At 41.0% G+C, this 115,247-nt stretch overlaps 4 protein-coding genes, 1 long non-coding RNA gene and 1 pseudogene across 13 annotated transcripts; 2 read left to right on the top strand and 4 right to left on the bottom strand.

Annotated features, from left to right (window-relative positions):
* Positions 1-656: 656 nt before the first annotated feature.
* On the bottom strand, positions 657-8,283 carry LETMD1 (LETM1 domain containing 1). Of its 6 annotated transcripts, none has more exons than XM_090273169.1 (9): positions 8,124-8,283; positions 7,438-7,589; positions 5,369-5,484; positions 4,665-4,747; positions 3,575-3,761; positions 3,377-3,478; positions 3,123-3,275; positions 2,597-2,653; positions 657-1,642 (listed from the first exon to the last, which is right to left on the bottom strand). In XM_090273169.1, the coding sequence occupies exons 1-8, from the start codon at positions 8,243-8,245 to the stop codon at positions 2,600-2,602; spliced, it is 969 nt and encodes a 322-aa protein (XP_090129295.1). In that variant the 5' UTR covers positions 8,246-8,283; the 3' UTR covers positions 657-1,642; positions 2,597-2,599. The 6 variants fall into 6 exon arrangements, with proteins under 6 accessions (XP_090129295.1, XP_090129291.1, XP_090129292.1 ...); XM_090273165.1 differs by having other exon boundaries at positions 657-1,670; positions 2,597-2,693; positions 8,124-8,282; XM_090273166.1 differs by having other exon boundaries at positions 2,597-2,693; positions 8,124-8,282.
* A 27,848-nt stretch (positions 8,284-36,131) lies between these two features.
* SLC11A2 (solute carrier family 11 member 2) lies at positions 36,132-74,434 on the top strand. Of its 4 annotated transcripts, XM_090273160.1 has the most exons (18): positions 37,410-37,472; positions 46,655-46,752; positions 51,579-51,632; positions 53,120-53,268; positions 53,813-53,938; positions 54,344-54,463; positions 56,315-56,421; positions 56,970-57,040; positions 57,149-57,216; positions 58,917-59,072; positions 59,722-59,880; positions 60,866-60,952; positions 61,850-61,969; positions 62,119-62,268; positions 62,812-62,885; positions 63,818-63,971; positions 65,773-65,826; positions 73,180-74,434. In XM_090273160.1, the coding sequence occupies exons 3-18, from the start codon at positions 51,599-51,601 to the stop codon at positions 73,255-73,257; spliced, it is 1,707 nt and encodes a 568-aa protein (XP_090129286.1). In that variant the 5' UTR covers positions 37,410-37,472; positions 46,655-46,752; positions 51,579-51,598; the 3' UTR covers positions 73,258-74,434. The 4 variants fall into 4 exon arrangements, with proteins under 4 accessions (XP_090129285.1, XP_090129288.1, XP_090129286.1 ...); XM_090273159.1 differs by lacking the exons at positions 37,410-37,472; positions 46,655-46,752 and adding an exon at positions 36,132-36,212; XM_090273162.1 differs by lacking the exon at positions 46,655-46,752 and having other exon boundaries at positions 37,391-37,472.
* A 2,774-nt stretch (positions 74,435-77,208) lies between these two features.
* HIGD1C (HIG1 hypoxia inducible domain family member 1C) lies at positions 77,209-85,487 on the bottom strand. Its single transcript, XM_090275554.1, has 3 exons — positions 85,394-85,487; positions 81,524-81,658; positions 77,209-77,273 (listed from the first exon to the last, which is right to left on the bottom strand). The coding sequence occupies exons 1-3, from the start codon at positions 85,485-85,487 to the stop codon at positions 77,209-77,211; spliced, it is 294 nt and encodes a 97-aa protein (XP_090131680.1).
* A 1,345-nt stretch (positions 85,488-86,832) lies between these two features.
* On the top strand, positions 86,833-90,419 carry LOC150011754 (uncharacterized). Its single transcript, XR_016510461.1, has 3 exons — positions 86,833-87,041; positions 87,482-87,598; positions 89,320-90,419. It is a non-coding gene; the product is annotated as an uncharacterized LOC150011754 (long non-coding RNA).
* Positions 90,420-99,323: 8,904 nt separating this feature from the next.
* TMT1A (thiol methyltransferase 1A) lies at positions 99,324-108,010 on the bottom strand. Its single transcript, XM_090273158.1, has 2 exons — positions 107,126-108,010; positions 99,324-100,702 (listed from the first exon to the last, which is right to left on the bottom strand). Exons 1-2 carry the CDS (start codon positions 107,621-107,623, stop codon positions 100,466-100,468), a joined length of 735 nt encoding a protein of 244 aa, XP_090129284.1. The 5' UTR covers positions 107,624-108,010; the 3' UTR covers positions 99,324-100,465.
* Positions 105,543-106,772, bottom strand: LOC150011753 (putative divalent cation/proton antiporter TMEM165 pseudogene; annotated as a pseudogene).
* Positions 108,011-115,247: the final 7,237 nt, after the last annotated feature.

Here is a 115,247-nt window from a genome sequence, read left to right as displayed (position 1 = left end):
GTAACTTGTTAGAAAAAGGATGTTTCTCCAGCATTGTATATAAAACTAATTAGGTCAGTTAGGGATTAATGTTAACAATAGAAAAGTTTTATGGTGGAAAAATAGAGCGTTCTCTTTAAAGCATCAGGAGCTTGACCTGCAGCCCTGACTGGTGCAGCTCAGTGGATTGAGCACTGGCCTGCAGATAGAAAGGTCACTGGTTCATTCCCAGTCAGGGCACATGCCTGGGTTGTGGGCTGGGTCCTCAGCTGGGGGCACATGCAAGGCAATCACACACTGATGTTTCTCTCCCTCTCGTTCTCCCTCCCTTCTCCTATCTCTAAAAATAAAATCTTAAAAAAAACTTACCTTGCACCATATGCCCTTATGCACCACATCGGGTGAGCAGGCCTTGATGCTACCCTGCTGGAGCTTTTCCGTCTGCAGTCCCTATTCTTGGGGCCCACTGTTCAATTTCATTACTTTTTCTATTATGTTTGTGAAATTGTCTATTCAGAGTTACCATTTAAAATCCAGCAAGAGAATCAACTTCAAATCAGTTCTTTCATAACTGCCATCCCATCAGAAACTTCTATTCCCACCAATTATCTCCCCATTAGTTAGGTTATGACAGTCTTCTAAAGGAGCCTTAGCAAAATGATTAGAGTATGCATAAGTAATTTCCAGCAACTGACTTCAGACAGTCTTTACTTGGGTTTAAAAAGTGTTTCATGCATTTACAATAAATTACTACAGTCACTGATGTACATACATAGACAAAAGCTAAACCCAACTTACTATCTTGATGCAGACCTCCCCGGTCTCCTGGGCTGGGCAGTACTTAGTACGGGACAGGTCTGACCCATGGCCCACAGAAGGCAGCCACTGGGTTACAGTGGGATGGCTGCAACACAGTGGAAGTAGCAAAGAGTTTAAGATCCACAGGGGTTGTAGCACAGCCCAGAAATTAAGACAAGGGTGCGAAGGCTGTAAACACTGGGGAAGGGGTCAAGAAGCACTTGTATTTTCTTTTATCTTCCTTCGAGTGTTCCCATAAGTGAATTACTAAAAAATGAAGGAAAAAAGTCAAAGTGATAAAAGGATTTGAAAAGGAAGACATTTGTTACCCCAATGAGGGGGACAAAAAAAATTCCTATTTTTGGTCTTCTCAGGGTTGAGGGGGGCATCAAAGAACACACATGTAAGTGCTTCAGTTTAAGTAGTGCACTGCCCCTCACCAGCCAGAAACCGACTTTAACAGAAACACTGCTCAAAAGAAGATGGCAGTGGCAAGTCCTGGGCCGAGTGAGGATTCCCACCTGGGGCAGAAGCTCACTTCCTAGGATCTGAACTGAACATGTCACAGTAGCAGCCCGGCACATGGCTGCTTCCATTTCCAGCTAATTCCAAGGGAGTTGGGATGACACCTCACGTGGGCCACCCCCAGTAAGAGGGTTTGTTTCGGTTCCAGCTCCCATGTGGGTACCACATTGAAGCTGTGGCGCCTGCTCCTTTGCCTCTCACACAGCCAACACTGCACATAGACTCGGCTGACAAGTGCTGTTTGGTCCCACGCTGCAGTACTGTGACGGCAGGACAATGACTCCGCTCCATGTTCACTCAGCGCCTCGTCCCAGTGTAGTTGATGGAAAGCAGGACCACGCTGTGTAGCAGAAGGGACAGCTCTGCTTCTGCGAACACCATCAATATCAGTGGTTTGGCCAGGAAACAGTTAGCCTTCTAACTGCCCCGGCTCACAGGACTTGAAACAAGAGGCAGGAAGCCCAGTGCAGGAGGTGGGGCGTTTAGGGGCTGTTCTCCAGCTCCCCGGCCTCGCTCCAGTCCCTGCATGCATGCTTTCCTTTCCTTCCACCATGTATTCCTATCTGCTCACCCTCATTTCTTGACTCTCCTGTGACAGCAGCAGAAAATTCAGATAGTAATGGTCCTAAACACCACTGTCACCCTTGGGATTCTTCTGGTGGAAGTTGGTGCTCTGGGGACGTTTCTCAGCTGGAAGGAGATTAGCAGGCCTACCCTGATATTCACAGGCTTAGAAAACATCAAGGCCTAGCCAAAGGTTCCAAACAGGAGACCCACCAGCCTAATACTCACCTTTAGATACTCTTTGTTTAGCCAACTGAGTGGTTTTGTTTTGAATCTGGATACCTTTAAACTATTGCTTCTCAACTAAGACAATTCTGCTCTCCCCTCCCACCCGGACATTTGGCAATGTCTGGAGACATTTTGGGTTGTCAGAACTGGGGCGAGCAGGGTACCGCTGGCACGCAGTGGGTCGAGGCTAGGGATATTGCTGAACATCCTCTATGCCCAGGACAGCCCTCACAGCAGAGCACCAGTGCTGCTGAGATGGAGAAACTGCTTCTGACCAGCATGCGCTCGCGCTCGTGTTCCCACAGCCCCACTACTCATCCCTCATCTCGCGCGGTCTGCTTCATTACCTGCTTAGCCCCTGTAGGCTAATGAGCTTGTGCCTTCCAATTAGACACGTGTTAGAGAAGGGTCTCATGGCACTCAATAATTAACTCCAAAATAATCTTGGGATACAATACAAAAATGACTTGGATTTTGGTTATGCCAGAGAGATTTGTCTTACCTTTCAGGTTGCAGGAAACCTGCAGCCATTCTGCCAGCCAAGTTCGACACCTCTCTTCTGCAATAAGGGTAGAATTCAAGCCACGAAGATAACAAGCCTGTAACACTCAAAATAGAAATGGTCCTTAATAACTACAGAGCGAGTATGCCAAGGAAGTGTAAACCCACAAATAGCCCCAAATCTCCTCTAAATAAGTTACAACCTCATCCCAAGAAACCTTTCTCCATGGCAGTTTGAACTGAGATGACAAGCAAAGATGCCTAAATAAGCTAAAACAGTAGATCTAAAGTATAACGGCCTTGATTCTGGAAGGACTAGAAGAAAAGAAACCAAAATTACTGTGGGCAATTCCTTCCCAGTACTTAAGTTCGCTGAGGAAAATAAAAGATCTAGAAACGAGGTGAGAAAATAAAGAGCTTGAATTTTGCTCTAACAAGCAAGACAGCAAGCTCTCTCTAAGCTCCCAGTCCTGTGAACTCAAAAGTCCACCACGGATTGAGTGTTGATACCGCAATCGAGCTCTTACCGACTTCACTTCCTGAGCAGTCAGCTGGCTGATCCCCAGCTTTGCCAAAGCCTTGTCCAGGTGGTGAATCACAGTGGTATGAGTCTTTAAACGGTGTCTCAACAAGAGAGAAGGCAGGTAAGGTGTGAGAAGCATGGCTCGACTCAAGGCTTTCTGTGACACAACAGTACAGGAGAAAGTCAACATAGCATTACTGCAAGCAAAGGCCTGAAGCGAGGGTAAGCTGTGGCAAGAGGAAGCCTCAGAGTACTCACCATTTGAGAAGTATGGAGTTCGTTCATGCCCAGTGGAGGCTTAGAGAAACACTCCCTCAAAGCCACGATATCATGTATTGCTGGATGGGTACCACGCTGTATCTAGGGAGAGATTGGGAGAGGTAAGAGACAGGTAAATGTTGCAAAGTGAACCTAACAAGATTCCTAGTTTGGAACAGGGATTAATTGGAGGAATACCTTGGTGCACAGCTCTGTCAAATGCCACCGGAGTCCTGCATCCGAAATGAGAGGGATAATTTTTTCTAAATAACAAAGGATTTCTGGGTGGGACTGCTTCCGTATAGCATGATAGACATCTAAGAAATCAATTTGTTGCTTTGGGGTCCAGAAATGTTTGATCAGTAGTTGCCTAGGAAACAGATACCTGAAAGAAAAAGGAATCACAAAGTCAGGTGCTGAAACTGGCACCTTGCAAAGTGAGTGAACAAAGCATCTGGCAGACAGGAATACTAGGACAAATACTTGTGACCTCCAAGGCAGGGTTACAAAAGGCCATGCAGACCCTCACTCGCTGGCACATCCACTCTGCGGGCCCTGAGTGGCCACAGGAGAAGCTGCATTGCCCCGAGGCCACCGCCTTAAAGAGGCCATCAACAGGCACTGTGGTTGACAGTCCCAGTTCTCTAGCCATCCCTGCTAAGGCACTGGACCTGAGTGACCTCAAACCCCCCAGACTAGTCCATTCACCAGCTACCTATCACTGAGGGACCTCTGTCAACACCACATGGAAGAGCAGTGCCCGTCACCCACCTGACCAAATTCCTGATCCAGCAAATCATTAAAATGGTGCTTGTTTTAAGCCATTAAGCTTTGGAGTTGTTTCTTACACAGCAACAGATAACTAGAACAATATGCAAGGTCATAGTTTAAAAGTGTCATCTTTGGATATAAAGTAAGGTAATGAAGATTTATGTTTTCAAAATATGAAATGTATCTCTCCTGAAGAAAAAAAATTGTCCCAAATTACTATGCTTCTCAGGGAGTGGATTACTGCCTCTAGGGATAATGAAAAAAGTCATTATCGTATTTCACGTCACATAGGGACAGCTAAGAAACAGGGAGAGTCTAGAACACCTACACTTACAGCTGTCTCAGGAATCCTGGTGCTACTGAGTGGCTTTTATGAACCTTGGGCTAAAGAAAAGATTGGAGCAGGAAGTTTGATAACTTCTGCCTAACTTCTGGAATGGAAAGTTCTTAAAATAATTTGTAATTTTAAAAATCCATATATCTTCAATACACTGGGGAGACAGAAGTCTGTACTCACATTAGCAAGAAGACCAGGTAGTTGGCAAAGGGTGGAATGGAAATAATACCTAGGAAAAGACACTTGGTGACGTCTTGACGGAACTAAGTGAAAATAAACACAGATGCAATTTTAACCCACATTCTTAACACAATGGACAACTCTCCACCCCACTGTGCAGTAAACTTCTACTACAGCCCAGCAAAGGATCAAGGTTATTTCTATCTACCTGCAGTTGGTAAGTTACTTGAGGGCAGAAGCCCTGATTTATTTACTTTTGTATCCCAGATATTCTTAGTATGGGGCCTGACATCATACCAAATCCCTCAGTGAATTCTTCCTGATCTGCAGAACAGAGCCCAGATTCTTACTCTCAGCTTCCAAACTACTAATCAAGTCACCACCAAATATTACTTTCCTGCTGCCTTTTGGATCCTTGTAGATTTTTGGATATTCAAAAGCAAACTGGATTTTAGTGTCTACAACTTTTATTCAGGAAGTGTGGTTGAAATTCTGTGGAGCTCTGTTGTGGAGGGCTACGACTCTGAAAGAATCCCACTTTGACAAATAATCTGATGCCCTCATTTAGTTGAATACTTGAATCTTGTGGCAAAGGGCAAAAGCTTGATCAGTGGTTAACAAAATAGAAAAGAAAAAAACTTGAGATCTTGGTTAACTTTAATTACCTCACCATAAACTTCTGGGTACCTGCCCCTGGCCCATACCTGTCTCAAGTGTTCCATCTCCCGGTATGACAGTTGATGAAACTTTATATTGTGCTTCCACATATTTGTCTTTATTCTTCTAGCCTTTTTGGCATCAGTCCAAATCATTTGCAATCCTGTCTCATTAAAGCAGAAGACATAGTGTGACGTCACTCTAGTATGAATCTTACCACAGCTTCCTAGTCCAAGTCCACCCACAGTCCACACATTTCTCCCTCCCCAATACCACTCAACATTAAAACTTCCATCTAGGTCACTTGAAACTCTTGTGAGGTCACCCCACATCTCTTTTCTCATTCTTTTTCCCCCACAGCACATCACTTATCTTCTAGACTATGGAATATATTCTCTTTCCTGATCCATGACTCATTCTCTTTTGAATATAAAAATTCAAAGCTCCCTAACTTCAGGAAGTCCTGTCCAATCAACCCTATGTATTCCCCAAACAGATATTAACTTACCTCCTTTGTAGAACATTTTTATAATTACTGTAATTCAACATATTTCTATGGTTGCATTTTTCTCTTCATTCTAGAATTTTTACATTCATCTAGAACATTAGTTTTTTAAAATGCTTTCCTATTTATGAATGAAATAATATAATGTCTAGGTTGGCTTCAAAATAATACAGAAGAAAGCATGTGTATAAATGAAGTAAGATGGGAGGCAGTGAATTAATTGCTGAAGTGAGGCTGAGTACACACAAGTTCATTATATTAAAAACAAAACCACCAAAATGCTATCAGATCCTTTTCTATTTGATCCTAGTTATAAACTGGGAGCTGACAAAGCAGCCATTCTTATCTCTGCTTTCCAAATAAGTATAAGCAATTTGCAAGTCCATAAAGCTAGTAATAATTATGATAATATTTAGAACTGACAACGTGGTAGTTTATTGCAATTGGTATTATGATAAAAGTATAGAGTATAATAATAGTTATAGCTATATTTATTGAGCATTTACTACATCAGGCCTTAAATACTTTACATGTATTAATTTAATCTTCACTACCATAAGGTCAACAGGTAGATTTCATTATTATCCCCAGTTTACAGATAAGAAAACCAAAGGACAAAGAGGTTAATTAGTCCAATCACACAGCCAGTGACAAGCCGGGATTTGAATCCAAGGACTCTGGCTCCAGAGTAGACACTCAACACTATGCCATTTCCTAGTAACTAGCAGAGCTCTGATTTGAACCAAAACATTCAGAAACCAAGTACTGCAGCACCATTTCCATAATATGCTACCTAGGATAGATTTATGACAAGCATTAAACCACATTTTCTTATGGGCCAAGTTAACTGATAAATCACAGGGCAAGTCTATGCAGTCATAGATACTTGCCCTTGTACATGACAAAGAATTTCCAGTAAAGTTTAGTGTGTGGCTAAGAAAAGTGCAGCCACGGCTGGTGTGGCTCAGTGGATTGAGCACTGGCCTGCAAATGGAAAGGACATTGGTTTGATTTCCAGTCAGGGCACATGCCTGCGTTGCAGACCAAATTCCTGGTCAGGGGCATGTGAGAGGCAATGATGGATGTATCACTTGTACATTGATGTTTCTCTCCCTCCCTTCCCCTCACTCTAAAAGTAAATAAAATCTTTAAAAAAAATTTTTTAAGTGCGAAAATACCTATACTCCCTCTAGATATTGTTAGAAGTTGTTTTTCGTAATACCTACTTTTAAAAATATTTTGATTGATTTGAGAGCAAGAGGAAGTGAGAGAAACATGGAATTGTTGTTCCACTTATTTATGCATTCTTGGTTGATTCTTGTATGTGCCCTGACCAGGATTTGAACCTGCAACCTTGGCATATGGGGATGATTCTCTAACCAACAAAGCTACCGCGCCAGGGCTACTCTCAAAATACCTCTCTAGAAACACCCTCAAGAAGTGCTAACTTCTAAGATTTAGATTAATACTCAAGCATTTATGAAACACAAGACAACCCAGCTCACTCTCCCATAACAAAACCTGCAAATTATCTTACTTACTAGATAGGATACTTACTTCCTTACTTCCTAGAGCTAATTCTAGTGATTCCTATTTCCATTTTGGTTTTACCTTTCATGAAGGTTGTGTACAGGACATAGAAGCGGGGAAAATGACGATCCAAAAAACGATGGTATTTCCCACTGATCACTTTTGTCTTAGTCACCACATAAGAGACTAAGCTCTTCACATCTGCCTTTGGAGAAAGGTGAAGCTTTGAAGACCTACAAGGAGGATCAAACAGACTATCTGGGAATCAGTCCAAGAAGCCCCGGCACACCTGGCGCCACTAATGTAAAAACACAGGACTCAAGGTATGCTAAGACCTGAAACGTCCGGAATGCAAGGCAGATCTTGGGATCAACAGGAGATAAGCAATAGGACTGAGAAAAACAAATGAGGCAGATAAGAGAATGGGCAGGAAGGGATGTCGGGAGTGGCAAGGCCCGAGGCCAGAGTAGCAGGATCAAGCCAGAGGAGTGGGATCGAGGTAAACAGCTGTAAACCCCGAATCGGAAACGGGAGGCTGAAAAATGAACTCACGACGCGCTGGGAACTCTTTATGGGGCACTAAGCGTTGAGAGCGTCAAGAAGCCAGGTCACTAGCGGGGATCGGGGTGAGATTTCTGAACAGACGAATAAAATTCCCGAGGCCAGAGACTGGAAGGCTGACAACTAAAGAGACAGCATGCAAGCAAGGATGAGACACTGGAAGGGCCTGTACATCAAAAATGCTTTTCCTTCTCCAGGTCCCTCACCGAGGGGCCCCCCAGGCCAGTCCAAAGCGAACAAGTTGCAGCCTCCGGGTGACATAAGGCGCGGGAGTGACCACCGAACCCCAAAGAGCAGTTCGAGCCCCGTACACCCTGGACAGCGCCATCTTCTCAGCGAGGGAGGAGGAAAAGAGGTCTTCCTCAGGTCAGAGTTCACAGTACATCGCGTTCGTTTGACCACGCATGCGTCTTTCCAGGGCGCAGATTGGTCACCGAAGACCGCTTGCCTCGCGCTGATGCGGCTCCAACGAAAGCTGAGGACTGAGTGCGGAAGGAAGGCTAGGATTGGACGCAGCCAGTGCTTCCTAGTTTAAGGCGCCGGAAGCGGCTATCCCAAAGGGAGCGAGTGCTCGTGCCAATGGCAGGGTTTGTGGTCTTGAGGGCGTCCTCTCTTTGAGGGCCTAGTGCCCCCTCTCGATTCGCTAGCGCCGTCCTTGCGCTCTGTCCGCACCCCCGGCTTTGGGACCTTAACGTGGTAGGTGCCAGGTGTCAATTTGGCAGTGCCTGGGGCCAGGGCGCCTCCAGGGGCTGGGAGGACCCGCGCGGCACTCTAGCGGTGGCGGCTTGACTCGGCCGGGGATTGTCCAGTGCCAGTTATGTTCTGATGGCAAAGATCGGAAGACTGGGAGCTGCCCTTGTGCAAACTAAATCTACTTTTTCCTTTTGTCGGGTTTCCCAGATTAGGTTTGTGAGGAAAATGTCTTTCCTTAAGCACCTCCTGTCTCAATTGACACTTTTCTGAGAGGCTTTCTCTCACCAAAACACATTTTTTCCTATGACCCTGTATATGTTTTTTATAGCAGTTAGCACTTAACATTCTTTATACATTTGTTCCCTTGTTTGGCAGGCTCCCTGAACTAGATTGAGGGCGAGCATCTTGTCTTGTTCACTGCTATACCCTACCCTAACACTAGGTGCCAGGCTTGGCACGTAGTCATCGGCAGCCGTCCGTCTGGAGAGACGATGGTGTAGCTTCTTGAGAGTCTATCTGCACCGCCGAGAATGGCTGTGCAGTCCGACTCGGGAGTGACAATCCCTGCCGCACTTGTTACAGGTGAAGGCAGATGGCTGTTGTTGCTGCTGTTGACGCTGCTTCCGCCTCGATCTTTTCTGGACCGCCTCCTCGTTGCGCGCAGCCTCTGCGCGTGACGTGCCTTGCCTGACCGCGAGCCTCCAGGCTAGGCGGTCGTCTGCTTGAACTTCCCATGTGTTGAGATTGATGGAGCATTGTGTCATGTCCTTTTTGCAGATGTCTTTGAACCGCAGTTTTGGGCGCCCTGTCATCCTCTGGCCTTCTGCTAGCTCCCGGTAGAGGAGGTCTTTGGGAATACGGCCTGCATCCATTCTTTTGACATGGCCGAGCCACCTGAGGCGTCTCTCACTAAGAACTGCATGCAAACTGTTCATGTTGGCTCGCTTCAGCACCTCGGTGTTGGGGACCTTATCCTGCCAGGCGACATGCAGGACGCGTCGCAGGCACCTCATGTGGAAGCTGTTGAGTTTCCTTTGGTGCCTTGCGTAGGTGGTCCACGTCTCGCTGCCATAGAGGAGAGTGCTGAGTACGCAGGCTTGGTAGATGTGCAGTCTGGTTTTCTCAGTGAGGCTGGAATTGTTCCACACTCGCTGAGTGGCGAGTGTGGCACGTAGTAGGTGCTTATAAATAAATTAGTAATACACTGGGAAGGATTCCCAGAAGCAGCACTTGGCTGCCTCCAAAAGTTAGGTCTTCTTGAGTACATATGAGTACAGGATGGGGCAAAAGCAGGGTTACAGTTGTTTGTATGGAAAACAAATAATACTACTACAATATTAAACCATATTTCACATACAACTGTAAACATACTTTTGTCTCACCTGTATTTACTCTCCATGAGGGGTCCATTCGGAAGCAGAGGCTGGAGTCTGGCGCCTAGACCATTTGGCCAACCTGACAAGCATCCATTTGGAATCAGGAGGTCTTTGTTCAAATCTTAGCATTGCCACTTTCTCTAATGTATGTGTGACCTTGGACGTGTTACTCTAGCTCTGAGCTTGTTTCCTTTATAATAGTACCTATCTTATAAGAGTTCTGTGAAGACCGAAGAAGAAAATGGTTGTGAAAGCTCGCACAGCTGTATGAGGCTTTATGGGTCAAAGAGCTTTATATTAGTGTAGGCTGTTTATGATTGTACTGGTCATGCAAGCAGGGGGAAAGTTCTGTAAGTGGGTGGCTGTCTACAAGGGTTAGATAGGGATGGGTGGGATACAAAGTTGACTAAAAAATGATCTCTGTCTTCAAGCAATTTCCAAGTCCTCTCAACTGCTATATATCTCTCAAGAATGGTCAGTTCTAAAATTCTAGAATAATCCTGGAAAGACGGGGAGCAAGATCAGAGTTTTGTGAAGCAAATGGGATGACGGGGTAGAGGAATGGCAATTCATACCGTGAAACAATATAGCAAGAATGCAGGAATTCATTCATTTCTTCCTCAAATATTGTTTCGTGCCCCTCACCCCAGTATACAAACACTAAGTCTTGTTGGTTCTATCTTCCGTTTTCTTCAGTCATCCAGTTTTCTTCTCTCTTCTGTGCCACGGATCTAGATTACTGGAGTAGCTTCCTTACTGCTTTCCTGTCATCTATTTTGGCTCTTCTCCAACCAGTTCTCCATGCTGTAGCCAGAGAAAGCTCTTAAAATTGCAAGTCTAAGCTTGTCATTCATAAAATCTTTCAAGTTTCCTCTGACTCTGAGAATAAAGTTCATACTCCTTAACCTGGCCTACCGTCTCAGCCTCATCTCATATCTCATGATATCTCTTTCCCATTAGCTTTCTATGCTAAGAAATATTGGCCTTTCAGTTTTACCAAAGGCCAAGCAACTTTGTACCCCTGGCTTTTGCACATGTTGCTCTTTGTTTGTAGTTTCTTTCTACTTCCCGTCCTTCTAGCTTGTCTTTCACGTTCCAACTGAAATGCTAGTAATAATAGCTAACATTTATTGAGCAGATACTATGTGCCATCATCATTCTTAGTGCTTTACATGTGTTAAGTAGTTTAATCCTCACTTTGTGAGGTAGATACTAATGTTAGCACCACTTTATAAGTGATGAAAGTGAGGTTTTAAGTAACCTACTCAAGATCTGGCCCTGCCTGGTGTGACTCAGTGGCTTAAGCTCTGGCATTCGGACTGAAAGGTTGCTGGTTCTATTCCTGGTCAGCTGGGGCACATGCCTGGGTTGTGGGCCAGGTCCCCCATTCAGGTGCGTAGGAGAGGCAACCAATCAATGTATCTTGCACATTGATGTTTCTCTCCCTCTCTTTCTCCCTTCTTTCCCCTCTCTCTAAAAATAAGTAAATAAAATCTTATATATATATCTGAGTCAGCTATTGGCCCCAGAGAGACTAGGTACATGAGTTACTGCTACTTGTATATAAACAGCACTATTACAGGAAACTCTTAAGCCCACAGAGTTAGGTTTCCCAGTTATACTCATCTTGTAGCTAGCTGTACTTATCTTTCACAATACTTAAAATGATCTTAATTAACAGTGGCATTATACATTTAATGAGTGTGTTCCCCATTTGATTCTAAGCTCACTGTATATCTGGTCCCTAGCACAATCTCTAGCATTTAATTATTTATTAATTGACTAAATATCTTAAATACCTAAGTGTAAGGTAATACTTTTCCTCTCAAAATAATTTCTTAGAAAGGAAGTTGCTGAGGAGGATCCAGTCAAGATGGTGGCATAGGCAGACATGGGTCACCTCCTGGCACAGCCACATCAAAATTATAATGAAAATACAGAACAACCATCAGCCAGAACGGTCAGAAATCAAGTTGAATGGAAATCTGACAACTACAGAATTAAAGAAACCACATCCATCCAAACTAGTAGGAGGGGTGCAGATATGAAATGGGCTGGTCTCCCACCCACATGTGGTGGATAAAAATTCAGGAGGGCTATCTCAGGAGCAAGGACTCCCAATCCCCACACCGGGGATTCTATCACCAGGAAGATAAGTCCCCACAACTTTTAGCTGCAAAAACCAGTGGGGATTCAGTCAGTGGAAGAAACTGCTGGATCCCCAAGGAATTAATCTTAATCCACACATGAACTCACCTACTCAGACTCACACAATTGGAGGTCCAGCAGCTGGGTATCAGCTTGGGGGACACCGGTGATATGCATGGGGAAACTGGAGTGTCTGGCATCAGGGCAAGCAGAGGCCATTCTCTTTTCTGAGGCCTACCCCCACAGAGCTAGCAGGTTGGTCCCATATCTGGGACTCCATCAAACTGGCTAACACTGTTTGGAGATTCCCAGAGACTCCATCCCACCCAGCTTACAGGTCCACCCAGCTGTTCTTCTATATGAATGGGTGTTCTTGGCTCATGCTTCCTAACTTCCTAAATCCTATCAAACAAGCAATACCTGGCCTCGGTGAGCCCCAGGGCTGGCACTGGCAGCAGTGAGCTTAGATTCATAGCTTGCCCTTGCCTGGGAATCTGCAAACCCAGCACAAGTAGCAGACATGTCAGATTGCTTTATAGTTCAGGCAGGGTAACCCAGGTGAAACACAGGTGGGGGCTGACCTTGGTCTGCACTACCTGGGAAACTCCAGGGCCAGGGCACCCAGTGGACAGCTACAGAGCACATTGGAGCACCACCACCCTGCCCCTACACAAATGATTCTCCACAGAGGGTGGAGGTTGGTGGTCAGTGGTCACAGCCAATCCTTGCAGCTGACTGGCTTAAGTAAATCCCTCCAATTGATCTGCCAACAGCAACCAAGGCTGAACTACAAGAGGAGGGTGTACTCAGACCACACAAAGGGCACACCTGGAGTACTCAGCTTGGATGATAGGGGAAGCTGTGCCACTGGACCCTACAGGAAACCTACTACATTAGGCCATACTACCAAGATACAGAGTCAAAGCAGCTCTACCCAGTAAACAGAAACAAACACAGGGAGGCTGCCAAATTGAGGAGGCAAAGAAATATGGTCCAAAGGAAAGAACAGAACAAAACCCCAGCAAAAGAACTAAACGAAACAGAGATAGCCGAACTATCAGATGCAGAGTTCAAAACACTGGTGATCAGGATGTTCAGAGAAATAATTGAGTATGGTCACTAAATAAAGGAAGAAGTGAAGGCTATACAAAATGAAATAAAAATATGCAGGGAACCAACACTGACAGGAAGGAAGCAGGGCTCCAAATCAATGATTTGGAACAAAAGGAAGAAATAAACATTCAACTGGAACAGAAAGAAGAAACAAGAATTGAAATAAATGAGGAGAGGCTTAGGAACCTCTGAGACAACTTGAAACATACCAATATCTGAATCATAGGGGTGACAGAAAAAGAAGAGGAAAAGCAAGAAATTGAAAACTTATTTGAAAGAATAATGAAAGAAAACTTCCCTAATTTGGCAAAGGAGATAAACATACAAGTCCAGGAAGCACAGAGAGTCCTAAACAAATTGGAACCAAAGAGGACCACACCAAGACAATTATAATTAAAATGCCAAAGGTTAAAGATAAAGAGAGAAGCTTAAAAGCAGCAAGAGAAAAGCAATGAGTTACCTACAAAGGAGCTCCCATAAGACTGTCTGCTGATTTCTCAAAAGAAACTGCAGGCAAGAAGAGGCTGGCAAGAAGTATTCAAAGTGATGAAAAGCAAGGACCTACAACCAAGATGACTCTATCCAGCAAAGCTATCATTTATAATGGAAGGGCAGATAAAGAGCTTCTCAGATGATGTAAAGCTAAAGGAATTCATCATCACCAAGCCATTATTACATGAAATATTAAGGGGACTTATTTAAGAAAAAGAAGATCAAAACTATGAACATTAAAATGACAACAAACATAACTACCAACAACTGAATCTAAAAAACAAAAACAAAATAAACTAAGCAAACAACCAGAACAGGAACAGAATCATAGGTATGGGGATCACTTGGAGGGTTATCAGATGTGAGGCAGAAAGGGGAGAAAGAGGAAAAAGAGGGAAATGGTGCAGGGATCAAGAAGCATAATTGGTAGATACAAAATAGACAGGGGGATGTTAAGAATAGCATAGGAGCCCTGGCTGGTGTGACTCAGTGAATTGAGTGCTGGCCTGTGAACTGAAATGTCACTGGTTCTATTCCTAGTCAGGGCACATGCCTGGGTTGCAGGCCAGGTCCCCAGTTGGTGGTGTGCGAAAGGCAACCCATCGATTTATCTCATACATGGATGTTTCTCTTCCTCTCTTTCTCCCTCCCTTCCTCTCTCTAAAAATTAGTAGATAAAATATTTTTTAAAAATAGCATAGGAAATGGAGAAGCCAAAGAACTTACATGCACAGCCCATGGACATGAACTAAGGGGACTTCGGAATTGCTGGAGAGAAGGGGTACCAGATGCAGAGGGGCAATGGGAAAAAAAACTAGGAAAACTGTAATAGCATAATCAATAAAATGTACTTAAAAAAAGACATTCTGCCTTAAGAACATAATGATGTTCTATATTTTTTTCAGATAATTTAGAAGTTTTTTTGTTTTATAACTTCAGGTCTTTACTTCACATGAAGTATTGTTTTTGCCTGTTCCATTTCTGTCTTCTAAATTTCTGGGCTTACTATTTGACTTTTTTTTTTACCATATTTCTTTCTCTAGAGATTATCTTTGGCTTCTAGGCATCCTACATCTTCCTTCTAAGTCTTGTTTTGTTGTTGTTGTTGTTATTGTTGTTAAAATAGCAGAATGGGAATATAAATAAGGCCCAAGCTTAGAAAAGTAGCAAAGATGAGGTAAAGGGAGTCATTGGGAGGAATCTGCAGAAGATGATACACAAGGGTTGTTCCTCATCCTTCACAGCCAGAACCTGAGGCTCCAGAAGGAGATTTTCCTTGTGGGGAGAAAAAGGTGTCTCAGAGGGCTGGGCCTCAAAGGAAAGAGGTGTAGACTTCTGACAGGATTTTTATGTCCTATGTTTAAAGCCCGTCCACATCTACTTTTTAATTTTACTTCTCTGCCCTACCTGCAAGCCCTGTGAGTTTTTCTGAATTGCACTAGAAGATCGTGAAACTGAGGCATATAGAGTCATACAGAAGTGGTTGGTGAGCCTAAGTGAGAACCCAGGTCTCCTGACCATCACACTGAAAGGGTTCAGGCACCCTGGCTGGTGTGGCTCAGTGGATTGTGTGCTGACCTGTGATTTGAAAGGTTGCCAGTTGATTCCCAATCAGGATACATGTCTGGGTTGCTGGTCAGGTACCCAGTTGGGGGCATGCGGGAGGTAACGTATCGATGTATCTTGTGTACATCGATGTTTCTCTCCCTCCCTCCCCCTCTCTCTAAAAATAAATAAAATATTTTTTTAAAAAGAAAGGGTTCAGATGTGGCCAGCTGAAGCAGTTTGAGAGAAGACCTGTAAGAGTGGTGAAGCTTATTCTCAAAGGAGCAGTATTCTTTCTGAAAGACAAGAAGTAACCTTTGATTTTCTTTTTTAATTTTATTTTATTTATTGATTGGTTGATTCTAATATGTGTCCTGACCAGAGATCGAACCCACAATGATTTTTAATGTAATCATTGCAGACATAGTCATCATCAGAAAGCTTTTATCACTGCCTGCCAGCAATGAGCAATCAAGGTAGACACTGAACTAAATTTAGAATGGATTATTCATGAACATGGTCTAAGAATTTACACTCTATGAAAATTAATATAAACAGATAAGGACATATCCGTATGGCAATAAACACGGTAGACTGAAACAGGCAGCATGAGCAAATAGCTAGGAAAATTCCTGGGCAAGTGGAATGGGGAAACTGAGACAAGAAAATTAAACAAGACCAAACAGAACAATTTACAGCCAGCTAATGAATAGCAAAACCTTATCTCCCCTAACCAAGGACACTTGAGAGCAAATGGTTTATACCTCTCCTCCCTAACCAGAGAGTACATAACCTCTCTGGCCATAAACCACAGGCCTCTGGGGAAAAGAAGAGGAATTCTAATGCAAACAGATAGCACCAGGTCAAAGGAGCCACAGTTTGGGAAGAAGCTGCAAGCTTCCCTTTCAGCTCCTGCTCCCAAATTCTTACGTTTCCCGCATATAAACTTGCTTCTGAAAACTCAAGGTAAGGTGGATATCAGGGTTTTAACCTGCCACCTTCTCAGACTGCTAGCCTCTGATATTAATAAAAGCACAGTTATAATCCAATCCTTGTCTCTACTTTCTGGCTAAGCAGTGACAGGCAAGATGAGCCTGGGACTCGGTCGCCCTCTGGTTTCAAAACCAATCTAGCTACTGCGGCCAGTAAAGAATATCAAACAAGTCAGAAGTCAGTGCAATTCAAAGATAAGGGCATCAATGGGTGCAGAGCAGTGCCTAACAGGGGTTGGTTATAGGGGTTCCAAGTTCAGGGAACCTGATTAGGGAGGGCGGGTCTCTTGCTTTCTGACTTTTCCCACTTCTTTCCACCCTCTATCCACCAGCCCCACCCCAGGCTTTTACTCTTCCAGGCAACATAACCCTTGCTAAGGCTTGAGATCAGAAGAATTTTTACTTTATGTTAGTCTTTGGCTCTGCCTAAGGAGACCTTTACCCAGCATCAGCAGGAACCACCCTCAAGAGCCACTTTGTGCTGTCTGGCACGTCCACAGCAATTAGAGCAAAAGGACAGAGGTAAGGAAACTCCTGGAGAGAAATTTTCCCCACCCAGCTTTGGCAAAGTCACTCAGGATCTGTACCATAAGTCTTGATATTCACCGTGGTGCATGGCTCATTATCCACCGGCACCACTTACTGAACTTTTAGGCACATTTGCACATTCAGCAGCATTCATAAATGTCCTACCTCACTGAATCAATATTACAAAGACTTCAAGGATTTTGCAGTTTGCCCTGGCTGGGTAGCTCAGTTAGAGTGTCATCCCGATACACTCAAGTTGCATGTTTGATCCCCAGCCAGGGCACATACAAGAATCAACCAATGATGGCATAAATATGTGGAACAACAAAGTGATGTCTCTGTCTCTCTAAAATAAATCAATAAATTTTTTAAAAAGAATTTTGGAGTTTAATATTGTTAGGTAGAAGTTTAGGAAAAGGGGGGTGGGAGGGGGTCCATAGTACTTTTAGAAAAAGTTCATAAATATCTAATTAACCGCCTCCAGCCATTTCGGCAATTTCTGCTTTCACAACAGATAACAAGGATAACAAGAGGTGGTCTGGAACAAGATAAAAATCTGATGACCTCCACCCATCCCTATGCTTAGGAGGTTATGCCCTCCTTTGGAAGAAGAGTATGCACCACCTTTGCCCACCAAATCTCTGTAATTTATTCCCTCGCCCTACCGCACACATTATAAAAGTCCTCAGGACAAATAGATTGGGTGCCCTTACCTTTCTCACCCACCTTGGCTAGGTCTGTTCTTTACTCTGAGAATGTATTACTAATAAAAACCTGCTTGCATTCTAACTGATTTGCTGATCTTTAATTCTTTACTGTGTGGGCAAGAAGAACCGAGCCTCCCACAATATCGTTGACATAAAATCACTGTCATTATATCATTGTCATGTTTTAATGTAGGACCAAGGATTAATATGTTCACATACACCTGCAAATGTATATTTCTAAGTGAACATGTATTGCTCCAGGGGGAAGTCTCAGGGCCTTTTCTTTCTTGCCATTTTTTATTTTTTTATTTTTTTTTTTAGTTTATTGATTGATTTAGAAAAAGGAAGTGAAACTGGAAAAGCTGGTGTCCGGGCTGCTTGTCATCTACTGGACCCAATAAGCAGAGACGGGGATTGAATCTTTACGGGCGCTTTATTCAGATGGATGGCGATCTGAGAAGCCTGTGGGTTGTACCCTAACAGACTGTCTTGCATTTCACTATAAACAGGCCCTTTTTCTAAGGAGAAGAAAAGTTTAGGTAAGGGGTTTGGAATTCAGGGAAAAGGTTAATCAGATAAAAGCTGCAGCATTCTTTCATCTGTGTCCTGGGCAGTGGTCATCCCACCCTGGAGTGCAATGGCTCAGATACTGTCTTGATTGCTTGCAGTCCTCCTGAGGCATGAAGGTGGAACTGCTTATGGTCTCCTGGAGTCAAGGTGGGTCATACCTCCAGTTCCTGAAACAACAGCTTTTTATGTACATCGATTACTAAGCTTATTAACTGTTACCTTGTGTAAGAAAGGAAATAGTGACTCCCAAATCAGTAGAAAATCATTAGCAACAAAGGGCAAATGTAACTAGAAGATCTCTGAGCCAGAGTTAACAGTATTAGCATATTTACAAATCAGAAAAGGGGCATCCTGCAGCTCAGCACAAATGCTTCTAAAAACAAAGGCTACCTGAGATCAAAAGAGGGAGATAGTCATCACCAGACTCAGGGAAAATGGGAAAATGTAGCCAGACAGCCCCAGCAAACAAGTTAGGGAAATTTCAAAGGAGAGCTGGAGACAGACCTATAACCAGATCACCCTGAGTTAATTTTCATCTTCAGTTAATTTAGATTGTAACTCGGAGTATCCAGCATGGAGAAACGGGGAAGGGGGAAGAGAGGGAAGAGGGGGGGTGGGGGAGGCTTTATTTGCATTAAGGATAAAAACAGCCAGCTCCATCTTTTCAGCGCGCACCTTGACTTGGCTTTTAGGCTGCGCCCAGAGCTGCAGATCTATGAATAAATAACTGCCTCAGTTACTGCTCAAGTCCTGTGTTCCAGTTTTTATTGTGAGCATTTCTCACACTTGTGAGGGACAAAGAAAAGTAGTACTCAAACCAATAAGAAATGATTAACAGCAAAAGAGAAATGTGATAAGCAGGTTAAAAAAACTTTCAAGAGGGGCTAGAGACACAGATGGTCAGAGTTAAGGAATACTTATCACCTGAGAAACAGTCAGAGTTAACCCAGAGTGTCGTCGGCAGCCGTCCGTCTCGAGAGACGATGGTGTAGCTTCTTAAGAGTCTATCTGCACCGCCGAGAATGGCTGTGCAGTCCGACTCGGGAGTGACACGGTATCTGTCTCCTCCCGTGTTGAATCGACATCTTGCGATGACGCTGGAGTGTCCTCTCCAGTGAAGCTGAAGCTACAGAGCCTGGGCAGGGTGATATGGAGGGTCTGCTGTTGCCCATGCAGCAGACGCCCCCTCTCTTCGCAGCTGAAGGGTCCAAGGGAAAGACGGAGTCAATACAGCTTGGCTTCAGGTGCGCCGCAGGAGTTGCCGGTGTTGACTACAACGTCAAACCGCCTTAGGGACTCCGGCTCCGGATTTTCTGTCGGGGTTTACTCCCTTAGCCTTTCCCCTGAAGAGGTATGCCGCAAGGCAGCGGAGGTTTTTTGGAGTCAGAGTTTTCCTTCTCTGATGTGCCCTGACTGGAAGATCGAACCAGCGACACTTAGCTCGCAGGCCGACGCTCAATCCACTGAGCCAAACCAGCCAGACCCAGAGTGTAAAGGACATAATATTTATAACCTGGGAAAATGTGATCAGCAAGTTAAGAAAACTTTCAAGAGGAAATGAGGCTGGAGACATAAACAGTCAGAGTTAACCGAGTGTGAGGGGCACCCATCATGGAAGATTTATCACCTAGGGACTATGCATGGTCAGCGAGATAAGGACCCTTAGTTGATTTAGTCAATCTCAGAGTTAGATTGTAACTCTGGAGTATCCAGTAGGGAAAAGGAGAGGAAGGGGAGGGGGAGGAAAGGGGGGTTTTGTGTTAGGATAAAAGCAGCTTGCTCTAAGCCTTGGCACGCCCTTTGTTAGGCTGCACCCGGACTTGCAAATCTGTGAATAAACAAATGACTTGTTTACTGCTTAAGTCCTGTGTCCCGGTGTGTTCATTGTGAGCTTTATTTCTCACAATCTGAAACTAAAAATGTCCAACATTTGAGTCCCCCATCATTCCCCCACTGTTATACTATCTTATTTCTATGAGATCAGTTTCATTTGAAAGTGCTCATTTTGTTGTTGATCAGGTATCTTAGCATTAGGAATACATGTAATTGCAGATCCACATAGGGGGGCACATTGCATGCAACAACACGCTATGATAAAGCACAAAACAGTTTTTAGCACATTTGACAAAAGGTGCCCACTCTCCAGCTGGGGCTACGTTAGTGACTTTTAAGAAAAACATTTTCCTGTATTTTACAGTTACCACAGATTCCAAATAATAAATATCAGAGTAGGTTATTTAAGCAAATAAAGTATAATTTTGAAGGCTTTCTAGGGGAGTACAAACACCCAAAAGGCATATAGTGAAAGTTGGTTCAACATAAGTTCCTCCTGCAAGCAAAAATTCAGAGATGTTTAGAACATTTTTTTGCTAAATATACCCAAATATTTTCATCTCATTTGAAAGGAACAAGTTCTCCATAACATGGGGTTAAACAAAAAATAATGAAGTCTTTTGCAGCAAAGCAAGGCGTTTATTCATGAGTCTGCAGAGTCAGGCACACAGTCAGCCAGGGACAAACGCCCTGAAGTCATTGTTTTTGAAAGATGACTTTCAGGTCTTCTTGAGGCTTGGTGGTCCATTGTTCCTGAGGTGCTTTCTTTACTCTGGTGAGATGAATCCAAGGCTTTATTCCTGCTAACTTCAACGCGGTGGGGATGATGAGTATGTCCCAAGGTCCAATCCGCTTTTCTTCTAGTTGGCTCTCTGGAAATCCTGTCTTCCAGGTCTTGAGTAGCACCTTATCTCCAGGCTCAAAGGAATGTAGGGAACCTGTAGGGAGACACTTCTAGTACAAGCAAGGTCATAATTACAGCTAAGGTCTGATTTAAATGCTGAACATTTTCATTACCTTCACTTCTTGATCTACACACATATCTCCCACCCCAGTCATAGCCTGAAATGGTCGCCCATACACAATTTCGTAAGAACTCAATTGAGTCCCACTTCAAGAAGCTAACTTTATCCTGAGCAGGGCAATGGGTAAAGGTTGATACCAATGCAGAGGAGTTTCTTGGCACAGCTTGGCTATATTTTTCTTCAAGGTGTGATTCATCTTCTCTACCTTCCTAGAAGCCTGAGGTCTCCATGCCCTGTGGAGCCTCCACCTGATTCCTAAAAATTTACTAACCTTCCATGTCATTTCTGAAACAAAAGCAGGTCCATTATCGTTCTGTGTGCTGCCAGGAAGGCCAAAGGGAGGGATTGTTTAAGGCTTTCACTACCTCTGAGGATTTCTCAGTTCTAGTAGGATAGGCTTCTACCCATCCTGAAAAGGTGTCAACAAAGACTAGCAAATATTTCCATCCTTGGACCCTTGGCATCCAGGCAAAGTCTATTTGCCAGACCTTAAATGGGCTCTGTTCTTGGTATTTTTTCCCTTCTTCCTTTTGATGGGAAACTGTTTTGGGCTGTTCTTTGGGCACACAACACATCTAGCAATTATTTTTCGTATGGCTTTAGAAATTCCAGGACTTGTGAATCACAGTTTAATATACATGGTTAATGAGTTTGAGTGGCCTCATGCAAGTACGTCATGACTGGCTTTACTAAATGTTCAGGAAGCAGTATAACTCTTTTCTTACTCCTTCTTCATCCACTATCAGTACCTTCTTCATCAAAATCCCAGCTCTCAGCTTTCTCTAAGTCTGCAGTCAAATATTCGGGATCAAATTGTGTCAAGTCTAGAACAGGTACCAAAGGCATTATAAATGTTCCTTTAGCAGCCTCTTTTGCTGCTTGATCAGCCAGATTGTTGCCCCTAGCCACTTCATGTCCTCTTTCTAATGCCCCGGGCAGTACACAACTGCCACCTGTAAAGGTACCTGAACAGCTTCTAATAATCTTAAAATTTCTGCTGCATGCTTAACTTCCTTTTTACTGGACGTTAGCAGTTCTTTTTCCTTCCAGATGGAACCATATGATTGCAAAGCTAGGAAAACTTACCTTACGTCAATATACACATCCACTTTCTTTCATGTAATAATTCCAGTGCCCTCATCAATGCAACCAGTTCAGCTTTCTGAGCATAACTTCCCAGCAGCAAGGCCTTGGCCTCCACTACTTCTTCAAGAGTCACAACTGCATGCCCAGCCCTTTTGTTTCCTTCATCCATATAACTGCTTCCATCTGTATAGAGTCCAGTCTGCCTCCTCTAGAGGACGGTCCTGTAAATCAATTCCGCTAGAATAAACTCCAACAATTATCTCAGCACAGTCATGTATTAGCGCAGTCAAGCCAGGCTCCAGGAGAACAGAGGCAGGATTTAACTTACCGTTTTCAGAGAGATGTTGTGGTTTTTGAGAAGAATGGCTTGGGGTCTGCCCACTCTTCCAGCAGTGAGCCACAAATTTCCCTTTGCTCCAGCAGGCTCCACACTTGGTGGGCTGCATAAATGGTGATAGGCTGTCCCAAGGAAGATTTTCAGCTTCCTGTAAGAGCTTGCAGGTGTCTGGCACAGCTCTCAAGCAGCTGACCATCCCTGGAGAGTATGATCTAGTTTCCTTGACAAATAGGCAATGGGTTGCAAAATGTCACTAAGCATTCAGGTAAGAACTCCTAAGGCAATGCCCTACCTTTCATGAATGTATAACTGAGAGGCCTTTAGTAGGTTTTGGAGCCCCGAGCCTGTTGTAGAAGCCAGGAACGCCTTCAGGGACTCAAAAGACTGGGTGCACTCCTTCATCCATTCTAAAGGGACATACTCTGGTCTTTTAAGTTTTTCCAGTTTAACAGATCTGATTTACAAAACAGAGTATGTGCCCAATAATATCCAGCGGGCTGCGCTCTGGCCCTAGTTCCACTGGAAGTTTTCACAAAAGGGTATTGCCCTGTCTTGGTAGGGGCTTTTCCTCCACCGAATTTGGTTCTCTGAAGAGTTCGAGACCAGTTCAGGCTCTTTCCTCAGTTCCCTCAGCTGGGTAAGGAGGAAGATCCCCCAAGGCTGGAGGGGCCACTGAAACCCTGACCGTGCTTGTTGCAGCCATAATATCCAGATCTTCCTGGTCCCTTTCCCTGAGTTTCAGCTATCTGTCACAGGCAAATTCCCTTTTCTCTGTACTATTAACTTATTTCCCTTTAATCCTGCATCTTTATTATGTAAACTCATAAAAGCTTCTATGTAAGGCATTTCATCCAACTTCCCTAATCTTTGACAGAACAACTCTAATTGCAGTATAGTATAGTAGTTTAAAGACCCATTCAGTGGCCAGCGCTCTCCTGAGTCTAGATTATACATAAGCCAAACAGTGTTACAATAAAAAAAAATTTTTTTAAAGTATATTTTATTGATTATGTTGTTACAGTAGTCCCAATTTTTTCCCCCTTTGCTCCCCTCTGCCCAGTACACGCCTTCTCCCAGCAATCTCACTCCTCTTAGTTCATGTCCATGAATCGTGCATATAAGTTCTTTGGCTTCACACCTTCCTATATTATTCTTAACTTCCCGCTGCCTATTTAGTACTGTGAGAAACGCTCACAATAAAAACCGGAACACAGGACTTGAGCAGTAATGGAGGCAGCTGTTTATTCACAGATCTGCAGCTCTGGGCGCAGCCTAAAAGCCAAATCGAGGTGTGTGCCACCAGAACTGAGCTGGCCGTTTTTATCTTGATGCAAGAAAAGCCTGCCCCCCTACCACTCTCTCCTTCCTTCTCCTTCCCAGTTTCTCCATGCTGGATACTCCAGAAACAATCTAATGGGATTAACTAAATTAACTGAAGGTGATAATTAACTGAGGGTGATCTGGTTATATATAGGTCTGTCTCCAGCTTTTTTTGAAATTTCTCTATCTTGTTTGCTGTGCTGTCTAGCTACATTTTCCCATTTCCCAGAGTCTGGTGATGACTATCTCCCCCTCTTTGATCTCAGATACCCTTTGTCCTCAGAAGCATTTGTGCTGAGCTGCAGAATGCCCCCTTAATTTGTAAATATGCTAATACCATTAACTCTGGCTCAGAGACCCTCTAATTACATTTGCCCTTTGCTGCTAATTATTTTCTACTGGTTTGGGAGTCACCAGTTTTCTTTTTTTCTTACAGTACCAACCAGTTATGCTTCTTAATCCCTGCATCATTTCCCCATTTCTCTCCTTCCCCCTCCCAGCTGATAACCCTCCAAATGATTCCTATACCTATGATTCTGTTCCAATTCTGGTTTGCTTAGTTGGATTTTGTTTTTACTTTTTTTTGATAGCTGTAAGTTTGTTGTCATTTTAGTGTTCATAGTTTTGATCTTTTTCTTAAATAAGTCCCTTTAACATTTCATATAATAATGGCTTGGAGATAATGAACTCCTTTGGCTCTACCTTGTCTGGGAAGCACTTCATCTGCCCTTCCATTCTAAATGATAGCTTTGCTGGAAAGAGTCATCTTGGTTGTAGGTCCTTGGTTTTCATCATCTTGAATACTTCTTGCCAGTCCCTTCTTGCCTGCTGTTTCTTTTGAAAAATCAGCTGAAAGTCTTATAGACACCCCTTTGTAGGTAACTCTCTGCTTTTCTCTTGCTGCTTTTAAGCTTCTTTCTTCATCTTTCACCTTTGGCATTTTAATTATGATGTGTCTCGGCGTGGTCCTTTTTGGGTCTAGCTTGTTTGTGACTCTGTACTTTCTGGACTTGTACGTCTATTTTCTTTGCCAAATTTGGGAAGTTTTCCTTCATTATTTTTTCACATGAGCTTTCGATTTCTTACTCTTCCTCTTCTCCTTCTGACACCCCTATGGTTCAGATGTTTGCATGTTTAAAGTTGTCCCAGAGTTTCCTAAGCCTCTCCTCATTTTGTTCAATTATTGTTTCCTCATTCTGTTCTGGTTGACTGTTTTTTTCTTCCTTATGTTCCAAATCATTGATTTGAACCCCAGTTTCCTTCCTTTCACCACTGGTTTTGTGTGGATTTTCCTTCATTTCATTTAGCATAGCTTTCACTTCTTCCCTATGCATTTGCCAGACTTAAGGATATCTGGCAAGTCTGTGAGTATCTTTATCACCAGTGTTTTGAACTTATCATCTGTTAGGTTGGTTATCTCCTCATTTGTTAGGTTGGCTATGTCCTCGTCACTTAGTTCTCTCACTGGAACCTTGATTCAGTCCTTCTTTTGGGCCATGCTTTTCTGTCTCCTGAATTTGACAGACTCCTGTGTTTGTTTGCCTCCATGTCCCAGGTAGAGCTGTCGCACGTGTTATGTTGTAAGGGGAGGAGCCTTAGGTATTCGTCAGTACAGAGTGACCCGTTTCACCACGTTGTGGTGCTGTATATGGGGGAGGGGTCTGAGAGGGAACAATGCTGCTTGCTCAGCACTTGCCCCTTTTCCAGGCACTTCTCCCACTTCCGTATGGGACTGGCGCCTCTCTAGCTGTTTCCCTGGCCTTTGGTCCAAGAGTGGGTGGGTCTGTGGATGTTCTAGGACCTTGGGGCCCTTTAAATAAGCGGACTCTGCTGAGAGACCAGCAGTTTCTTCCTCCGCCCTAACCCCCATTGGTTTGCATAGTCAGAAGCAATCAGGCTTGATTTTCCCAAGCGCTAGGACTGTGAGCTGTGCAGTCTGGTCAGGAGCTGGGAATGCTCCCCAGGTGTCCCTCCCTACTTTTTAAAACATTTGGCTGTGCTTCCTGCCAGCCTGCCACTGCTGCCACTCCTGCCACCACCACACCACGTTCTTTCCATCCTGGCTTTACCCCTCCTATCTGTCTGGATGAGTATTTCTTCTTTATATCTTTGTTGGACTTCCATGCAGCTCAGTTTTCTGGAACTTCTGGTTGTGTCTAGTTTTGAGGTAGTTATATTCCTTCTTAGCTGTGGAGGGAGACCCAGCGTGTCTGTCTAGGCCTCCATCTTGGCCAAAAGTATAAAAAAACATTTTAGTCAGAGGTTTATAAGCATAGGTCAACCCATCAGCCAAAATCTGCCTCAAAGGGCTGCTTCCTGGAACAGAGGCTTTCCCCCCATTCTTCCAGACAGAGCTCTGTAAACCAAACAGCTCCTTATGGCACCTAAAACCAGAAGACGTCTTTTTACCTAACAATCTTAGTCATGACCCAGGATTGTAACCTGAACCAGAAAGCGCAATGATTCCATCAAAATCAATCAAAGATGAAGACAATAGAAGGTGCTGAGAGTTGGAGGAGGAGAGTTCTCAAGTGAGATCACTTGGCAGCTGCTAGGAAATCTCCAAATCTGCACCCTAGGGTCCCCCAGTCCAAGCAACCAATGGGACTCCCTGCCAAATACCCAGACTTATGAGAGAGTCCCAAAGTCTGTCCCGGTGGAGATGCCAAAATATGAAACTAGAAAAGCCAGTGCTCGTGCTGCCTGTCAGGTATCCTAACAGACCGTCTTAAACTATTTTAAACAGACTTTTTTTTATAATGAGAAGAAAAGTGTAGGTAAGGGGTTTGGAATTCAGGGAAAAGGTTAATCAGATAAAAGCTGCAGCATTCTTTCATCTGTGTCCTGGGCAGTGGTCATCTCACCCTGGAGCACAATGGCTCAGATACCGTCTTGATTGCTTGCAGTCCTCCTGCGGCACAAAGGTGGAGCTGCTTATGGTCTCCTGGAGTCAAGGTGGGTCATACCTCCAGTTCCTGAAACAATAGCTTTTTTTGAAATGATAGCTTTTTACATACATTGATCACTACCATGTTGCCCCAAAATAAGACAGTGTCTTATATTAATTTTTGCTCCTAAAGATGTGCTAGGTCTTATTTTCAGGGGCTGTCTTATTTTTCCATGAACAAGAATTCACATTTGTTGAACAAAAAATCAAAATTTATTAATATACTGTAGTCATGTCATCACAAACATCAGCATAACCAGCCAAACTCTGAATTCCATCAAGAATTTGGGGGGAGCTGTAGCAATGACTGCTGCTAGCTAGGTCTTATTTTCAGGGGAGGCCTTATATTTCTAAGCTTGAAAAAAATTGCACTAGTTCTTATTTTCAGGGGATGTCTTATTTTTGGGGAAACAGGGTAAGCGTATTAGCTGTTACCTGAAACTAAAATTTTCCAACATTTGAGTCTCCCATCAGAAGGGGGCAGGAGAGAAATGTCGGACTTGTTGTTCCACTTATTTACACACTCATTAGTTGCTTCTTGTATGTGCCCTGATGGGGATCAGACCCACAATCTTGGTGTATGGGGATGACACTCATACACCCAAGCTAGGTATCAGATAGAACTCTCCTTGAGAGTTTTGCTGGAACGATAAGGAAAAAATCTATGCACTTAGCTTCGAGGATCATGTCAGCCCAGAGAAGGTGGTGACCATCATTCCACCATATAGGCAAAACCTGTCTGAGAATAAAACCATGCTGGGACTGAAGCAGAGCCCAGAGTGAGAGCGAGTTAGAAAAAAAGACACAGGTGGACAGCAGCTTGGTGATATTAATCTGAGCCCCCAGATCCAGCCCTGTCCAAGCTAGCTATACCATTGGGTTCCCCAGTACATGACTGATTCAATTCTCTTTGAGCATAACCAGTCTGAATTGGGTTTCTATCACTGGCAATCAACAACAACAAATCATGCCTAGTGCACATTTAGCTGTATAATTTGTACTACATCAGTTTTCACTTTAACTGAGTGAACATGTAGGTTTTAACCTAAAACTTTTCAACCTTTTTATAGTTTATGAAATGACCTTGCATGTATGTATCACTTAATTTTAACATAATTATATGAGGTAGGGTATTCTTTTAGTTAAACTGAAGCTCAGAGAAATCAAGTAATTTATCCAATATCACATAGCTAATAAATAGCAGAGCGAGAACTCTAATGTAGGTCTTCTGGCTCTAAATCCAAAGCCTATTCTATGGCTCTTCAGCTGCTTTATTAAGTATTTGTAGAATTTCTTCATGAGTTTATATTTTGTTTCTCTTAATACAAGAGAAGTTCACTTAAAGATAGAACCTTGCTATTTGCCTTGAGTCTCTTAATTCCTAGAGCAGCTTCCTGCAATGAGTGGGGCTTGAGGTAGAGGATTGGCTCTCATTGATTTTAAGGTTAGAGTTTGCCAAATCTTTTTTCTATCAAGAAGCTGGTAATCAGCTGCTTGCTATAATGAATATGTATTACAGTAGTGTTTTTCCACCATTTTTGACTGCTACAGTAAGAAATTTATTTTACACCAACCCAGAACACACACATTATTAAAATCAAGTTTCACCAATAAAAAAACCTACCTTAGTATTGTACTTGTGACAGTGTCTGATATGTCCTATTCCTTTTTTTAAATAAAAATTTATTTATTTATTTTTAGAGAGGGGAGAAGGGAAGGAGAAAAAGAGCCTCTTGCACACTGCACACCCCCAATTGGGGATCTGGTCCACAACCAGGCATGTACCCCGAATGAGAACCAAACCAGTGACTTCTCAATTCACAGGCCAGTGCCCAATCCATTAGCCAGCCACACTAGCCAGGGCAAGAAACACAAAGATTTAATAACTAACTCATGATTCCCCAGCTGGCTAGACCTGGAATCCAGGTCTATTTTACCCTTAAGAGGTTGTTCTTTCTGATACTCCAACCTGTCCCTTCAATGTCTTTAATGCTGGATGGGTCCCACTAAAATGCAGGGAGGTGATGTACCATTAGAAGAGGAGTAGGGATTGAACCTAAGGAATAGGAGGGGTGTGCCCTTCTCAGAGCATGCTCAGGCATGCACTTTTGCTCTCTTTCTCCTAAACTCTAAGGCTCCTCATGAGACTTGCAACCAGGGGAGCCATGGGCAGCAGCAGCTCATCTTGGGCTAACCCCTCAACCTGTCTCCAAATCCCACTTTTTGCTGACTTTTCAGGGAGCCAAAAGCAATTCTGCCTTGACCCATTTCTGTCCCTGAGACTTTTACTTCTCAGTGAGTCCATGCAGCCCCATGTGGCTCACTTCTTTCCTATAACATTTGTAGAGAAACAAAGCAGCACCAGCTGGGCTCTCTCCTGTTGCTTCTTTTAGCTTAAGCCCTTCCTTTGTTTCACTGTCTTTAGCTTTAATAAACATACTCTCCAAATAAAAAAAAAAGGAGTAGTAGGAAGAAAAGTAGCAATCAAAGCAACTAGAGAGAGAGCAATTCAAATAGGAGAACCATCCAGAGAGCGCAATATGATGGAAGCCAAAGAATGAGTTTGGATGTGGAGTGATAGAGTATTTGAAACATGGGGAAAGATGGAGAGTTAGTGGGTTCTGACTGTAGGTGGCCAATGATGATCTCACTTAGCTCATGAGAAAGTAATTTTCAGGGTGGATCGCAAAGAGTAGAAAACTAAATGAATGTTAAGGCAGTAGAGTGCGTACAGAACACTTTTTTCAGAAACATTGATTTCAGGTTACAGGAAGAAGTGAAGCTGACTCTGAGATGGAGGCAGTAGGTTTATCAGCAGTTGGTCTTGGGATCAACACTAAGGGAAGGGAAGAAAGCAAGTTTGTGCAGAAGTCAAGCTGTGATGCTGGATGAAGGCTCCGCCAACCTTCAGAGCTATCCCCAGTTGGTGTGAGAAGGATGAATCTTTACACTCCCACATGGATCAGTCCTTCAATGTAGGCTGCCTGAGAAAAGAGCATGACATGACAGCTGGGGACCATCTGCCAGCAGCGTGCCCCCACCAAATAGCTGGGGTAATCAGTTTCACATTCTCAAAGAGGGTCCTGCCTGTGTTTTGCAGTTTTTATCAGAGAAATAGCTAATAAGGCTAGCAGGGTGAAGGGAGGATTATTTTAGGATAGATGGACTTTGGATGTAGATACATAAACAAAAAACAAATAGCCCTGGCTGGTGTGGCTCAGTGGATTGAGTGGCAGCCTGCGAACCAAAGGGCCACTGGTTCGATTCCCAGTCAGGGCACATATCTGGGTTGAGGTCCAGGTCCCCAGTTGGGGGTGTTCAAGAGACAAGCACACATTGATGTGTCTCTCCCTCCCTTTCTCCCTCCCTTCCTCTCTATAAAATAAATAAATAAAATCTTTTAAAAAATATCCTAATTATTATTATTTATTGCCTGACAACTATAATATTTATATAAGGAATAATACAACCATAGCTGTGTAGCTCAATTGGTTAGCGCGTCGTCCTGATATGCCAAGGTTGTGGGTTCAATCTCTGGTCAGGACACATACAAGAATCAACCAATGAGTACATAAATAAGTGGAACAACAACCCTCGCTGGTATGGCTCAGGGCATTGAGCACCAGCCTGAGAACCAAACGGTTACAGGTTCGATTCCCAGTCAGGGCACATACCTGGGTTGTGGGCCAGGTCCCTATTTGGGAGCATGTGAGAGGCAACCAATCTCTCACACAACAATGTCTCTCTCCTTCTCTGTCTCCCTCCCTTCCCATCTCTAAAAATACATAAAATCTTAAAAAAAAATGTGGAACAACAATTGATGTTCCCCTCTCTTCCCCTTCCTCTCTCTAAAAATCAATAAATATTTTTTAAAAGTGGGATAATACATTTATGGAACACCAATGTACCTGGCCATTGTTAATACTAGTTGTTTAAAGATAAGGTAATCTGCCCTGGCTGGTGTGGCTCAGTGGATTGAGTGCTGGCCTGCAAATCAAAAGGTCGCTGGTTCAATTTCCAGTCAGGGCACATGCCTGGGTTGTGGGTCAGGACCCCAGTTGGGGTGTGTGAGAGGCAACCACACACTGATGTTTCTCTTGCTCTCTTTCTCCCTTCCCCTCGCTCTAAAAATAAATAAAATCTTTAAAAAAATAATAAAATAAAATATATTTAAATATAAGATAATCTCCTCTATTGAGAGGCTCACAGTTTAGTGGAAGAAGAAAGCAGAAAAACAATAACCCTGCAAGGCAATTAGTAAACTAGTTACTAAGATTCTGGACTTCTGATCAAGATGGTGGCATAGGCATACATGGCTCACCTCTTCACACAACCACATCAAAATTACAACTAAAATATAGAACAACCATCACTCAGAACCATCAGAAATTGAGTTAAATGGAAGCTTGACAGCTACGGAATTAAAGAAACCACATCCATTCAGACTGGTAGGAGGGGCGCAGACGTGGAATGGGCTGGTCTCATTCCATGTGGTGAGAAAAATTCAAGAGGGGTATCTCGGGAGAAAGGAGTCCAAGCCCCACATCAGGCCCCCCCAACCCAGGGTTCCAGTAGCATACCAGGAAGATAAGTCCCCACAACTTCTGGCTGCAAAACCCAGTAGGGACTGAATTAGTGAAAGAAACTGTTGGAGCCCCAAGCAGTTCCTCTTAAAGAACCCACACACGTACTCACCTACTCAGACTCACTCCCTCTGAGCTCCAGCACCAGGGTGGCAGCTAAGGGGCACGAGTGGTATACAGGGAGAAACTGAAGTGTCTGGCATCAAGGTGAGCAAAGGCCATTGTCCCTTTTCTAATTCCTCCCCCAAAAGAGCCGGGAGGGTGGTGCCATATCTGAGACTCCATCAACCTGGCTAACACTGTTTAACCCACCTTGGAGATCTCTAGAGACTCAGCCCCAACTAACTTACAGGTCCACCCAAGCTGCTTTTCCACATGAATGGCTGGTCCTGGCTCATGCTTCACAACTTCCTAAATCTTATCAAACAAGCAACAGCTGGCCTCAGTGAGCTCCAGGCCCAGCACTAGGAGCAGACAGCTTAGATTCATAGTTTGGCTTCACCTGGGTATCTCCAAGCCCAGCACAAGTATCATCCATCTCAGATTGCTTTATAGCTCAGGCAGGGTAACCCAGGCAAAACACAGGTGGGGGCTGACCTTGGCCCACATCACCCAGGAAACCCCAGGGCCAGCACACCCAGTGAACAGCTACAGACCACGCTGGAGCACCACCACCCTGCTCCTGCACAGCTGATCCTCCATGGAGGGCAGAGGTTGGTGGTCAGTGCTCACAGCCAGTCCTTGCAGCTGACTGGCTTGAGTAAATCCCTTCCATTGATCTGTCAACAGCAACCAAGGCTGAACTACAAGAGGAGAGTGTACTCAGACCACACAAAGGATGCACTTCAAGTTCCCAGCTTGGGTGATAAGGGAGGCTGTGCCACTGGACCCTACAGGAGACACCTACTACATTAGGCCACACTATCAAGATGCAGAGTCAAAGCACCTCTACCTAATATACAGAAACAAACACAGGGAGGCTGCCGAAATGAGGAGACAAAGAAATATGGCCCAAATGAGAAAACAGATCAAAATTCCAGAAAAAGAGCTAAACAAAATGGAGATAAGCAATCTATTAGATGCAGAGTTCAAAACACTGGTTATAAGGACGCTCAAGGAATTTAGTGAGGACCTCAACAGCTTAAAAAAGATCTAGTCAGAAAAAAAGGGTACACTAATTAAAATAAAGAAAATTTTCAGGGAAACAACAGTGGAGTGGATGAAGCAAAGAATCACCTCAATGATCTGGAACATAAGAAAGCAAAAAGAATCAGAACAACAAGAAGAAAAAAGAATCCAAAAAAATGAGGATAGTATAAGCGGCCTCTGGGACAACTTCAAGAGGTCCAATACTCACACCATAGGGGTGCCAGAAGGAGAAGAGAAAGAGCAAGAAATTGGAAATGTATTTGAAAAAATAGTGAAAGAAAACTTTCCTAATTTGGTGAAGGGAATAGACATGCAAGTCCAGGAAGCAGAGAGAATCCCAAACAATAAATATATACAGAATGAGTTAGTGCTAGAGGAGGGTAAGAAGTGGTTGGGTAGCAGACAGAATATAGGGCTACTGCAGCCTGGAGGATTCAGGGAAGGGACACAGAAGAGGAGTTTTTCAGGTAAGGGAGGGGGAGGAGTGGTAGCAGTTAACCCCAGGCAGTTGTTTCAGGAAAAACAAGCATGCAAAGTAATACTTGGAGAGTGGGTGGAAGATAAGCATGAAAGAAGAAATCTCGTATTTAAATAAAGGGCACACATGATACAGATACATATTAATATCTATAAGTAACTGAGTTGGTTATTATGGTCATGTGGAATTTCAGTGAATTTACATTAGTAAGATTTTATGAGGGGAGAATTTTTTGAGCCAGATTGGAATGGAAGAATGCTGTTTTAGGTGTACAAGATAGAGGCAGTGTGATATGGTAGTTGAGTGTTGGTTCTTGGATCTAATAGATTTATGTTCGAAGTATAGGAGTTCAGACTTAGCCACCCCAAGATGTACTTTAGTGGCATGTGGATTATTTTGAGCTAAATGCAACAAAGATCCTGCAGGCTCAAGAAAAATTTCTGCTTCTCCCGCCCCCTCAACTATCTAGAAGAATTCAAATTAGGATCCTGGCCCACAGTACGAGTTAAAAACAGAATTGACTTTTTACTATCTATATGGTAGGACAAACTAATTACTGAACATGTGCTCTCCCTGCAAATACCTCTGAAGCACCAAGATGTATTACGTCATCCCTAGCTCAGAATGTCTTGTATACCTCAATTTCTCTGGCTGTCTCTGAACCTCTTGTGTATGTGGGGTCTCTGAATCTCTCATGTATGTGGTGTTCCCACATATATGTATGTATTAAGTTAGGTTATTTCCTCTTGTTAATCTGTCTCATGTCTATTTGATTATTAGACCATCTGAAAGAAACCTGAGCATAGAGGAAAAGGTTCTTCCTCCCTCACAAAAGCCTGACTCTATGGTTACCAAACAGGAGCCTGGCCCTCAGTGGGTCTCCTAGGGCCAGCTAGTGTGTGGGTTCTTGATTTCCTGTAGGAAAGATTTCACAACATGAGTCAGGTGACTATGAAGATGCATATATTAAAGCTGGGAACAATGAAACAAGGAATGGCTTAGCATAGAAGAAGCAATAGGAGAGCCTAGACTGGGCTGCCTTAGCTCACCGGATAGGAGAGCCTAGACTGGGCTGCCTTAGCTCACCAGGAAGTCAGAGAAAAGGGGCCCTGGGGACAGGTTCAGGGGATCAGCCTGGGACAAGCTCTTTTCAACGAACTACCTGCTTGAGTTGTACTGAGTTCAGTGCTTATTTCTATGGCATTGAGTCTCAAGAATCTGATATTTAAGTCTGGTAACATTACGATGGGATGTTACCAGACCTAGAAGGCAAGAGTGAAGTGTGTATGTTGGGAGAAACTGCTGAGAAAAGAAAACAGTAGGGCTATTGTAGAGTCTCACTGTAAAATCAATTTCTGTTTTTGGAATTCCTAAACTAACAAAAGACTTTTCCTCCAACACTTTCATTGGTGATTTCATCTAACTTCTTTCCTGGGAAGGGAAACAAATTGGTGGCAAATCTAGTTTTGCCTTAGGCAACTTGTCTGAACAAGGACAAAAAGAGAGATCAAGTTGTAATGACAGGACTTTTAGTATTTATGGGCATCCTTGACTAAAGAGATCTTAATCTGGGGTCCTGGGCAGAAGATCTCAGCCTAGTTTCTTCTACTGACTCCAAAGCTGTTTTGTGTAGGAACCAGAGCCTCTTGCTGGAAGCCTACCTTCATTAATATGAATTATTCCTTTTCTTTTCCATTCTAAGGTATTTATTTCTATCACATTTATTTGCATATATTTTTATGGTTACTAAGCAGATAACTTCTTTCCTGTTAAGACCACCACAAAATGCTTCAAGTAAAGTTAAGGGGTTACATACTTTAAAAATCTTATTAAGGAGTGGAAAAAGAATAACTACTAGACATTCCTCCAATGGACCTCAACGTGAGAACTGCTTGTGCTCTAGTCTCTAGAAACAGTAAATCTGTGCTGTTCTGATTATCCTGATACCGGATTTTCTTTTTTTCTGTTACCTTGAGTCACTTGCTTTTGAGATTCACGTTCACATCTATTCACAAAACTAAAATGCTTCATTGCCCCAAGCAAAAAGTAAAAACTGCTTACAAAACTTGCCTTAATTTTGTCTCAAATTCATTTGTTTCCCTTAAATTGGTTAAAAACAAAAACCATAAATCCAGGCCTTGGAAGTCTGCCCTAAAAGCTTCAGACAAAGTGCAGGAGAAAATAAGCCTGCAAAAGAGAAACTTATGACACCCGGAAATCAGCCTACATTCCATAATAAAACTCTTGCCCCTTGAGGACACAACTCTTCCATTACCATTATTAAAGAAAAGGTTACCACAGTAAGTTACCAAAAACCAGGACAGGGCTGAACTCCCAGACTTTTACCATACCATTGGCTGTCTGCATGTGGCCTTACACACTATCCATACACACTCCTCTATCTGTCCTCCACACCTAAGCAGATTTTCTTTAAAACTACCAGAAAGCGTTCTGAAGACAGCACCTCCTTCCCTGCAGTAATCCACCCCACTCCAGTGCTTCTCCTTTCCAGCTTTGCCTCTAGCTGGCCTACGAAGCTATTTATTTGTTGATGGTGAATTTTCCTCATTCTTTTAGTTCTACTTCTCCCAGATTGAGAAGTTCTGGGCTTGCTCTGGATTTGTTTTTCTTCCAGTCTCAAGGTTTTTGTGTTTTCGTGTTTTCTTTTACCCCTTGTCATCAGACACCTTGTTCTGGGTTTGTGTGGCTTTATTCTCTGTCTGTGGATCACTGATTGCGAGGGCTAATACCAGTGGGTCCTTAAGATCCCAAGGGACACGCCAGGTGGCATTTTAACCCACACCCTGAGACTCCTCTAATTGCATCAGTGCTCACGTACCTATGTGGAAAATACTTGTGTACTGTCAGGCCTGGGGTTAATTGGTTTCAGTTTACGTCTTCGGGGAGCAGAGTCCTAATGCACATGCAGCCCTGGTACAAGTGCCCGAACCAGCTTCACTCCAAGAGGAGTGGTGTCATGAAGGAAAGCAATTCCTTTTGCTCCACCCTTTCATACACCGCCTCCTGCTCCTTCCAAATGGAACAAATGAAATCTTAGATGACAAGTTTTCAAACCCAACTAATTGTTCATTAACATCCAGGAGTGGCAGATTATATGGTGCTTCCCTTTTCATGGCAGGTCAAAGATGAAATTTGATTATGCTTTGAAGGATGTGTTTTTCCTCTTGTAATTCCCTGCTGTATCTTTATCAGTGTTCTGTTGCCCAGAGCAGCCTAAAGTGCCCTTATTTAACCAAGGGAGGCGCACTTCTCTGCATATATAGAGACGCGAGCAAGCACTGGGAGAAGTCAAACCTGTTCTGCACAATGAAGAAGCAGCTTAAGACGGAGGCAGCACCACACTGTGAGCTAAGTAAGTAACTAGCAAGTATGCAACAACAGCCCGGGAAGCTGCCCAGCTAAGCGGATGTTCCCAAAGGAAAGGCTCTGGTCTGGAAGGACTTTCTGAAACTCCCAAGATGTGTTATAGAGATTCTCAGAATTAATTTGTGCATTTTCTTTTCTCTCCAGGAGAAAGTCTGTATGCAAACCAGCCTGTACCAGTTACGATGCGCAGCCCAGTGTTTTGGTCCCCAAGTTTTTTATTTTGTACTTTACTTGGATTTTCCTTTTTGCAAGTCACTCTCCTTTTCTCATCTCTTGGACTCTTACCAACTAGGAAAATTTTCTCCTAGTAGTTTTTACATGAAGAAAGAAGTAGGAAGGGTTTATGCTTTTCCTCTCTAGGCTTATGACTTGGTTAAATAAGCTTGGTTATCTTTAATATAAGTGTGTGTGGGGTGAGGGGGTGTCTAGGAATGTTTCTATAGCTCTAAACGACATGGTAGAAAATTAGGGTGGTTTGTCAGACCATTTGTTTTCTCTCCTCTACAGCACCACTAGTCTGACTGCCATTTCAGAGAAAGACTCTAGGGTGTGAGGCTGAGGCTGGGGAGGGAGTGGGATTACTTTGGGGTAGGTGGAGATAAAGCTTGGGGTAAGAAGCGAGGCAGATGGGTAGGACAGAGGGAAATGATTCATTACCAAGGCTTGGGAATAGGGCATATGATGCGGTCAAACTGGCTGCAGTAGCTGATGTTTCGCGGTTCCCCTCAGGGGTGGGGTGCTCTTGGTAGGGCACAGATACTAAGATGTAGCTCTGGGGGCGAGAGGAAATGGTCTTGCAGGTGGCTACACTTTACAGGGTGGAGCTGTACTTCGGCAAGCCATGCACGTCTCCAGAAGAAACGAGGTAGATTGCCACTAGCTAACTTGAGGCCGAGACGAACTAGTACACGAAACTTATCTGTTAGCGGGGTGTGAGCCTCCAAACGCACACTCCTTGGGCCGAACCAGCGTAGGCACCTGCCCTGTAGGGTGCACCTCGGCCCAGGCCGCTGGGCCTCGCCCCCAGCCAGATCTCGGGGTGGGCGGAGCCTCGGGACTTGCAATGGAGTTGCCACGCGCACCGGCCGCTACCGGGAATACGGGGAATCCAGCCAATAGGAATGCGCGGCTGCTGTCCTGTCGGCCAATGGCGGGGCGTGTAGGGGTTGGGTAGCTTGGCGCTGGCTCCGGGAGTATGGAGCCGCTGGCGCGGGGGCAGCTTGTCTGGTGACCGTGGAGCTGGTTGGTAAGGCAAAAGGCAGGCGAGGTCAGGGGTGAAGCGTGCGCTCTGTTTTCCCTAGAGTGGCCGGGAGGGCTCGGGGCGGCTTGAGGGTCGGCCTGGGGCACGCGGGAGGCCGCGCGGGACTGCGGGGGCGGTGAGGGCAGGGAGGGCCTGAGGTGCGGGGTCCAGATAGAGCCGCAGTATTCGAAGGGAGAAGAGGGAGCCGGGAGTGGGGTCTGGGGATGTTCGGGGACCGAACGCCGGAGTTCGCGAGGCCTCACCCCTTCTGTCCCACGGCCTAGAGGAAATGGCCAACCCCTGGCTGGACCTGCCGCTGCGCGGTCACCCGTGACCGAGGGTGCGGTGGGTGAGCCACCACTGCACGGCGCGGAACGGGCCGACGGGCGGAGGGCAAGGTCCCGGTGGCCTGCTTCTTATCTTAGGAGCCTTGGGGCCCCGTCTGCTCCCTGGGCTCCCCACTTAAACACAAAGTTCGTTTTTGTGCAGCAAATAAAGTGCCTTCCCGTGAAGGGCCGTGGCAGGCTGCTGCGTACTGTGTGTAGACTGGTTTGAGACCTGTTTGTGCAATTATCGCATATGGTATGTAAGTGCGGGGGACGTTCTTCGACTGTTCGGTTTCGTATGTACCTCATTTTAAAGCCGTCGCTTCCTTTCTGTTATATCACCTTTGGATTCCTTTTCACTTTTGGTTTTCCCAAATTCCCTACTTCATACATCAGACTATTTCGAAGAGCATCATTAGGGGAGAAGTTGAGGAACCTGAGCTTGAGTTTCCTATGTGAGAAATAAAGGTATTCTCATATTGTCCACTGCTTTAAAAGGATTGTTATGATATTAAAGGGATGTGACATCTCTTTAAAGTGGAAAGTAAAAGCACATGTATGGAAGGAGAGTTAAGGGGACATAGATTCCAGAAACGTTTGCTGCCCTAATTTTAGTAAATATTGGTGAAACCAGAGGGACACTACGTTAGTCTTGACTCCTGTGAAATCTGAAGCCCTACCAGTTCGCACCACGTTTTGTCTGTGCAAACCTTTGCTAAGTTGCTTACCCTTTTTGTTTCCACATAGTTAAGATGGGAATTGATAGTAATATCAATTTATAGCATTGTAGGTGAGTATTCAATGAGTTAATACACACGAAGTACTTAGAACTGCTTTTGGCATGAGGGAGGGATTTTTTGTTGTTGTTTTGTTTTTTACTATTTCCTACTGTGCCTTCTTTCCCCTTAAAGATTCTAAACTTAATCTTTGATCAGAATCCTGTTAGCCTATTGCCCGTGAACCCTTGTCATTAACATTGATCTGAGTGTATAGTATAAATTACCCATGACTAGACGTTTCCTGGTGGGTGTTTATTTTATCATTAAGTAAGGTTGAAAACTATCACTATGCTGTGTCTGTCTGGGATAGCTGTATTGGGTACATGAAACCTGAGAACTTCTTTGGCTGTTTAATTTTTCATTGGATAATAGTGCATTTACAGCCTTGGAGCCTGGGCACAGTTTATTTTGGACCCACTACCAAAAAGGCCATGATTGCAGCATTCTTGATTTCTCATGTTACTGGAATGGCCAAGTTGGGACTGGGGAGGAGAATTTCTCGGCAGCCTGGCAGCACTTCTTGTTAAAGAATGGGGAAGCTTGGTATAAATCTAGTCTTACTCTGCTGTTACGAAATCAGCGATGTTCCTTGGATTACTCTACAGAGCTACTAGACAGCTTTGGTTCAGTTTTGACTTAGTGAAGGTTAGAGGTTACAGAATGGTATCCACGAAAGTAATAGCTTGTCTGTTTGACTTCTAGTGCTAAAAGCTTGGGTGGGTGCTGTGGAATCAAAGACATCTTTATTCCCTGCCTCCTCACCATATGCCTAAATACAAATGTGTGATGACAGATTTATGCCCTTTCTATGAGCTTCAGAGTCTCTCAGGTTCTCTCTGTAAGGCTCTAACGCAGTGGTTCTCAACCTTCCTAATGCCGTGACCCTTTAATACAGTTCCTTATGTTGTGGTGACCCCTAACCATAAAATTATTTTCGTTGCTACTTCATAAATGTAATTTTGCTACTGTTATAAATCATAATGTAAATAAACATCTGATATGCAGGATGTATTTTCATTGTTACAAATTGAACAAAATTAAAGCATAGTGATTAATCACAAAAGCAATATGTAATTATATATGTGTTTTCCAATGGTCTTAGGCGACCCTGTGAAAGGGTTATTCAACCCCCATAGGGGTCGTGACCCACAGGTTGAGAACCGCTTGCTCTAATGGAAGACGGTCTTGTCTTCTAGTTCTCCTCCAAGGAAGCTGCTATTTATACAAGTAGCCTTATTGGGAACTCATCACAAAATGAGAAACTGAATTTACAAAAAAGAACACACTGCTCTGGCTAGTGTGGCTCAGTTGGCTGGAGCACCTTCCCGTAACTGAAAGGTTCTGGGTTTGATTCCCAGTCAGGGCACATATCAGGTTGCAATTTTGATCCTCTTGTGGATCCCTGGTGTGGGTGCGTTTGGGAGGCAGCTGATCCGTGTTTCTCTCTCACATGATGTTTCTCTCTTTTCCTTCCTCTCTCCCTTCCTCTCTTTCTAAAAGCAATTAAAAAGTGTCCTCTGGAGAGGAAAAGATTTTTAAAAAGAACATTGCTTACTCTAGCTTTGCAATAAGACAATTAAGTACTACTCCTATAGGGTTGAAAATTGGATGTAGGCATGGTGAGAGTGGAGGACAGTGTCTTTGTGAAACCTCTTTATTTGTACTTCAATGAGGAGGAAAAGGAGCGACATCTTTAAAGAGTTGAGTGTTTGCCTTGACTAGTGTGGCTCAGTTGGTTGGGCATCGTTCCACAAAGCAAAGGGTTGCCGGTTTGATCCTGGATCAGGGCACATGCCTGGGTTGCAGGTCCAGTCCCTGGTTAGGGAGCATACAAGAGGCAACCGATCAATGTGCCTCTCTCACATTGATGTTTCTCTTCCTCTCTGTCTCCCTCCCTTCCCCTCTTTAAAAATAAATAAAGAAAATATTTTTTTTAAAATAAAAGAGTTGAGTGTTTGAGGTAGAAAGGGGGAGCCTTTTGCCCTAATATTGTCATCTTTATCATCTGAGTCTCTGCTTTGAATAAAATATATTGGAAAAGAATGCTGGGAGCATTTCAATGTGCAGAAATACCAGGAGTTAGAGACCTAGACCCTTGTCTCACTCATTGGATTCCATTTGTTCTTTTGATAACACAAATATATTGAACAATTAGCTTTTATTGACCCCTGGAGACACAAAGAAGAGCCCTACAGGTGTCATCAGGAATATCATTGATAAAGTAAAGCAACATATATGTATTATAAGCTGTATTTTAATAAAATCAGAATAGAATATAAAAGACTTGTCCAGGAATGATAAAAATATATTTATTGTCAAATTACTCTTCCAGTTTTTATTTAATGTCAGAGTAATTTTTTAAAAAACTTTATTTTCCTTATTGCTGTTCTATTACAGTTGTCCCATTTTCGCCCCATTGCTCTTCCCTGCCCTGCTCACCCATCCCCTCTCCCACAGTCAGTCTCCACCCTGTGGGTCTTTTATACTAGTTCCTTGATTAGACCCTTCCCCTGGTCACTGTCTGTTCCTTGTTTCCATGCCTCTGGTTATATTTTGCTTGTTTGTTTTGTTCATTAGGTTCCTGTATTAGGTGAGATCATATGGTATTTGTCTGACTTACATTTTTTAATGTAAGAATCAGTTTCCAGTGAAGACTTAAATTAGGAAGTTAGGGTTCTCAGTGTTTGTGCCCATTGCTAGTAGGTCATCCTGTATGGGTTATTTTTGTCTGTTTTGGTCCCATCGATCACTAATCATCAAGTATCTGTTAACCTCAAAGGTAATGAAAGACGAAGGCTATAAGTTAAAATACTAACAGGTTCCAAAGAGCAGAAGGAGGCATGAATGAGGTTCGAGAATCTTGTAGTATGTGTTGCCTGCCTTTACACATAATTTTTTTTTCGCTTTAAGAAAAGAAACGTTGAGGTAAATATGTTAAAATTGTTAAGGCCAGTCTACATCAGGGTGAGGGGGCAGTGCTGTCATTAGAATAAATGAGTTGAATATAATCTAATGATAATTTTTCATATTTACCAGAGGAAAAAACTACTTAACCAGGTATGAGGGCAAAAGATTTTTTTTCTGAGGCCAGAAGTAGATAGACTGATTTATTAGACTTTTTATTTCTGTGTAAAGGGGTCTTTGAAATTGTTTGCAGAGTTGGAGTTGTTTCCAGGATAGGTGTCAGGCCAGGAGGCCAGGTTGGTCTCCCAGAGGGAAATGCACTGCTGTAAATTTCTGGTTAAGAGGAAATCAGGGGAAGCTCACACTGTGCGAGCTGGGAGGAACAAAGACAAACTGTAGTCTCTAGAAGTAAGACTTTAATGTACAGTAAATGTTTAGAAGCTGGTTAGGCCTCGCCACTGAGCAGAGAAAGTGAAGAGTTCTGTTTAGCAGGTATCGGGCCCTTCTGATTTTGAGGTCTCTGGTTGATGAGTGATATTTTTGTCTAAAAGATCTGTACTTCTTGACGGCCTGACCACATTTCTTCGAACTATTATCGTTGTTCACACCCAAGCAGCTGGTTTCACTATCAACTGTACTCTTTCTCCTCATACCTTATTCCGTTTCCTTTTGCTAATTACATTTCTCTTTTCCTTCTTTGTCGTTAGATGTTCTCAACGTCAGGTTTTTCTTTCAACTATAAAACAGAGTCTCAAAAGTCCAACTTAGGTGAGAAACAGCAAACATGATGTTGAGGCATTCTCTGGTAGATGAAGCAAGATTATTACTATGGCACACGAAGTCAGTAATGTGAAGCACAATTTAAGCTGGTATTCAATGGCCATTGTGCAAGAGAGAGAGACTTACACGCATACCAGATGCCCAGGTGCGTATTAAGCACGTTGTACAATAGCAGCACTGTTTCTACTTTATGAACTGGGCGTGCTTGACTGGCTTTCGGTTGGAGACATTCTGATGTTACCCACCAGGCAGAGAGGAATTAGTTTCTAGGCCTTTTTCATAGGCTAACACCAGAGGGGCTTTTCACTCTGTCCTTTCTGTCAGGAAGTAGATGTAATCAGTCTTCAACCTGACCTTTAAAATTTTTATGTTGAATTGATTTTCATAAGAGAAAAGTAGGATACACTTATCCAAATAAAAAGTAATAATTTTAAACTTCACATCCTCAAGAGTAATTTAGAAATTCACATGGCTTTTCTAAGATGTTTCCCCTCACCCCCAGTGGGGGCACATTTTTTTTTTGGAACTAATTAGATGGATGTCCTAGATGGAAAAGACTCAGAAAATGGTGCATCTTGATTGACCTGGAATGAAAAAACAGAGGAAGTAATAATTTTCTTTTAATCTTCACCCAAGGGTATGTTTATTGCTTTGACACACACAGAGAGAGAGAGAACATAGATCAGTTGCCTCCTGTACGTGGTGTATGGGACGACACTAACCATCTGAGCCATATGGCCAGGGCTAATCTTTCGTTTTTAAAAAAGTAGCTAGTAATCCTCCTTATTAAAACACATAGGGTTCAGAAAACAATGAGCTCTGTTTGAAGCACTTGAATATTTCAGTTTCATTGACTCCCAGTCATTAAGGGGTAGAAGTTCACCTTCCTAAAAAACATCTTCTACAACATAGGTGTTAGGTTAATAGTCATGGTTCTGTAGGAATATCAGGATTGTAACCTTAAAGTAGACCTTTATGAAAAGGGGAATTTTAGAAGGGCTGGAAATCTTGATGTTTTCTTTAGAACACAGACAAATGTTAAAAAGTCATCACTACTTGTTACTCTCTAAAACACTCAGGTATCACTTTTTTAAAACCTTGATTTGTGCCTCTGGCAGTTTCTTTCTACTTTGTCACCAGCATGTTGCTGGCACTGAACAGTGAAGGAGGCTTCAAGAGGGAGTCAACGTCCAACATTCCTGTTCACATTTAATCAGTTGCTTGCCTGAAGACACCTTTCTGTTTGCTTCTGTGAAAATTCTTTTTCTGCATCATCGGTTTTCTGCCTTTTTCATCTCATGGCACACATAAATTACTCAAATTCTGTGGCAGACCAAAAAATATCTTTTTTGCTGATCTGACAAAAAAAAAAAAAAAAAAAAAAAGAATGATGTGATTTTGATTCGTTCACACCAGATGGCTGTTATTGTGTTGGTTGTTGTCATTTTTTTATTTGACAGTCTAAGGGAAAAGCGGTCACTGCTCCTGACTAACTAGTCAGGTATTGCATGTTTTAAAAATTCTTGTGGCACACCAGCTGAAAATCACTGTCCTAGGTAATGCTGTCTTTGTTTACATAGAGGAGGGGAGGAAAAAAGAGGGAAAGAATTAGAAGAGTGTTTAAAAACATTCCTCTCTAAACCTTACAATTTTAGGAACACCTTTGTAACATTGAATACAGCTCTAAAATCAATGAAATAGTTTCAAGTGCCTTTGCTCTCTAAAGGGGAATTTTACAAGAAAAAATATTTCAAATTGAACCTTTCTTTTAACCATAGGGGGGAAAGTTTAAGTTAATGTTATATGTGTTTTAATATTAATTTCTTCGGCCAATTTTAAAAAACAGGTTTGAGTTATTTAAATCGTTCTTCCAGAGTTCTTGTAAATACTGAGAAACACAGAATTATTAAGTAGTTGTTTGGAATTTAACTCTTTATTTTGATACATTTTCAATCTTAGAGAAAAATTTCCAAATAGTATCAGGGAAAAATGATTGCAGGGTTATAGGGTAAGAGGAACGGTTGTGGTAAGCAAGCAGCAGGGGCCTTGGGAGAGCATGGAGGAAGGCCATGTAACCCAAGTTAAGAGTCAGGAAATGCTTTCCTGAGGATTTGGCTTCTGATGCTTTGCATTCAGATGAAACTCTTAAATCACAATTTCAGAGGATGGCTATTTGGGCACTAAGACAAAGTGATAGTAAGTTAAGCTTTAGGCAATATATGCCTGCCAGTGGACGGCTGCAGATCTCCAATTACCCACTACAGAAGCTTTATCAGTGTTTGTTAAGAAGGGAATCCAGAGAGCAGTGGGTGCTGGAGACCATCAGGGACGACCAAATAACTTGACTGAACCCAGGTTCAGCATAGGCAGTGCAGACCTGCTCTGAGAGATCATGACAGATAAGAATGGAAAAAAAGGTAGGAATTTGGTCAAAGGAGGAATCCAAGACCCAGAGAAGTTAAGTGACGTACTTGAAGTCACTTGACTCAGCAAGAATTATTCTAAAGCCATGATTTTCCTCTTTCCACTCCTTGGGAACAAGAACACAATTTTTCCATTCAAGTCTTAAGACTGTAGAGAATGGAGGCTGGGTTGGGACACCTAGATTACAGTCATGGGTTGAAAATATGTATTGAACTCTTGAAATGTTTCAAGAAAGTCATTTGCAATCAAGATACACTTTTTAAATGTTTATTCTTTGTTAAGATTCTTTAACATGTGTTTATTTTTTTCTTTAAAATGTGTTTTTCTTAGAACTATACATTATCAGAAAAACTTGAAATTATGGTTTGTTATTCATTTATACAAGTTTGAGGTTTTTTATACTTTTTCTTACTAAATAAAAATATTTTTTTACTTCTACCTGTAAAAAGAAAGCGAATCCAACCATTTGTGACAGCATGGATGGACCTAGAAGGTATTCTGCTCAGTGAAATAAGTCAGAGAAAGACAAATACTGTAAGATTCCACTTATATGTAGAATCTAAAAAACAAAATAAACAAAATTGAAATTTATAGATACAGAGAACAGACAGCTATCAGAGAGGAGGAGGGTTGTGGGGGCTGGGTGAGAAAGGTGAAGGGATTCAGAAATAAAAATTGGCAATTACAAAACAGTCACAGAGGTGTAAAATACAGCACAGGGAATACAGTCAGTAATATTGCCATAACTGTGTATGATGCCAGGTGGGTACTGGAAATATCAGGGCACTTTGTAAAGTACACGATTGTTGGACCACTATGCTGTACACCTGAAATCAGTTCAAAACACTATTGAAAGTAAACTGTAATTGAAAAAAAAAAAGGGAATCCATATCATCTTTGTGCATTAAAAATACTTGCACAGAATAAAAAAATTTTTTTAAAGATTTTTATTTATTTATTTTTAGAGAGAGGGGAGAAAGAGGGAGAGAAAGAGAGGGAGAGAAACATCTATGTGTGTTTGTCTCTCATGCATCCCCAACTGGGGACCTGGCGCACAACCCAGGCATGTGCCCTGATTGGGAATCAAACTGGCGACCCTTTGGTTCACAGGCCGGTGCTCAATCCACTGAGACACACCAGCCAGGACTAAAAAATCTTCTTAAAGAACAAAATGGTACAAGGTGAATATTCAGTGAGAGGTCTTTGTTTTACCCACCTCATTTGTGATCCCCTACTTTTTCGTTGTCCTTTGGAGATAGTATGTGTACATGTATATATTCTCCTTTTTTTTTCTTTCTCTTTTTTGCTACACAAATGATAGCATACTGTTTTATAAATTTTACTTTTTTTGCTTGACAACGTATCTTCGATATTATTTCCTATTAATATCTATAGATCTGCCTATTTACAAGTGCTGCATGGTATTCCATCATATGAATGTTCATAGTTTATTTTACCAGTCCCCCACGGACATCTGGGATTTTTTTTGATGCTACAGCCTTTTGATACTACACTATGGGAAATATTCTTGTATATACTTCCTTATATGAGTGTTTCTTTAGGATACATTCTTAGAAGTAGACCTGCTGGGTCAAAGGATATGTAGATTTTTGAAATTTTAGATAGAAAATATAACTATTGGCTTTATTTACTGTAAAATAGTCTTACAGCTTTTGATAAAGAATGGGATAAAATAGTTGTATTACATTTAACCACGAGTGCCATTTTTTCTGTTGGTTGCTGTTTGATAGTATGAAACTTATTAGCTGTAAGAGAAGGTGATACTTGATGGTTGGTGGTGATCTAGAACGTCAAAGCAGTATTAATTGTGATTATCAAAGTATTGCTAAGTTGATTCTGGTTGCTTATATCTCAACTTTATTTTTTCCTTAATGTAATTAAATGACTGAAATGACCTGGTTGTACAGCCTTAGAGAGCAAAACTGTCTTAATATTAAGCTACTCTCTCCCTTAGGAGCACTCCTGCACCTTCTGCCTCCCCCACTTCTTCCCTGCAGAAGATTACCTTTGCCTTTCTCTCTCCTAAGCATCAAGGGCCCTTCTTCTCCCTCTGTAAGTTTCATGAGCCTACATAGCCCAGTGGGCTCACTTTTACTACCTCTGTAAGTTTCTAAATAAATGTTCTCTTTTTTTTTTTTAAACGATTTTACTCATTTTCAGAGAGGGGAAGGGAGGGAGAAAGAGAGGGAGAGAAACATCAATGTGTGATCAGTTGCCTGTTGCATGTCCCCAATCGGGAACCTGGCCTGCAATCCAGGCATGTGCCCCGACTAGGAATTGAACCGATGACCTTTCAGTTTGCAGGCCGATGCTTAATCCATTGACTCACACCAGCCAGGCCTAAACTTTATCAAAAGAAAATTTTTAACTTACTGCTTCCATCTGTGTCTTAAATTTTCATGGAGACTTAAAATACTGTGTAGCAACACCAGGCATAACTGACCCTCTCTGCTTCCTGCCCCAGTATATTCTGTGTGCATTGCAGACAATGGAGCTTGTAGTTTGTTGATGAAAAGTTTTGATGAGAAAGTTGGAATCTAGAATCCATTTTCTCTCTTGGAATAATACATTCCTGAGAGTTCAGAGAGAAGACCAGACTTCTTATATAGTATTGGCTCTGTATGTTATTAGTATAGGGATAACCAGTTAGAATACTAATAATAATTATTAAATATTTTAAAATTGATTCTAGAGAGAGGGGAAGTGAGGGAGAAAGAAAGGGAGAGAAACATTGATCTGTTGCTTCTTGCATGCACCCTTATCAGAACCAGGCTCACAGCCCCGGCAGGTATGTACCCTGACTGAGAATAGAACCAGCGACCTTTCAGTCTGATGGTAAGGATTCCCAACCAACTAAGCCACACCAGCCACAGCTAATTATTAAAATTTTTACCATGAAATATTTCTGGCCTTGGCTGGGTAGCTCATTTGGGTAGAGCATTGTCCCTATATGCCAAAGCTGTGGGTTCTATTCCCAGTCAGGGCACATATTATAATGAATGCATAAATAAGTGGAACAGCAAATTGATCTCTCTCCTTGCCCCGCCTTCCCTTCCTCTCTCTAATAAAGTCAATGCAAAATTTTAAAAGGTATTTCTATCTAAAGTTATTATTGGGTTGGCCAAAATGTCTGTTACGTTTTTTCTTTAAAGTAAAAGATACATTTTTCATTTTCAGCAATAACTTTACTGATTTGGATACTTTGAGTATGTTGGCTATCTCCCACTATTGGCTTCTAGTTGATAGAGGCCAGGGGTGCTGCTAAACATCTTCCGATGCATAAGACAGCCCCAGAGCATTTTGGCCAAAATGTCAATAGTACCAAGAAACTTGGCAAACCACTTTTAACACATTGAATCAGTCACAGCGCTTTCTCCATACACTGCACAGATCTTTTTCTTTTTTGCCTTTCAGTTGTATTTTTACCTTTCTTGAAATAGTAAAGCACAATATGCTGAAAATGTGTATTTTCTTCCATCTTCAATATTAAAATGGCTGTACAAAAATTCACCAATTTTGATAAGCTTTTTTTAAACGCATGCTGATATGACAGCTGGCACAATACATTCTTGCAGCCGGGAGCTTAGTCCACTGAGCTAGCTTGCAGTGAGCTTGCCACAAAACATTCTTAACAAAGTTGTTTCAAATGAAGTTCAGTGCAACTAGGCAAGAGCCATCGTATAGAAAAAACTAAACAAACTTTTTGGCCAACCCAGTATTTAACTATCATCTTTGCAGACTACAAACTTGGAGAAAAATACACTATCTTAAGTATAATTTAAGTAGCCTATTTTAGAAATTTTCTTCAGCTGTATAAGGCAACTCTATGTCTTCTTAAATAGGATATAATTCATCACTACAAAAATAACCCAATTTAATCAGTTCTTGGTGAGCAGGCCACAATTAAGAAACTTAAGTTATTCTTAATAGTAATTATTAATTATATAATTATATATAAGGAAGGGCTCTTTGCCTCATACCAAATGGCCCAAGACCTTATCCTGTAAGAGCCTTAGTCCTAGATCTGATTTGTGGTTTTTAATTTAATGTCAGTTTGGATAATCTGATTTCCTGGCTGCTTAGAATTCGTCGTCGGCAGCCGTCCGTCTCGAGAGACGATGGTGTAGCTTCTTAAGAGTCTATCTGCACCGCCGAGAATGGCTGTGCAGTCCGACTCGGGAGTGACATGGTAGTATCTGTCTCCTCCCGTGTTGAATCGACATCTTACGATGACGCTGAAGCTACAGAGCCTGGGCAGGGTAATATGGAGGGTCTGCTGTTGCCCATGCAGCAGACCCCCCCTCTCTTCGCAGCTGAAGGGTCCAAGGGAAAGACGGAGTCGATACAGCTTGGCTTCAGGTGCGCCGCAGGAGTTGCCGGTGTTGACTACAACATCAAACCGCCTTAGGGACTCCGGCTCCGGATTTTCTGTCGGGGTTTACTCCCTTAGCCTTTCCCCTGAAGAGGTATGCCGCAAGGCAGCGGAGGTTTTTTGGAGTCAGAGTTTTCCTTCTCTGATGTGCCCTGACTGGAAGATCGAACAAGCAACACTTAGCTCGCAGGCCGACGCTCAATCCATTGAGCTAAACCAGCCAGGGCTTAGAATTATATGTAAAATAAAAGTAAAAAGGCTCTGGGTGGTGCCAAGGGGCCGTGCTGTGATTGGAAGCCAAGTGGCTACCAACTCTGAGTTATCAGATGTGTAAATCCCATTCAGGTTAAGAGCTGTTGTAAATGGCTAAAAGAGGGGATGGACTTAGTGTTATTGGGGTCTACCGGCTGCTATTTAGCCATCTGGCAGCTCAAAACCTCATAGGAGGGACATGGCTAGTTGTACATTATAGCAGAATACTGAATATTGGTTATTGTAGAGATGAAAAATGTTTTCCAGATTAGCAAGTGGTGGTATGATTTACATCCGAGAAAACAGATGAAAACTAAAACCCCCTTTGGGTCTGACTTGCCAAATTCTCTATGATAGGTATAGTATAGAATATGTTGGTAGATAGATTATCTAAAACAAAGTGGAGGACTGTTCAGTTAGGATGAACAAAGGGAAAAGGGTGGAAAAACAATTTAAACAGTAAACGATAGCTAAGGTGAGGCTTTATACCTTTTTCAATAGAATAGTAATTATCGGGACTTAAGTGGGGATGTTAACAATAAATACTACCTCATCTCTGCCCTTCTGATTTTGTAATTGACTGAGAAGTAGATTCCTTAATCAATAGATCAAAAAATTTTTAAATAAGCCTTGTTGGTGGGGTTGACTGGAGAATACACCATAGATCTGTGGCCAATTGGGTTTATTAACACCCCTCCCCCCACCCTTGAACTTAACCCTATGGAATGCTGGACATTTCAGACACCTCCTCATTCTCACAGGTTGCTTATTGCAGGACTAAGAGAAGTGCTGGCATCTCGCAGGCCACGCCTAGCTCTTGTGGTGCTCCAGCTCTCGGGAAGCCCAGGAGGGGAGGAACAAGCTCAGTTTCTTCTCCCCGTTGTTGGAGGGCTGGGGAATGAGACCTGAAACATTGTACCTGAAGTCTCTCCCCAGGGAAATAGGAGTGAGGCTGGAAAATAGTGGCCCTCCACTGCCAGTATGCTGATGAGGTGCTTTCCCTCCCCTTCCCAGAAAATTGAAACATGAGACCCTTGAATAAATCTTTATCATTTATTTCTAGTCAAAGCCTCCCGACTACTAGGCAATACCAACATTGTTCCCAAGGAGAAAGAAAAGTCAAGAGGTTTATAGTAAAAAGTGCATTCTTGAGAAGAATCAGTTCTGCCTTCTTAGCCCTCATCTTGGTCCAGCTTAGGAATCTTCAGATGTCTAGTGGTTTAGACAATGGAACATTTTCTTTTTGAGGTCATTCAGGTGGCTAACTGGAGGCATGAATGTACTGACCATATTCAGGTAGGACTGGAAACTTCAAAAGGTTGAGTTTTGAAGAGTCATTTAAAACAAGAATAATAATTATTTTTTTGATATCTCAGCCTACTTGGAGTTAATAATTTAGTAGCTTGACCCTCTGACTCCTTTTTATTTTTTCACTTTATTTTTCAAGCTTAAATTGTTAGATCAAAAAGAGTTATAGATCGCTTCTCTTAAAAATCATAGCCCTGGCAGGGTAACTCAGTTGATTAGAATGTCCTCCCCATATGCCAAGGATACGCCAAGGTTGGGGTTAAATTCCAGATCAGGGCACATGCAGGAATCAACCAGTGAGTGCATGAATGGGTGGAACAGCAAATCAATGATTGTGTCTGTCCGTCTCTCTCCCTCTCTCTCCTTTCCACTTCCTCTCTAAAGTCAATAAAGAAATAAAAATAAAAAGACTCTTAAAAATGGGGAGAAATGAGTGAAGTTTTAAATTTGGGTTAATCTGGAGGCACAACTGAGACTGGGTGATTGCCCAGCAGCCTCTGTGTGGGAGCTTATTAAAAAGTGTTTGCCTTGCACATTGGAACCAGGTTAATGTGGAGAATTCTAGTTCTGGGAAACGGGGCATGGCTAGCAAGGGGGCTGCCCTCTGCCCACCAGGCAGTGCACGGTGGTGAGGAACCTGGTGCTAAACCATTCATAGCTGACCTGCTTCTAAAGAAAAAAAATTTGCCTGCTTCTCAGAAATCCTATTTGCTTCAGTTTGGTTTTGAAGTCTTGCCTGCAAAAACATCATTAAGACTTACATTTTTTATTAAATATCTCTTACTCATACTGTGAAAACTGTTATTATTTTCAAGGTTATCTAAATCAGTAGAAGAATGATTCTTTTCATATAATAAGGGTTAGGTTGTACAGAGTACAAAATGCCATTCTTGAACTTGTTAGTTTGTTCTTGTTAATTCCTCTCCCTCCCTTTTCTACTTTCCAGAATCCTATTCCAAGAACACCATGGTGTGGGGTCCTGAACAAAAGATGCAAGATGGTAATTTACCGTTTTTGTGTTACTGTCTGATGTTTATTTGGAATTAGGCTTAAGTCAGTAACAGAAATTTATCATATTTTTCTCATCATTGTCTAGTCCAACAACAGTTGTCCCCGTTTGCTCTTTCCCCAGCTAACAGTATGTTTATGGAGACTTGCTCCATTCAGGAGTCATCATCTGGTGACTTAGGCTGTAAATGAAAATGGATTTATAACCCCAGGGGCCTGCCTCATCTTGTTTCCAGTTCTGAGATGAGCCAAGATTAGCTACAAGTGTGGTTTCTATAGCAGTAATGCTTGCAAAGGCAGGACACTGTACTCACAGACCTGTAATAAAAACCTCTAGACTGTTTTGGTTGCTGATGGCCTTTCAGATATGTGTGGAGCAATAAAATACTGAGTGTGTGCCTTATGCTGTGTATTCGATTAGAGCTTCTTGACTGCTTTGACCAATTCTTCTTAGTTCTGAACTTCCCCTTTAGGATTTCCATTCCTTTTTTTATAAATTTTAAAAATCAGTTCAGAGCCACTTAAAGTAAAGTGGGTTGGCTCCTTATAGAAAGAAAGCTTTTGTTTTCGTAATTGGAGGTTGTAAGGATTTCTTGGAAACACTGAGATAAAAGCTTTGTGATTCAAAAATAGCCATTTGATGGCTGGGTTTTGTATCTTTTTGGCAGATTAGCTCTTTTCTTCCCTTTTCTGCCACCTCCCCTTGCCTGCATTTAATATTTACTGCAGGATACCAGGCTCAGGGAAACACTGATATCAGTCTTAGATGAGTCCTCCTTTCATGAGGGGCACCCTGTGACCCAGAGCTCCTTACTGCAGGCCTCAGTCAGGAGGCAATGGGGTTCCTGCTTGGTGGTTTCCCTGCAGCTGCAGATTTTAACCTGAACTGTGGCAGGATTTTGCAACGTCCACATTTTTTGAGGACCCTGACAGAGGTATAATGCCCAAGGATGTTTTCTTTGAGTAAGTCCTACCGAGTACCAGGAGAGGAGGGGTTGTGGTGGTGTGTGTCTCACTAGACTGACCTAGTTTCTTTCTTCTAAAAGTTAGTTTTAGGTTAGCAATGAGGCTAGTATGGAGGTGTTATATTTTGAGCCCTAGACATCGGTGTTTTTAGAAGGAAATGAAATGGTTCTAAAAATTGCCAAATGGGAATAAAAGTATGAAAGTAGGAAAACCACTGTGAGATTTGTGTTAAAAATTGATCTGGAGCTGCATGACTGGGGAAGAGTGAGAGGAGCTTTTTTTTTACCATAAGCTTTTTTGTATTTCTCATATTTTCAATCATGCAAATGTATTGCTTAGTCAAAAATTAATTTATTAAAAATACAAGTAAAAATAAAGTAGAAATAAATTGAGGTAGGTTAGTCTTGTTCATTTTACAGTATTAAAGAGATTTTATTTCAGTATTACTAAGGATGACTTGTTAGTATATTTTGTTCATTTAAAAAAATATTCTTTTCAAATCTGTTCATTTAGATGATGCGTCTGAAGACCATGGGGACTCTGCCAGTCTTGGTGCCATCAACCCTGCCTACAGTGACTCTTCTCTTCCGCACTCCACTGGGAGCTCAGAGGACCCCTTCACCACCTATTTTGATGAGAAGATTGCCATTCCTGAGGAGGAGGTTAGTGGCAGGTCCTTGGAAGAAAAAGTGATTGTGTAGGGAAAACGTGAGTGGAAGGTCTGCTGCACAAGATCTACAGCCTCAGATCTAATTTTGGCAGGCCATCTCTGAAGACTGAACTTTTATAATCAGAGAAAAGAGAAACTGTTAAGGAAAATGAGGACCTTGAAAACAGTTGCCAAGTTGTCTTTAATGAGCATTTTTTGATCAAGGAAGTTGTGAGTTTTATGTTCCTTTTTTTAAGATGGCTTTTGTCCCATTTGGGTAGTGGTTGGTTACAGAGGTACTGATATTGTTTGTTTGGTTTTAAAATGAGAGGCTGATGGAAGAGAGCAGGTAAAGGACGGGGCTCTTACTTGGACAGAGAAGGGGCCAGCTTATGGATAAGAAGTGGGTAAGATGGAAGTGAAACTTGGACACACCCAAGTTCCAACATTCCAAATCCTTTGTTCTTGTGAAGCTGATACTTTTGGTTTTACACGTGATAAAATAAATCAGTAGTTTGGAGAGGATAATCAGTTCTATCTCTTTTTCTCTCCTGTAGTACTCTTGCTTTAGCTTTCGGAAACTCTGGGCTTTCACCGGACCAGGCTTTCTTATGAGCATTGCCTACCTGGATCCAGGCAACATTGAATCTGATTTGCAGTCTGGAGCAGTGGCTGGGTTTAAGGTAAACATCTAGCCCTACCTGTGTCGCTTTTAAACACACACAACACTTTCACATCCTTTTCCTCTACTCTGCCTGTTGGATATCAGTGTGGACCTACATGCAGATATTTCATTGGCAGTGACACTTAGGTGAAAAGTACTTTCCCATTTGTTTATTTTATTTTATTTCCTCCACATAATTTCCTTGATAAAAGGAGAAAATGTAGATAGGAGAAACTAAGGCTCACGGAGGCAGAAGGAGATATACCAGGTTATGTGCAGGACCTGACACAGACCTCAGGTCATTTGGTGCCTGACCTGGGCTCTTTCCTGAATGTAGTGTTTCCCATTCACTTTGCCAAACAACAAAACAAAAAAATCCTGAGTTGTCTCATGAATGTTATGGTGGGACTTTGTTCTTCTCTAGTTGCTCTGGGTTCTTCTATTGGCCACCATCGTGGGACTCCTGCTGCAGCGCCTTGCAGCCAGACTGGGAGTGGTCACCGGGCTGCATCTCGCCGAAGTGTGTCACCGTCAGTATCCCAAGGTGAGCAATGTACTGTGCTCTTTATCTGTCACTCACACCGTGGACTCTGTGTGCCTGGCCCTACTACTGTATACTGAAATAAGGAAGGACGTGAGGTCAGTGGTCTAGAAGGCTGGGAGTCCCAAGGGAAGTTCTCTCTTCCCTTCTTGCTTCCAAGCCACATTTCTGTGCTTTTTAAAATTCTAACTTGATATTCAATTTTTCCAGTAAGTTTCCTTAGAAAAATTAAACATAACCATTTACTCTGCCTTTTGGCATTTAGTAGTGCCCAATCCACGGAGGGGTGAGGGTGCTCTCTAAGCACGTTCATTCATACATTCGTGTTACTCTATCATTTTACAGTATATGTATTTTCTTTTTGTTTGACTTTGCCATCAATTTGAAAAAAGTAATTTCTTCCTTATAATACAAACTCTTCGTGGCAGGATCTTTGGATTTGCTAATAATTATTTTTCAATTTTCTCTGGGCCTGGATGTCCCACTGTCCTCTACAACTTCCTTCTGGACACTCTGGGCCTTTCTTCCTGCCACCTAAGGCAGAAATGGAGCCTGTGTCTGGAAGACAGCGTTAACCTGGCTCATCCTGAGATAAGATACTGCTGATCTTCTCTGATTTTGCCAAATATTTAAATCTCCTTTCCTGGCTGTGAGAAAGTATCCTTTTTTTTTCTCTCTTATATGCTTCTTAAAAGAAAACCTTGGTAATTTATCATTTCTTTTAGCTTCTCTTTCTTTATCTTAACAGTTGTTTTATTGTGACAAATTTTGAGATAGTAGATACCTGGAAGTGTTCTTTTTCTGTCCTCGGTGAGCCAGCATTAACTAAATTTGTCTTTCACTTGCATGGTTTGATCAGATTAGTTTACTTTTTTGTTATATAGCACCCAATTCCAACTGCTTTGCCCAGAGTTCCTTTGTATATCTGTCATTTTTTCACTTGCTTTCCTATTATATTAAGGGTGACCCCAGTCCTGGCCAGGTAGCTCAGTTGGGTAGAGTGTCATCCTGATATGCCTAGGTTGTGGGCTCAGTCTCTGGTCAGGGCACATACAAGAATCAACCAGTGATGCATAAATAAGTGGAACAACAAATCAATGTCCCCTCCACCCCCCGTCCCTGTACCTTCCTCTCTCTCTCTAAAAATCAGTAAATAAAGTTTTAGAGGAAAGGATAACTCCAGCCTTTTCACATTTGTTTTGTTTCTTCAGATACAGTCAGGATGGATATTTTCTTCTGTAGTCATTTTCTATTCTCTCCTGAACAATATTTTGACCATATTAGCATCTTTTTTAAAATTTTACATTAAGATTTTCTTTATTTACTTTTAGAGAGAGGGGAAGGGAGGGAGAGAGAGGGAGAGAAACAGCAAGGTGTGAGAGATACATTCATCGGTTGTCTCTCGCACACTGCCAACTGGGGACCTGGCCTGCAATTCAGGCATGATGACCTTTTGGTTCATAGGCTGGCTCTCAGTCCACTGAGCCACACCAGCCAAGGCGATTTCTCCTTAAGGCTTTTAGGATTGTTTTTAGGCAGGAAATTAAATGGAAATGAATGAATGGAAATTCTTTTCCTCTCTTAAATGGAAAGAAAAGAAAAGAAATTAGGCTCAGTGGCTGCACAGACCTTGACTCATAAGCTCTGCCACATTAAAGCACCCTTACCTTCTCTGGCTAGGGCCCACAGTGCAGTGATGGGGCAGGTGGAGCCAAGTTGTGGTACTTTATCTCTAGACTGAAGGCTTACAAAGGAGTTTTCATGGGTCAGTTCCAAAATGTGAATTCCAAACGATCCGGGAAGTTCCTAGAAATGATTAATTAGAACCATGTCTTTCTTCTGTTTGATGTTTAGGTCCCACGAATTATCCTGTGGCTGATGGTGGAGTTGGCTATCATTGGCTCAGATATGCAAGAAGTTATTGGCTCAGCCATTGCCATCAATCTCCTGTCTGTAGGAAGGTGAGGGGGTTTCCCTTTAGAAAGTAATCAGTATTTTGCTAGATTTTAGAGCAAATGTAAAGACAAAACCCCAACTCATTTTCAATTTTTAAGATTCAACTCAAGTTTATTATATTTTCTGTGGAACCTTTCTGGGACCGCCTTCCTCTCTCCTGGCAGATGTAGGCTCTGTATCTCCCTGTTCTTATGTTGGATTATATACACCTCTATTATGAATATGTATTTTATTTGTGTATTATAGTCTGTTACATTTATTTATTTTTATGTCAAATTATCCCACTAGACAGTGAGCTCCTTGAGGGGTAAGACCCATTCTTTTCAGCTTTATATCCTAAATATCTGACATAGTAGACAGTCAAGTTTGAATGAGTATTATTCACTTGGTGCTGTGATCCTGGACTAGCCAAGGCCTGGCCTCCTGCCACTGTCTCCTCTCCCACAAGCCCTTGCTTCTCCAGATGTTGCCTGTATGGAGGGCTATTGGGAAGAAAGTGCTTCTCAATGTTTTCTTTCTTTCCTTTAATTTCCATTTCTTATCCCTGACCCAGGGTTCCCCTATGGGGTGGAGTTCTTATCACCATTGCAGATACCTTTGTATTTCTCTTTTTGGACAAATATGGTAAGTAGAGTGGGAATGGAAGGGTTAGACAAAGAAGCTACTTTTCCATGATGTGGCTGATGGGGAAGTCTGTCTCCTTTGAACTCACTGCTGCTTTTTCTCCTTTAGGCTTGCGGAAGCTGGAAGCATTTTTTGGCTTTCTCATCACTGTTATGGCCCTCACATTTGGATATGAGGCAAGTGTTCTAGGCTGTTCATTAGCTTTGTAAAAAAAAAGTTCTTGCCTTTATTATTTAAGACAGAATAATGCTAGGATGGTTTAATTGTACTGGATATGCTAAGACAAAGCCAATTGCTTCTTCTCCTTGTTAGTGGCCTGAGGTGACCTCTGAAAATAGTTTGCTATTCTCTTGACCCTGAAACCATGCAAAATCATGCAAGTAAAGATGTTCAAATCTTTGTGTTCACTTTTAAGAACACTCATGAAGCTGCCCTGGCCATCAAGGGTATGCATATCAGAAAAGCCATTGAGTACCTGAAGGATGTCACTTAGCAGAAGCAATGTGTGACATTTCATTGTGACAGCGGTGGAGTTTGCAGGTGTGTCCAGGCAAAACAGTAGTGCTGGCCCAGAAAGAGTGCTGAATTTTTGCTGCATCTGCTTATAAATGTAGAATAATGCAGAGCTGATGGGTTTCGATGTAGATGCTCTGGTCATTGAGCTCATTGAGGTGAACAAAGCTCCCACGATGGGCTGCAGTACTTCCAGAGCCCAAGGGCTGGTTACCGCACACGTGAGCTCTCCCTGCCACACAGAGATGATGGTGCTGAAAAAGAGCAGGTGGTCCCTAAGCCAGAAGAGGAGGTTTCACAGAAGCATGAGGTGCCCCAGAAGAAACTGAAGAAACAAAAACTTAGGGCCCAGGAGTAAACTCAGCTTAAAATAAAAAATGTTAATGAAAGTAAAAGCAGGAGGAAAAAAAGAAAGGGAAGAAAAAGCCGATTGAGCCTTGGGCCAATTGTGAAGGAACATTATCTATAGCAAAGACTAGTGTCCAGGAGGGTCTGCAGGGATTCCTATGTCAAAAATGACTAGACTTTCTAGGACTTTCCAGACTAAATGACCTGGTTCCAAATTGGCCATCTTAACAGCAGAGCAGCTTTGGAGGGAGTTAGAGAGGTTAGTACATGGTGACTCTTGGCTGTTAACTTGGAGGGATCTGCTTTTGCTCATTCTGGTTTCTACCAGCTGCATCTTGAACTTTCTCTGTATTGCAGCTGTAGGGAATATAGTAGATTTTTCCTGGTTGTGCCCTAACCCAAACACTCCTAGGAATCAGTATCATTACATGCAGTAATAGCACCTTTCTGTGTTCAATTTAACTGATACCTGTTTATTGGCCTGGCTAGACTTTTAAAAATATATCTAATCTGGGTAGATTATACAGCTTGGTCTAAGACTTTCAAGAGAAATGCTGAACCAGGGAAAAGTGTTTATGAGCAAGTCAGCTTATGCTAGTGGCAAACAGTGATTTTTAGGTGAATATAGGTGAACAGAGCGTAAGTGTGGATAGTTAAGAATTGACTATCTTCTTGGGTATGTCTGATAGGAGTTACTGTGAAATTAATATCAGTAAGGCCCTTAGCAGCCATTTTATGTCTTTTGAATATTAATTACATGCTCTCTACATCTATTTTGTGTATCTAAAATACTATGTAAAATATCCGGGTACCCTGGTGTTGAATTCTCTGATCTCTGTGGGCCCCTTATGCTGCTTGGCTTTTGATGGTTCTTTATTCCTCCTTATCCTAGATAGTTGCTGAAGAAGAAGGAGTTGTAAGACAAGCAGTAAAGGGTGCTGAGTGTTTCCTAGTGCTGTTAATCCCTTGATCTCGTATTCCAGTAAAGGCTAATAGTTGTTGTGTTGATATGTAGTATATTACAGTGAGACCCAACCAGAGCGAAGTACTCAAGGGCATGTTCGTGCCATCCTGTTCAGGCTGTGGCACCCCACAGGTCCAGCAGGCTGTGGGCATCGTGGGAGCTGTCATCATGCCACACAACATGTACCTGCATTCTGCCTTAGTCAAGGTGAGCAAGGCCTTTATCTCAGTGGCCTCCTGGAGAGGTCATGGGCTGTTTTGCTTTAGTTGCAAGGGACACATAACTTAGTTTACAACTTAGAGCCCCAGAGGGGCATGGTATTTCTCTGTGGTTGGACATTTATAAACTCTGCACACTTGAACTCTGGTTTATGAGCAGAGATAACCAATCCCCCAGAGAGAAACTGGGACTAAAGTTCTTCATAAAAGGTCTGAAAGTGCACCCAGTCTCTTGTGTTTTAATCTCAAAACCCTGAGTGACTTTGAGGAGGTCAGGAGTGAAGAGCCCAACCAACCTTTTCCCAGCCAGTCTTAACAATCGTTTGCTGGGAGATTTCAAAGACCTTTATAACAAAGTTATACATTTCTTAGGACAGGTTTCCTGGTTCTTTCAGCCACAATAACTGAGAGCTCTGTAGTCACTTAATTACTCCTACCCATTTGAGGAATGTGTAATGTCATCCAGGGGTCAAGAAGTTCTTACTTAGTGAATGAGGATGTAAGCGAGTTCTCTCACATTTCATCTGGTCAGTTGTTTGCCCTCTCAATCTTTCAGTCGTCTCTAAACTCATGAAGTACTACACGGAAACTTGTTCCAAAAAGTAAAAAAAAAATGACTACCACTATTCTCTCTCCAGTCAAGACAGGTAAACCGAGCCAAAAAGGAGGAAGTTCGTGAAGCCAATAAGTACTTTTTCATTGAATCCTGCATTGCTCTCTTTGTTTCCTTCATCATCAATGTCTTTGTCGTCTCAGTCTTTGCCGAAGCATTTTTTTGGAAAACCAACCAGCAGGTGGTGAGTGAGCAGGGGTCATGGGTAGTAGTGAATGTGAGGGTAACGTGAAGGCTGGGATGGAGTAGGAAAATGTGACAGTGACTTGGGGCTCAAGGGAAATAGATCTGTAGCCTCAGCGCTGTCCCCTGAGTCACTGTACTAGTCAGCGTCTGCAGTCCGGGGCTGACCGAGCCTAGTTCCTTCTCCCCTGCTTTTGGCTGATCAGGGAGACCAGCTCGGATTAAAGATGGCCTCGTGCTGTTTTGTTAGTGGCTTCACATCTGTTTGGCCCTCTGTTGCCTGTTTATCAGTTGCCAGCTTGCTTGCCATTCCTAGTTTGGGATGGGGACAGGTTGGGAGGAGTCGACAAACCAAACAGAAACTAACTGTTGCTAGGACAGACTGTTTTGTCAGTTTTGAATTCTCTGTGTTCTCAGTTTCTGATTGCCTCTCTAGTTTTGTTTGTTTGTTTAACTTTTGAAAAATTGATTTGAGAGAGACAGAGAGAGGAACATTGATTTGTTGTTCCAGTTATTTATGCACTCATTGGTTGATTCTTGTCTGTGCCCTACTGGTGATCAAATCCCCAACCTTGGTGTATCAGGATGACACTCTAACCAACTGAGCTACCCTGCCAGGCCTATCTAGTTCTGATCACCACTTTGCTTCTCATCTATAGTACCTCAGACCCCTGGTGCTGCTTTGACTAAGGACTCCCTATTCTGGTGTCCTCTCATATTTGAAGCCTTATTAAGGGCTCTCTCTTCCTGTTATCATTTGAAGTGACCCAAGAATGTACACTCTTAACACAGTAAATATTTTTGATGACATGGAGGTACAGAAAGATTATGGAGGAAGAGTGCAGGTGATGCTTGCTGTCTGTCTCCACCCCGTCACAAGCTGTATCCAGTGTTTCTTAGGGGACTTGTGTGTGATCTGTAGGAGACCTCTTTTCTGGTCCTTGCCTCGAAAATAAAAGTTGCTCCTAAATTGCTTTCTTTTCCAGATTGAAGTCTGTAGAAATAGCAGCAGTCCCCATACTGGCCTTTTTCCTGATGATAACTCAACACTGGCCGTGGACATCTACAAAGGGGTAAACCTGTTCAGATTTGTGTTTTTGGCATAGTAGCTGGTCTTTTCTGTGGGTTCACTTCAGGGCTGAGCATATCTTCTTTGCAGTGGCATTTATTTCAGAGGTCCAGATACTAGACAAGCATTGTGGACTACATAGAAAGAATAGAGGATCAGCTAAAAAATGAATTGTTTCAGTAGTTCCCAAACTTGTGTTGATAGTACAGTGTTCTACAGGATATTAATTGGGGTGATTATAGAAAGTATATCTGGAAAAGTGTTCTTTATTGGGGCCTCAGTTACATTCTGAACCTCCAAGAGTAGAATATGTATGCATATAGCATTTCCCAAATTTATTTGACCTTTTCACTATTGTTATCTTCTTTTTTAAGAACATTTTATTTATTTATTTTTAGAGAGGGGAAGGGAGGGAGGAAGAGAGGGAGAAAAACATCGATTGCTTGCCATTCATATGTGCTCTGACCTGGGATGAACCAGCAACCCAGGCATGTGCCCTGATTGGGAATCAGACCGGCAGCCTTCCACTTTGTAGGACAACGCCCAGCGAACTGAGCCACGCCAGTCAGGGCTCCTGCTATGTTCTAAAATAGTGTGTTAAGCAGTATAAGTTGGGAAATGTAGTGTAGACTTTTTAAAATATATATTTAAGGTGTAGGTTGAAGATGAAGCCTTTAGGAGCTTGAAGAAGAGAAAGGACTAGGCTGATGAATGAAGGATCATTCGACAAAATTAGAGTGAAAGCTTTTAGAATGAAGTTAGGACCTGGGTTGAGCTTCTGGGACAGGGGGTTGCACAGCACTTGGTTTAGGTGGGTGCGTAGCAAAGGAGAGAGAGAAACGCAGTTTTGGGTGTTGTCTGCGCAGTTCACTGACACGTATTTCTCCCTCCCCTTTCCCAGGGCGTTGTTCTGGGATGTTACTTTGGGCCGGCTGCCCTCTACATCTGGGCTGTGGGGATCCTGGCTGCAGGACAGAGCTCTACCATGACAGGAACCTATTCTGGCCAGTTTGTCATGGAGGTATGTGCTGTTTGGACTGGTAAAGACTAGAGGAAAAGGAAATTGCCCTTTTGTTACTTCTTAATCCCACGCTTCTAAGGTCTGCCTGAGCCTCCAAACCTTTTGTTTCCTGTTCCAGACACTCATCCTGCCTCTGTGTTTTCTTCCAGGGATTCCTGAACCTAAGGTGGTCACGCTTTGCCCGAGTGATTCTGACCCGCTCTATTGCTATTATCCCCACTCTGCTTGTTGCTGTTTTCCAAGATGTAGAACACCTAACGGGGATGAATGACTTCCTCAACGTTCTGCAGAGCTTGCAGGTGAGGAGGAAGCGGGAAAACGCACATTGTACCTAGTCAGGCAGCGTTATGGGTTGCCCTTAGGCCTCGAGCCTCGTGCCCTGTGCTGGGGAAAGAAGAAAGAGGAAGAAGCATGGTCTTGGCCTGCAGTAAATGTACAATATATGAAATCCCTGGCATCTGAAAGGGTTTTAGAAATGACTTGGGGTTTTTTTAAAGCCTATTGAGTGGGAATTGTAAACTAGAATTACATGTAGAACACAAAATTATTGTTTATTAAGCCAAGCAAATACTAAATGATGTATAGGACACTCCTAGGTCCTAAGCAGGATAAGAGAAAGCAGATACAAATGTTTATAAAGACACTTATGATCATAATTGATGCTAGGTTAATGATAGCTGTGCACATTTCAACATAATGCTTGAGCACTTGGGATGATAGGATAATTTCTCACACAGTAGATGAGGCGAGGTCTGTGCTTCCCTCTCACTAACAGTGCCACTCTCTGGGGTGATACTAGGCCCCCCAGTGGCCCCATCTGAGTTTTGCTTTTTTTTTTCCAGCTTCCCTTTGCTCTCATACCCATCCTCACGTTTACAAGCTTGCGGCCAGTAATGAGTGACTTTGCCAATGGAATGTGAGTGTACACCTCTCAGTTCCCCACAGCCATGTGCGACAAGGGTATCTTTATCAAATAGGTCAGTGAAGAGTGGGTCATGTAGGGGTTTGAAAGGTAGTTGCTTGTGCTGCCCCCTCAGTCTTTGGCTTAGAAAATGGAGACTGTGAATGTAGTAAAGTAAGGCAAGGGCATTTTGTTTTTAAAGGGGGAGAAAGTTTAGCTTGAGAGCTATGACTCTTTAGCTTTAACTCTTTAGCTTCAGCCATTGTAGTGTAAAGCATGTAAACTCCATGTTAATGATCTTAATGAGAAGGTGTAAGTAATACTTTTTATGGGCATCTTTAAAGGATACGAGGGTGGTTGAAATGACTTGTTGCATCTCTAGAGACTCATGACTTGTCCCATTTTTAGGGCTTGATGCATTTCTAGAGACTTAAATAATAGGAGTTATTTGATAGTATTTATTCCCTTCTTTGTCCCTATCAGTGTCTAATTTTGGGTCATTTAACCAAATCTGGGACATACTAAGAGCCATTTTCCAGTTCTTTTTATTTTTTATTTTGAGAGTACATTTACTAAAGCTGGGGACAGTGGAACAAGGAAGGGCTTAAGATAGAAGAACAGGAGAGACTAGGTGGGGCTGCTTTGGGTCACTGAGAAGTCAGAGCAAAGGGAGCCTTGGAGACAGGGTCAGGGGATTAGCCCGGGAGGAGCTGCTGCTGCCTGTTGTCCCTGGTTGCAAGTCTCATGGGGATCCTTAGAGTTAAGCAAGTGCATGCCTGAGAGGGAAGAAGAGGGGGAAGGGGAAGGCGTGGGCCTGCCCCCCAGAGGGGGAGCATACCTATCTGGAAATGCTTCTTACTCCTGTCTCCTCCACAAGATGCAGTGTCCTTTGCTGTTTGTGGCCGGGTTGGATTGTTCCACCAGTGACTGTGCTGATTCTTTTACAGAGGCTGGAGGATCGCAGGCGGGATCTTGGTCCTTATCGTCTGTTCCATCAACATGTACTTTGTTGTAATTTATGTCCAGGATCTAGGGCACGTGTTATTGTATGTGGTGGCTGCTGTGGTCAGTGTGGCTTATCTGAGCTTTGTGTTTTACTTGGTAAGTCCAGTTGGGCAGGGGCAGGGGCATAGGCATCGGGTGGCAGAGGTGGGGCTGACTAACATCTGGAAAGGACCCGAAAGAGCAATCTATCTCTAGGTTATTGAGATAATTTACATCAGTGGTTCTCAACCTTCCTAATGCCGTGACGCTTTAATACAGTTCCTTGTGTTATGGTGACCACCAACCATAAATTTATTTTTGTTGCTGCTTCATAACTGTAATTTTACTACTGTTATGAATCATAATGTAAATATCTGATATGCAGGATGTATTTTCATTGTTACAAATTGAACATAATTAAAGCATAGTGATAAATCACAAAAACAATATGTAATTATATGTGTTTTCCGATGGTCTTAGGCAACCCCTGTGAAAGGCTCGTTCGACCCCCAAAGAGGTTGCGACCCACAGGTTGAGAACTGCTGATTGACATGGAATTGTTAAATTAGCTATGATTAAACCATACATATATATATTTGGTAGAACAATATTTTTAACCATAAAATTTGGTTCCTGAGAGCTACCATCTTTCTATTTCCGTCACTTCTGTCTTTTCCTAAAGTGTGTGGGAACTGAAAGACGAGGAGCAGTGTGAAAAGCAGAGAGGGGTGCACGGTGGGCTGAAGAAGGGGCTGTGCAGCGAGACTGCAGAGCTGCGGGTGGATTGCGTGTAGGCTCACCTCCCTTCTCAGCTCTGCTACTTAATATTGTCCAATAAGGAATAAATAAAAAGTGATAGTCTTACAGTGAATTGTTTTAGAATTATCTAAAAAAATGATGGTCATAAAAGCACATAGAAAAAGAATGTAGAATTAGGTACCAGATAATCAAAAAATTTTTTAAATTCTGAATAATTATATAAAAATGGTAATAGTCCTTGTCTTAAGATGGTGGGATTATGGATATATTCTTTTCTTTATTTTCCAAATCTTCTGTAACAGTCCTTATATTAATGAAACAACAACAAGCCCACCTTCCTGTTCTGTACAGGTTTCTCTGAAACACACAAGGGTCGAGGATTAGGGACAGCAGAATTTATGCCATATCTGCTGAAGAGAATGGTTAAGAATGCAGGCTGGAAACCCACTGCCGATCTTTATAACACTTACTTAGTCCCCATGTCAATGTCTGCCACAGGTCAGGTATTTGATTGAGAAAATCACTTTAGGGAATATTGTAAAACTATGTCCCGGATTGATGCATCCCTTTTTCTTTTGGGCACACTAAGATTATGCTGACCCCGTAACCTAGCGACTTACTCCAAGGAAACCCAAGTAACTGAATTATGTCCTTGACAGGAATTGTTTTTAAAATTCACTGTGGAAGTTAAGGGACTCAATCCTTCATGCACATTGGGTACAAAGGTGCGGAGTTGTCCTCAGGCGGCCTGAAACTATTGAGATTGTTGAAGACCATTTTTAATGCTGAGGGCTGAGTCCAGAGTGTGTTTAGCTCCAAAATATATACTTTACAGAGCAACTTATAAGGAATGGGTAGAGCTAAAGAAAAGTAGTCTTCAGGGGACTCCAAGTCCAACGAAAGAAATAAACTGCAAACACAAAGCAGTAGAAGAGGGAGCTCAGTATTGTAACTAGTATGGACAAGCGCTGCTGAAGAAGGCAGATTCCAGGATGTTTTGAAGGGGTTGTGTGGTTGGGAAAATGACTTGGTGATAGAGGATAGGCAAAGTTGGATGTTCAAGGAAGAAAGCAAGTTTGCACCTGAGCGGCACAGTGTGAGCAGTCACGGTGGGCCTTCCTGAGAGGTTGGTGGATGATGACTATGTTTTATCTTTCAGATTTGGCAATGTTTGATTGCATTGGGCATGTCCTTCCTGGATTGTGGGCGCACGGTAAGCACCTCTAAAGTCCTGACTGAAGAAGCCACCGCCGACTATTCTAAGTAAACACTGATCAGCTTGGCTGATCCAGGTAGCCATCAGAGCCAGTGTGTTTCTATGGTTTACTGTGTGAACATAGCCCAAAGTATGTGCCATTGCACAGACTGCATTTAGGACTCGACTGTTGGTTGTGGAAGACTTTATTTCACGTATGTTTGGAAGATGGAATTGTTTTGTTCCTGGCCTCCTAACCTGGGAACTTGTTTAGATGGGATCTTTGAAAAGCTGACGATTTGCTGCTATCATTCTAACACTAAACTCTTCAGGAGCTGCTTGACGGGCCAGCTTATTTTATCCCTTTGAGAGAGAAATCTCTGATTCTTAACTTGGCTGTGTGCTAAAAAAAAACTTGGGAAATGCAATACATTTCATAATAAAAGTACAGAATGGGTATGAAATTTGTTTATTAAAAGATAATGAATTTTACAAGGCTGAGAAATACTTATACGTACCCTTTCAATTATTTTAATTATAAAAATATAAAATCTCAACTGGAGTGGTTTTATCCGTATTAAATGTAAAATTATGAGACAACTACCTCTATCAGGTTCAGAATTCTTTTAACTTAATTTCTACTTTAAATTTCTCAGTGGAAATTAAGAGGAGTAAGAAAGCATAAAGGTGATAAATGGACAAATAGCAAACCTCACCTGCAGGTGGTAGTTACTAATCACCTCGAAAATCACTTAGGAGATTTTCCTCAGAGATTGAGTGCTTATCAGGATTTTCTTGGGAGTCCTGATTTTAGTAACTTCTATGTTTATACACAGAGCTTTCCTGATACTTAGTCTCAAGCATATATAGTTGTAAAACCTTCACCTTCCTCCTTCAGGAGGGTGATAGAAAAAAGATGGTAGCATTTATAAACTGATGTTCTCCTGAGACTCTGGGGTAAGGAGAAAGGACTTGAAAGGAGAAGAAGAGCCATCTGCTATATTCCTAAAAGCCACCTCCTACCAGAATCATCATGTTTTTCTGAAGTGTGCCCAGGACGACTTGCAAGGCAGTCTCGAGCTGTGGACCTAACCGATGCAAAGCTCTCTCTCAGCAAGTCAATAAGTATCACTAAGGTTGCCAAGTTCTCTCAGCAAGGTGGCACTGGGCTACTCTCCTCAGCCATCCCTCAGAGGGAAACACTCTGAGACCAGGTGGTGGAGCTCTGGAGTCAGAGGAAATGGGCCCCTTCAGTACGAAGCTTCTGCTCTTCAGCCACTTGCGACATTTTTACATGCGGAGCCGGAGGACTGTGTGATTATCTCAGATCAAATCACATTTGTCTGATGGAGATAAATGATCAAGTCTTGTATAGCTGTTGACTTGGTGATTACAGTAATGGGAATGGCATTGAATGACTTCTCATTTGGGGCGGGCTTTCTTCTGGAGTCCTGGTGGATTGATGTTCTCTGTTCATTTGAGCACCTAAAGGCATTATTGCTGATATCTTGCACACCATCAAAAGTGCAGAGTGGATAGACTGTCTTCTGTTAAGGGTAAACTAGTGTTTCACTGACATACCTTTATGTAGCCACTCAAGTAATAATAGCATAAGATCATGAAAGACAAATTTCCCTAACTGTTCCTCTTCATATCCGCCCCTTTCCCCTGTGAAGATGTTGGAGGGTGACAGCTTAAGCTGCAGTAGGTCTGGCTACAGTAGGTGAAAGCCAAATTGACCCAAAATTCTTGTAAAGACAGTACAAAAACATTTACCTTTGTTCTAAGTCTGGGTGGTCCCGGTCAGTCTCAAAGTCCCAAATATTTAGAAGCCCAGGTCAAAACTCCCAGTTTTCTTTTATAAGTTGTATTTATGACTTGCAATGATGGAAAATTTCTTCCCAGTTAAATGGCATTGTATAATACTATGTATGTAGTATTTCACAGTGTTAAAACTCCCGTCCTGTATTCCATTTGATCCTCTCTGTATTTCAGCCAGCCCTCTGGGTACAGTGGACAATGCTCAGACCTTTCAGGTTTCTCGGTGCCAGCACGGGCAGTGTTCTGTCAGTTGCTTTGTGTGGAATGTTTAAGGATATACATTTGTAGTTTATGTTAACTGCTCCTTGTTCTCCATAAATGTGACATGAAGTAATTGTGCTGCTACAGCCTATGAGGAATGAACGGGGATGGGGCAGAGATGCAGTTTGGCTCCTGTAAGGTCCTACTAGCGGTTTTAGGAGTGGTTACAGCTGAAATTTTAGTGACCATTTAATGATATGTAAACTTGGTTTGTAATTAAAAACATTTTACTGTTTTCCAGTTTGGTTTCCTGGGTATTTTTTTTAAGCTTGAAAATATTAATGAGGGTCTCAACAATTTTGAAATACTAAAACATCAGCTACCACCTGGAATGACGTATTAAGTCCACTGTCATATTCCCTCTAGAAAGGACAGAGAAATAAATAGGTTTAGTCCTTACAAGACTCGATGACTTGGAGACACCGAACACTGATTTCTACTACTCACTTAGTCAAATAGCTTTGCTATTACTAATGGTCATATCATTACCATATTTAAACTTGAAAAAAAATTGTCATTCTACCTTCTCTGCTCTAAACTGAACATTTTCCTACCTGTTGTTGTGTTTCACCATTGAAATAGGTGTTTATATTCTGTCTATACTGCCATTAAAAAGTAGGAGTATTTGAAAAGAGAAACCAAACTTGTTTAGCTTAAAAATGAGTGAACATTTTGGCAGACCAAATATAAATGGGAATACTATTGACACCATTTAGTAAAAACAAAGACAAGTTCAGGCACATTAAACTACTAGCCTTGTCACTAGATGCATGATGGGAAAATCTAAGCACTTCATTTGACCCAAGAATCAGTAGAACTTCATTTTCCCTTTTTGTGTTGCAAGCTTTCCCTGTCTTACAGGAGCTGACTGCTTAGCTAACACCATAGAAGTAATCTGGGAATTTTGTTCTTTGTCATCCTACCTCATTTAGCTCTTTCCTCTTCTTCTCCTCCTCCCTTCCCCATTCACCCCGACCTTGTGGTCGTTGTTGTCGTCGTCGTCTTCTCAAGAAAGAAAGAAGCATCAATGTGAGAGAGAAACATCGATTTGTTACCTCTCACACACCCCCAACCAGGGACCTGGCCCACAACCCAGGCATGTGCTCTGACCAGAAATTGAACCAGGAACCTTTTCCTTTGTGGGACAAAGCCCAACAAACAGCCATGGTGGCCAGGGCTAGCTCTCCTTAATGTGGGTTTAAGTTCAGAACTAAAATAGGATGCAAAATAATTTGAAGATCCGGATTTGAGATACGTATTCCCTTTAGCTCTGCCACCTGGTACTCTTTCTGCTCCTTCATTTGATAGGACCAGTGAATCACAATGTGTCCGCTTCTTTTGAAACCTTAGCTTCTGAATGTGTAAAATGGCTAACACATTACTATGGTAGTCCTGGTCTAAGCACTCGTGATATAATTTAATTCTTTTTTTAAAAATAATTTATTTTATTTTTAGAGAGAGGGGAAAGGAAAAAGAGGGAGAGAAACATCACTGTGTGGTTGCCTCTCACTTGCGCCCCCAACTGGGGACCTGACGTGCAACCTAGTAATGTGCCCTGACTGGGAATCAAACCAGCGACACTTGGCTCGCAGGCTGACACTCAATCCACTGAGTCACAGTAGCCAGGGCTCATTTAATTCTTATAACAAAAGGATCAATCTTGATATAGATGAGGCAACTGAAAGGCCAAAAAATAAAATAACTTCAAATTAAATCACTAATGGGCAACTGACATTTAAACTTGAATAGCTTATCTGCATGGCCCACATTATCATTATGAAACCATCCTACATAATAACATAGTACACGCTTCATGTGAGTTTAAGATATCAAACTTTGGTGTTCAGCAACCCCAGAAACATGAACACATGGAAGAATTCGCTTGATACTCTGATTAGTGTTAGAATATCTTTTAGCTCAGAAGTTGCCAACTGGTAAGCTAATTGTGTTTGGCTTGCGCTAAATAAAAAAAAATTTTTTTTGGCAGGCGTAGAAAATTGGCAGGGCCCTTTATGATCCTACCCCCGCAATAGCTTAGAACTAGTAAATTGACTCATTTTGCATTACTTCTCTGCCCTGGAAAGTATTTTAGCCTATGTCTGTGCCATTTAGCCCCATTTCTCAGTGTCTCAGAGCAATGTGACAAACTTCTCCAATGGAGAAGTTCTGTCTGTTAAGTCACCTAAGTGATATACTCTGGGGATCATGGGACTAACATTGCAATCCTTGCTTACTACGTCATGAGGAAGCCCACCACCTTCGCTCACTTGAGAAAAGACTGCAATGAATTGCCAGTATACCTGGCAATTTCTCTTGGTAAGGAAAACCTGAGATGTAAAACCCTAAAGTGAATAAGCAAGCTAACGTCTGAAGAGCTGCCTTTCTGCCCTAAGGCCAGTGTGATTTGGTATTTCCTAGTCTATTAGTTGGGAATAGTTTTATCTTGGGCTCCACTTGGACTCATCTTTATGCATTAATCACAGGCCATGAGGTATACAGGACAATTTGTAATATGTTAGAAGAAATTACGTTTATCGAATACTGACGTGAGATAGCATATTAATGTATGTGGAATTTGCAAAGGTAGCACTTCCATTTTCTAAACAAGTAGGATAGGCTCCAGAAGGATACATGACCTGCTCAAGGTCATACAAAGTGGCAGAGTTGGAGCTTGAAGTCAACTCCAGTGCCTTTTCTGCCGTACTGTAATAGGAATATTTTCTTCCTATGAATTTATAGTCTTTATTCTGCACTCATTCACAGGCTGCTGGTGCCAAGGGGCAATACCATTTCTAAAGCTCTGGGTAATAACAGTAGGACTAAAATGAGACTGTCTCACAGGGTATTCAGAGGAGAGAAAAATAGTTCAATACCGCTTCACAGGTCCCAACACAAACCATCTGGATTCTATTTCCCAGGAGCAGGGTCTGCCATGTGTTTCAAAAGTAACTGAAGTGATACTGATTCAGACTGACCAACATATGGGACCCATAGGTCATCATCTCCCTATCTTCGCACATGCCATTTTATGTTTTTTAAGAAGATTTTATTACCCTGGCTGCTGTGGCTCAGTGAATTGAGCGTTGGCCTGTGAGCCAAGTGTTGCTGGTTTGATTCCCAGTCAGGGCACATGACTAGGTTGCACATCAGGTCCCCAGTTGGGGGCACGAGTGAGAGGCAACCACACAGTGATGTTTCTCTCCCTCTCTTTCTCCTTTCCCCTCTCTTTAAAAATAAAGAAATAAACAATTAAAAGATTTTATTACTTTTAATTTTAAGTATATTTTATTGATTATGCTGTCACAGTTGTCCCAATTTTCCCCCCTTTTCTACCCTCTACTCGGTACCCCACTTCCGTCCAGCAATCCCACCTCTTAGTTCATGTCCATGGGTCATGAGTGTAAGTTCTTTGACTCCTCCCTTTCCTATACCATTCTTAACATCCCCATCTATTTTGTTCCTACCAGTTATGCTCCTTTTTTTTTTTAATGTTCTATTACAGTTGTCCCATTTTTCTCCCGATTGCTCTCCCCTGTCCTGGCATCCCCCCTCCGACAGTCATTCCCCACCCTGTTGTCCATGTCCATGGGTCATTTATACTAACCCCTTCTCCTTCTTTCCCCCCTTCTCCCCATCTTCTCTTTCCTCTGGTCACTGTCAGCCTGTCCCTTGTTTCCATGCCTCTGGTTCTGTTTTGCTTATTTGTTTATTTTGTTCATTAGGTTCCTGTATTAGATGAGGTCATATGGTATTTGTCTTTTGCCACCTGGCTTATTTCACTTAGCATAATACTCTCCAGTTCCATCTATGCTGTCAGAAAAGGTAGGAGTTCCTTCTTTCTTTCTGCTAAGTAGTAGTCCATTGTGTAAATGTACCACCGTTTTTTGATCCACTCATCTACTGATGGGCACTTAGGCTGTTTCCAGCACTTGGCTATTGTAAATAGTGCTTCTGTGAACATATGAGTGCATAGGTTCTTTTGAATTGGTGTTTCAGGATTCTTTGGGTATAATCCCATGAGTGGAATTGCTGGATCAAAAGGCAGTTCCATTTTTAGTTTTTGGAGGAAATTCCATTCTGTTTTCCACAGTGGCTGCACCACTCTGCATTCCCACCAGCAGTGCACCAGGGTTCCCTTTTCTCCACATCCTCACCAGCACATGTTGTTTGTTGATTTGTTGATGGTGGCCAATCTGACAGGTGTGAGCTGGTATCTCATTGTGGTTTTAATTTGCATCTCTGATGGCTAGTGATGTTGAGCATTCTTTCATATGCCTATGGACCTTCTGTATGTCCTCCTTGGAGAAGTGTCTGTTCAGATCCTTTGCCCATTTTTTAATTGGATTGTCTCTTCCTGGTGTTGAGTTGTATAAGTTCTTTATATATTTTGGAGATCAAACCCTTGTCCAAGGTATAATTGGCAAATATGTTTTCCTATTTATTTATTTTTAGACAGAGGAGATGGGAAGGAGAAAGAGAGAGAAACATTGGTTGCCTCCTGCACACTCCTAGTCAGGACCTGGCCCACAAGCCAGGCATGTGCCCTGACTGGGAATCGAACTGGTGACCTTTTAGTTTGCAGGACAATGCCCAATCCACTGAATTGCATGAGTCAGGGTCCTTTTTTTTTTTTTTTAAATGAAAGACTTTGCTCAGGCGCCAGTGGGTAATGAGCTTAGGATTTAGATCATTTGAAATTTTATTTCTAACACACACAGTACTAAAATATAGAAGCAGTCAGTGCAGCCCTGGTTGGTGTGGCTCAGTGGATTGAGCGCAGGCCTGCAAACTAAAGGGTTGCTGGTTCAATTCCTAGTCAGGGCACATGCCTGGGTTGTGGGCCAGGTCCCCATTTGGGGTGCATGAGAGGTAACCAATCAATGTATCTCCCTCCCTTTACCTCTCTAAAAATAAATAAAGTCTTTAAAAAATAAAATGGCCAATCTTAAAAAAAAAAAAAGCAATCAACACATTTTCCCTTCATATCCTGATCAAGTCACCCATCCTGAGGCAAAGTGTGTTAGAAGAATAGTCAAAATGAAAAGCTGCTAAGCGCATTTGGCGCTATCTCAATCCTTAACTATTTCAACCCCTAGCTACTTTTTATATAGTGTAATAGACCGTAAACTATGTACGTGTGAGCCATTTCTTTGCTGAAAGAAAAATCAGTGTAGCAGTACTGAAAAAAAGGGGCTCTATCGATATACTATTTATAGGTACTTAAGAGCCAATTTAAATATTTAAGTAGGTACAAATCGGTCTAACCCTTTGCTGTCTTTTTGTCCATAGTACCATCTGGGATTGACAGCTCAGCCGGAATTCTACCTTCTGAACACCGTGGATGCTGACTCGCTCGGGTCTAGATGACTGGCAGCCTGAGAGGCTGTATAAGAACCACCTTCTCTTAGGTCTTTTGTGCCAAGTGTCCTGTTAACATATCTCTGTTAGTTCAGAGGTGAGTTTTGTTCAAATGTTTTGAACAAAAAGCAAAGATTTCCTCATGGGAAGGGTGTTAAAAGCTAACAGCTGTCCAGTGTAGGTCAGAGACCCACCCAGCTCACAACAATCCTACAACATCCAGAGTTAATTGATTGGCCTGTGATGGCCACACACCCCTATGGGCTTGTGTCTTAACTGCTGGAATTTAAAAAATATATCTGTGTATGTATTTCTGTAAACCTGAACATACCAGTTTGGGTAGAGCTTTAAGGTTATAAAAATTGATAGATCTTTTGTATTTTTAAAAACACATTATTCAGACAAATCAGGTATTTGTTTTGTGAGAAAAGGAGTAATGCTCTTTTTCACAATGAACTGGTCAAATTGACTTACCTTTTAAAGTGGTGCTTGACCGTGGCCATTAAAGCTCACTTCAGTTTTAACCAGACCCTCAGTATCTACTGATACTAGCACATCATTTCTAAAGAAAACATTTCTTATGTTTGGCAATCATATTTAATCCTAGTTATCAGGGTGCTTTATATTATTATTCTGTCATTGGTTTTGAAATTTTTTTTGAGCTATGATAGATATCATACCTAGTGACAAGATCTGGAAACCATCCTTAACCATGAGCAGCTCCCCGTGCTGCACTGTGTAATGCAGCCCACTCTAGCATTCAAGTTTTAGGTATAAAAAGAAGAAGCATCTGATACGTAACTTTGTAAGTCCCAGCAGAAGATAATGAAGGTATTAGTGTTCTTTCTAATATTTGTATAGTCCTATCATATCTTTTCTTCCCACTTCTCCCATTAACAGTCCAACATCATTTCTAGGTCCAAAGCTTATTTGCTTATTTCTAGGAGTGGCTTATATTTCTACTGTTGAATCTCCTAGGGAATGCTAAATAAGCATTTCATTTCAAGATATTTATACCAAGTAGTAGGATGAGATTAGAACCAGACTGGCACTTGGAAGAATCGTCCACATGGCACAAACTGCCTGCCTGCATATGGATTATAGATTTTTTTGACCCTTCTTCCTAACCAGGATTGTTTTTCCTTAAAAATTTTTATAATAAAAATTTAATGTTTAAAAATGAAAAGTTTTTGCATGATTATCTGAAAAGTCAGAAGATTTTCAACTCTGGGTTCACATTCTGGCATGGAAGTGCAGTTGGCTGGAACTGAATGACAGCTGTACATTTTTACTGGAACATACTTCAGGCTGGATACACCCCTTCACTCAACTGGGGACCTGGCCTGCACCCCAGGTATGTACCCTGTCTGGGAATCGAACCAGTGACCCCTTTGGTTTGCAGGCTGGTGCTCAATCCACTAAGCCACACCAGCCAGGGCAGAGTCCTTTTGATTTTAAAATGAAACTGAATTAACATAAATTAGCAGCTTTCAGTTGAAAAAAGACTTTTAAAATGAGTTTCAGTGTTTTGGTTTCTTTATACACAGACAGCAACTCTAGATGAACCAATATGTTGCATTTTCTTTGCTCCTCGAGAACAGTTTCATTTCCCAGCAGTTTCATTCCCATATAATGTTTGGGGAAAGGAAAAAAAGGAAAAAAAAAATTTTGTTTTGCAACTGATAAAAAGTTAAGGTGGTTGTTAAACAGGTTATGTACTTGGGGGATGTCTGTAGCTTTTCTCCATTCTTTAACTGTATGTTACTAGGAACAGACTAGAGTTTACAAAAGTTTATAAACATCCCTTTCAGGTCATACACCTCCTACAATCAGACAATTTGATAATAATTCAATCAAATTGAATCATGCTAAAACCAGTTGAAGAGATTGCTCTCTAAAGAGTGAGTCTTGGGTAAACTTTTTTGCTAAGTATAAAACATTTAATCATTCTCTAATTTATGATTTAAAAATCTGGATTTCTATATTATATGGTTATATAGATAGCAATGTATTCAATTTTAAGAGTAGCCTAGATGCATACAGTCACTCAATTCCTGGGGTTTAACATGAGTCAATTTGTGAATGAATGCTCTGGCAATGTATAGCCAGAATATCAGAAAAGTGCAATAATTGTTACTGAGCAGCTACTGCCACATAACTGTGTATCGCCTAATATAAAAGGCTTCATAGCATATCCAGGCTCATAAAATTGTTTAACTAGCAAGTGAGGCATCGTGGGTTACAGTAGCTAGTGAAAATAGCCTCAACTTTAAACATGATGATTAAGCCACCAGAACTTTGTCCATAAATATTGTTCAAATTCAGGTACTGTCTATTAGCTATTCACAGGGTCTTTTGCGTGGCCCTCCCTTTTTACCCCAGCTAATGTGGTAAATGAGCATCCTGAATACTTCTCTCCATATGTGAGAACATAGTAATAAATTTGTGAGTTCTTATGCATCGCTACTCTAGTAAATACTTTGCATTGCTTTTTTCAAGCAACAAATATTACTTTAGTTCTCTCAGTAAGATAAGAAAGTTCTGGAACCCATTGGGTTTTGTGAGAAAAGCTGTTTCTAATTAAACACTTAATCTATTTTAATGCTGAGTATTTATTGAGAGAGTGGACTCTTACCAGTAACTTTTTTTTAAGAGGGTGTTTATAGGATGACATGCTATGCCAGCTGTCCTCAATTTTCCTGACCGTCATGGAACATGGAACATATTAGATCAGCTGCTGGAATATTTTCTCCAATGGAATAAGGTAGTTGGAGTCTTTCCTTGCCCATTTTCCAAAGAGGGCAGTGTTGACCAAAACACGTGTTTTTGTTGGTGGCACTACAAGAGTCTCGTGATAGGTACAAATAACAGCCTTTAAAGTAATTCCTTGTGCCAAAGGAGAAAAGTGTATAAAACACAGAACAGTGGGTTAATCCATCAAATGCAGACCTATTTTCAGATATTCTTACATCTTTCACTGTCTCAAATACTAGACTTCACCGTCCTGTCCAAATAACCTTGACAGCACGGGAAAGGAAACCACTGCCACAGACTGTCTTCAAGGACATTCTTGATTTTATTTCAGTGAATCTTTGTTTGCTTGTTTGTTTCCAAACTTGGAGTCTTAGGGAGTATATCTGAGTCATGACAATTGTGACTTCAACAAAGTCTAGTAAGTTTTTTTACAACCCTAGGGCAGTGACAGAGGACTTTGAGGCCGGAGGCATAAACATTTAATGTCTACTTTGGTTTATTGTGTTTTCTACAGCGTCATGCAAGATTAGCAATGCACATCTGGACGAAATCCTTTCACCCCCACGATGTTGCCATCTGGGGGAAAGGGAAATTTTTTTTTTTTTTTAGCAATTTACCTTGTACTCCTAGAAATGCTTTTAAGAAATATAAAAATGAATACATAGCTATTTAAATGTTAATCATTTATGTTCGTGGTAGTATAGTCAAGTTTCTTATAAGAATGAGGTACACAATGGTGAACTAAATTTAAGTAACAATGTGACCATTCTCCTCTGGTGTAATTCTTGCCCATTCTAAAAATGAGTTTATGAAAGCTTTAGTTACCTTGTCCTATTTGGGGAGAATTAAGCAACGAATAGACTGTTACGTTTAATATGGATATAGAAAAAATTTCAGTAGCCATTCTGTAGAGTCAGTTCCTAATTTTAAGATTGGTTTGTCATAACATAAATTATTTTCTGTCACTAACTACAAAATAAATATTTGAAAGTCAGGAAATCATGCCCTAAGTTCTGAAAGACACCAACAAGAATATTTTTGAGTTGACTATGATCGTTGCTATGGGAATCAACTTCTTAAACAGTTGAGACACTATACAAGGCTATGAAAATTCTGTTTAGTACTTTTGCAGCCTAATTTGCTATATATTGAAAATTCATTCTTTATTGTAGCTTCCAGAAGCCTTGTCTTTTTTTGTATGTAGCTTCATTTTTTGGACACATTGAAGAATCGAGGTCTAATGTAATCCTTGTACATAGAATAGAGAACACCTAGAAACAAAAAGAAAAGATGTCATCAGTAGAGCATCCATGGGAAACTAACACTGAATTTCTTCCACTCACATTTTCCCAAAACTGGCCCACAAGTTAAAAACAAACAAACACCTTCCATCTTATTAATGTTGGACTTGGACTATACAAGTGGCTCCAGAAAAAACAAACAAACAAACAGAGCCAGTTAAGATCAGTATAAATATGAATTTATGATGCTGTGCCACCCTAAAGTTTAGTGAAAAAGTTAGGGAAGTGGACATCTTTGGCTAGATATTAAGATTAAAAATAATAGCCACCTCAATTTAGCAGACATCTATTCAGTGTCTACTTGTGTTCAGTATCCCAAGGAAAACAAAGGTAAATGGATTTAATCTCTGCTTCTAGGGATTTACAATCTATTGGGTGAAACAGCTATGAGTTTAGGCAGATAGGTGTGTATCTTCCACAAGATGAGGTCTTAGGGACACGCAGAAAGGCCGAAGTAGGAACAGAGGAACAGAGGAGCTGCTTCAGTGAATTCCAGAGATGTCAACAAATGTTTATACCCCAAACAAGTTAAGGAGCCACAGATTTAAAGTAGAACTCATCCCTCCCTCATATCAATCCTCAAGGCATCAGCCATCTAGTAGATTGTCCAAACTAAATCCTTCAGTTTCCTTCTGCTTCCTTTCTGACACTGCTTGTTAATATCTTCAAAGAGTACACAGGGGATGAAGGGTCAGTGAGTTGTTCTTATATCAACAGTGATGGAGATGTCTCATAATTTTCTAATGAAATATATGATAACGATCATAGAGGCATACATTCAAGACAAAAAAATTTTAACTTGAATCATTGTGGTATCAATGGAAATAACATTCTCAGATTCAGAGTTAGAGAGGATTATAGGACTCATTTTCCTGTGCTGCTGCTGCTGCTGCTTTTCTTCTTGGCTTAAAATAACAGAAATTTATTGTCTCATAGTTCTGGAGACTAGAAGTCTGAAGTCAAGGCACTGACAGGGGAACTCAAGAGTTCAAGATTTTAGCCTTAGCTATAGTTCATAGGCTTAAGTGAGGATTAATGCATGTGGAAAGCTGTTGTTCCAGAAACTGGAATTCAGGAATGGAGGTGACTCAATTCAACCCTTGTGCCCCTGGGGGTCTGCAAGGACAGTGATGGTATCTGAGCGGTTGTGTTCCAGGGTGAGAATGCAGATAAAGAATTGTTGATTAACAGATAAAGTCGGACTAGGAGAATTGCTGCAGGACTGAAACTTATACAAATATCCCTTTTTTCCAGGTCCTTTACCTACCCTTTCTTCTTATAAAATGTATTTTGAGATAAAATGTTACAGTTTTAAGGGTATATGTCTTGCCATCTTCTCAGATCACCAGCATCTGAATAAAGCCCCCATAAAGATTCAATCCTTGTCTCTACTTACTGGTTCTGGTAGTGACAGGCAGCATGAACGCCAACTTTTCCAGTTTCAGTATCAGCAGACTTGGTACTTTCTGAAGGATGTGAGGGAGAATCTGCCCCATGCCTCTCTCCTGGCTTCTGACAGTTGCTGCAATCCTTGATTGCATCAGTCCAATCTCTGCCTCCGTCATCACTTGGCACTCCCTCCCTGTTTGTTCCCTGGGCTTGTTAGAGAATTCTTACCTCTTGCCTACTCCTTAAATGTTGGTATTCCCTGGAGTTCTGATCTCACTTCTTTTCTCACCACATTCACACCTGTGGCTTCACTGGTAAGCAAGTTAGATCTCTTAAGTTAGAGCTCTTCTGAGTGTGAGACCCATATACAACTTGTATATTCAATATGCCATATGTGATAGTTCTGCATCCCATAGGAAGGTGGTCTCCAAACTTAAATTGTGCATAAGTAAATATGTTCAGCATGCCCCTCAAGATGCGCATTTATTTAAAAACAGTATAAATGTCCTATGGTCAGTCTATATATTAATAAAGCTTTTTGGTTTTTAAGATAAAAATAATTTTCTTTCCACATCCTGCTGGATCTCCTTATATATCATCTAGGGTATGAGTACTCCAATATAGAAACGTCTGTCTATCATCTCAGTCAGTATATAGTAATATAATATTAAGAATTCAGGCTCCGGCCCTGGCTGGCTAGCTCAGTTGGTTAGAGCATTTTCCCAACATAGCAGAGTTGCGGGGTTCAAACCTCAGTCAGGGCACATACAAGAAATGAAACGACCAATGAATGTATAAATAAGTGGGACACCAAAGCGATGTTTCTGTCTCTCAAGTCAATTAACAACAACAAAAAAAAGAGTGCAGGCTCTGTAGTAGATTGTTCATGTGATTGTGAACAAGTGACTTATCCTCAGTTTTCTTATCTGTAACATGGGATAATAACAGTACCTACTGCACAGGATATTACATAATAAAGACCTTGGCCTTTGTTCAGGGTTCCTGATATAGGTCTAAAATGCTTGGAATTCCCCAAGTAACAAGAGTGTCTTTGTTATTCATAGGCTCCTTGGATCACACCTGAATTTATGCTAATGAGCTGACTGATGGTGGGCTCCTGGATAGCTTCAAGATGGGCTAGTCAGCCAGAAAGACCAACCATGTTACCAGAAGGTTTCTTAGATCCTCAGGGAGGGGAGTAGGACTGGAGACTCCGGTCAGTCATGTGGCCGGTGGTTCAATCAACCATGCCTACATAATGAAGCCCCAATAAACACTAGACACTGAAGTTCAGTGGAGTTTCTTGATTGGTAAACACATTAGTACTCTTGGAGGGTAACATGCTTTGATTCCATAGGGAGAGGGCATAGAAGCTGTGAGCCTTTGATCCTCCCAGACTGTACCCTATTAGGCTGGTCATGATTTGTATACTTCATAGTAAAATGTAATTGTAAGTATACTGCTTTCCTGAGTTCTGTAAGTTGTTCTAGTGAAATAATCAAACCTGAGCAACTCTTGGGAACCACTGAATTTGTAGCCATTTTATCAGAAGTGCAGATGGCCTGGGGACCCCCAAAGGCTGGTGTCTTAAGTAAAAGAAGTCTTTTGGGGAACTATGTTCTTAAACCTACGGCGTCTAATGTGAGCTCCAGATGGTTAGCATCACTACCAAATTGTATTGCAGAATACCAGGCGGTGTCTAGATAGGTATTTATTGGGTTAAATGAGATAATACATAAAGCAGTTAGAGTGACTTGCACGTCATAAGCACTCATTAAATGTTAGGTATTCTTGTTTTGTCTGATATGCACTCATCCTCCCACCAAAATTGCTCCTTCTTCTTTTCTCTTTATATTAATGAAAGGCAACCCTTACATCTGGTTGCCCAAACCAGAAACTGAAGAATCATTCTTGATTCCTCTTTACTTACTTTTTGCAATCATTTAGTGGCTGAGTCCTCAATATTTCTAGAATCCATCTCTATTTCCACTGCCACTGCCTTAATTCAGATCCAAGCCATCATCTAACTTCTCTGTCTTTATTTTCTCCTCTCCTTTGCTAATCATCTAATAATTTTCTTCTTTCTCTTAACATATTTTCTTTTCTTAATTTTTAAATTGATTTTAGAGAGAGGAAGAGGGAGAGAGAGGGAGAGGGAGGGAGGGAGAGAGAAAGAGAGAGAAAGAGGGAAGGAGGGAGACATCGATTTGTTGTTCTACTTATTTATGCATTCATTGGTTGATTCTTGTATGTTCCCTGATCAAACCTGCAACCTTGCCTTATCAGGACGATGCTGTAGCCACCTGAGCATCTGGCTAGGGCTTCCACTGTTTCATTTCATTTTTTTTTAATTGACATACAACATTATATTAATTTCAGGTGTACAACATAATGATTTGATATTTGTATATATTATGAAATGACCACAACAATAATCTAGTTAACATCGTGACCATACATAGTTACAGACTTTTTTCCCTTATGATGAGAACTTTTAAGATGTACCCTTTTAGCAACTTTCAAAATATGCAATACAGGATTATTAACCATAGTTGCCATGCTGTACATTATATTACATGACTTAATTATTTTATAACTGGAAGTGTGTACCTTCTGCCTGCTGTGTTTTTTTGTATTTTTCCAGTGCTTCATATTTTAAGAAATTAAGCGTATAACAGGGCAGCAGCATCAACCAAGTGAACATTTTTTCTTTCCAGTCCTCCACCATTAAATCATTTTGACTCAGTATTCTTTTTCTAATATGAATGAATAAAATGAATAAAAATACTCTCAAAGACAGATGAACACAAGATACAAATTAAGCAGATTACCTAGAGTCACAGCTCCTACAACAAATCCTTGGGCAGCAACTCTCATGTGAATGAGATGAATGGACATTTTCTGATCTCTTCTGTGCTTTAACTTGTAAAGGCCATAGGACACCACAGCCATGAAGCCTGCTATCCCTGTGAATTAGAAAAGGAGGGGTTCTATAACTAGCAGGCTAGAATTCCCATGAGCTTAGAGAGTTGAATAAAGGACTGTTCAAAGGATTAGTACTTGCAAGATGAGCAGACAAGATACCAAGGAATACTTTATAAAGAACCATGCTGGATTTGATTCTCCAGATTTTAAAATGGACCCATAACATTCATGGATTAAATATTTGCAGTTTAGCCTTTTCCCAGAAAACCTGAGCCATATAGTGTAGTAATTTCTAATCTTCCTGAGGCGTAATTTCAAATCGTGCATGCTGCAAGGCTTCTGTTTGGGCAAATCACTTAATGAGTGAACCTACCATAGCTTTTCAGTGTTTGGCTTTACTCCTTTCTACTTTTTATCAAAGAAGGGTAGATCAAGTAAAGTGATAAAAACTTGAATCTTCTGTAAAAATGAGACATTAAGCTTTCATGAGAGATGCACAGCAAGTATGTGATTCCAGGAAGAACTGTGATTGTAGAAAACTGCACTAACCCATACAAATATTAATAATGAAAATACTGCTGTGACAACCAAGATCCTATATACATGGCTGTAAAAGAGAGAATTGGTCAACTGAATAATAAAGATCCTGGAAAGAGATTTAAAACACTGTGATAACTTAACCATGACAAATCAAGATAACCAAATAACAGATAAAGAAATACTTAGTAAATATTATTAGTATGATTTATTGGTATAGAGAACTAACTTAAGACTTCTATCTCACACCAGAACCTACCAAAAAAATTCTGGGTGAGTTAGAATTAAATGTAAAAACAAGAATATCAACAACAAAAACTAGAAGAAAATAGAATAGTATATTTATGACAGCTAAAAGAGGATAAGGTAGACTTAAAATGGCAAGGACAGATGCTATATTTTGACATAAGAATAAAGAAAACTTGCATAATAGAAGTGTGGGTCTATATTTTGGGTTCTCTCCTTTATCCTATTGATTTATGCATTTATCCCTCCATGTATATACCACACTATCTTGATTACTGCAGCTATACAGTATGCCTTAATATCATTTTAATCATTCTAGGGCTTGTGCCTTTCTATGTGAATTTTAGAATGTCTGTGTCTACAAAAACTTTGCTGGAATTTGAATAGGAATTACACTAAACCTATAGATCCATTTGGGGTTGGCAATTGACATCTTTACTCTATATTCAGCCTTCCAACCCACGAACACAAGAATCTCTACATTTATTTAAGACTTCTTTAATTTCTTTCATAGTATTTTGTAATTTTCAGCATGCAGATATTGAATATGTTTTCTTAAGCTTATACCTAAGCAATTTTCTTTTGATTGATTTTAAGTGGTATTACGAGGTTTTCTTTCTTTTTTTTTTTTTTTTTGGCATTGCTCAAATATTCCCAAGTGGCCTGTATTTCACAAAACTATTTCCAATATCACTTTTACCATATGATACTATTCAAAAATTATGTGCTTTAAAAAGTCATTTCTTCTACTTTGAGGAAGGATATTATGTTTTTAGTTTCAGTTTCCATAATATGTAATTAGTGATATTAAACTGAACATGCTTCCAGTCCTGGAAGTTCTGCCTTTGGGGACATACTCCAAGGAAATAAGTAAAATAAAATTCAAGAAGTTCACACAGAGATGTTTTTGGCTACACTATGTATGAGGGAAAACAAACAACCCATATGGCCCAAACAGAGGAAAATCTGCCACAGCCATAAAAAATTATAAGTATAGGAAGTAGTAATACACAGAAATGTACATATGAAATGTCAGGTGAAAGAAGGAAAAACTATTAACACATAGTTTAAATATATATAATGTATGCACAGGTCTTATCAGTAGTTGAAGTACAATTCTAAACAATATAGATTGTAATGATGGAAGTTATTGAGGATAACAAAGAAAAATGTTTTGTAAACTATCTGCACAGAATACTCCATTCTGTAGCAGGGAATACACAGATATTGTTAAAAATAACAATAGCTAAACTACTCAATAATATACCCAAATTTTATCATTATTTATTTTTCTAGCAAAAACTTGGTTGTCTTCCTTTATCAAATCAAGGTTCTGTTCTTACTTAAATTGGTTTTGTTTTTTTTAGAGATTAAAGTCAGAACTTTTACTGTTTTCCATACAGTGTCTCTGTAGTTTGTATATAATTGAATTGAACTAGAAACACTTTTATCTTTCTACTTTAATCACCCTAAATGTCTCTGGAAAAATAATTTAATTGATGGCAGGCACAGTGATTAATCTGTCTTCATTAAAGTGATCTGTACAAGTGGCATCAAGTTCTTGAATTGTTTTTCTAGTTAAAAATGCTAAGGTGAATAAATAACTATAAAATTATTTGCTTCAATTTGTTGTGGGTGCTATTACAAGTCTTAATCAACTTAAATGAAACCTCTAAACAGAATATTACTATAAAGTAAAATTTTGATTTTTGTTGACATGTGAATAATAACACTAAGTTGCTTGATTTGCAGGAACACAATGGAAACATATGACTTATACCTATTTAGAAGCTTTTATGGAATTAATCACAAACTTATGTAAGTCTGATTTAAATAGGTTATTTTAACAGTTTCCAGAAAAGAGTCATGGCTTCAGTATCTAATAACAATGCATAGAGCAGCTGAACCACCCTAAAGAAAAGAGAAAAGCTTTGATTATAAAAACAATATTGGTGCTTAGATTTTGTAGGTTTTTAAAAAAATCCCACATGTATCTAGTATTTGTTGAAAATATAAACATACTAAATATGTGTTGGGAAAGGATAAAGAGGTTAAGACTCTAGGTATAATTATAATACCACTTCTTTAATCTAGAGATTACTTAGTCATTAACCTCAACATCTGGAACAGATCAGGAAGCCAGGAAGCCATTGAGCACAAACACCACCAAGTTCATGTTCTCCACTGTATGGGGAGGCCCAGGCTTTTATTTAGAGCATGTTTACTCAGAATTGACTCAGTTCTTTTAAGCTTGGGTTTCCAGCTTCTAGTGCCAGAAAACATCAGAAGCAGAATTTTTTTTTTAAAGAATTATTTATTCATTTACTTTTAGAGAGAGGGGAAGGGAGAGAGAAAGAGGGAGAGAAACATCAATGTGTGGTTGCCTCTTGCATGTCCCCAACTACAGAGCTGGCCTGCAACCCAGGCATGTGCCCTGACTGGGAATGGAACTGGTGACCCTTAGGTTTGTAGGCCGGTGATCAATCCAATAAGCCACACCAGTCAGGGCCAGAAGCAGAAGTTTTTAATGATATCCAACAATGTGGAAGAAACAGAAAAAATCTGTAAATATCAGACACAACAACTTGAAGACTGGAGTTTCTTAGAGGAAAAAGAGACATATCCATCTCCATTGTCCCTAATAGACTTTCAGTCTGCTGCTGATGATCCTGAGTCATTACAGAAAGTTCAAGTCCATTCAATCAATTCCATTTAGATTGGCTGGGAACTAATAATTTTAGTTAGACCTCTAATGAAGATGGATTAAATAGAATAAAATATGATGCTCTGTTATAATAATAGCTAACAGTTATTGGCAATTTGCCATATACTAGAAACTGTTCTGAATGCTTAACTCATGCTTAGGGGGGTCAGCTTTAATTATCTGAAAAAAATCCATTATATAAAACATTTCAACCCTCAAAGATACTGGGTAACGCATTACTCTACTATTACAAACAGTTTTCGAGTATTCAGTCAGGCCTTGTACTTACCTACAGGCACAAAGGGGAAATCTCTAGATTTCCTCATCAGTCGCGATAATTGGCCTTCATCTTCATCTCTTGACCACTGGTTATCTGAAGACATTTTTCTCTCTGGTAACAGTAGAAGATAAATGTGGTTGCTGTGAATCATTAAAAAGAATCCATTTACCCTCTCCCAATATACTTTTGATTATGTGTTCTGTCTTCATTTGCTTGACATGCCTGTCTGCTCAATTGAAATAAACAGTCATCTTTCTTTCAGCCTTTTCATTATCGGATGCTTTCATTTTGTTTGGAGTGGGGGTAAAAGAAAAACATATTAAGAGAGATAAGACATAATAAGATTCCCTGGATACATAGTGAAACATCATAATCATGTTTTTCAGTCTCTTCTTTGCTCAGCATTTGAGATCATTGGGAACTTCAGGATTTTTTCAGAAACAGTAAGAACACAGAGTGTCTTTTTACAAAGTATCGTTTTAAAGAATGACGGCAGTACCAACATAGGCAAAAATACATTCAGATTTACAGGTGATGGGAGAATGAGCACTCCAGTTCTGCAGAAAGTGCAGGTCATTATAAAGTCATTGATGTTTATCAAACACAGACCATGTACCAGGCGCTACGCTAGACAATGGAAACAACTTTCCTTGTCTACACAGGATGAATGAAGACACTGGAAGATCAGCTATAATCGCCATCAACATGGTCTAACAGCACTTCAGTCTGTTATCCGTGCAACTTACTATTTTCTCCTCAAAATTCAAATACTATGGCTTCACCCTATGAATCATCTTCCATCAGAAAATGTAACCCGTAAGCGGCAGGAGCACAATACCTTTGGCGTACCCCTCCGCCTGATGTCTGTCTCCTGGTGTTCCCTGAGCAGAGAGCAGTAGATCAGAACAGGCTTTGTTGAGGCTGGGCACATTTTGCTCAATTTCCAGCTAATTGATAAATGATGGGAAAAGCCATAAGCACCCCTCCCCCTAGAGGGAGTGGCGGGCTGTTATTGGCCAAGGTTGTTACAGCCCTCACTGGAAACAGCAGCACCAGGCCCACAGACATTAGGCCTTTGAAGACATTAAGAAAACATTAAGGTTTTTGAAGAAGTTGCCATTAATTTTGTCTTCACAAAGGAGCTCCCCACTCCCCTCTGTGGCTGTGAGCGCTATTACCCAGCTCCAGGGCTCAAAACCAGGAGAAAGTGGGCATAGGGTTACAACACTGGGTTTGTGGGTAGGAGTGGGGTTAGCTCTCGGAGGGCTAAGAATTTTGTCTTTTTCAGAATATGCGTTTGCCAGAGGGGCAGCCCATTAGCCGAGCCGCGAGCTTGATCCGAGGCACCTGGCAGCGGCCCTCACACCTGCAGTCCCTGCAGAGCCTCAAGCTGCACGCGCCCCACGGAAGGATGTGATGTTCCTGCGTCCGTAGCCAATCCTAGGGCAGGGCGGGGCGGCAGATGCAGAGTGAGGCCGTGGCCCTGCGCCTGCGCGGGGAGTCAGGCTCTCGTGGTTCCAAGGCCCCGTGGCTGGGGGATGCTGCTCAGCTTCTGCTGTGACTACGCACCTTCTGGCACCTTGAGGCCTCGAAATCCTCATTCACTGCATTCTTCAAGCTGCAGCCTCAGAGACCGCAGGGTAGGGCAGAAGACCAGGTAGCGTTTGTGGGTTTTTTTCTTAGAAACTTTTAATTTTTAAATGACTTCAAACTTACAGAAGAATTCCCAGAACAGTACAAAGAACAAACTGCATGTCTGGCACCCAGATTCTCCTTGGTTAACATTTAGTCATGTTTGCTCTATAATGTTTTTTCTAAATATGATTTCTTCCTTCCGTCCAGTTATTTTGTAGAATGTCTCTCAATTTAGGTTATTTCTGATGCTTTCACATCACTAGAATGAAGTTATCATTTTTGGCAGAATACCACAAAAGTAATGTTGCATCGTCCTTGGTGTGTAATATTCCGAAGCACATAAAGTCATCTTGTGTGGTAGTAGAAGCTTTGATCCAGTATTACGCTCATAAATGACTAACAGTTGGTGTTCCAGGGATTAAAAGCCTTGATTTGTAACACTTGCTGATTTCCGCAGTGTAGATACTCCCATCGTAGTCATGCCATCACTGAACACAGAATTGGGAAGAGGTGTGCCTCGTTTAGTGGGTATGAGTCAGCTCTATCTACTACACCACTGCTTTCGCCACTTGGATGAAGGTAATGTGTGAAAATTTTTAGTAAAGTTACTTTTTTTCCCTTTACAGTTATTAAGTATTTTGTCAGGAGATACTTTAAGATTATACAAATATCCTGTTATTTATCAGACTTTACCCATGAATTTCAGCATCCATTGATGATCCTTGCCTGAATCAATTAATGTTATGTTTGCTCAATGGTAATTGTCTAAAGCCATAATTTCTTTTATATTTTTCAGTGGACGTTCTACTATAGGAATTGCTTTCCTTTATTTCCTATTTATTTATAACAGGTTGGGCTTATGAATTTCTATTTCATTAAGTAACATATCCATTACTATAATTATTTATTTTGTTGGTCAAATTGTCCCAGATTTGGCTAGTGTGAGTCCCGTCAAGCTGGCTCTTATTGATATGATGTCACCATTCTTCGAACACTTTTTTTTTTTTTTTAAGATTTTATTAATTTTTTTGGAGAGAGAGGAAGGGAGGGAGAAAGAGAGGGAGAGAAGCATAATTGGTTGGTTGCCTCTCACACACCCCCAACTGGAGACCTGGCCTGCAACCCAGGCATGTGCCCTGACCAGGAATTGAACTGCAGACCCTTTGGTTTGCAGGCTGGTGCTCAATCCACTGAGCCACACCAGGCAGGGCCAAACACTTCTTTATATCCTGGCATAACACATTGTTGCAGGCTGAACTTGTGCTTTTACTCCCTCAGCCCTGAAACCAGCTATTTCTTGAAAGAGTCTTGATTCATTTTAGTGTAGAATAGTGTTTAGAAACCAAGTTCTGGGCACTAGAGGTGCTAATTGTTACTGGAGTATAATTACTTATAGGTCTTCTCAGCAGACAGGGTTAGGATTTACATCTGTGTCTGTATCTATTTCTATTCCTAAATAACTACCTATATTTAAACCATGAGTTCATAGTAGTATCTCCAATTTCATTCCAACTCCACAGGGTTCATTCTAATCTAATCTTGTCCTTTTTACATTTGTAATTCCTTTTTCTGACTGTGAGAGACCTGACTCCCACTATCCTCGGTATATTTATTTACAGTCATGTATTGCAGAGTGACGTTTTGGTCAATGACAGACTATACATATAACAGTGATCCCATAAGATTAAAATGGAGCTGAAAAATTCCTGTCATCTGGTGACATTATAACCGTCCTAAGGTCATAGGGCAATGCATTACTTACATATTTGTGGTGATGCTGGTGTAAAAAAAAAAACCCAACTGAGCTGTCAGTCATATAAAAAAGTGTAACTTGTACAATTATATATAGTACATAATACTTGATAATTATGTTACTGGTTTATGTATTTACTATACCTTTTAACATTATTTTAGAGTGTATTCTTTCTACTCAGAAAAAAAAAGTTTGCTGTAAAACAGTATCCTGCATTACACAGGTAGCAGCCTCCTGTGTCTCATGTTTATCGTGTCTTATGACTGCATAATTTTTTCTTTTGCTTGATTTCATCTCGTGTTGTTTTGTACTGTAACATGCTGTACAGGCTTGTAGCTCAGGAGCAATAGGCTAGACCATCTAGGTTTGTGTGAGTCCAGTCTGTGGTGTTCTCATAATGACGAAATCACCTAAAGATGCATTTCTCAGAATGTATCCCTGTTAAGTGGCACATGACTTTGTTTGGATAATTGTAGAGTACACAAAAAGTAGTTTCAGAATTTCTAACCCATACCTCTGTAAACAAACCTGTTAAATATTTTTATAGCTCTTTGTCAGGGGAAATACAATCAAAATACTGTCTTCAAAAATCACTTGGAATGAAAACATATGTTACAGAAAGACTTGTCCACAAATGTTTGCAGCATCATTATTCACAATTGCCAATAAGTGGAAACAACCCAAACATTCATCATTTGATGACTGGAGAAATAAATGTGATGTATTCATACAATGGAATGTAATTTGGCCAGAAAAAGAAATGAAGTACTGATACATGCTACACCATGTATGAGTATTGAAAAACATGCTAAATGAAAGATGCTTATCACAAAAGAACACATATTGTGTGATTCCATTTATATGAATGTCCAGAATGGGCAAATCTCTAGAGACAGAAGGTATTGTTGGCCAAAAATATCATGTGGCTTTTTCTGTAAGATGGCTGTAGTAGTGCTTAGTTGTCTTGAACTTCATTTGAAACAATTTTGTTAGATTGTGTTGTGACAGCTGTCATATCAGTGTGCATTAAAAAAAACTTATAAAAATTGGTGAATTTTTGTGTAGCCATTTTAGTATTGAAGATGGAAGAAAATATGCAACATTTTGGTATATTATGCTTTATTATTTCAAGAAAGGTAAAAATGCAACTGAAACACACAAAAAAGACTACTGCAGTTTGTGGAGAAGGTGCTGTGACTGATTGAACGTGTCAAAGTGGTTTCCAAAGTTTTGTGCTTGAGATTTCTCAATGGTTAATGATCCACAGTTGGGTAGACCAGTTGAAGGTGATAGCAGTCAAATCAAGACATTAATTGAGAACAGTCATTATTATACCACATAGGTAGCCAAAATAATCAAAATATTCAAAGCAATAAAGTTATTGGTGCAAATGAAAGATGTCTTTTATTTTACAGAAAAAAATATGGACTTTTTATCCAACACAACAGATTAGTGTTTGCCTCGGGCTGCGAGGCAGTGGGGAAAATAGGGAGTGACTACTAATGGGTACAGAGTCTTTTACGGGTGGGTTTTGAAAAATGTATTAAAAATAGAATTTGGTGATCATTGTAAAACTCTGAGTATACTAAAAATGACTGAATTGTATACTGTAGGTAAATTTTATAATATGTGAATTATATCTCAATAAAGCTGTTTGGAAAAAAGCTGCTTGGGTTGATTTTTTTCACTGTATGCATCAATGTGGTTATTAGTTATTTAGAATAGTTAGGTGTTTTTATTTTTCCATTTTAGAGTCCCCATCTTTTTAAATTTTATGTAAAACATTCTTTTATGTATTTTGTGTAAAACATAAACATGGTTCCAAAAATCAAAACTATACAAAAGGTATAGTTGAAAATGCGTCACTCCTCTCTCCCATTTATTTCTACACCCCCCCCCCCCACCTACTCGTTTCTTCCTAGTTTCTGGCTTATTCTTCCTAAGTATTTTATTTGCAAAAATAAACATATATATAAGTGTTTTCTTATTTACCCTTCTATTTTTACAGAGAAGGTACCACACTATAGGTGGTTTTGCCAGCATAGCTTTTGTTTACTTATTATATCCTTGAAATTAGACCTTAACTTCATAGAGCACTTCCTCATCTGCTTCCCAGCTGCGGGTGCTCCACTGTGCAGAAGTATGTATGAGCATCTAGCTCAGAAATGTTGCAAACAATTGTGCATAACCTGTGCCTCTGTATTTTCATACTGTTTGAAGTGTATCTTCAGAGTAAATTCCTAGAATTGAGATTACTGGATCAAAGGTAAATGCGGGCATAGTTTTGTTAGATATTGTCAAGTTTCACAGGAGTTGTACGAGCTTGCATTCCCACCGGCAGTACACGGAAGTACCTGTTTCTCCGTGGCCTGCCCGACACATGTGTTGTCAGGCTTTTGAAGTCTTTGCCTATTTGATATGTGGAAAGTGGTCTCTCACAGTTGTTTTAATTAGCACTTCTTGTATTGTGATTGAAACTGAACATATCTTCATATGTTTAGGACCATTTTTCATATTTAAAAAACATTAGGTGTTTGGTTTTATTATTTTAAAGTTGTGAAAAGTTTAAGGAAGGTTAAAATGTATCCCCAGATTAATCAAAGAATTCTGAGTCAAGGGATCATATGGGAAGGCTCCAGAAATTGAAATTATAATTTTAGCATGGGCAGATTTGTTAGGGACAAATATTTACCACTCTATAAAATGCAGCCTCATTTTCGTTGGAAACCTAGACTGTACAGACTGCATTCTGTCCCTTTGTATCGCCGATGCAGTTCTTCCCAGAACTGTTTTGCCATTCCACACTGTTCTCACCTTGGCTCTCTGTTAGTTTAGACCAGTTGGTGCCTCACCAAGGGTCCCATTATCATTTACATGTTTTCTTTAGCCTTTTCTTTCTTTTCCGATCTACCTGATATAGTAGGCAGAATAATGCCTCCTCTCCCCAGTCTCAGATAGGTCAACATCCTAATCCTCAAAACCTGTCAAATGTGCTGTTACATGGCAAAGGGAAATTAAGGTTGCAGATGGGTTTAAGGTTGCTAACCAGCTGACCCTGAGGTGGGAGATTTTCCTGGATTATCAGGGTATGGCCAGTGTCATCACAAGGGCCCTTATAAGTGAAGGTGTAAGGCAAGTTAGGGCAGCGTCAGAGAGAGATTTAAAGATGGATGGAGATTTAAAGATGCAAAGGAATCAGGGTGACCTCCCGCAGCAGGAAAAGGCAGGGAAGGCTTCTCCCTCGGGCCGTCAGAGGATACAGACAGCCCTGTGACATCTGATGTTAGCCCAGGAAGACCCATTTTGGACTTCTGTCCTCCAGAACTGTAAGATAATTCTACATTGTTTTAAGCCATTAAAATTTGTATTTACTGGGGTGACATTGGTCAATAAAGTTATATAGGGTTCAAGTGTACAATTCTGGAACACATCATCTGTATGTATATTGCATTGTGTTCACCACCCCAAGTCAAGTCTCCTTCCATCACTATTTATCCCCCTGTATCCTTTTTTACCTCCCCTTTAAACCATTAAAGTTGTTGTAATTTCTTATAGCAACAACAGGAGGGAAAAGGAAGGGATGGTGTGTGACTGGGAGGTGAGAGAGAAAGCTAGGTAGATGTCCTGGTTTCTCGCTTGAGTGACAGTGACAAAAATGGTGTTGCCATTTACTAAGGAAAAAATACGGAATAAGAAGCATATTAGGGGTAAAAGAGACCCATGGTCAGAAATTGGTAGATTTGCCATGACTGGTGCGGCTCAGTGGGTTGAGTGCCAGCCTGCTAACCAAAAGGTTGCTGGTTCAATTTCCAGTCAGGGCACTTGCCTGGGCTGCAGACCAGGTCCCCAGTTGGGAGTGTGTGAGAGGCAACTGATAGATGTTTCTCTCCCTCTCTTTCTCCATCCTTTCTCCTCCCTCTAAAAAATAAATGAATAAAATACTAAAAAAAAAAAAAACCTCTTAAAAAAAAAGAAATGGGCAGATTTGTATGGCAATAGGAAAAGAAGGCATGAGTAGAAGATGATGAATTTGATTTCCTCTGGAGTCCAGCCTGGCTGTCGGCTGGCAACTTGAGATGGACTACGCCCGGGTGGAGGCCTTAGAGGTCTGTAAGCTGAAGAACAGGTGAAAGGCTAGAAGGCTGTGTTTCAAGAATGGGACTCCATAGTTTAACATTTCATATGTGGCACTTTGGAGGTGATGACAGTATGCTTAGGTCCCTGATGTGCCTATCTTCCTGTCAAATGGTATGTTTGTTTGTATACCTTTTTGAGTGAGAAGCTCTGTACCTTTCATCAGACTCTCAAGGAGTCTCTTGTGGCCCCATAAAAACCATGAATTGGTATTAGGTAGTGCCATTTGTACCTGAGTCTCACATTTTCAGACATATGTGTCATCCAGGTGCTCTGTGAGCATAAGGCAAGTGTTTCTCTATTAAATTTTACTTTTTAAAATATATATAAACAAGGGAAACTTTATTTAGTCATCTTTTTAAAGCAACCTAGTTGAAGGGAAGAAAATAAAAGCACAACAGCAAAAATGTAGGCAGACAGGTTAACAATTTATCAAGTGTCCACATTCTCCAATAATGTTTTCTTTTAATATTTGGGCAGATGGGGTTGTATGCATTGGCAAGCAATTTCATATATGGCATCATTTATATTGATAAATAAATACATACTTTAAGGCAGCCTTCGCTTTTTTAAAAAGGTTTTTAGATTTCTTTGTTCCTAAGTTTTGGTGGACAATAACATTTGAAAAAACTTTCTCTCGCATAGTTAATAATCTGTTCTCAACCTGAGAAATGAGATAGAATTTGAACTGAGTGCTATTTCTTTTACAGTCTGAATACTACCTGCTTAGCTTGACAGATAAAATGGGAGCCAAGATTGGAGGGATTTAGAAAATCATGTCTGTATCCGCAGCACTCCGTGTAGAAGTTATTTGCAAGTGCATCTCATGTAGGGGCCAAACTTTTTATAGTTGGATGCAAAAATGAGAGCGTTGCCAAATTATTTTTTATGGGAGATTCCTTTATACTGAATCTTCAGAAACCAGTATAATGTGTAATAATCCAGTCAGTTGGAATTCCAGAACCACATTTATTGAAGTGAAATATCTTTTTGGATAGAAAAATAAACCTCGTTCTGTTCCTCTCGCAGATGCTTGAGGAGGTGGGGCTGTGAGCAGCGTGAGGTACCGCGAGACGCGCCGGTGCTCATCGCTCACAATTACAGAGTTTACAAAGCACCTTTTGTGTTTAACTCGTTCCATCTTCACAAGAATCCTAGGACACAAAGCTGGTGTTATCCTCTTACACGAAGTGAAGTAGAATATTAGTAAGATGTGTGATAAGATTTGGATTAAAATATTCTGACTCCAAACCCCATGCTTTTACCACTGGACTACAAGACTAGAAAAAGCATTGGGTGTCAGTTGACAGATGATCCTAAATGCAGAGTTGAGCAACTTACATTGAGTGTTATGTTGAGTAGATACCTTCATGATTTTCAGTTGTGAGAATGGTGAAATTAAACTGTTCTGGGCCCTGGCCGGCTAGCTCAGTTGGTTAGAACACCAGGGTTGCGAGTCCAGTCCCTAGTCAGAGCATAGACAACAGTCAACCAATGAATGCATAAATAAATGGAATGAGAAACCGATGTTTCTCCCTTTCTCTCTAAAAATCAATAAATTAATTAAAAATTTGAAACACCTGTTCTGGAAATTATGAGCATGAAGACCAGGGTGGTGAAGGCATGGAGGTGTGGTGACCAGTTTGAAGCATTTTCTGGTTTGAGAGATTATGATTTGGATCAGATATTGGTGCCTGTCCAGGAAGCCACTTCTTCATACCCCAGGAGACTTGTTTGCTGAGCTTCTATGTTTCCATGCTATGTTGGTGGGGTGAATCGAGTGAAGGGGGCAAAGAAGGTTCAGTCAGTTGCAAAAGTAGAGTGTTTCTCGGCTGTTGTATCCACATGTAGTTTCTCCCCTTCACCTCAGAGCTACTTTTCTGTCATATCCTTGAATCATGCAAAAACTGACAAGTTCCTACATAAACGGTTTGTTGTCGCAGGCATCGCCACTCAGTCTATACGTGTGATCGTTTAGGCATTAGTTCTCAGACTAAGATGGTGGCAGTGGGAATGCAGTAGGAAGGACTAACAGATTTATGTAGAAGAGACAGGGCTTGACAATGAATTTGTCAGTAAATGCTTTTTGAGCACCTGCTGTGTAGTAAGTAAGCACTGTGTTTGGCACTAGAAGAAAGGAAGACGAGATTGGTGATGTGATACCACATCAACAGGTATTAGTGAGTGGTAGGAGATTTCTCAAAGATGAAGTTTCTTTAAACAGCCAACGAATGCTTTCTGAAGGGCATTGCTTTATCTGGTACTTGGGAAATAATCGTAGGTACTGAGGAAGTTGGAAACTGTTGCTGATGTAGGGAAGTACACAGTGAATTCTGTTTTTGATGTGTTAAATTCTAAATATCAAAGGAATGGCAAAGTGGGAGGTTTAGGAATCCTTTTCATGCAGGTGATAGTTCACAACCTCAAAGTATTAGGCTCAAGGCATTGAACACAGACCGAGTGAGTCTTAGGAGACAATTCACAGTGAAGTGGTAGAGGAGGGAAGAGACAGAGTTACAGGGACTTGGATTCTGAAGACCTCCAGAAGCCGTGCAGCATTGTGGGGAGACCTGGGCTTCCCAGACAGGTAAACTACATGGGAAGACAGATGTGCTCACTCACTGTATGGCCTGGGACAAGTCACAGAACATCACTGGTCTGCTTTCTCATTTGTCAGAAGCAGATTACCATACCTGCCTTGTAGAATTCTGAGTAGTATATGAAATAATTATGTAAAAAGTTAGTGCCTGGCATAAAGAAGGTACATAATAAATGAAAATTTTTATTACTAGCTATCAGAGTTACAGGATAAAAGGGTCATTTCAAGGAAAAGGTTGACATCAGTGTCAGATAACATTTTAAAGATTGAGGACTCAGCCTGAGTTAAGTCTATTGGGCATAATGTTACAGAACCCCTGGGCTGCTCCAATTGAAAACAAACCCACGGGCTCTTTAGTTAGGGGCCCGATTGCCCGCCGCCAAAATTATAACTCTCAATACCAGGGTTTAGTGAAAAGAAAAAGAATTGTTTATTTAACAGTTATAAAGATTTAGTTATTTGCGGATTTCTGTTGTTAAGTCTGATGTTCTTTAAAACACCTATAAACACATATCCTTGCCTCCCCCCCTGCCAAACCAGGCTAGTTTTAGAAAAGTCAGAGAAACCCTTTCCCTACTTTCCAAACACAGTTCAGCTTTACCAGTAGCTGCCAATCATTCAATTCTGATTGGGGAGACCTCGTCTGTGTTATCATGTCCACCAGCTTTTAATCCAGAACCTCGTGGATTCTCAGCCTCCTTGTAAACTGTTTAGTTAGTCCTTTTGTAATCCACATGGTCAGTCTGTTCCTTTTCAAAGCAGCAAGGTATGTTCCTTCCTTAAAACTGCATCGTCAGTCCCAGTTAAATTCACAGTCAGCCTCAGCCTCAGTCAAATCCGCACAGTCGGCCTGGCTAAAATGTCTGCCGCTTATTTTTAAACCCCTGACTACGTCCTCTGATGCAATGGATGAGGTAACCAGTTCTGACCATTCACAGAACCTCACGCAGGATCTGTGTGCTTTCTCCATACCGTCCCCTGGTCCAAGTCCCCTCCCATCTACCTGAGGCTTTGGATGCATTAAAGCCATTTTGCATAAAAAAAGACACTAGCCACCAGCCTCAGGCATGTGGAGGCATTCTGAAAGCTGCTTCCTTCTCCCCATCCCCCAGCCGCAAACTCTGGGGTTTTTTGGAACACTCCTGTTTCTGTAACAATAAGAGATTTTTACTATTAAGGAATAGTAAATTGTGAATGGTAATTTTTCTTGTTCCCATGTAATTCTCTTCAGATTCCCAAATAGTTTCCTTTAGAAGCAAAATAATGCTTTTCATGATTGGCATATTACTATATTTTAAAAATTTATCTAGAAATTGGGGACATTGGCTACTCTTATGTTCATTTCTTGTGTCAGTTAACATGATCTCCGCCCCTGATTTTCTGGTGGCTCCATGGTTCAGGGAATTCTGGTTATTAATGTAGCCTGAATGCTTTAGGTTTTATTTCATTTTTTTATTTTTTATTTTTTAATTTATTTTTATAATTTATTTATTTGTTGGTTTATTTTTAGAGAGAGGGGAAAGGAGAAAGAGAGGGAGAGAAACATCACTGTGTGGTTGCTTCTCACTCATGCCCCCAACTGGGGACCTGACATGCAACCTAGTAATGTGCCCTGACTGGGAATCGAACCAGCGACACTTGGCTCACAGGCCGATGCTCAATCCACTGAGCCACAGCAGCAGGGCTTTAGGTTTTAAATATTGAGATAAAATAACACTGAACAGTTTTGTCTTCTGCTTTTGTTACCATTAGTGTGCCATGATGCATTACACTCTGAGTTGCCTTAACAGAGAAACAAGAATTAAATTTCAGTTATGTTAAGTTCTGTTTTCCAAAGAAATACTAATGGGAGAGACTTATGTTAGGATCAAGAGTACAAAAAGAGCTGTTATGCAGGGGTTCAGTTTCTGTTCAAGTATAAAGCATGTAGGAATTCAGAAGAAACAGAACACTTAAGAACAGAATGTTTTATAATATAAATAAAATAAATTTTAATTTGTTTTTTTGTTAGCCTTTAAAATAAGTGTTGGGCTCATGGTTCCAGGTTCTTAAAATTAGGAAGAAGCTGATGGAAATAGTCATCCCAGAACCCGCCTTCCAGGCTTTGGTGCCCAGCTGCACCAGCTTTCTTTTGGTTCCTTGAATATATGGTGTTTTCTCCTTTCGTTTGTCTGTGGCACAAGCTGTTCCATTAGGCTGAAATACTCTATATTCAACTCCTGGAATCCAGCTCAGAAGCCACTTCCTCAAGGAGGCCTCTGATCCTCTTCCTCCTGGGTGGGGTCAGATCCCATTTTCTGGTGCCCCAGCGCTACCGCACAGAAAGTGTCACTGCAGCTGTGTCCCCCATACAGGCAGGGACCAGGGGTAGCTCAGTCAGGGCTCGAAGCCAAGCACCAAGAGCAGAGTACACAGTAGGCACTCACGTATTTGTTGACTAAAATTCAACATTTATTAAGCACCAAGTACTTCACTGCATTAATGCCTCACAATAACCCTTGAGGTAGCTATTATCTCCATTAACAGATGAAGAAAGTGAGACTAGAGAAGTAACTTGCTCAAGGTCCCACAGTCAATGAATGACACAGCCAGGGCTTGACCTTGATCACTTTAATGCCCAAGCCAGCATCATTTTGTCTTTTATTTTCCTCATTGCATGCAGGTACCCACTGAGAAGCCAGTGTTGTAAGGACAGCACTGTGTGTCAGGAAAGCAGAAATACAGCAATGAGCTTATACGGGGCATCTGTGGTCTGCCTTCCCCGCATCCATTCCCACTTTCCCCAGTCACAGGCCCTTGTTTTCATCTGGATGATGCGCAGCCCTCCTTGTCTCAGTTCACATGGTCTGGGCGTGCTCAGCCCCAGGGCTGGAACTCTGGAACCTGTACTTGAGATTGTCAGCATAATCCAACCCATCTGATCATGACTGGTTCAGGGAAGGGCTTGTGACCCAGTGTTGTCAGTAAGAACCAATTGAGACTCACTCCTCAACTGGTTATTGGAATGATCATACATATGTGTGTTCTGGGCCTGAAGAGGAAAGCAGTAAGAAGTTAATGTTAGCAGTTATAGTCAAAACAGGTTTGTGGTCTTGGGAATCACGGCTTCTAAAACTTGCTCTGAAACTTGTGGAATGTCAAAAACTTCATTTATTTATTTCTCTACACCTCAATGTTGTCCATAGAAGGAGAGGGCAATATTTGCCAAACCACTTACGCAAGAAGGAATTGGTAAGAATGTGCCTAGTACCTTGTACTATTATTTACATTCAACACACCAGTAACATTTCGTCATGTCAACCTGTGGCTATTTATTTATAGACAGAGGGGAAGGGAGGGAGAAAGACGGGGAGAGAAACAGTGATGTGAGAAATATCAATCGTTTGCCTCTCATATGTGCCCCCACCAGGGACTAAACCTGCAAACCAGGCATGTGCCCTGACTGGGAATTCAATCAATAGTGAGGTGGGTAGATTAAGAAGGTTCCTACTGTGGGGACTGTAGAGGCAGGAGATTCATGTTCCATTGCACGGATGCCTTAGATGAGTGTCCCACTCTCACAGTAACAATAACTGTTTTCATGTTCAAAAGAGAATAGCAAGCTTTCTTTCTGCTCTATAGATTTCATAAATGAGGTCTTTGAACTTAACTTTTCAAAATGCATTCTGATCCTTACAAAATTGGTTCTTCTAAAATCTGCTAGCTGTGTTTATAGCTACTCGGCGGAAGAAAAATCTGTATGTTCATATAGCTTAACTTTCCATGAGGAAGAAAAGTCCTCCCAGAGACATGAAGAAAAGTGAAACCAAGCCAGCAAATACATAATTCATTTACTTTATTTCTGTTCCTAAAATGCATACGAATTTATTGACTGATTTGATATTTAAAATAGTCCCTTTGCAAAATCATCTCAGAAAATACACTAAATTTATTAAAATACATGCAAACTATTGCTGAAAATCCTACTCTTAAACCCTCTGATCAACCCAACTCTTGTTTTTGAAGCACTTGTGACGATTTCCAGAGGTTTCCATGTTGCTAAGAACAAAGACATCATCTTGGGATAGGGGTGGAAGTTTGATCCAAATAATCCAAAAAATACTTGTCTATTTCTTTGCAGACTCACAGACTGCCTGGTTTTTAGGGGCTCTTACAAAGTGTCCCTAATTATACAAGGTTTTCTTAATTACAGTGGGTCTTTTCCTTGCCTGCAATTTACTGCATTCAGCAAAGTATATGCTAGATTATAAGGAAAATAAATCCAAGACACTTAATTGTCTCATAGTTTCATGGATATACAAAAGTGTCAGATATAATTCTCACCTTAAGAACTTAAGACTGGAATGCAGAACAATACACTTTGATGGACAGTGGAATAAAAGATATGACAGAACTAGGGTGACATCCAGGAACATTAATTTTGAAAGCCAGCACAGTGACACTAAGAGAACAAAGAGGTTCAGATGTCTTTAAAAGATCTGTGCTATTTAGATTTGGATTTTCAACTACTCTTTCTTTATTCAGTTTCTGAGTCATTAAGATCTTTTTATTTCTCCTTTTTCAAAGTCTTTTCTTGCATTATTTAACTGCTTATTTCACCAAGCTCTCAAAAGAGGAGGTGAGATTCAAATCTGTTGGGTAACAAATAAGACAGTAGAAAACATTTTGAAGTTATTGAATAAACTAAGGTTTGGGAGTAAAGGTAGACTTCAATGATCAAAGCTCGCTGTCTTCTTTTAAAGGGGAGTTCAAAGCTGGTTTTTTTTTTTTGTTGTTATTTTTTGCGGGAGGTGTGGGGGAGACAACAGAAAATGGCTAAATAGTATAAAGTAAACTTTTGGGGATAAAATTCCACTTTACCTAAAAAAGGGTTTCTCTTCTCCCAGTTAGTATTTTAAGTATAAAACTGAAGCCTTAAATTATTCGAGCCATTTGTTCAGCTCTCTACACCCCACGCGCGCTATTTCACAGCATATCCGTAGATGTGAGGGCGCACCACCTCCCAGGACAGCGGGGCCTGTACATGCTGCAGCTTCAGCTTGGAGAAGCTGGCCTGCTCCACGGCCTTCCAGCTCTCTCTGGTAAGGTTGCATCCATCAAACAGAAGGTACCAGGCCGGATCCAGGACCTGCTGCCAGAAGTAGTTCCAGGTTGAACGCTCAGCTGCTACATGCTCCATGAAATAAAAAGCCCCTCCCTGAAAAAGAGCAAAGGAAATGCATTTCAAGGATTTTAGTTTGGGGAAAACAGATTTATAAGATGATTGAAGCATCAGATTTCAGTGGCCCCAGAGGTCAACTTCATGAGAAGACAGGGATAAGTTAAAGCTTACCAAGACATCATTTTGGGGAATAGTTTCATTTTCTGTCAAGCTGTACTCAGAACTGCCAACCTAAAGCAGTTATTAACATTTCTATTTCCTGATCATAAAGCAATACTTAATACATACATAATAATAGCTAACACTTAAAGCAGTTACTGCATACAAGGTGCTATCTCCTGAAGGCCTATCACTTGTTAACTCGATCCTCACAATAAACTTATTTGGTAAGTAGTAGTATTATCATTCTTATCTTTATAGCTGTGGGAACTGAGAAAGTAATCACACAGAAAATAAGCAACCTGCCTAAGTTTACAAGACCTGTAAAGGTCAGAATCAGGTTTTGAACCTCAGTGGTTAGGCTCCAGAGGCTGGCAGTACTGTCTCACCAATATGTTTATTTAAAAACTTTTTTTTACATTTAGAGAATACAGAAAAGTTTTAAAAAATCAACTACCATTCCATCACCTCATGATAACTATTGTTAAGGTTTTATGTGTGTACGTTTATATAGGAAGATGTATTTTTTCCCCTAAAACAAGGATTGAAGTATATGTTCTGTTTTTGTAACCCACTTGATTTTATTTATGTATCTGAATATTATTCTAAAACATAATTTTGAAATCTTACGCAATATTTCACACCACTGAAGGTACCATCTGTTATTTAACTATTCTTATTTAGGTTATTTCCAATTTTTCTGTTCTAAATATGGTTACAGTGACTACCCTTACCCATAAATCTTTGTGACCATTCTTTGCAAATAAATAACTTGCTAAAAAAGTAGACTTGCTGAGTCAAAAGTCTGTGCCTCTTAAAAGCTGTTGGCACAGGCTGTCATACTGCCCTTTGGAAAAGTTGTAGCAAAGTTATATTCATACTAGCAATGGATGTGAGTGCCTGTTCCCAATAAACTCTCCTGACTACTTTTTTCTCCCCTGTTATCTTTGTTAATTTGATGGGTAAAATGGTATTTCATTTTCAATACTATGCATGTCTTTAATATTCTTAATAGATACACCATCTTTTACTAAACCTTATTGATTATTTGGATTTTTTCTTTTCTAATTTGCCTGTTGATGTCCTTTATCAGTTTTCTAATAGGGTGTTGGTTTTTTTCTTACTAATTAGTAAGGACTTTTAGTATGATAAAGCTATACTACAACTGTTTTTCCCCAGTTTGTTATTTGCCTTTTAATTACTCTTAAAAGATCTCTAGGCCCTGGCTGCTGTGGCTCAGTGGATTGAGCGTTGGCCTAAGAACCAAGTGTCACTGGTTCGATTCCCAGTCAGGGCACATGACTAGGTTGTCAGGTCCCCAATTGGGGGTGCGAGTGAGAGGCAACCACACAATGATGTTTCTCTCTCTTTCTCCTTTCCCCTCTCTCTAAAAATAAAAATAAATAAACAAATAATTTTAAAAAATCTCTACTTCTTTTAGTTAAAAAAAATCTTTTAATTCATGTGAAAATTGTTCTCAGGCTCTGCTTTGCAAACCTAGGGGAAAGGCTGAATCCACACCAAGCACTGCCGGAGACTGAATAACCATGTCATATACTTTTGTACCATTGTCACAAGAATGTAAATATGATTAATTAAAATACTGAATCATCTAAAAGCGTTACTGAATTCACACTAATTTTTGTGAATAGGCATTTTATTCAATCAGTGGGTGCCCTTTGTAAATTACTGTCATGTAGGAATTTGCAAGTGCTGCTTTCATCTAGGACTGTCCTGTAAATATAGGTCAAGTCTGGACACAATAAGGGATACATGTTACTAGGAGATCCTTAGGAGTTTTTTCTGCCTTTCTCTGAGATGCGTAGGAGGGAAGGGGCCCGGCAGTCACCTCCCAGACCCATAGTGACTGCCTCACTGTTCTTAGCCTCTTCTAGCTCCCCTAGTCTTGGCTATCCCAGGCAGAAAGTTAAGACATGGGGTTCCCCCAAATTCTCTGGGTAAGTCTAAGATCTGTATTCATTAATGGAAAACTTGAAATTTCCTGTTTAAACACCCCCCAACACCCCCCCCCCCCAATGGAACAGGACAGGAGAGAAAGGAGGAGACCAGGTCTGGGAGGTCGATACTGCCCTCCAGAGAGTACAGGTGACTGTCAGGTGGGCAGCTGGCTGTGTAGTTTGGGATTAGAGGAGGCAACTGGGCAAGATAGTTTGATTTGGAAACCAGTATGTATGCCTGGTAGTTGAAAACTTTGGGGGTGAGTGAGATTGCCCAGGGTGGTATATAGGTGCAATGAGAATCAAAAGAGAAACTGCAGTATTTAGGTATGGGTGGAGGAAGAACAGCTAGCAAAGTGGTAGAAATGTTGAAGTCAGAGAGATAAAAAGCCCGGGTGACAAGCAGTGTGGAGCAGCGGTAAGAATATTTGTATTAAAGTAAAACTTACTAGCTGTGTAACTTTGAGCAAGTTTCTTAACCTCTCTTGAGTGTTTTCTCAACCCAACATGAAAACAATACCACTTTAAAGGACTGTTGTGAGGATTAAATGACAGTGTAATAAAGCTCCTGGTTTTATTCAGCGGAGAGTGGATGCTTCACAGGAGCAAAGGAGGTCTACCAAGAACATGATCCCTTATGAGTATTATCAGTACTATAAAGCAGAGAGGTCTGCAGGGGTGTTGTGAGATTAGTAACACTGTGAACAAACCATCTACTAACTATGCCCAGTTAGTGTCCAGGCATAGGGCACAAGACCCCAGCTTTTGGGTATAAGAAATGGACCTTTTTCATTTATTACTTTGATGTCGGCCTATCCTTGAGCCAAAGACAAAATTATATAATTGCCTGTAAACCCCATCTTCAAGTCCTTTTCTTCCCAAGAACTTCCTCTATTAGAAAATAAAACAGGGATCGCAGAACACCTTTTTCTCCTAGAAAAGTGAATTCAAATGTTAAGATATCCATAATTTATGTTCAACTATATTTAAAATAAAACTATCTTAAACTAGTTTTTAAAAATAATAAAGGTAATATGTGGAAATTGCATAGTGGTATTAAGAATTTCAAACTATGCAGTAAGGTATAAAATGAAAAGTAATTCTTCCCCTGCCCCAGCCCATTCCCAAGAGGTACCACTGCTAATGATTTCTTGTCTGTCATTCCCATTAACATAAATACATATTTAGGTATATCACCCCCCCACACACACACAAATAGGTTTGTATTCTACATCATATTCTACACTTTGATTTTTTCACTTAACATTATCTCTTGGGGACTTTTTCATATCAACATAGATAATTCTTCCTTGTTATTTTAAACAACTGCAAAGAACTTCTTTATACTATGGGACAATTTACTTGAATAGCCTCCTATTGATGAACTCCTAGGTAATTTGCTATTACAAAAACTGTAATGAATATTTTTGCATATGGGTTTTTTCACATTTGTGCATATAGCTATGGGGTAAATTCATACAGGGTAAAAGAGTACGTGCACCTTAAGTTATGATATTTTTGCTTTTGCTTTCCTTGCTTTTGGGGTCAAATTTATAAAATCCTCTCTAAGACCAAGGTCCTTAAGTTTAGTACCTATGTTTTCTTCTATGTTAGAGAGGCTATGGAGAAAAAGGAACCCTTATTCACTGCTCGTGGGAATGTAAACTGACATGGCCACTATGAAAAGCAATATGGAAAATTCTCAAAATATTAAGAATATCGTTACAATATGATCCAGCAACCACCCTTTTGGGTATCTAATGAAAAATTTGAAAACATATATTTGTAAAGCTATGTGTACCCCTATGTTCACTGCAGCATTATTCATGGTAGCCACGACATGGAAACAACTCAAGTGTCCTTCAGTTGATGAGTGGATAAATAAGGTGTGGAACATATGAACAGTGGAATACTGCTTGGCCATAGAAAAGATGAAATGCTGCCATTTGCGACATGGATGGATCTTGAGAATATCATGCTAAGTGAAATAAGTCAGATGGAAAAAGTCAAGAGCTGTATGATTTCACTTATACGTGGGAGTTAAAACAGAAAACAACAAATGAACAAACAAAACGTATAAAAAACTCATAGACACAGACAGCAGTATGGAGGTTTCCAGAGGGGAAGAGCGCAGGTTGGTAGTAAAGGATAAAGGGGTCAAATGCTGGTGACTGAAGGTTTGACTTTGGGTGGTAAACATGCTATGCAATATACATGATTATAGAAAAGTACATTTTAAACCTATATAATAACCAGTGTCACTTCAATAAATTTAATAAAATAAAATGATTTGATATTATCAAATTGCCCTCCAAAGAGGGCACTTTCTCCAGTGTGACCATAAAAGACTCTGACAGTATAGTAGGTAAAAATAGTATCTTGCTTTAATTTGTTCTTTAATTGTAAGGTTGAGCACCTTTATCATGTAATTGGCTATTTTTATTTGTATTTTGGTTCCTGCTCTTTCTTTCTTTCCTTTTTAAAGATTTTATTGATTTATTTTTAGAGAGAGGGGAAGGGAGGGAGTAAGAGGGTGAGAAATATCAATGTGTGATTGCTTCTCAATGTCCCAGCCAGGGACCTGGCTTTCAACCCAGGCATGCGCCCTTTGGTTCGCAGGCCGGGACTCAATCCATTAAGCCACACCAGCCAGGGCTTCGTTCTTGTCTTGTCTTTTCTTTTTTTTTTTTTTTTTTTTTTACAATATTTTAATCACTTTTAGTTTCAATGTACACTATGTATGTAAACAGAAGAGTTATCTATCTTAAACTAAATACAAATGAATAAAGAGCTTGTTGAAAACCAGAATCGGGACTTATAAATAATGTAGCAAATACCAAAAATACGAGGCCTCCTATGATTGTCACAGTTCCGACAGAGGTTTCTCTTGTGCTATCATTTTTCCTCCAGTTAGAGCTCATCCAGTGTATTAGCGGTGTCCCGCTGTTCCTCCCCCTGCTACACCGTAGCAGTCCCTCTAGCTGCGCAAACTATCGCAGTCAGGTGAGAGTGATCACCCCGCTCTGCTAAGAATGGTAATGTAAGTGCTTGCACAAGCATGGGTGAAATAAAATGCGGCCACTTTTTCTGCGGTATTGTGCTTGAACCCATTTCAACATCTGGTCCATTTAAGAGCGTGGTTCATTGGAATTCTTCATCATTTTAAAAAAATGTTGCTTGAACTTCCAGTTTTTCTTCACCTTCATCTGGACTCATCTCTAAGACTTCTCAAAGCATTGGAATGCCAAAAATGGCAAATAATGCAGTTGAAACAGAGTAGGTATATACCCCCTGGGGATGGCTGTGGTGGCAATAGTCAAACAAAACTGATATTGATAAGCTAGCAGGTCTTAAGCTCAAGACAAGCATAGCAGCAGCCGACACTGTCAAATGGTTATAGCGCATTGCCATAATGGCAGCTATAAAAAAAAGTCTCATCAACCAGTTCGGAGACAGTGATAACTGATATGGCACCGATAAGTGCATGGCCAAATCCCAAATTAGTTTCCGTATCTGGATCTTCTTTATTGGTATGAACAGGGCCAGCTGGTGTGAGTCCTTTCTCAGACCTGTTATGGGTTCAGTTCCAGACCACCGCAAGAAAGCGAGCCGTAATCTTTCTGCTGGTGGAGGGTCCGGCCTCAGATTTGTAAAGAACGCAACTCCTTGGCCAGGGCCAGCTGGGGCCCGGCGGCTGCGGGAGCAGCTGCTGAGCAGGCGCAGGAGGTTCCTTGTTCATGTGACTAAGGTCTTGGTCAGGGACAGCCCGGACCCTGGCCGGGCCCACAGCAGCGGAGCTGCAGGAGCAGAAGCAGCCAGTCGCAGGCACCCAGCTGCTCCCGCCCGCCCCTCAGGCGCCACCGCTCAGTGGGGAGTCGGCACTGCAGCGTGAGTGGCAGTGGGCATGGGGCTGTGGGGCTTTGGGCCTCCAGCCGGCTGGGCTCTCCCCTCTCCCGCGATGGCCACAGGACTCACCAACTGTCTCTCATATGTTTTTATTGATTTAAAAAATCCTACTGACCTTTGACTTGTAATGTCTTTTGATATGAAGTTAAACCCTTTGTCTATTATCCCTGGCAAATACTTTTTCTAAGTTCTTGTTCTTTAACGCTGTTTACAGTAGTTTTTTTTTTCTGCAGTTTTACAATTTTATGTGCAGTATTCAGATTTAGCAATCTTTCCCTTTACAGCTTCTTTCCCACTCTAAGATTTAAAGGAATTCAATGGTGTCTTTTCTAGTGTACTTTTTACATTAGAATGTTTAATTCACCTGAAACTGAAAGGACTGCCCTTGGTGATAGTGTTTGCTACTAACGAGTCCTCCTCACACCCCGTCACTCACCGGCCTCAGCACTCTGCACACTTCCTGGAGGATCTGCTCCTGGTTCTCCACGGAGCACAGGACCAGCGTGCAGACCACCACATCCACGGAGCCGTCGGCCACCTGGCGCATGTTCTCCCCGGCAGCCACCACGAAGCGCTCAAACTGCAGGTGTCGATTCTCGGCAATGCTCTTGATCAAGAACTTCTCAAAGTTGGGGTTGGGGTCTACACATGTCACCCTGCATCCAGGCGGATAGAACTTGAAGTTCGCCCCGGTGCCACAGCCCACCTCCAGCAGGGAGAGCTTCCCGGAGGGACCCACAAACTCCTGCAGGTTGCTGAAGAGCTCCTGCTTCTTGCTCGCCATCTGTGTGTTGTACATCACACTGAACCTCACCAGGAAGTAGGGGAACCATTTTTTGCATATCCAGTTCCATAAGCCCAGAAAGCTCAGCAAGTACAGGGGAAATGCCAGGATGCAGACAGCCAGCCGGAGGATAGAGATGGTAAGCGCCATCACCCAGAAGAGAAAAAACAGCCAGTTCAGAGACCTGACTCCTTTAATTGCAGGAGGTGGGGTTTGGCCACATTCCAGAGCCCATCAGCTTCAGAGGAGGAACTGGCTGTGCGACAACCGAAAGCTGCAGGAGAGGTCAGGTCATGAGTAAAAGGCCCATTTCACCCAATTAATAAACTTTTGGCAAAAGCTGACTCATAACTTTGTTTTCTTGAAGCAACATGAGAAGGTTCCCAGCTTTTCCTTAGAAGGAAAGGTGATTACAATCCCTTTTTCCAAATCTTCCTGCGTCCCCTTCTCCGGGTTTGGAAACTGCTGCTAGTTTCCAGCAGCTGTTTTCTACGCACAGAGTACGTATTCCCTATCCAGGTCTTCCAATGCCTTCTGTAAAGAAAACAAGAGTCCGTAGGTGGAGCCTGGTTAAACTATATCAGAAGAAGGCAGCCGAGTGACCTTTATTACAACAATCCCTCCTCCTGTTCCCCTCTGCCCTCCTTGCCTCCCCCCCCCCCCCCCCCCCCGCAGTGTTTTTTGCAAAGGAAATGGAAAGGACATGCCTACTGGCCACAGTTAACAAGAATTTTTTCCCCTTTTCGCATTGTGCTGAGACTCTCAGACCCTAACTCAACAAAATTATTTTTAAATCACTGTTTTGGGCTGCTCATCTTTTAAAACACAAGTTTCTCTCTCTTTCTTCCTTTCTTTCTTGAAAATTTTTTAGAGACGGGAAGAGGGAAGAAAGAAACATTGGTTGCCTCTTGCAGAGCCTGATTACATTTTACTTTTAAAAACTGGGTGATAGATACGAAGAATGTTATTTCATTATTTGTAATACCCTACATGCATATTATAAATATAACATCTATTCCATTTTAACAGCCTTTTTTGAGGTGGAATTAACATACAATAAACTGCAAATATTTAGACTCATAGACACAGAGAACAGACTGATGGTTGCCAGAGGTGAGGGGGGTTGGGGAACTCCCATGAGAAAGGTGAAGGGATTAAGAAGTACAAACTGGTTGTTAGAGTAGTCATGGGGTGCAAAGTACAGCTTAGGGAATACAGTCAATAATACTGTGATAACTATGTATGGTGCGAGGAGGGTACTGGAAATATAGGGGGAACACTTTGTAAAGCGTGTGATTTCTAACCACAATGCTGTACACCAGAAACTAATACAAAATAATACTGAATGTAAAAAAAAAAAAAAATATATATATATATATATATACTTTTGATTAAATGAAAAAATAAACCACATATTTAAAGTGTACAGTTTAATAAGTTTTGATACATTATGTACATACCTGTGAAACCATCACTTCAATAGAGATAATGAACATGTCCATCAGCCCCAAAAGTTTCCCCTTGCCTTTTTGTGATCCCTCCCTCCTGCCCTCGCCATCCAGAGGCAACCACTGATCTGTTTTCTGTTACTAGAGATGAGTTTGCATTTCCTATAATTTTATGTAAATGGGATCACAGAATATGTACTTTTTTGTCTGGGTTCTTTCAACATATTTTGAGAGTCATCCACATGTTGTTGCACATAACCATTGCTTTTATTGCCAAGTCATATTCCATTGATGTACAACAGTTTGTTTATCCATTCACCTGCTGATGAATCTTTGGGTTGTTGCTGGGCTTCCACTGTTCCAAATTAAGCTATCTTGAGCAAGTATACAAGTCTTTGTATGGACGTATGCTTTCATTTCTGTTGCGTGGGTTGTGATTTCGGACGCTGAAATAAATCCGGCAGGCAGGATTATTGGCCAGTAACGAACGGAGGGCTGTGGCTCGCTTAGACCATTAGCGGAGAGCGGGAAGCCTCATCCTCTTTTTATTAGGGTTTCAAAAGTTACTAAAAATAGAACGGGGGATGTGACATTCCAGCCAACAACAGGAGAATTTTACAAGTGAAAGAATTCTTACAGTAGCATTAATATGTAAAATACGGCCAGGGTAACTCCTGGTTTAGCTAGCACCTATCAAGGAAGCAAGGCAGATTCACTAATCCTCAAGGCCAGCTTCATGTTAAGACTTCATTAACAAGGAAGCAGATGGAGTACACAACAGAACCTGTTTTACCCAGGATTCCATGACTCAGTGGCCTCGACAGCCTAAAGCCGAAGGCGGAGACGAGAGTTGCTCATCGTCTCCTGAGTCACGGAATGCCACCTGGGTGGTGGGGCATGAGAATGCCCCTACCCAGAAATCTGTCTTCCTGCAACACATTTCTCCTGGATAAATTGCTATGAGTAGAATATAGGTGTATGTTTAACTTTTTAAGAAACTATCAAATAGTTTTTCAAACTGGTTGTACCATTTCATATTTCCACTTGCAGTGTATGAGAGGTATATTTGCTGCACTTCATCACCAACACTTGGAATGGTTGTCTTTTTTATTTTAGCAATTTTGAAGGTGCATAGTGGTCTCTCATTTAAAAAAAATTCTCATTCGAGGATATTTTTTAAAATTAATTTTTAGAGAGAGAGAAAGAAATATTGATATGAGAAATAAACATTGATAGGCTGTCTCTTGTATGCACCCCAACTAGGGATTAAACACACAACCTTATTGGTGTACCGGATGATGCTCCAACCACTTGAGCACCCAGCCAGGGCTCATCGTACTTTTAATTTGCATTCCCCTGATGTTTAATGATGTTGAGTATCTTTTAATAGGCTCATTTGCCATCTGTATACCTTATTTGATAAAGTGTTTAAATCTTTTGCCCATTTTAAAACTGAGTTGTGAAGAATTCTTTTGTATTCTAAGGCATTTATCAAATATATAATTTGCAAATTCTTTTTCCTAGTCTGTGGCTTGTCTTTTTATTTTCTTAGCACTGCCACCCCTTTTGCCCATCCCCCACCCCCACCTCTGGTCACTACCAATCAGTTCTCTGTATCTATGAGTTCCTTTTTTTGTTCTTTAGATTCCACATACATATAAATGAGATCATATAGTATTTGTCAGTCACTTTCCAAATGACTGACTTATTTCACTAGGAATAACACCCTCAAGGTCCTTCCATGTTGTTATAAAATGGCAAGGTTTCGTTCTTTTTTATTGCTGAGTAATATTCCACTGTGTATATTCTTCATCAGCTCATTTATGGATGGCCACTTAGGTTGCGTCCCTGAACATAGGTTGCAGCAATGAACATAGAGGTGCATGTATCTTTTCTAATTAGCTTTTTTGTTTTATTTGGATAAATACCCAGAAGTAGAATTGCTGGGTGGTATGGAAGCTCTATTTTTATTTTATTTTATTTTATTTTATTTTATTTTATTTATTTTTTGATTTAATCTTTGTTGTATATTTTTCCCATTACCATTTAGTCTCCTTACACCCTCTCCCCCCAGCAATCAGCACACTGTTGTCCATGTCCATGAGTCCTTTTTTCTTTTTGCTCAGTCCCTCCACCCCTAACCTCCCCTGCCTCAGAAGCTCTATTTCTAACTTTTTTGAGGAATCTCCACACTATTTTCCATAGTAGCTGCACCAATTTACAATCCCACCAATAGTGCATGAGGGTTCCCTTTTCTCCGCATCCTGGCCAACATTTGTTATTTATTGATTTTTTTGATAATAGCCCTTTTGACAGGTGTGAGGTGATATCTCATTATGGTTTTAATTTGCCTTTTTCTGATGACTAGTGACATAGAGCATCTTTTCATGTCTGTTGGCTATCTGTGTGTCCTCTTTGGAGAAATGTCTATTCAAGTCCTCTGCCCACTTAAAAAATTAAATTTATTGGGATAACATTAGTTAATAGTATATAAATTTCAAGGGTACAACTTTATAATCTGACATCTGTATACTCTATTGTGTGTTCCCCATATTTGACCTTCTTTGCTCTCTTTTGCACCTTTTCCCCTCTAGCAACCACTATTCTGTTTTCTGTATCTAGGAATTTGGTTTTTTTTTGTTTTGTTTGCTTGCTTCATTTGTTAGTTTGTTGCTTCTTGTTTTATATCCTCTCTGCCCATTTAAAAATCAGATTGTTTGCCTTTTTGGAGTTAAGTTGTATGAGTTCCTTATATATTTTGGAAATTAACCCCTTATAGAATTTATTATTGGTGGATGTCTTCTCCCTTCAGTAGGTTGTCTTTTTGTTTTGTTGATGGTTTCCTTTGCTGTGTAAAAACTTTTTAGTTTGATGAAGTCTCATTTGTTTATTTTTCTTTTGTTTCCATTGCCCAAGGAGACATATTCAACAAGATATTGCTAAGAGCAATGTCAAAGAGTTTATTGGCTATGTTTTCTTCTAGGAGTTTCATGGTTCCAGGTCTTGCATTTAAGTCTTTACCATTCTAAGTTTATTTTGTATGTGGTACAGCTTTGTAATACAGGTTGAAGTTGGGAAGCATGAGACCTCCCACTTTATTCTTTCTCAAGGTTTCTTTGGCTATTTAGAATCATTAGTTCCGTATAAATTTTATAATTCTAGTTCTGGGAAGAATGTCATTGGTGTTTTAACAAGGATTACATTGAATCAGTATATTGCTTTAGATAGTAAGAACATTTTAACAATATTAATCCTTCAAATCCAAGAGCATGGTTGTGGTTTTATTTTATTTTTTAATCCTCCCCCAAGGATATGTTTATTGATTTTAGAGATAGAGGAAGGTTGAGAGAGAGAGAGAGAAACATCAGTGAGTGAGAGAAACATCAGTGAGCGAGAGAAACATTGATCTGCTGCCTCCTGTAGGTGCCCTACCCATGGATCAAACCTGCAACATTTTATTGTATGGATGACGCTCCAATCAACTGAGCCACCTGGCTAGGCTGTGGTTTTATTTTTTACATGTAAATCCTTGATCCCAGTTTGGAATTTATTCTTGGAAGAAGTAGGAATTATGGATTCATCTTTTTTCTCAATTGGCTACTCAGGTGACCCAACATCATTTATTTTTTAATCTGTCTTTTTTCCATTAAGTTTGTTGGTGGTTGTAAGAGGTATGTCAGTGGGTTGGGTTCTGACAGCCTTTCCCGTTTCCTTTCCATCCTGGCCCCTAATGCCACAGTCTCAGACCCGGGAGAAGTTCGGCCATGCAGCTGATAAGCCTTGTTTCCTTGCTGACTCTGAAAATGCACGTGGTTCTCAAATGTAGGCATTCTTATAAGAGTCTGTGTATTAATGCAACAGATTTAGGTTGTTTGGTGTATAGACCGACCAAGCTCAAGATGGAAAGCAGATTGAGAAATTTCACAGTCAACTAATGTGACTTATGGTTGCCAAGGAATCTTGCTGTGTTGACGTAACACAGACTAAATGGTTTGAAATGAACTCGTTGACATGTTCTTAGGAAATAAATATCTTCAGATTTTAGAAAGTGTTAGATAGAAAAGAATTAATGTAACTCAGTGCACTAGTAAAAGTAGAGAGATTTTTTTCTTAAACTTATTTTTAATGTTTACTTACCTTGGGAATGTAGATGCCTTCAGTTAGAAAGCCTTCATTTATTTTTGGATATTGAACAAGGAATGTATTGTCTTGGAAATGTTTTACAGGTTTTTTGTTGTTTGACAAGATTTATAGTTATTTCTCTGGTAAGCTTGTATCAGTAATTTGAAAGTGAGATATCAGGAGAGGCTAATTCTTCCTTCAGCTTATCTGTCTCTAAAGAATATTAAATGCATCCGGTTTGTTGGATTGATATTTCTTTAGGAGCTTAATGACTAATAAATATAAAACATTGGTGATGACTAGTAAATATAAAATATGGTAACTGGAATTAACTAGGCACAACAATATACCTAATTATGCATAGTAGTGTAGTCTCACTTATATCTAAAGGTAATTATGAAGAATAAGTATGTTTTACCTTAAAATTTCCATATTTAAACCATATTTGTGAGTGTAAAGGATTTATATTAGCTTGTTAGCTATAACTCACTTAGAATCCAGTGTTCACTGGTCAAAAACAAGCACAGTTTCTTTGTGATCTGACAGAGGCCTGTTATGCAGAATATATAAAGAATACATATAGTATAAAGAACATATATGTGTATCAGATTTTTGCTCCCAGTCCATGACTAACTTGCCTTTTCATTTTCTTAGATGTGTCTTTTATTTTGATAAAGTCCAATTTATACATTTTTTTATTGTCCATGAATTTTTTTTCTTTAGTAATTCTTGCCTATTCCATGGTTGCAGAAAGTTTCTTGTTTATTTTCTTTCTACATGTTTTATATTTTCAGCTTTTAATGTTTAGGTCTATGATTCATTTTATTTTCATATAGAATATGAAGTAAAGAACAAGGGTAATCTTTTTCCTACTTTTATTGAGGTGTGATTGACATACAGTGCTGAGAGGTATAAGTTTAAGGTACACAGCCATCATGACATGCAGACCCAGGGAAAAGCCCAATGACTGAAAATCTACTCTGTAAGCCGAGGGCAGGGAAGGACCAAAGAAAATGGCTGACCACTCCAGCCTGGCAATTAACAGTTTACTAAGGGAAATGTACATATAGTACAAGGCATATCTTGAGCTGTGGCAAGACAAGTGGATATTCTTTGTGCAGCTTGGCAATCGCTAAAAAATTATATAGAACATGGCAAGATGGAGACAGCTAGGGCGTGACCCATCCCAGATAAGGGAAGATTCCCTGCATGCCTGCCTGGGGCAGGACAAAGGCCTGTTTCAGGAATCAGCATGCAGTGGGGAGAGGTTGAAATGGTAGTTTCTGAGGGGACTTACAGGGAAGCGATGTCTGTTCTGGCCCACATCTAGCTCACTGGTCTGGCAGAAGTGACATCATGAAAGGGTCTTGTATTTCTTAACATAGAGAAAGCTAGTTATTCCAGCACAGTTTGTTGAAAGGACTGTCCTTTCTTCATTGAGTTAGCCTGGCACCTTTGTTGAAAATTAATTGGTCATATATGTGTGGGTATAATTCTGGGAATTCTAGTCTGTTTTATTGATCTGTATGTCCATCGATATGGTACCATACTGCTCTGGTTACTGTAGCTTTATAGCAAATCTTGAAATGAGTCTTCTGAAATTACTTTGACTTCTCAAAATTACTTTGACTATTTTAGGTACTTTGCATTTTTATACAAAATTTATAAAAAGTTATGTTAGCATATAAAATAGAAATATTTAATATTTTTAATTATAAATTTAATTTTTTAGTAAATACTGGAATATTTAGATCTGCTAGTTCTTATGTCTGTTTTGGTAATTTTTCTTTTTTTTAAGTATATTTTATTGATTATGCTATTACAGTTATCCCAATTATTTTTCCCTTTGCCCACCTCTACCCAGTTGATAATCCTATGTATGATCTCCATATCTATAATTCTATTCCTGTTCTGGTTGTTTGCTTAATTTCTTTTTTAGATTCAGTTGTTGATAGTTGTGAGTTTGTTGTCACTTTACTGTTCATAGTTTTATCTTTTTCTTTTTCTTAAATAAGTCCATTTAACATTTCATGTAATACTGGCTTGGTGATGAGTAACTCCTTTAGCTTTACCTTATATGGGAAGCACTATATCTGCCCTTCCATTCTAAATGATAGCTTTGCTGGGTAGAGTAATCTAGGTTGTAGATCCTTGTTTTTTATCATTTTGAATACTTCTTGCAAGTCCCTTCTTGCCTGCAAAGT

This window comes from Furipterus horrens, unplaced genomic scaffold, assembly GCF_987537825.1.
Source record: "Furipterus horrens unplaced genomic scaffold, mFurHor1.1.pri manual_scaffold_4, whole genome shotgun sequence".
In the NCBI taxonomy this organism is placed as follows: domain Eukaryota; kingdom Metazoa; phylum Chordata; class Mammalia; order Chiroptera; family Furipteridae; genus Furipterus; species Furipterus horrens.
Note: the sequence above shows the minus strand (reverse complement) of the source record. Positions and strands in the feature narration are given on the sequence as shown.

Coding starts and splice junctions, on each gene's coding strand:
- TMT1A (XM_090273158.1), bottom strand. CDS start 107,623: ATGGCGCTTACCATCTCTATCCTCCGGCTGGCTGTCTGCATCCTGGCA. Junction 100,703..107,125: donor TGTGCAGAGTGCTGAGGCCG/GTGAGTGACGGG, acceptor GCTCTTTTTCAG/GGAGGGGCTTTTTATTTCAT.
- LETMD1 (XM_090273165.1), bottom strand. CDS start 8,245: ATGGCGCTGTCCAGGGTGTACGGGGCTCGAACTGCTCTTTGGGGTTCG. Junction 3,479..3,574: donor TGACAGAGCTGTGCACCAAG/GTATTCCTCCAA, acceptor ATCTCTCCCTAG/ATACAGCGTGGTACCCATCC. Junction 3,276..3,376: donor AACTCCATACTTCTCAAATG/GTGAGTACTCTG, acceptor GTTGTGTCACAG/AAAGCCTTGAGTCGAGCCAT.
- SLC11A2 (XM_090273159.1), top strand. CDS start 36,167: ATGAAGAAGCAGCTTAAGACGGAGGCAGCACCACACTGTGAGCTAA. Junction 57,217..58,916: donor CCCTCACATTTGGATATGAG/GCAAGTGTTCTA, acceptor GTTGATATGTAG/TATATTACAGTGAGACCCAA. Junction 59,073..59,721: donor TGCATTCTGCCTTAGTCAAG/GTGAGCAAGGCC, acceptor TTCTCTCTCCAG/TCAAGACAGGTAAACCGAGC.
- HIGD1C (XM_090275554.1), bottom strand. CDS start 85,487: ATGTCTTCAGATAACCAGTGGTCAAGAGATGAAGATGAAGGCCAATTA. Junction 81,659..85,393: donor TTTCCCCTTTGTGCCTGTAG/GTAAGTACAAGG, acceptor TCTAATTCACAG/GGATAGCAGGCTTCATGGCT. Junction 77,274..81,523: donor TGTAGGAGCTGTGACTCTAG/GTAATCTGCTTA, acceptor TTTTGTTTCTAG/GTGTTCTCTATTCTATGTAC.